Below are 144,179 nucleotides of genomic sequence, written 5' to 3'. Positions count from 1 at the left end.
ACAATTCCATCGTTGCACAGCCTAACCCCTGAGGATCATTGCAATTAGTATAATGGATCAATCACTCTAGCATTGGAGCCTCAATGAGATCTCCTGGCTGCGAAGGTCAATAAGGCCCGAAAACGGCACGGAAATCACAACGTCCGATTAACTCGAGCCCATTGTTTCCAATGCAGGAAGCTCACAAACTCCATGCTGCCTGCTCATTTGCATGATTGTATTGTGTAGCCAGCACTAGGTCTGCTGTTGAGTGGTTGCACACCTGAGCAGGAACAGAAAATCGTGAGAAGGCTAGCACGAGTTCAAGCTAGCCTGAACTACTTAAAGTCAGCCTGCACCATGCTGGAAGTCATTGTAGTACAGCGTTTGACCTGGCAAAAATACATGAATGACCTAACATAGCCGAAAGGGGGCTCCAAGGTTCTCTGACACAGCACTGGAGGCCTTTGTGCAGGAGGTGAATAGGAAGACAGAGCATCCTCTAACCTCGATCCACACAGAACCAGAAGGTCCGCCAGACAGACACTGCAAAGGCATGAGTACAGATAGCTGTCATGGCCAATGCCAGCAGTGCAGCCTCGAGGACCTAGCTGCAGTGCCCCAAGAAGTTCAATGACCTCACAGGAGTCGTCAAGGTCAGTGAATGCATCTTCAAATGCCATATCTCACCAACTCCACCACGAGCCCCACACACTGCTCAGTGCACCACACCACCATCACTCACCTACCAACAATCTCTATCAGTCACAATTCATGCCTAACATTCATAGTTTTACCTCATCCTCACACTTAGCATTTCTGTAAGCCTCATACCCACATCTCACAGCCTGCACACAACTGCCAGTTATTCAACCATGATACCCATATCGCCCAAACACATTGCACCGCACTCACTGGCAGTCTTCCCTTTCTCTTGCAGGAAAAAGCAATGCACAACCGGAGGCAGCAGTACCTAACAGGTGGGGGATAGGCATGGCTGTATGTCCTTACCCCCATGGAGGAGTTGGTGTTCGCCATCATTGGAGCAGCCATGACTGAGGCCATGGCCAGTGGTGGGGCTGAAACCATCAAAGATGATGGTATACTTATACCTAATTCTCCTTCTCACATCCCATTTCCCTTTCATCCCACAGTCTTCTGATTTACAAGCTGCAAATGGTGTAAGTATGCACCTCTTGCTTTCTCCCCCTCCCCTCACCCCAACCCTAGACTTGTGCCTTTCTCCTTTCAGATACCCAATAACTGCAACCTGGCCAGGAATTGGTGCAGGAACAAGATGTGGAATGGGAAGACGAGACTGATGATGAAGGAACACTGTCACTCGATCTCATTTACAGCCACCAGCGCAGATACTGACACTGCCCATACTCCGGAGGCTTGCTTAGAGGCGAGATCCGCATGTGGTGAGACAACAAGCAACCAGGGCACGGGGAAAGGGTAGCATAGGCGCCAGCTTGCCGGAGGGTGAGGGCTCACACGAGATTTACTGCAGAGGACTCAGATGAAGACTTCGATGGGGCAGTGTACAGAAAAAGGCTGATGTGCATGCACACAGAAAGCCTGAAGTCACTGTCAAGGAACATGGAGGAGTCTGGCACCAACCTTTGACATGGCTTTGTGCAAAGCTTGGAGCCTGTCCTTTTTGGGGTGGAATTGGTCGCCAACTCCACTACCACACTTGTGGAGCCAGCCATGATGCAGTGTCTGATGACTGATGTCTCAGTTTCCACTGCAACAAAAGCAGGTCACCCAATGTTTGAGTGCTACAGTGGAAGCTCAGACTGAAGTCATGCAAGTGCAGCTTGCTGCTATGCAAACTTGGGCTGCTGCCATCATGGCTTACAGTGCCTCACAGCAGTTCAGCAGTCTGTTCTTCAACACATTGCTACAACTGCTGAGGCGCCGCCCCAGAGGAGTGACAGTGGGTCTGTGGTGGATGCAACTGCTGTCCTCTCTCAGGATTACAGCATTGATCCTCCCACCACTGCCACTCCGACAGTACCCTTGCTGTTGCCTGTCTGGCAACCCAGACTGCTGCCGCCCATGCCAAGATGGAGCAGTGCAAAGCTAGGCCTTCTAGGACCAGAGCAGCTCGAGGTCATCCTGCAAGGCCATCTGCCGTCTTCCCCACTGGAAGTCAGCAGCTTTCCAGCAGCCATGCTGCAGCCACTGGGGTAGCTCTGTGTAGGAGTAGTGGGACAGGCAAAGGCACAGAGAAGACAGGCACCAAGGGACTGCACAAGGAGGATTAGTTAACTTTGTGTGGAATATTGGATGGTTTTGAATGTTTGTTTTGTGGTAGTTTTTATTTTTGCATTGTAGCCAACAGGATGCTGTGATGGTCAGTAACAGGGGGAAGATAAGGTGTGGGACTATTGGTGAAAGGGGAATTGGGTTGGATTCACTGGTACCATATAGTAGGATGAGCAGATCAAGGCAGCCCAGCTGGAAAGGGGCTGTGTCAGTTGCCTCCTCCCTTCCTCCTCCTACTCCTTTTCCTCATCCTCTTCTTCCTCTTCCTCCTCCTCAGCTGCTCGTCCTATCCCTGCTAACAAGGGCTGTGTCCTCATGATGGTGAGGTCATACAGAACACAGCAACCATGATGAATTGTGACACATGATATGGTGAGTACTACAGGGTTCCTCCAGAGCAGTCCAGGCAGCGGAAGTGTTGCGTAAGAACCCCAATGGTCTACTCAATGACATTTCCTGACGCAATATGGCTCTCGTTGTACACATATTGCTCATGGGTGCATGGGTTGCTACTGTAGTCATGAGCCAGTTGATCAGTGGATAGTCCTTGTCACCCAGTAGCCATCTTCCGGTTTTTCATGGTAGCTCAAATGCAAATGGTACAGTGGACTGCTGCAGAATGAAGACATCATGACTTGTGCCAGGATACTGGAATTTGACCTGCATAATGTACTGAGTATGGCTGTACCCCAGCTGGACATTGAGGGAGTGAAACCCTTTGTGGTTGCGATACATCTCTGTATTTACATGTGGTGCCTGCAAAGCGACGTGTGCGCAGTCAATGGCCCCCTGCACCATGAGGAAGCCTGCAATCCTGGTGAAGGCATGTGCTCGCTCCACCTGCTTCTCACTGGAAAGAGGAAATGCAACGTATTCACTTCTCTTTGCATACAGAGCGTCAGTGACCTCCCTTATACAAGTGGATGGCAAACTGTAAAATGTTGGAGATGGCGCCTGCTGCAGAGAAGTTCAAGACCATGGTCAGCTTTACAGTCCTCGCCCTGCTTTGAACTGTAAGTCTACCTGCAACAGGTGGCCAATTTCAGGGACCACCGCCTTAGTGAAATGGAGATGTCACACACTGCTTTTCTTGATATATATTAAAGACCTAGACTTGGGTGTACAGGGCACAATTTCCAAATTTGCATTTGACACAAAACTTGGAAGTATTGTGAACTGTGAGAAGAACAGTGATTGACATAGTGAGGACATAGGTTGGTGGAATGGATGGACACATGGCAGATGAAATTTAATGCAGAGAAATGTGACGTGATACATTTTGGTAGGAGGAAAGACAATATAAAATAAAGGGTACAATTCTAAAAGGAGTGCAGGAACAGAGAGACTGCGGCATATGTGTACAAATCATTGAAGGTCTCAGGGCAGACTGAGAAAGGGTTAAAAAAGCATGCAGAATCCTGGGCTTGAGAAATAGAGACAAAGAGTATAAAAAGGAGGATGTTGTGATGAACCTTTATGAAACACTGGTTTAGCTTCAACTGGATTATTGAGTCCAATTCTGGGCATTACACTTGAGGAAGAATGTGAAGTCTTTAGAGAGGGTGCAGAAAAGATTTACAAGGAAGGTTCCAGGGATGAGGGACTTCAGTTACATGGATGGATTGGAGAAGCTGGAGTGTTTCTCCTTAAAGAGGAGAAGATTGAGAGGAGATTTGATAGAGGTGTTCAAAATCGTGAGAGGTATAGACAGAGTAGATTGAGAGAAACAGTTCCCATCGGCAGAGGCGGGGGGGGGGGGGGGGGGTCAAGAACCAGATGACATCAATTTAAGGTGATGGGTAAAAGAACCAATGGTAAGATGAGGAAAACTTTTTTAAGTAGCAAGTGGTTATGACCTGGAATCCACTGCTCGAGAGTGTGATGTAGCGCAAAGAAAAATGGTTGTGGTTGTTGGAGGTCAATCATCTCAGCCCCAGGACATCACTGCAGGAGTTCCTCAGGTCCAATCATTTTCAGCTGATTCATCAATGATTTTCCCTCCATCATAAGGTCAGAAGTGGGGATGTTCGCTGATGATTACACAATGTTCAGCACCATTCACAACTCCTCAGATACTGAAGCAATCTGTTCCCAATTGCAACAAGACGTGGACAACATTCAGGCTTGGGTTGATAAGTGGCGAGTAACATTCGCAGAACACAAGTGCCAGGCAATTATGATCTTCAATAACAGAAAATCTAACCATCTTCCCTTGACATTCAAGAGCATTACAATTGCTGAACTCCCCACTATCAACAGCCTGAGGTTTACCATTGACCAGAAACTGAACTGGAACAGCCACATAAATATCATGGCTACAAGAGCAGGTCAGACGCTAGGAATTCTGCAGTGTGTAACTTACCTCCTGACTGCCCAGTGCCTGTCCACCATCTACAAGGCACAAGTCAGGAGTGTGATGGAATACTATCCACTTGCTTGGATGAGTGCTGTTCCAACAACATTCAGGAAGCTCAACACCATCTAAGACAAAGCAGCCCATTTGATCAGCACCCCATCCACCACCTTAAACATTCACTTCCACCAACACCGATGCACAGTGGCAGCAGTGTGTACCATTTACAAGATGCACTGAAGCAACTCACCATGCCTCCTTTGACAGTGCCTTCCAAAACCCACGACCTCTTCCACCTAGAAGAACAAGGGCAGCACACACATGGAAACATCACCACCTGCAGGTTCCCTGCCAAGTTACACACCATCCTGACCTGGAAATATATCGCTGTTCCTTTAATGTCGCTGGATCAAAATCCTGGAACAACACTGTGGGTGTACCAGCACCAGATGGACTGCAGCAGTTCATGAAAGCAGCTCACCACCATCTTCTCAAGGGCAATTAGAGATGGGCAACAAATCCTGGCCTTGCCAGCGATGTCCACATCCCATGAAAGAATTTTTAAAAATTCAGTCGTGGTTTTCAAAAGGGAGTTGGATAAGCACTTGAAGAGTAAAACTTTGCAGGGCTACGGGGAAAGGGTGGACATGATGGGCTGAATGGCCTCCTATGTTGTAACCATTCTATGATTCTACACACCTTGCTAAGGTTGAGATAGGAGCAAGTGGTTTGAGCTGACCTCTTGAAGGGAGAACCAAGGCCTTCCCCATGTGCCACCCCATTCCCTGTAAACTTTAGGTAATAGTACAAACCTCCAAACACGTATACTAACTCAGCAACAGTCAGTAAAAATCAATCAGCAACTAACATGAGAGTGATTGTTGGTCCATTTAAATTGCGCTGCTTGGGGGTTCTTCTTGTTGCTGAACGCATGTTCAGCTGTGTGAGGATAAGAGAGGGTGTTAGCTGGAGTGTTGAGGTTAAAAAGGGTACCACTAGTGTCAAATCAGCATTACATACTGACCAATGTCACAATCTGTAGACTCTGCATACTCCCAGTGCCTGTGCTAACAACTTACCCAAAATGGTATCCAGCGCATCCAGCACCAGAACTGTGCGTGTGCAGCATGGATGCCATTTTGGATCTGGAAGGGCACCAGTAGCACCAAAAATACAGGCACTGTGCAACTGAATTTTGAGGCTCCTGTGTGTGATGCCTTAGAGTGTTAGCACATGTGCACGACCCCACCCTTAGTTCCCAACACTGACTTAATGATCTTGACAATAAGTATGAAGCAGAAACTAGGAGTTTCCTGAACTGGGCAGGGGAATCAGAGCTTGAGTGATCTCAGGTTGCTTTTGTACATCTGTTCATGGCTGATTTGGGCAACAGTGTTCAGGGATTGAGAGAAGGTTAAAGGTCATCTGTCCAGTCAGCTTGGGATGATATTAGCCATGTTTAAATTGCAGCTGAATGCTAAGTTGGACAAAATTGCCTATCTCACCTTTGACTTCTTACCTTATTAGAAGTGCAGTGCTGCAGTATGGAAGAGCAGTGGTGTAACTTCTGATTATTGCCACTAGATGTCAGGATTGTACTTTATTCATAGTGGGGTCAATTTACACATCAGAAACAGCAGAGGAAAGTTTCTCTACCAGGAAAATCATGCATCAAACCTGACATGTAATGACAGCCAGTGGCGTTGCTGCTCTGAGTTTCTCGCTTTTACACTGGGAATGAATGATCTTGGTAGCATATACTGAGAATTCTGAGGTTCAGCATTTGCCGGTTTAGGCCGAGACGGACAGAATTGAGGAGCTTCTGAGACTGAAGAATCTGGAGATTTTCATTCATGATTTCTGCAGCAATTTTATGCTGTTCTTCAGATAGACACCTGGACTTTGCTTACAAAAGCAAAATATTGCAGATGATGGAAATCTGAAAACAGAAAATGCTGGAAATACTCAGCAGGTTACTCTTTAAACTAAACAAGTGGGGTGAGGGATCAAGCCTGGGTAGATGTAGAAAATCAAGGGATAGAGTCAAGGCAGGAGAGCTGAATAGTAATATGGGAAATGAAGGTCAAAGAATGGCAGGAAGGGACAGAGAGAGAAAACCTAAGAACACACCAACAGTCGAGACTAGATGTTACAAAGATAACAAAAAGACAAAACTAAAGGCTCTGTATCTGAATGCACGAAGCATTCATAACAAAGTAGACAAACTGATAAAACACATAGAAGTAAATAAATATGATCTGATAGCCATTATGGAGACGTGGCTGCAGGATGACAAGCATTGGGTCCTGAATATTGAGGGGTATATGATGGTAAAGAAGAATCAGAAGTTAGGCAAATGTGGAGGGGTAGCACTGTTACTCAAGGATGGCATTGGTGCAATAGTTAGAGATGACCTTGGTTCAGGAGATCAGGATTGGGTGGAGATGAGGAATAGTGAGGAAAAGAAGTGACTGGTGGGAGTGGTCTACAGGCCCCCTAACCGTAACCACAATGTAGGACGAAGTATACAAGAAGGAATATTGGGTGCTTGTGATAAAGACAATAATCATGGGTGATTTTAATCTACATATATTTTTTAGATTAGAGATACAGCACTGAAACAGGCCCTTCGGCCCACCGAGTCTGTGCCGACCATCAACCACCCATTTATACTAATCCCATATTCCTACCAAACATCCCCACCTGTCCCTATATTTCCCTACCACCTACCTATACTAGTGACAATCTATAATGGCCAATTTACCTATCAACCTGCAAGTCTTTTGGCTTGTGGGAGGAAACTGGAGCACCCGGAGAAAACCCACGCAGACACAGGGAGAACTTGCAAACTCCACACAGGCAGTACCCGGAATCGAACCCGGGTCCCTGGAGCTGTGAGGCTGCGGTGCTAACCACTACGCCACTGTGCCGCCCAAATAAACTGGAAAAATCAAATTGGCAATAGTAGCCTGGATGAGGAGTTCATAGAATGCTTTCGAGATAGTTTCTTAGAGCAGTACATTCTGGAACCAACCAGAGAGCAGGTTATATTAGATTTGGTATTGTGTAATGTGACTGGATTAATTAATGACCTCAGAGTAAAGACACCTCTAGGTAGCAGTGACCACAAAATGATTGAATTTTACATCTAGTTTGAATGAGGGAAGAGTGGGTCTAAGACTAGTATTTTAACCTTAAATAAGGGCAACTGTGTGGGCATGAAAGCTGAACTAGCTAAAGTGAGCTGGGTTACTAGGCTAGGAAATAGATCAATAGAGAAGCAGTAGCAGACATTTAAGGGGATATTTCAGAATAAGTATATTCCTACTATAAAGAAAAATTCTAAGAGGAGGACCCACCGTCCATGGTTAACTAAAGGAGTTAAGGAAAGCATCAAACTTAAGGAAAAAGCATATGATTGCGCAAAGATGAATGGCAGGTCAGATGATTGGTCAGAATATCAAGAACGGCAGAGAATAACTAAAAGGTTAATCAGGAGAAAGAAATTACAGTATTAGAGGAAGCTAGCTAGAAATGTAAAAATGGATAGCAAGAGTTTCTACAGGTATTTAAAAAGGACAAGGTAAATAAAGTGAGTGATGGTCCTCTAGAGAGTGAGAATGGGGAGTTAATAGTAGAAAATAAGGAAATAGCAGATGAAATGAACAAATATTTTGCTTCTGTCTTCGCCATAGAGGATACAAAAACATTAAAGTGGTACTAAGCAAACTGATGGAGCTACGGACTGACAAGTCCCCAGGTCCTGATGGATTTCATCCTAAGGTCTTAAAAGAGGTGGCTAATCAGGCAGCAGATGCGTGGGTGTTAATTTTTCAAAATTCGCTAGATGCTGAAAAGTTCCATCAGACTGGAAAGTAGCAAATATAACCCTTCTATTCAAGAAGGGGAGAGGCAGTAAACAGGTACCTATAGGCCAGTTAGCTTGCTGTCTGTCATGGGGAAGGTGTTAGAATTGATCATTAAGGATGCACTTAGAAAAACCCAAGGTAATAGGGAATAAATAGTCAGCACGGATTTGTGAAAGGGAAATTATGTTTAACCCAATTTGTTGGAGCTCTTTGAAGGCGTAACATGTGCTGTGGATAAAGGGGAGCCCGTTGATGTACTATACTTGGATTTCCAGAAGGCATTTGACAAGATGCCACATAAAAGGTCATTGCGCAAAGTAGGAGCTCATGGTGCAGGGGGTAACATATTAGCATGAATAGAAGATTGGCTGGCTGGCAGAAAACAGAGAGTATGCATAAATGAGACATTTTCTGATTGGCAGGATGTGACGAGTGGAGTCCCGCAGGGGTCCCTGCTGGGGCCTCAACTTTTTATAATTTATATCAATGACTTAGATGAGAGGAGCGATGGCATGGTAGCTAAATTTGCAGATGACACAAAGATAGATAGGAAAGTAAGTTGTGAAGAGGACATAGGAGGTTGCAGATTGATACAGATAGGTTGTGTGAATGGGCACAAATGGAATGTTATCCTTTATTACGAGAGGAATTGAAAATATAAGTAAGGATGCTATGCTTCATTATACAGGGCATTGGCGAGACCACATCTTGAATAATGTGTGTAGTTTTGGTCTCCTTATTTAAGGAAGGATGTAAATGCGTTGGAGGCAGTTCAAAGGAGATTTACTAGATTGATACCTGGAATGAGTGGGTTGTCTTATGAGGAAAAGTTAGACAGACTGGGTTTGTTTTCACTGGAGTTTAGAGGAGTGAGGGGAGACTTGATTGAAGTATATAAGAGCCTGAATGGTCTAGACAAGGTGGATGTTGAAAGGATGTTTCTTCTTGTGCGTGAGTCCAGAACTAGGGGGCACTGTTTTAAAATTAGGGGCTGTCCTTTTAAGACAGAGATGAGGAGAAATATTTTCCCTGAGTTTTGTGTGACTTTGGAACTTTCTGCCTCAGAAGGTGGTGGAGGTGAGGTCACTGAATATTTTTAAGGCAGAGGTAGATAGATTCTTGTTAGGCAAGGGAATCAAAGGTTATTAGGAGTAGATGGGAGTGAGGAATTTGAAACACAAAGATCAGCCATGATCTATTGAATGACGGAGCAGTCTCGAGGGACCGAATGGCCTACTTCTGCTCCTAATTTGTATGTTCGTATGTTCGTAACTCCAACGTGGGAATGAAAAAGTGTAGTCAGATATGCCATTTTACACCTGACCCACTTGTTCCTAAAGACTCCTTACCCAATGATTAAACACAATAAAAGAGAGATACTGCACAGCCATGAGAGTCTATCTTTGTGGACTTTGTGAAAAAGCCCAAAATGTTACACAGCTGTCAGATATTGATTATTTTCAGATATGACCAGTTAATGTCTCCAGTGGTGGTTAATTGTTTACCTGCCGGGGGGCCTTGGGAAAGAAAATTGTAATAAAGGGTATTTCATCATCTGAATTGGTCAGATCAATTGGGTCAGTAAATTGCTTGTAAACGTAAGGCTCCGGGCTTTCTGTAGTTAAGCACACACATTACATCTTCATTTTACATATTATTCAAACTTTAACACCAATGGAAACTGTTAGATATACACCATCAAAGAAAAGCAATGACATATAATTGTAGAAACACATAACTGATTGGTGAGGGGAAGTGATTTCAGCCTTACCTAACTGCCAATATTAAAATTTGGAGATATTATCCCAATTCATTTTTATACACAGTGCCAGTAGTTCAGTCTTTGATCCATTCATCGGAACAGAAACACAAGGTTGAACTATAAGGCTACAGAATTCGAATGCATAGCGCCCTTTTCCTAGGTGCTATGGGTGTCATTTTGCCCCCAAAGTGGCATGCGCGGTGCCCATGACCACTTCTACTGCTGGCTGCGCCAGACGCTGTTTGGTGAAGGCATTAGCACACACATAGTGAGTGTCCACTGGAAGTATGCAGGGTAGGCAGATTGTGACATCAATCAATGTGATTTGATGCCAGCGGTGCCATTTTGGAACTCGATGCTCCAGCTAATGGGATCATTTAACCCTGCACAGCAGAATATGCATTCAGAGCAGGAAGGTCCCCCCACCAGCTCTATTTAAAGAGATCCTCAATCACTTTCAGGTTAGTTGCTGATTAATTTCTATTGGCTCTTGCTGTGATTGTAGAAGTGCTTGGTCATTTCCAGAGTTGTTTAAAATTGCTGAATTCTACAGGGAGTGACATTACTTGTGCTGAAGGACTTTATCTTGACTTCAAGTATTCTGCACAAACCACTTGCTCCCAGACATGGCTACAGTAGTTTGCATCCACTTGGCCTACTGCATGACAGTGAGAATGAGCAGAGGTGACACAGAGCAGGCCAAGCTGCTGGAAGAGGAAGGAGGAGGAGGAGGGGGAGAAGGGCTTTCAGCAGGAGGCCATATCCATCCAGAGTGTTCAAGGAGCAATTCTCCTACCTGAACCTCAGTGAGGAACAATGTGTCAGGCATCTTCGCTTCACTAAGGAGGCTCTCACTGAAATCTGCCACCTGCTGCAGCCTTAGAGCAGGGTGAGGATGGCATTGCCTGTGGCTGTAAAGTTGACCATGGTTATGAGCTGACTTCTTCCAGGCTGAAGCAGACAATATTTGCAACATCTCCCAGGTCGCCATCCACTGTTCCATAAGGAAGGTCACGGAGGCTGTGTATTCCAGGAGAATATATTTCATTCTCTCTCACCAGAGAGAAGCAGGTGGAACGAGCACATGGTTTTGTGAGGATTGCAGGCTTCCACATGATGCACAATGCCATTGACTCCATGCACATTGCTTTGCAGATACCACAGATCAACACGAAAGTGATTCCACCCTCTCAATGTGCAGCTGGTGTGCGCCTGTGCAACGTATCATGCAGGTCAATGTTCAGTATCTTGGCAGCAATCCACTGTTCCATCTGCATTTGAGCTACCAGACTAAACAGATCATGGCTACTGGGAGACAAGACCCATCCGCTTACCACCTGGCTCATGACTCCAGGCAGCGTGCATATAACAAAAATCATGTTGCCACACAAGATGTCATCAAGCAGAATATTGGAGTACTTAAACAACACTCCTGCTGCCTGGACTGCTCTGGAGGAACCCTGCAGTACCTGGCAGATCAGGTGACAAGATTTGTCATGGTTTGCTGCATCCTGTACAACTCACCATCATGAGGGCACAGGCCTTGCCACAGCTATATGTCAACCAGCTGAGGAGGAAGGGAGGAGGCAACCAACACATCCACTTTCTGGCTGGGTTGTTCATGATTGGCTCATCCGACTGCAGTGCCAGTGAATCAAACACCAATTCCCCAGTCCGCAACAGTCCCATATCATAGAATCATAGAATGGTTATAGCACATAAGGAGGCCATTCAGCTTGTCGTGTCTGTGCCAGCTATCTGCAGGAGCAACTCACCTAGTCCCACTCCCCTGCCTTTTCCCCATAGCCGACCAAATTTTTCTCTTCCAATAATTATCCAATTCTCTTTTGAAGGCCTCGATTAAATCAGTCTCCACCATACTCTCAGGCAGTGTGTTCCAGATCCTAACCACTCGCTGGGTGAAAATGTTTTTCCTCATGTCACCATTGCTTTTTTAACCAATCACCTTAAATCGGTGTCCTCTGGTTCTGGATCCTTCCGCCAATGGGAACAGTTTCTCCCTATCTACTCTGTCCACACCCCTCATGATTTTGAACATCTCTATCAAATCTCATCGTAATCTTGTCTTCTTCAAGGAGAACAGCCCCAGCTTCTCCAACCTATCTACGTAACTGAAGTTCCTAATTCTCGGAACCATTCTCATGAATCTTTTCTGCACCCTCTCTAATGTCTTAACATCTTTCTTATAGTGTGGTGCCCAGATCAGGAGACAATATTCCAATTGAGGCCTAACCAGTGGTTATACAGGTTTATCATAACTTCCTTGTTCTTACACTCTATGCCCCTATTTATAAAGTCCAGGATCCCGTATGCTTTATTAACTGTTCTCTCAACCTGCCCTGCAATCTTCAATGATTTGTGCATGAATACACCCAGGTCTCTCTGCTCATGCACCCACTTTAGAATTGTATCCTTTAATTTATATTACCTCTCTGTGTTCTTTTTACCAAAATGAATCAATTCACACTTTTCTGCATTAAATTTCATCTGCCACTTGTCCACCCATTCCACCAGCCTGTCTATGTCCTCTTGAAGTCTATCACTATCCCCCTCACAGTTCACAATACTTCCAACTGTTGTGTCATCTGCAAATTTTGAAATTATGCCCTATACACCCAAGTCTAGGTCATTAATATATACCAAGAAAAGCAGGGGTCCTAACACTGACCCCTGGGGAACCCAGGGGTCCTTCCTCCAGGCCAAAAAATAACCGTTCACCACTGCTGTTTCCTGCCACTCAGCCCATTACGTAGCCATGCTGCTACTGTCCCTTTTATTCCATGGGCTCTAAATTTGCTGACAAGCCTGTTATGTGGCACTTTATCAAATGCCTTTTGGAAGTCCACGTACACCACATCAACCGCATTACCCTCAACAATTTCTCGGTTATCTACCTTTCCCCTCATGGGAATGTACCTTGACTGTACCCAAACTATCTCCTCTTTAAAGGCAGCCCATTGTTCCATTACAGTTTTACCTGCCAACCTTTGATTCTAATTTACTTGGGCCAGATCTGTTCTCAATCTATTGAAGTTGGCCCTGCCCCAATTAATTAACTTTACTCTGGATTGTTCCTTGTCCTTTTCCGTGGCCAACCTAAACCTATGACGCTGTGATTACTGTTCCCTAAATGTTCCGCTATTGACACTTGATTCAGTTGACCCACCTCATTCCCCAGAACATGATCCAGCAATGCCTCCTTCCTCGTTGGACTGGTAACATACTGATCCAGAAAATTCTCTTGAACACTTTCTAGAAACTCTTGCCCCTCTCTACCCTTTACACTATCACTATCCCAGTCTTAGGATAATTAAAATCCCCCATCATAACCACTCTATAGTTTTTGCACCTCTCTGTAATTTTCTTGCAAATTTGTTCCTCTATATCTTTCCCACTAGTTGGTGGCCTATAGAACATACCAATAGTGTAATGGTACCTCTATTGTTTCTTAAGCAAATAGATTCTGTCCTTGACCCCTCTAGGACATCCTCTCACTCTAGCACTGTAATATTTTCCTTAATCAATACAGTTCCCCTCCTCTTTTCCTTCCTTCCCTATCATTCCTGAACACCTTATATCCAGGAATATTTAGTACCCAGTCCTGCCCTTTCCTGAGCCAGGTTATCACCATGACATCATACTTCCATGTAGCTATCTGCACCTGCAGCTCACCAACCTTATTTACCACACTTCGCATGTTCATATACATGCACAGTAAACCTAAGTTAGACATTATTTAATTGCCTCTTATTCTGACCCCACCTAATACCTTACTTTTTCCTATTGTAGTGCTGTCTCTCCCAATTCCCTGTGCACCTTGGTTTTCCCATCTAATGTTACCTCCTGGTTCCTACACCTGCCAAGTTAGTTTAAACCCTTCTCAATAGCATTAGCAAATCGCCATGCAAGGGCATTGGTCCCAGTTCTGTTCAGGTGCAAACTGTCTGGCCTGTACAGGTCCCATCTCCCCCAGAGCTGATTCCAATGTCCCAGGAATCTGGAGCCCTCCCTCCTGCGCTATCTCTCCAGCCACGCTCTATCTTCTGCCACGCTTCATCTACTCTATTCTCCTATTTCTATATTGACTTGCGCATAGTATTGGAGTAATCCGGAGAATACCACCCTTGATGCCCTGCTTACTAGTTTCTTTCCTAGCTCTGCCTGCAGGACCTCATTCCTCTTTCTGCCTATGTCATTTGTGCCGATGTGGACCACGTCCTCTGGCTGTTCCCTGTCCCTCCTCATAATATCATGCAGCGCTCAGTGCCATCCTTCATCTTGACACCAGGGAGACAAGATACCATCCTGGAGTCACGTCTGTGGCTGCAGAAATGCCTCTCTGTTTTCCTCACTAACAAATCCCCTACCATTATTGGTCTTCCACTCTTCATCCTCCCACCCTGTGCAGCTGAGCCATCTGTGGTGCTGTGGACCTGGCTCTGCCCACACTTCCCAAAGGTACCATTGTTATATTGTGCACACTAATGGATATTAAATGAGTTACTTTGATGTGTAAGATCCAATAGCAGCTTTGTGTTGCGACCGAGGTGGGAGTAATGCACTGTCAATTCAGTCCCATCACTCCACAGGTCACAGCATATTATTAAAGTTTACCACCTACTGGAAATTAGCTAAATTAAACACTTTATTAACCCCCAGAATAAAACACACTAATCCAGGTATCTTTAAACAACAACAAATTAACTATTTATTAATAAACTAAATCTGAAATAATACTGAGATAAATCTATGTCTGACAAAACTTTATAACTTTTTATTCCTCCTAATCCTCATGCACACACACAGACATTCAAAAACCAACGGTTAATCGGTTCAAAAAATTATGTTTTAAATTAGAGCTGTTCCTTAGGAATAATAAAACAACTGGGTTTTAAGTCTTGGCAGGTTATGGCTGGTTCAGTTTGGTGTCCCAGAGTCGAATAGTCATATGCTATTCAAAGTCTCCAGACGAGTTTGATGAACAGTCTGTAATGGATAGGCATTCACGGTACTTTGGCTGCAGCAGGCGTCACACAGATCTTTCAACAAGGAGTATAACAACAGATCTATTTAGATTTTTGAATTAGCAGTCTATCACTAGAAACTTTACTGAGTTTCCAGAACTTCCAGAAATAGGAAAGGCAACAAAAAGTCACTCCTGAGGCAGAGACTTCTTAGCGACTTCTTAGTAAAAAGGAATTTGCTACCTCCAATAATGTAAATTTTCCTTTCCAGGGATCTTTTCCTCTTTAGATGAAACACAGCCTATAGGCCAATTAAAAAGGAATTTGCTACCTCCAATAATGTAAATTTTCCTTTCCAGGGATCTTTTCCTCTTTAGATGAAACACAGCCTATAGGCCAATTTAGATTTTCTGCTGAGACAGACAAATTCTTCCTTCCTTCAGGAGAGCATGCTTCACCGGTCTGCTAGTTCAAACTGGTTCTAGCCAGTCTTTACACACAGTCAGACTGATACAATATGGCATGTGACCTCTCTCTCTTGCTGCTGCTTAGGAAACAGGCTTGTAGCTCACACACTGTTCCCAGAGAATATAAAAACTGCTCTCAGTCTTAACGGCAGACAGTCCCCCTTTAGTTTTTAAACAGAGAAAAAAAGAACTTTCATGACATTTGTTTCATTGGGTTCACGTGGTTAATATCCAGAAAATCATGCTTGAAGGTGTTGTGTGACTTTTGCAGTGAGTTGGTAATGGACTAACCAGTGGTTTAGTGGTATTATTCCTGCAACTGATCCCTATAAGTGAAGATTGGAGTACTGTGTGCTGTGGAGTTCTGAAGTACTGGGTTGACGTCCAGCGTTGGTACTTGTGTCCAATGGTTGTGGGTGGAACACTTTCGAAAAGGGCAGGTGGAGCTATCTAGTCTTGGTTAAAGTCCACCTGAGAGAAGGTTACTCCAAAGATAAAAACTGTGAGGAAGGCAACTGGAAATCACCTCGCCACCATTCCCTAGTAAGTAGCTCAAGACTGTCATGAGTGAGGACCTACCCTAGGTAACACAAGAAACAGATGAACATATTAGTTTCTGGTGCTTGAGTTTAGAACTTTGTGGCAACAGAACACTTGAGACTCTTTGAAGATTTTAAATCCTACCTTTTTCCTAAGGAAGATTTGTTTCTAAAGACTGCAGAACCTTCACTTTCACCCTCCTATAATTTTATTTAAGGCTTCTGTGGGCTACATTGCCCTTGATAATTAATTTCAGTCTGTCTCTTCAAAGGGAATGGTGCTGTATCCATTTTCTGCACAAACCCATGTACAGCCTCTGGAAAAAAAAAAGTCAAGCTGGTTTATAAAGGAAGATGTGGTTTTAAAAACCAGGAAAAAAATCAATGTGATTGATCTAGTGCTTCTAACAAGGCAAAATAGAATTCTGTTAGATTTTAAACCAAGCAGTGCCGAGCTAACATAAGAGATGATCTTTCTGACCTCTCCAATGTACCTTTTTTTATTAATTGATGCCATTGCTTGAGAAAGCAATTATTTAGAAAAGAATCTTCCCTTTGATGATTGATATCGTTCAAAGTGAGTTGGTTGACCTGGATTGAAAAGATAAGAGAACAGTCCACATAGCTAGAGAGTTCCTGCTCATGATTCACAAATGTTCTTGGTTGCTCATTTCATATGGACTCCTTGCATGGTGAGCTCCAGGATTTCAAAACCCTCTATAGTTGCCAGTCCCAATTCATGTCCTTTATTCTTCTGCTTGAACTCATTTTATATTTTTAGCCAGTTACTGTAGAATTAGTTAACCTTTAATGGGGCATGTTGACCTGTGTATAAACACTCATTGTGTGTTACACTCTCTGTGTGTTACACTCCCTGTGTGTTTCACTCACTCTGTGTTGCACTCCCTGTGTTAGACTCTGTGTGTTACATCCTCTATACATTGCACTCCCTGTGTGTTGCACTTACTGTCTGTCACTCTCACTGTGCCTCACTCCCTGTGTGTCATATTCCCTATGTTTTGCACTCCCTGTGTGTTAGGCCATCTGCAATGTTCTCACTTTCTTCCTTTAAAGCCTGGGCTGTAAACCATCTGGTCCTGGATATTTGTCACTCCTTAGTGCCATTATTTTCTTCATTACTGTTATTTGCTTATGTTAATTGTAGTGAGAAGGGATCAGATGGGGAAGAATTTGTTAAGTGTGTCCAGGATAGTTTTCTGAAGCAGTATGTGGATGGCCCTACTAGAGAAGGGGCTACACTCAACCTCCACTTAGGAAATGAGGCTGGGCAGATGTGTCAGTGGGGGAGCACTTTGGGACCAGTGACCATAACTCTGTTAGCTTCAAGATAGTTATGGAAAAGGATAGGACTGGTCCTCAGGTTGAAGTCCTAAATTGGGGGAAGGCTACTTTCGATGGCATCAGACAGGAATTCTCAAAATTTGAATGGGAGAGGCTGTTTACAGGTAAAGGGACGTCTGGCAAGTGGGAGGCTTTTAAAAGTGAGATAGGAAGAGTTCAGGGCCGGCATGTTCCTGCTGGATGGAAGGGTAAGGCTGGCAAGTTTAGGGAACCTTGGGTGACGAGGGATATTGAGGGTCTGGTCAGGACAAAGAAGGAGGCATATGTCAGGGACAGGCAGCTGGGATCAAGCGAGTCCCTCGAGGAGTATAGGGGATGTAGGACTACACTTAAGAAGGAAATTAGGAGGGCGAAAAGGGGCCATAAGATTTCGCTGGCATTGACAGTGCTATCAAGCAGCGCTTAAAAGGCAGCATCCTGCTCACTGATGCTCAGTTTGGGTTCCGCCAGGGCCACTCGACTCCTGTCCTCATTACAGCCTTGGTCCAAACATGGACAAAAGAGCTGAACTCAAAAGGTGAGGTCAGAGTGACTGTCCTAGTCATCAAGGCAGCATTTGACCGGGTCTGGCATCAAGGAGCCCTAGCAAAATTGGAGTCAATGGGAATGAGGGGGAAATCTCTCCACTGGTTGGAGTCATATCTAAAACAAAGGAATATGGTTGTGGTTGTTGGAGGTCAATCATCTCAGCCCCAGGACATTTCTGCAGGGGTTCCTTAGGGTAGTGTCCTAGCCCCAACCACCTTCAGCTGCTTCATCAATGATCTTCCCTCCATCATAAGGTCAGAAGTGGGGATGTTCGCTGATGATTGTACAATGTTCAGCAACCATTCACAACTCCCCAGATACTGAAGCAGTCTGTGTAGAAATGCAGCAAGATTTGGACAACATTCAGGCTTAGGCTGACAAGTGGCAAATAACAAGTGCCAGGCCAGACGATCTCCAAAAAGAGAGAATCTAAACATCTCCCCTTGATATTCAATGGCATTCTTCTTCTTTGGCCTCCTTGTCTCGAGGGACAATGGGTAAGCGCCTAGAGGTGGTCAGTGGTTTGTGGAGCAGCGCCTGGAGTGGCTATAAAAGCCAATTCTAGAGTGACAGACTCTTCCACAGGTGCTGCAGATAACATTGGTTGTCGGGGCTGTTACACAGTTGGCTCTCTCCTTGCGCTTCTGTCCTTTTTCCTGCCAACTGCTAAGTCTCTTTGACTCGCCACACTTTAGCCTCGCCTTTATGGCTGCCCGCCAGCTCTGGCGATCACTGGCAACTGACTCCCACGACTTGTAATCAATGTCACAGGACTTCATGTAGCGTTTGCAGACATCTTTAAAGTGGAGACATGGACGGCCGGTGGGTCTGATACCAGTGACGAGCTCGCTGTACAATGTGTCCTTGGGGATCCTGCCATCTTCCATGCGGCTCACATGGCCAAGCCATCTCAAGCGCCGCTGGCTCAGTAGGGTTTATATGCTGGGGATGTTGGCAGCCTTGAGGACTTCTGTGTTGGAGATATGGTCCTGCCACCTGATGCCAAGGATTCTCCGGAGGCAGCGAAGATGGAATGAGTTGAGATGTTGCTCTTGGCTGGCATACATTGTCCAGGCCTCGCTGCCGTAGAGCAAGGTACCGAGGACACAGGCTTGATACATTCAGACTTTTGTGTTCCGTGTCAGTGCGCCATTTTCCCACACTCTCTTGGCCAGTCTGGACATAGCAGTGGAAGCCTGTCCCATGCGCTTGTTGATTTCTGCATCGAGAGACAGGTTACTGGTGATAGTTGAGCCTAGGTAGGTGAACTCTTGAACCACTTCCAGAGTGTAGTCGCCAATATTGATGGATGGAGCATTTCTGACATCCTGTCCCATGATGTTCGTTTTCTTGAGGCTGATGGTTAGGCCAAAGTCATTGCAGGCAGCCGCAATCCTGTGGATGAGTCTCTGCAGACACTCTTCAGTGTGAGATGTTAATGCAGCATCGTCAGCAAAGAGGAGTTCCCCGATGAGGACTTTCCGTACTTTGGTCTTCGCTCTTAGACGGGCAAGGTTGAACAACCTGCCACCTGATCTTGTGTGGAGGAAAATTCCTTCTTCTGAAGACTTGAACGCATGTGAGAGCAGCAGTGAGAAGAAGATCCCAAACAGTGTAGGTGCGAGAACACAGCCCTGTTTCATGCCACTCAGGATAGGAAAGGGGTCTGATGAGGCGCCGCTATGCTGAATTGTGCCTTTCATATTGTCATGGAATGAGGTGATGATACTTAGTAACTTTGGTGGGCATCCGATCTTTTCTAGTAGTCTGAAGAGATCACGTCTGCTGACGAGGTCAAAGGCTTTGGTGAGATCTATGAAAGCAACGTAGAGGGGCATCTGTTGTTCACAGCATTTCTCCTGTAGCTGGCGAAGGGAAAACAGCATGTCAATGGTGGATCTCTCTGCTCGAAAGCCACACTGTGCCTCAGGGTAGACACGCTCAGCCAGCTTCTGGAGCCTGTTTGAAGCGACTCGAGCAAAGACTTTCCCCACTATGCTGAGAAGGGAGATTCCACAGTAGTTGTTGCAGTCTCCGCGGTCACCTTTGTTCTTATAGAGGGTGATGATATTGGCATTTCGCATGTCCTGTGGTACTGCTCCCTCGTCCCAGTACAGGCATAGCAGTTCATAGAGTGCTGAAAGTATAGCAGGCTTGGCACTCTTGATTATTTCAGGGGTAATGCCGTCTTCCCAGGGGCTTTTCTGCTGGCTAGAGAATCAATGGCATCACTGAGTTCCGATTTTGTTGGCTGTACGTCCAGCTCATCTATGACTGGCAGAGACTGGGCTGCATTGAGGGCGATCTCAGTGACAACATTTTCCAGGGAGTACAGTTCTCGGTAGTGCTCCACCCAGTGGTCCATTTGCTTGCGTTGGTCAGTGATTGTGTCCCCTGATTTAGATTTGAGGGGGCGATCTTCTTGATGGTTGGCCCAAAAGCTCTTAATGCCATCATACATTCCTCTGATGTTTCTGGTGTCAGAGGCCAGCTGAATATGACTGCATAGGTGTTGCCAGAGTCATTTGCGCAGCGCCTGGCTGTTCTTTGTGCAGCACTTCTGGCTACTTTAAGTGCTACGGATGTTAACTCGCTGGAGGTTTTCTTGTAGTTCAGCAGTGTGATGCGCTTAGCGGCTATGACAGGTTCCAGCTCTTCAAAGTGAGATCGAAACCAGTCTGCATTCTGTTTCACACGTTTGGTCATAGGTGGTCATTGCTGAGTCATAGATGGCGTCTCTGATGTGGGCCCACTTGGTCTCTGCATCCCCTGTAGGAATGTTTTGAAGGGTTTTTTCAAATGAATTCAAGTCAATGGGATTACCATCACTGAATCCTCCACAATCAACATCCTGGGGGCTATCATTGACCAGAAACTGAACTGGACCAGCCACATAAATACTGTGGCTTAACAGCAGGACAGAGGCTGGAAATTCTGCGGCGAGTAACTCGCCTCCTGACTCCCCAATGCCTGTCCACCATCTACAAGGCACAAGTCAGGACTGTGATGGAATACTCTCCACTTGCCTGGATGAGCGTGGCTCCAACAACACTCAGGAAGCTCGACACCAACCAGGGCAAAGCTGCTCACTTGATCAGCACCCCATTTACCACCTTAAACATTCAGAAAAAAGTCTTCCAGAAAGCAACAAGCCTATCATTATAATAGAAAATATTGTACCAGGAACCTACTGAAGTTGACAGAAAGACAAAATGCATGGATATGAGACCAAAGCAGAGAAGGAGTAATCATCCAGAGAGATGACAATCAACAGCAATCTTATTTCGTACAAACTTCAGAAGTCCTATAAGAAGAAACAGGAGAAATCTTATTTCTATTCATCAAAGACTTCAATCAGTCATACATTTGGACGAACCAGATGTTGAACCTGAAATTCAGGAAGCACCGGATACTACAAACCTCAATGAAGGCCGTCCAAGTCAAAACACAGGAGTTCAGAGAAAGACTACTGATCTTCCGAGTCTGACAACAACACGATCAGGGAGAGTTGTGAAGCCTCCTGACAGATTGAATCTGTGATGTCAGAGACTTGGGGGGAGATGGGGAAGTATGTAAAAAATAAAAAAGTGAATATATAAATATAAGTGAATGTATAAATATATATATGTATAAAGACATGGGGGGAGATGTAGTATAAGGGTCTGAAAGGGTTAATGTTGTGTTACAACCAAGGTGGGAGGAGTGCACTGTCTTTTCTAGTTCCACTTCTCCACAGGTCACAATATATATTTAAATCTTTCCCCAGTTACCAATACAATCAGTCATATATTCTACCCTTTATCCCAGAATAAAATACACCAACCAGGTTTCTTTAATAAACAACAAAATTATCAGATTATTATAAAACAAGACTTATTCATTAATGAAGCACACAGATTGAAATATGAAAGTTCCCTTTTTTAAATCCCCCCACGCACACACACACTGGTTAAAGACAAATAAATAAATTTTCTCTGCAGAGCTCTTTTACAAAATAAAAGACAAAAAAGAATACTTTGGCCAAATACTTGTTAATTCTTGAAGAAAACAGATAAGACAGGTTGTGTCCAAAAATGGTATACAGCCTGGCATCCAAGAACACGTAGACTGGTCACTGGGATCTTTTCTGGAGCAGTTCTTTTCTGGTGGCATCGAGAATTATTCTGGCAGGTTTTTTTCTAGCCTCTCAGGAGAAATGCAGCATCAGGGGGTTTTAGTTCCCACACACTGGATCTTTGCAGGGTTTCACAGGGACAGTAGGAAAGAGATGAGCTGGGTGATTCTCGCTTGGCAGGTTGATCTTCAACTGCTTTCAACAACACAGTCCACACCCTAAAAGAACTAAAACAACATTTGAGAAGTGAAACCCACTCCTCATAAGGCATGTCACTTCTCTGTAAACATCTCCCCCACGTCACCAAGGTTTCTGTTGTTTATTGAGCTTAAGACATGTGATATCCAGTAAAGTTTGTTTTTCAAACAAGACCTCCCAGTGACCCTTGTAAAATACATCTATGGAGTGTTACAAGATTTCTTTTGTTTCTTTTGTAAAATATGTTTTAAAGAACTTCTCGTTGAATTCTGGACATTGATTCATCTGGAGATTGCTGAACTTTGTGTTTTTTTTGAAAAAACGAAGGTCAACAGAAGGTTTGGAACTGAGTGAAATGTAAACAGACTGGAAGGCACCTGTGTCCAAATAACACAGCAGGGGTTGTGCTTGTGACTTTGAACAAGTGTTTGCAAAGGAGTGACAGGCCAAGATTTATAGATGTCACAGGACTTGCATCTGAACAGTTTTGGTTTCATTTTGAACTGTTACAAAAAGGCAGTTGCTGCGTGCCTGCCAGGAGAAGACAGCTGAGATGTTTCTTTGATGAATCCCTGCATCTTTGAAGAATTCCTGTATCAAGTGTGTTTACTATTTCCTCCTGTATTTGAAGAAACCTTTACTGCTACATTGCTGTTATAAGACCTAAGAAAATTCTTGTTGCTGATTCCTGCTGTAAAGCCTGACTGGAGATTTCTGTGCTGCATCTTGGAAAGCTTACCCAAATGGATCATCAATGTCGCCTGGAAAGAACTGTTCTAGGAAGATCCCATTGACAGCCACCTATTTGCCTTTGGGAAACCTCACTGAAACAAAAGACTTCCTTCCATACCTTCTTTTCAACATGTGTTTTTTTTAATTCCCTCTATTTCTTTGCAATCAAAATTTCCTTTTTCTTTTCCCGGTTAACCGGTTGTGTGTGTATGTGTGTGCATGAGGGCTAGGATAAATAAAGGGCTTTAATATATCAATTCACATGCATGTTTTACTTCATTATTGGTTAAAATTTGGTTTATAATAAACTGATAATTTTGCTGTTTATTGAAGAAACCTGGTGGGTGTGCTTTATTCTGGGGTAAAATAGAGTATCTGATTGACTGTTTCGGTAAGTGGGAAAAATTTAAATATATGTTGCGACCTGTGGAGAAGCGGGACTGAATTAACGGTGCACTCCTCCCGCCTCAGTCATAACAGGAGTCTTTAAAAGGTTATTGCACAAAATAAGAGCTCAGGGCATTGGGGGTAATGTGTTGACATGGATTGAGGATTGGCTAACACATACAAGGCAGAGAGTCGGGATTAATGGGTCTTTTTCAGGTTGGAAAGCCGTAACTAGTGGGGTGCCACACGGATGGGTCCTAGGGCTTCAGCTATTTACCATCTATATTAATGACTTGGAGGAAGGAAGAGTGTAGTGTATCCAAATTTGCTGATGATACAAAAATAGGTGGGAAGGCATGTTGTGATGAGCACACAAAGAATCTGCAAAGGGATATAGATAGGTTAAGTGAGTGGGCAAAAACTTGGCAGATGGAATTCAATGTGGGAAAGTGTGAGGTCATCCACTTTGGTAGGAACAATAAAAAGGCAGATTATTATTTAGATGGAGAAACACTACAAAATACTGGAGTACAGAGGGATCTGGGTGTTCTTATGCATGAAACACAAAAAGTTAGCATGCAGGTGCAGCAAGTAATTAGGAAGGCAATTGGAATTTTGGCCTTTATTGCTAGGGGGTTAGATTTTTAAAATAGGGTAGTCTTGTTACAACTGTACAGGGTGTTGGTGAGGCCACACCTGGAGTACTGTGTACAGTTTTGGTCCCTGTATTTAAGGAAGGATATACTAGCATTGGAGGCAGTTCAGAAAAGGTTCACTAGGCTGATTCCTGGGATGAAGGGGTTGTCTTATCAAGAACGATTAAACAGATTAGGCCTTTATTCATTGGAGTTCAGAGGAATGAGAGGTGATCTTATTGAAACATATAAGATTCTAAGGGGGCTTGACAGGGTAGGTGTTGAGAATATGTTTCCACTGGTGGGGGAATCTCGAACTAGGGGACATAGTTACAGAATAAGGGGTCACACATTTAAAACTAAGATGTGAAGGAATTTCTTCTCTCAGAGGGTGGTGAATCTCTGGCATTCTCTACCTCAGAGAGTTGTGGAGGCTAGATCACTAAATGTATTTCAGGAGGAGATAGATAGATTTTTGAAATCTTGGGGAATCAAGGGTTATGCGGATCAGGCCCAAAAGAGGAGTCGAGGCCTGGGACAGATCAGCCATGATCTTATTAAATGGCGGGGCAGGCTTGAGGGGCTGAATGGCCTACTCCTGCTTCTATTTCTTATGTTCTTATCAGAGCATTAGATTTTATTTTTCATTGAAAAATGGATTGAATTGTGAAAGATGATGGCAAAAAGTGGTGAAACTCCAGAAATTCCATGTAACAAAACAACATTTAACCTATTCAATCATCATAAAACACTGGCCTATATGCTGGACTCTTCTGAGTGTTTATTTATTGTTTAGTTGGCATGTTTTGTCAGCTTATTGCTGGCCATGTCTCAATGGCAGCACTCTTTCCCCCTGAATCTGAAGGGCATGGGTTCAAGTCTCACTCCAGAGTTTTGAGAACAGTAATCAAGGCTGAGATTTCAGTATAGTACTGACTGTGTTCTGTACTGTTAGAGCTTCCTTCTTTTGATTGAGACACTAAGCAGTGGCCCTGTCTGCCCTTTCAGGTGGCTGCAGAAGATCTTGTAGCACTATTTCAAAGAGCAGGTGAGTTCTTCCTGGGTGTTCTTAGAACAGAGGAGGCTGAGGGGTGGCTTAATAGAGGTGTACAAAATTATGAGGGCCCTAGATAGAGTAGACAGGAAGGACCTGTTTCCCCTTGTGGAAAGGTCAATTACCACGGGGCACAGATTTAAGGTGATTGGTAGAAGGATTAGAGGGGAGATGAGGAAAAACATTTTCACCCAGAGGGTGGTGGGTGTCTGGAATTCACTGCCAGGAATGGTGGTGGAGGCAGAAACCCTCAATTCTTTTGAAAGGTACCTGGACATGCACCTGAAGTGCTGTAACCGGCAAGGCTATGGGCCAGGTGCTGGAAGGTCGGATTAGATTGGGCGGCTAGTTTTTTTCGACCAGCATGTACACAATGGGCTGAATGACCTCAGCCCAGATTATCCCATTGCTGTTTTTGGGACCTTCCGGTTTATAAATTGGCTGCCACGTTTCCTACACAACAGTGACTGCACTTCAAAAGTACATTGCCTGTAAAACACTTTGGGATGCTCCTAGGTCATGAAAGGTGCTATATAAATGCAAATTATTTCTTTTAGATTGATTGTATGCTACAACTCTTATCAGAGGTTATGATTGGATACAGCATTTCATCATATTGCCACTTTGGACTAGTGCTACAGATGTACTAGTTGTAACTCCTATTGATTGGTAGGTGTTGTTTGTAGCTGTCTGTTGTGATGCACTGTTGTCCAGTTACAGGATGTGTGGTGATAGGCTGGGGCACTTCCTATGGCATAAAGGGGTTCCTGGTTTCCATGTACTGATTACTGAATCCTTGGGAGTCAGTTACCTACTGACTGAGGTTTAGATGGTTTATGATATTGGGCATCTAGGAGTGAGTTTAAAGTCTTTATTATATAAAAATCTTTTCAGTTGTGGGTGGTTAGCGTGGTGGAAAAGTATGATACTGGCTGGAAGGATTTTCAAAAGATATTTTGGAAGGATTTTGTTGGTTTAGCATCTCCTTTCTTTTATTGGCTCACTGTTAGCACTCTCACCTCTGAGCTGGAAGGTTATATGTTCAAGTCCCATTCCAGAGACTTGAACAGATAATCTAGGTTGACACATAATTGCACAACTGTAGGAATGCTACAGTGTCAAAGGTGCTGTCTTTCATGTGAGATGTTAAACCGAGGCCACCTCTGCCCTCTCAGGTGGATGTAAATGATCCCATGAAACTTCTTGAAGGGCAGTTAAGTCCTCCTGGTGTCCTGGCCAACATTTAGGAACAGGAGCAAGCCATTCAGCCCCTTGAGCATGTTCCACTATTCAATGAAATCACAGCTGATCTGTATCTTAACTCCATCCAGCTGCCTTGGCTCAATATCCTTTCTGACCCTTGTCTACCAAAAATCAGTCGCAGGTTTAAAACTATTAATTGAGCTAGCATCTACTGCTTTTTGCAAGAGAGATTTCCACACTTTGACAACTCTTCAGATAACAAAGTGTTTCCTAATTTCTCTCTTGAAAGGCCTAGCTCTGATTTTAAGGCTATGTACTCTCATCCGAGACTCCCCAACTAGCAGAAAAAGTTCCTCATTATCCTATCAATCCCTTTCGAAATCCGAAACATCAATCAAATCACCCCTTAACCTTTTATATTCCATGGAATACAAGCCTAATTTATGTGATCTCTCATCATAATCTAACACTTGGACCCCAGTAACATTTTAGTGAATCTGATCTGCACTCCTTCCAAGGCCAATATATCCTTTCAAAGATGTGGGGCATAGAACTGTACAGTGCTCCAGATGTGGTATAACCAGGACTTTGTATAGCTGTAGCAAAACTTCCTCCCCTTTATAAGCAAAACCTCCAATTATAAAGGCTAACATTGCATTAGCCTTTTTGATTATTTTTTTTGTATCTGACCCCTACATTTTAATGATCTCTGTACATGGATTCCTCAATCTCTTTAGACCTTCACTTTTCCCAGCCCTTCACCATATAGAAATACCCAGATGTATCCCTTTTTGGTACAAAATGGATGATACATGTGTAAATTTGCTGCTGTCTTTCCTACATTCTAACATTGACTACCCTACAAAAGTACTTCATTGGCTGTGAAAGGCCTTTCTTTGTTAGCAGTTTCTGCTGCCTATTTATGCTTGCTTGTTTCTGTTTTCAGTAGTTCCTGATTAGAGATTTAGCTCACTTCCTCAACTATACTGGCTCAATTGTGATTTGCTGTTATTTTACAAATATGAAAGCCAAGCCAATTGAGAGCAAATCTAACAATATGCATATAAAATGGTGCTGCACTCCGGCAGATAGCATTTTTATCAAATTAAAATATTGTAACACCAGTCACATCACATGTGAAAAGCACATTCAGAATGCGGCAATGCATAATCACCATGTGTCAGTTTGTCACTCGACGTGCAGTGTGTAATCACTGTGTGACAGTGCGTCACTCGCCATGTGACAGTGTCATTGTTGTTTGTCACTCACCATGTGAGTGTGTAATTACTGTGCCAGTGCGTCACTCACTGGGCAGTGGTATGTAACTCACTGTGGGCCAGATTTTGTACTAGTGATGGGGGTCCCAGTGGTGGGCTGGAAGGTGGGAGGAATTTGCCTCAGTCCCGTCGCCATCTCACACCAGACAGCTGATTAACTTCCCGCTGTTGTGGATGTTGTCCCATTAAATGTCAAGCTCCTGCCTCCAGAGCTGCCAGCCAATTGGTACTCTGGTAGCTCTGTAGTCCTGGCAGCACCACTGGGAGAGGTGGCCAGTGCCAGTACTGCAAGAGGCTCGTGAATACCGAGGACTTCAGAGAACCCAGGACAGGAGTGTGGGGTTGGAGTCATGGGGCCATTCAGGCTGGCCCCAGCAATGAGGTGGGGCGTTGGGGAGGGTGGGCGTTTCTTCCCGGGGTGGGGGGCTGAGGCTACCATTGCCGCTGGGGTGGCCCTCTTGGGGCCCTGGATTGCCTCCAAAAGATGGACGCCCCCCTTGGAGGCTTCCAGGCTTTACCTGGTGGTGTCTTCACGCAGCAGTGGGTCTCTTCACCTGCAATAAAATTGAAGTGGAAAATGTATAGCCTTGTAGTTGTATGTGGCTCAGCAGTAAATGTCCAATCAATAGTCACTCCTTACTCAATACATACAATGCCTGGCAGCAATCAATGGCATGGGGGGTGGGGGGAACTTGCCTTTATATAGCACCTTGCATGACATTAGATTGCTGTTAAGTGCTTTGGAACAATGAAGCAGTTTTGAAGTGCAATTACTGTCATAATGTAGGCAGCATAGTGGCCAATTTGTGCACAGCAGGATCTCACAACTAGCAATCAATGACCAGGTAATCTGTTTTACTGCTATTGATTGAGGGATAAATATTGGCCAGGACACCAGGGAGAACTCCCCTGCTCTTCTTTGATATAGTGCCATGGGATCTTTTACTTGACAGGGCAGATAGGATCTTGGTTTAACAACTCAGCTGAAATATGGCACCTCCAACAGTGCAGCACTCCCTCAGTACCGCATAGTGGCGAAAGTGCTACCAATGAACCATGCCGGACACTCTGGATAGTTCAGCTGGGTAATAGCAACAAATCGTATAAGTGTAGGGCATTCCTGTTTGTAAAGTAGAGCAAAGCTCACTTCAAAACATTGTGATGAACACAGATTTGGACAACCAGAGTAAAGGCGATTGCAGCACCCAGAAAACGAACTTGGGTGTTGAACTTCGTCTCGTCAAGGCTTTTTCAGCAGCAGCTTCCAAACCTGCAACCTCCACCAATGAAAAGGGCAGCAGGCACATGGGAACACCATCTCCAAGTAACTCACCATTCTGACTTGGAACAATATCGCTGTTCCTTCATTGTCACTGGGCCAAAACCCTGAATCTCCTTACCTAACAGCACTGTGGGTGTACCTACACCACATGGACTGTAGCAGCTCAAGGCAGCCCACAACCACCTTCCAATAGCAAGTAGGGATGGGCAGCAAATGCTGGCCGTGGCAATGTCACTTCAGCCAAGACCACGGATTAAAGATGGGAAAGCAGATTATGCTGCAACGTCAATTATTTTGGGGGTAAGGAGATCATCCCGAGTTACCCTGACTGGGGCCCAGTCAATATTGTGCTCTGCAAATTCTCTGCCACTGGTTCCACACCTCGGAATGTCAATAAACCACCACAAAACTGTCCAGTTTGTTTATTTCCTCAACTTTATTTTTTCTTTTTATTTTAAAAAGTGTTTTTTTTTTAAACTGGTTTCAAATGTGATCGCTGCAAAGTCAACCACAAGCGTCTGAAAACAAAACAAAAATAAAAATAATTGTGATTAATGTCATCACTTTGAACAACTCTGCAAATGCGTTAATGCATAAAATAGCCCAGCGGGGAGGAGGTGCAATGGGGTGGTGATGTGAGGGAGGGCTGTGGGTGGGGAGGAGAGGGAGGGTATCTAAAAATCAATTCTAACACCACTAACAGGAAGAGGCAGGCTCATGGGCACCATATACACGGATGCAAAGATGCAGTGATAGGAATGATTTAGTTCTCATAATAAAAAAGTCGGTGTTGTCACCAGGATTTCGAGTGCACTGGCAGGTTAAAACAGTCAAACCAATACACACTTGAGTTGTCCTCTCAACTCCTCCAACAATCCTGCGACCACCTTGGTCTGCTCGCTCCAGATACAACCCGAGTTTGGAAGCACAGTCTGTCTAGGTATCTGATACGCATGGTTACTCAAACCCTAGTGACAACAGAGAAATTGCCTTTTCCAAAAATAAACACCATCAGTCACATGTACACAATAAGCTTGATCTTTCGCAAGATCAAGCGAGTCCACAATTACTACAATAAGAAAAATTTTACTTTTACTGCCTTGAAAAGTGCTGTATATATTTTACACATAGTTTAAACACAGCAGCTCGAAGCAGTCTTTGTAGAAAAGCTTGGTTTTAAATATAAAGTCAGTGACCTTCTAAACCCAAGCATTGCCCAACTGAAGTTTTTTCCCCCCAAATATGTTTTCAAACATTATATAATTAAAAAGAAAAGTTGAAACGATAAGGAGTACAAATCCAGAGGGTGGAAATCTGCGAGGCAGACTGTTACTGTTTAGCCAACTCCTGCTAAACACAGTCCCAAGTCACACAGAGTTCTCAATCCGGATTACAATGGCAATTCGAAGGTTCAAATCCTCCAAATGATAAATTGAAGCCCCAGTATCGGTCACTATCACAGTAAACTTCTGGACTGCCGAGTAACGGATGGATGTATTTTGAAAACAAATATGGACTCATTACCTTGGAGTGAATTACAGGCTGGAATCAGATAGGTAATTACCAATACTGTGCTGTGAAGACAGTTACAGGCTGTAATAGGATTCGGATGGTTTAGAAAGATACCTGCGAGTAAGTTATGGACTGGAATCTAAATTGAGGGATTCAGATCAAAAAAGGTGAAGAGCGCACGTGGGTTTTAAAATAAAAATTAGACACCCGAGCTTGAAACGAAAACAGAAAACGCAGGAGACCTTCAGCAGGTGAGACAGCATCTACAGAGGGAGAGCAGAAACCAGCCGGTGTTTCAGGATGAAACCTTCCTTCAGAATCCTCCCCAAGGTCTGAGGGTTTGTACCCGAAACATAAACCAAGCAGTTGGCGCCTCCAGCGTTTTCTTTTCGTTTGGTTTACAACAGGCTGCAGGAGAACAGGTTACCAACTCTATGGAAACCTTCCAATGTCAGGGTTACACCTATACTGCAGTTCTGATAGCTGTCCGCACTCACTCCAGCCCTATTTAAAGGTGGGAGACACTTGTGAGCCAAGTTTAATGAACACCTCAACTCTATGTGGAGACACACTGGAGGCGGGTGTGCTATATCAGTGTTGCTTTCAAGACCTGTTTTCTGATCAACTCAGTTTTCCCATCACAAACATTTTACAAAACCCTTGCAGCTGATTTTGCCCAAATTTATTTGAGCTGAATTCAAAAGGAGGATGGGCGGGGCAGTTGCGGGTATTAAAAATTCTTTTTTTGCACTGTTCAAAAGAAAAACCTAACATGTTTATTTTGGGCCCATTTTTTCTTCTCGGTATAGACAACGTGCACTGTCAAAATTAAACAGCAAACTGTTGGCTCAGGACCAGTAAAAATGTCTTATGCAAGTAACACATCCTATTGCATTTACTACCCCAACACTCACTGTATTGTACAGTTCATTGTTGGAAGCTTATGGATGGCAAGGTGACTGCTACTTAAACGCATACGGGGATAGGGAGTGGAAATTTCATTGAGGATGGTTCAGCACTGCACTTTCATTCATTGTAGTTCACTGACTCCAAGGGTGCGCATTTTTGGGGAGGGGGAAAGGGTTAGATTAGGTTTAGTGCAATTAATTTTGAATTTTACACTCATAAAACAAACCATCCCGTCTTTCAGACACTGATGGACGCAATAAGGCAGTGCACTATTTGAGTTTCAATGAGGGCAGACCACGTTCAGCCAAAGACTCTACATGGGGCGGACTTCCACAACTGGTCACATCAGCTGGATCCCTCTGCCAGGACCACTTCCCATTTAGCACCCAATCTCACTAACGCCATCCTTAATTAAAGAAAACACTTCTCATTTAATAAAACAGCATCATTCCAAGCTCCGAAGATCACGGTTACAAAGTGCAAGAGTTGCAGCTTTTGTCTTTTTTACAGTGCTTAGCTATTTATTATAAAACCGATATTGGAAATAAACCTGTCAAAGTACCGGTGCCTTTCATGGTTCTTCTTTAATCCATTCTTGACTTTAGACTGAACAGAACTCTATTAGACTGTAATATAATTTAATGGTGGTGCATGTTAGGTTTCACGGATTCCATTCATTTGGTTAGTACTATTGTTTAAACTACATGCAATGCCCAGAATATAAATTCTTCTCTCCCTGGGTAGGATATGCGAATATGTTCAAGTTGAACACAGCACCAGAGCGAGAGAAAGGGAGTTTGGGGAGGAGGGCAGAAAAATAAATTGAACAAAGCCGCACTTTTAACATGAGGCACAGCACTTGTGGAACCCGGGAGTGTAAATATAAAGCTGAAATCTTAAGATAAGTTCACACCGTTTTCTCTCCGCTTCTGAATTGCACATGGACGATTCCTCTCCCAGCCTCCAGAATTCTTAATAGACTCAATATAAACGTGACAAACACACTGCCTCAAACGCACAGTAATTTTTGGAAAGAAACTTCAGTAACGGAACACCTCACTGTGCCTATAATCACACAATTAGGACAGTGAAAGGGACACCAGGATGATTGAGGAAGTACTAAGAAAGAAAATTTGAAAAAGATTAGCAACAGTGAGGTTATGGGTGACTCAGTCTTCATCTGGTACTAGCAAGATTCCCCACTGCACTAGACAGGAGGGCCAGACACCTGACAGCAAATTCAAGACATTTAACATGAGTAAACATTTGGGAAATGCTGGCAGCCCAAAGATTAAGGGAACAAAATAGTGTGTAACCATGGTAACTGGAGAGCTAAATTGTGCAGTATTGCTACAGGATGAAAGAACAAATGGGAAAGGTGATTTTGGCCAAAATTCTCTATTTTTGATTCATTTTGCAGCTGAATTAACTTAGGGGATGGCTAGGCCATTTACAAATCAACTGATTCTCTCCATCTTGAGGGCAATTTTAACTTAGTCTGTCCATTGGGAAGCTGAAGTCAGGAGTAATATTGGGCAGGCTGTTAATTTGATATGTCACCCGATCTCATGGGTTCCTGCCCAGTGAGTTAGGTAGGTTAATATTAGCTGCTTTGAGAGTTTGTGCTGTTACACTTAGCTTAGTCAACCTAACAAAAATCAATCCTCTCTTACTTGCTACAACATTTATCTCGTCCAAAGGCATATTGCAACATCCCTCCTCCCAAAAGAATGGGCGAGCAGCCACATATCACCAACTTTTCTGTAGTAGTTCATATTTGGCTTCCACAAGGTATGTGAAGCAGTATTAGCTGATTCTCACTGGTGAAATGCACTCAGTCTTGACAGGCAACAACTTGAGCTGGGCAGATCCAAAAAACCTAGCAAGGGCAGCAAGAGATTGATGTGCAGTTGCAAAGGTTTCAGGACCGAGTTACCACCCATTAAACATCTGTTGCAAAAGAGCCTATATAAAGAATATTCAATAGTGCCCCATATGCCGAAGGCAGAATCAAAGACACGCCTGAAAAGATGCTGGGTGGATCTTGCTATCCCCATTCCAACAGTGCTGTAAACAAGATACCAAGGTTTCTGCCAGTTGTGGCTACTCAAACTGATTGACGAGTTCCATTAATCCAGGCTTTTGCTTCCAAGAAATTAAATAGCAACTGTGCCATTCTCCCTATCCTGTGGTAAGCCTGTAGGGACTCGATTCCTACTTACTCACCCAAGAGGGGTTTTTTTTAAATATAAGAAATTACCACACGCAACACTGAAATAGGCCCAGGTCTGCCACTAGCATAGAAACCAAAAAGACAAGATTTATACCACATTCACTATTTTTAGCTTCAACTTTATTTGGCCATTAATGTAACAATTGAAAAGTGGATGCCATTTTGAGGTGTGGATCTGCTATTGAAAGCAGGACACTGGAAGCTTCAGTGATTGGAACTGCCAGTGATTATGGGCTCATGGCCTGAACAGAAGATCAGGGAAAGCTATACCAGGGGCACAATGGTGTGATTAAGAACTTCAAATCAATTCAGTAAATCATTTCCTACCAGTAGAACTTTATCAGAAAGTGAGGAAAGAACATTTGAAATAGTCTCCAACCCTCAGTCAACAAATGGCTAAATGCAATGGAGATCCATTGAGGCTTTTTGACTGTTTAGAACCTTCAATTCATTACTTATCCTCAACTCATTGTACCACATCCAACTGAGCAACTTCCAAACTCCACGCAGAGAAAACAAGTCAGAATGTCAGCCACCATGATCTGAATGCGACTAATCATGAGGTGATCAAAATGGCAACTGATTTCTCCTATTAAAAATGGTCAACCTGTCCTTTTTTTTTTCTCACCTTCCCTTTCCCAATAAGTTGGCCATATTTTATTCCCCTTCACCCCAATTTCCCATTTGGGGAATTTTGTACTCAAAGATGGCAATAATAGGGAATAGAGTATTTTTCCTTCTCATGGACCAACTCCTCACTGCCCAGACTATACATCAACCATAGGTTTGGGAAAAAGTGCACCTTGTTTTACTAGTGACTCATTCACACATCCAAACTCTTCTCCAAGTCACAATATGCAAAGTAATGACTTCTGTTCTGGACTCCTGTCCAGACTCGCCAAGCATACAGACAATTTTCTAAACTTGATTGGAACCCAATCCACACCATCGTATTCTCTTGAAATAATTCAAAAATGAGGCTAGTGTTGACATTAAGCGGGAATGGTCTCAATAAAAAGTTTCCACAAAGTTTTGCAGACATGCTAAAAGGTACCAAAACTGTCACAAATCATATTTTATTCCCCCACACTGGGTATAAAGAGGACTGTGTCTTTGGTTATCTTCTCCATGACTATTTTCTAGCCTGATAATTTTTCTAAGATGTACTGCGTGCTGGATTCACAGTATTGGTCCATCACATCACCAAGAGTTACAAGGAAGAACAGGTGAGCTTCCTTGTAACTCCCATTATCATAAAGCATGATTTTTTTTGAATGTCACATAACCCTCTAGTTTGCTCTATATTCAAATATCATTGCAATTTCTTTTCCCAATGGATCCAGGACCTGCAGGACTCTACCTGCAAGTATCTGTGTAGCTCAGCACTGCTATATCCAAGAACGTCTTTGCTCGTTCATACATCTGTGGCAGACGCTGGAGGCCGTCACTATTACAAGTGTCCGCTTGTTACTCATATTACAAAATAGTGCAATGTTTCAAAAGTGTTCATAAATAACTCTAAACCCTTGTTTTTTTTTTATATACAGAAATGTTTAGAGACACACTAAGATGGCACTCCAAAAATTGCCATTTCTCTCATCTGGGAACAAAAAAAAAAAGAAACTACGTCATTTTTGTATAGGCCATTTCTATTACAAAAATACTCCTGCCTCCACATGCAGATTTCTCATTAGACATATTGCAGGTTCTTGAAACATAAAATTTTGTGCAAATGTTTCTTTAAAGTTAAGTGAGATAATTAAAGACAGCATTTTACGCACATTGCTTAAACTAAGGTCTCTTAAAGTAACAGAGTATTGGAACTTCCTTATCTAGTGTAGCTCAATAGAACTACCTGAAGCCTTATGCTCGAGTGTTCAATTCAGATGCGACATAACTAAGTATTAACTTTATACAAGAGAGGCGGAGGAGGGGGGAGCAAGCACAGCTGCCCATGCTCTCCCACCCACGCCCCCTGGTTTGAATTGAAGTGCACAGAGTGGGTCTCAGAAGGGATGTCCGGTCTTCTTGTCTTTGCTATTCCGGACAACTGTACTCTCGAGGCCATTGTTCTGAGGGTGCTGCAGTCTGTTGCCTCCCATCATGGAGAGGACGCCATGATTCTGCTGGTGCTGGAAAAAGGTCGACCCTGGGTAGTGACCTATGACCTCATTATAAGTGGGTGGGGGTCCTTCCATTCGGCCATTGCTGCTGTAACTGGTAGCGCTGATGCCAGAGTTACTGCTGGGTGGGCAAGGCCCTCCGTTGTAAATCGACGTGTCAATCAGGTCGCTGTCGAAAATAGTCCTGTTTGGGGGAGCCCGGACCGACTCGCGGTTCAGTTCCATCTGCTGCTCGGGGTCACGGAGCTGGAGGGTGCACGGCCCCTGGTACGGAGGGGGCTCTTCGCCATCTGACAGGGAGATGGTGGGAGGAAGGTCAATCTCGTGCTGCAGGTAGGGGTAGGTAGGCTGGAAGCGACTGAATCGATCCCGCTGTAGGAATGACGGGACCGTCAATCTGTCTGTTGACCTGGGTGTGTAGATCTGCTGCTGAAACAGAAAAAAAAAGTCAGCCAGTCACCTCCACAACAGCTATTTCTGGTTTAGCATTGGCAAGGCAAAGAGCCAAGCCAAAAAATGGCACCCGATGTTAAAAGCATAACCAAAAATACACGTGGGAAAGTTGAACCCATTAAGTTGCTGAATTCAAAAGTAGAGTAATTTAGATTTCAGTTAACTGGGGCAGAGGTTGAAATTAATTAACTTGTATTTATATAGCGCCTTTCACAATCATGGGATGTCCTAAAGCACTTTATAGTCAATTAAGTACTTTTGAAGTGTAATCTGTGTAATGTAGGAAACACAGCAGCTAATTTACACACTGCAAGATCCCACAAACAGCAACGTGATACTGACCAGATAGTCTGCTTTAGTGACACTTGTTGAGATATGAATATCGGCCAGGACAGTGGCGAGATTTCCCCTGCTCTTTTTTGAATAATGCCATCAGATATTTAACATCCGTCTGAGAGGGGAGACGGAACTTCAGTTTAATGTTTCTTTCGAAGGACGGCACCTCTGACAGTGCAGCACTCCTTCAGTTGGAGTCTCAGCCTGGATTTTGTACTGAATGTTCTGGAGAGAGACATGAATCCACAACCTGCTGAATCACAGGTGAGCGTGCTGCACACTGAGGCAGGGGAAACAAATACTGAATGGGAAGCTCTCGCCTTGTACCCAAAATTCAATACTTGCTGAACCATACTGGGTTCTAAAGTTGTTGCAGGAGACATTGATCAATTTAATACAATTTAACTAGATTTCACTCCCCCTCCCCACAAACTACTCACCCGTACTAGAGACCACCTGGCCCCACTTCCAAGCATTCCCAGATTTACTCCATATCCTATATCCCCTGCTCCATATGTTAAGCATAATCATAATGCTTCAGTACAGATTAAAGTGTAGGATGCTGGGCAACATTTCAATTCATGACTCACAAATAGTTCACAGTCAGTTTTGCATTTGCCCCGTGTATGAAAACATAATGAGTGACAGTATATTATATATGTTGAGAATATTTTAAAATATCCCATCTATATTTAAGCAACACCATTCACAACCTCAGGACATGAAGATCAGGGGAGTTCTCCCCAGTGTCCTAGCCAATATTTATCACTCAACCAACATCATTAAAAACAGATTATCTGCTCATGTATGGTATCTGATCGTCTGGAATGCACAATTAGGTGAAGCGAGGATTAGACCTTCCAGGCTTACCTTTGACATTCCACTTGCTGACGCTGTGCTGTCTGAAGGCCACAGGCCTCTTTCCTACACAATAAAGCAAGGTGATCAACTAAAATGTTTTGATCTACAGTAACTTTGTTTTGTGGCTGGAATAAATAGGACATGCAAAATAAAACCATAATGCCAATCAGTATCATCGCCAGTATAAATCGGTCCCATAATATCTCACCAGCCAAAAGTCTTCAACCTGTACTTAGTATGTGATGCTTTTAACTCATCACCTCTAGCAGTTACCATGACATGTTACAGAGCCACCTCTATCAGCACTGCTCCCTGCTGTAATACAGCTCAAAGTGCCCTCTTGAGGCACAGCCTGAATTTGGAAGGAATACAGTCAATGTATTGCTAGGTCCTTTTCACAGTTCAAGTGGGACACAGCATGAAATGTTCACATCTCCATCATTCCAATTTCTGTATCAGGTCAGCCTTGGCTCAGTGGCAGCACTCTCACCTCAGTCAGAAGATCGTGGGTACTGCATTGTGTTTCAGTTAAGATGTTAAAACGAGGACCATCTACACTCTCAAGTGGACGTAAAAGATCACAGCACAGTTTGAAGAGCAGCAGAATTCCTCCCAGTGTCCTGACCAATAATTATCTCTCAATCAACATGGCCAGCATCACATTGCTGTTTGAGGGAGCTTGCTGTGCACAAACTGGCTGCAACGTTCCCTACAACGGTGATTACACTTCAAAGCTTCTTTACGGACTGGAAAGCACATTGAGATATTTTGTTTTTGTGTTTATAAAGATGAGGGATGTTGGCAGTTGGGATTAGAACAGTTACCATTTTAGGCACTGGTACTGTTAGATACAGAAAGGCCAGATGCAGAGCAAAGTGTGGTGATTCCCATTTGTCATACCAGTTACTCTGGGGCCTATTTTACCTAGAAATTACAGCATGGAAATATGCTGTTCTGCCCAGCCCAACCAATCTGTGTTAGTGTCATGCTAGGCCCCCACCTGCCAAGAATGAGGCACATTAACTTTGTCATGAACATTGATTTTAAACTGCTACTGGAGTGAAGAAAGGACTTGTTAAACAGATCAGCTGTAGTTGGAAAAGACATTTGCATATTAACAGACGTTGATTGGAAGGACAAACGACCATTCCCTGACACATTCAACCCACAATGGACCTTGATCACCAGGTATTGTGTGCAAGAGGAACATTCCAGAGACTGCTAAGGTGACACAATCCAAGACGTGGTCAGACCAGTTGGTCACATGACTAACCTGCTTGGCAATCTGGGGTTTTCTGAATTGTACAAACAGTTTGAACTCAAAGACTGTTTACTCCTGGACTGAGAAGATCTCTCCTGTCTGCTCCCATCTCTTTCTGACAAGCCTCCAAATCCACTGAAGACACACGAACCCCAAGAGGGAAAAGTCTCTTACAGCGATCATGGTTTAAGAAGAATACTGGGCCCCAACGAAAAGATCTGCCTACAATCAAGGACTCTACAGTGAGCTCGAAGAACCGTAACAAAAGCTGTTCAGATATTGCCTCAAACTTTTCCACTTTATTTCCTCTGCTCTTTTCGGTCTCTATTTGCGTGCGTGTATTGCGTACGCATGCTAGCGTGGGTGCATCGTGTATCTGTAGGCGTCAACCAAATTAGAGTTTAAGTTCATGTCTAATAAATTTCAATCTTTCTTCTTTAAACCTAAGAAAACCTGTGTGTGCTGGTTTCTTTGCCTTATAATTGGAAAGCAGTGAACAAAGATTCACCAAAGGGAGAGCTAAAAACAGTGTGTATAAAATTAAACCCTGTTACAGTAAGACTAGGTGAAGGCTGAGAGGGACCCTGAGACCTCTTTCTCAGTGGGTCATAACAGTTAGTGTTTCTCCTCTGCACAAGTGCTGGTCCTAAGCCCAGGTGTCTGCTCTGTTCCCCTAACCCTTTATTCTCCATTTTTAAACAAAAGCAAATACTGCAGATGCTGGAAATCTGAAATCAAACTGGAAATACTCAGGACAGGCAGCATTTGTGGAGAGAGAAATGAAGTTAATATTTCAGATCTGTGACCTTTCATCAGAACCATTTTTAATTGTTGATATCGTCTCTGCTTCAATCATCGACTACAGTGACGCATTCCAAGGCTTCAAAATGCTCTTTGCAAAGACATTTTCTAATGCTGTTATGTCATAAATCTTATATTCAATCTATTCTTTATATCCACATCCCCTCATTCCAGACACCACATTTCACACTGAATGAGCAACTATGTGCTGTGGGCCCAAGTCCAGTAGGAAGCTATCAGAGACTGGTCAAATACATTTCACATTTGAAAGGACAGAGGAGAGTGCATAGGCAAGCAAAGGAGAAAGAGAGAGAAAAAGAGAAGCGACAGAGAGTGAGAGAGAGAGAAAAGATAGGAAAAGAGAAAGAAGAATGTAAATGTGGGAGAGAGACAGAAAGAAAGAGGCAGAGGCGCACACTATTCAGTGACATGACTCAACTGTTCCATTCATGACATCATCTTATGTACAAAAGACATGCTCTTGAAATACTGAATATATTTGAACATCTTGTTTCCTATAGCTGCCGATTTAAAAAAAAAATTCATTCTTGGGATGTGAGGGTTGCAGACAGGATCAACAGTTTTTGCCCATCCCCAATTGCCCTTGAGAAGGTGGCGGTGAGCTGCCTTCTTGAACCACCATAGTCCATATGGTCCAGGTGCATCCACAGTGCTGTTAGGAAGGGAATTCCAGGATTTTAACCCAACAACAGTGAAGGAATGGTGATATAGTTCCAAGTCAGGAGGGTGTGTGATTTAGGAGGGCAACTTGCAGGTGGCAGTGTTCCCATGCATCTCCTGCCCTTGTCTTTCTAGGTGGTAGCAGTTAAGGGTTTCGAAGGTACTCTCGAAGGAAGCTTAGCAAGTTGCTGAATTGCATCTTTTAGATGGTGCATATTTAACATGGGGTGCGGATCAAATGGGCTGCTTGGTCTTGGATGGTATTGAGGCAAGTGGAGAGTTTTCCATCACACTCCTGACTTGTGCCTTGTGGATGATGGACAAACTTTGGGGAGTCAGGTGGTGAGTTACTCACCACAGAATTCCCACAATCTGACCTGCTCTTGTAGCCACATCATTTATATGGCCGGTCCAGTTAAGTTTCCTGTCAATAGTAACCCCCAGGATGTTGACAGTTGGGGATTCACCGATGGTAATGCGATTGAACGTCAAGGGGAGATGGTTCTCACTTGTCAGAGATGGTCATTGACTGGCACGAATGTTACTTGCCACTTATCAGCCCAAGCCCGGATATTGTCCAGGTCTTGCTGCATTTCTACACTGACATTCAGTTTCTGAGGAGTCGCGAATGGTGAACATTGTGCAATCAGTGAACATCCCCACTTCTGACCTTATGATGGAGGGAAGGTCATTGATGAAGCAGCTGAAGATGGTTGGGCCTAGGACACTACCCTGAGGAACTCCTGCAGTGATGTCCTGGAGCTGAGATGATAGACCTCCAACAACCACAACCATCTTCCTTCCTGCCAACTAGTGGAGCAATCGCCCTCTGATTCCCATTGACTCCAGTTTTGCTAGGGCTCTTTGAAGCCATACTCAGTCAAATATTGCCTTGATGTCAAGGGCAGTCACTCTCACCTCGAGTTCAGCTCTTTTGTCCACGTTTGAATCAAGGCAGTCCGAGGTCTGTAGCCGAGTGGTCCTGCCAGAACCCAACTGAGCAGATTGTTGCTGAGTAAATGCCACTTGATAGCACTGTCAAAGACACCTTTATCAATTTGTGGATGATGGATTTGTCCTGCTTTTTGTGGACAGGACATACCTGAGCAATTTTCCACTTTGTTGGGTAGATGCCAGTGTTGCAGCTGCACTGGAACAGCTTGGCTAGGGGCACGGTTAGTTCTGGAGCACATGTCTTCAGCACTACAGTTGGGAATGTTGCCAGGACCCATAGCTTTTCCAGTATCTTGTGCCGTCAGTCATTCCTTGCTATCACGTGGAGTGAATCGGATTGGCTGAAGACTGGCATCTATGATGACGGGGACCTCAGGAGGAGGCAGAGAGGGATCATCCACTTCTGGATGAAGATGGATGCAAATACTTCAGCCTTGTATTTTGCACTGATGTGCTGGGCTCCCCCATTACTGAGGATGTGAATACAGTTGTTTAATTGTCCACCATCATTCATGAGTGGACATGACAGGAGTGCACAGCTTTGATCTAATCCATTGGTTGTGGGATCACTTAGCTCTGTCTACAGCATGCTACTTCTGCTGTTTAGTATACATGTAGCCCTGTGTTGTAGCTTCAGCAGGTAGGCCCCTCATTTTTTTTTTAAAAAAAAAGGTGTTTAAAGCCTGGTGCTGCTCTTGGCATGCTCTGCTACACTCCTCATTGAGCCAGCGTTGAAATATCTGTAACCTCATTGCCTGGCATACGTCTACCACTACCATCAAGCCACACAACACTGTGTCCTCAGTGTGAAGACAGGACTTAGTCTCCAGAAGGACTGTGTAGTGTTCATTCCTACCAATACTGTCATGGACAGATGCATCTGTTACAGGTAGATTTGAGGGGAAGAGGTCAAGTAGATTTTTCCCTCTTGTTGGTTCCCTCACCACCTGTCGCAGGCCCAGTCTGGCAGACATGTCCTTCAGGATTCAGCTACCGAGCCACCCTTGGTGATGGACATTGAACATTGAAGTCCCCCACCCAGAGTACGTCCTGTGCTCTTGCTATCCTCAGTGCTTCTTCGAAGTGGTGTTCGACATGGAGGAGTACTGATTCATCAGCTGAGGGAAGGTACTAGGTGGTAATCAGCAGGAGTGTTTGTCTTGATGCTATGAGACTTCATGGGGTCCGAAGTCAATGTTGAGGACTCCCAGGGCCATTCCTTCCCGACGATGCTGCCACCTCCTATGATGATGGCGGTGTCTGTGACATTGGAAGGTATGATTCCATGAGTATGACTGTCAGCCTGTTGGTTGACTAGTCTGTGGGACCGCTCTCCCAACTTTGGCACGAGCCCCCAGACGTTAGTGAGGAGGATTTTGCAAGGGGTGCAAAGGCAGGGTGTGCCTTTGTCATTTCAGGTGCCTAGGCCAACGCCAGGAGATCCGCCCAGTCTTATTCTTATTTAACTTTTCTGTAGAAGTTTAATACAACTGAGCGGTTTGCTAGGCAATTTCAGAGGGAAATTAAGAGTCAACCACATTGCTGTGGGTCTAGAGCCACACGTAGGCCTGACCAGGTAAGGACAGCAGACTTCCTTCCCTGAAGGACATTAGTAAACTAGGCGGGTTTTTACAACAATACGGTAGCTTTTGTTATTATTCTCAAGGGCAATTAGGGACAGGCAATAAATGCTGGCCTGGCCAGCGTCGCCCACATCCCATGAATGAATTAAAAAAAAAATACTAGCTTTCTAATCCCGATTTATTTAAATTCCCACATAAGAATGTGGGAAGGAGAGTGAACCTGTGAACCACAATGTGCACCTTTCAGGCCTTTTATCAAAAAAACGCAAAGCAACCGTGCCTGAGAACAGGGCTGAGTGTGAACTCTCAACCTTGGGTTCCTACATCAGTTGTCAGGTCTTTCAGGTGCCCCATTCCTGATCCTTGCCCATTTGGGCCGGAAACAGTAACTCACCCTCACCCTTCATAATCCCAGCCTTTCAATAACCTAGTCATCCAGTTCCTCGCCAACAGGTCATGTCATTTCTCTCCTTCTCCCTGTTTGATCAGCACACCCAATAGAGCTTCAGATACTTCAGCAAATGAAAAAAAGGTAAGTTGCTGCAACATTGATAATAACAGCTGGTAAGGCAAAATAAAAGCAAGTTAACATTTCTTCCCATCCTCCCCCACTAGACAATAAATCTGCTTGTGAGCATATGGAGAATTGAAGAGCTACTTGACTGAACAAGTATTTTGATTAAACATAAAAGTTGCTCCAGTTGACAGTCTGCCAGTGAAAGCTCATGAGGGAGATTAGAGTCACGTTCCACTGGAGAAGAATCTGAATATACTAACTCCTACCCCTGTAAAGAAAGTCCTGAGTATTCTTTTAGACTACTCATTATCTTCATAGTCCCTCTTTGAACACAATTATTTCTGACAAGTAGATTAGCTGCTGTCCTCAGACCAGCTCACCAATAAATGGCTGATTATTTCCTGATATTAACTGTGTCTCCAGTAGGTGGCACCATTGCTCTAGGGATAAAGGTGAAGAGGATTTCGGGTTCCCTCAGCACAGTGTTTCTGCAGAGATAGATTAGGAGAAATGCAGTCTGGAGGTGACTAAGCCAGAAGTAGAAAAGTGCGATGTCACTGCGAATAGTCCCTTCATTGCCAGTGCTTATCTGGAGCCCTGCTCCTTTTCAGTGTGTGTTATGAAAGACTACCAGGAGTGATAAGGTTATCCAGTCACTGAACGGGGTCATGTCAACTACAGCACGGCTACCCGACCCGAACGGACCAGATGATGTGTTGGGCTCGGGTCGGGTCGGGTCACTCTTCCAAGTCCAGTATTTGGGGTCGGGCTGGTTGGACACAGTGACTGCCAGGACGTCAAGCAGGAAACACTCCGCACTAGTCTGCAGTGAGCGATTCCATCCAAGGTAGAGCACAACCTCGTCAATAAAGTTGATTATATTCCGGTGGTCGGGTCGGGTTGGGTGCAGGAAAAAAAATGAAATGACTTAGACAGGGTCGGGTTTCATTTGCAGACCCGAGCAGGCTTTTAACGTCAACTCCCCATTTAAGGCCTCGTCTCCCAACCCATATCCCCCACCCCCACAAATGACAGGATAATTGGGATAGTTGTCAGAGTCAATTAAACCAGTTTCACTAACCTAAAAGCCAGTGAGTGTGGACAGAATCATTTCATTTCATAACAAAGGTGATCCTATATCACCCATCAGCTATTCTGGACAGCTGCATTGTGCCCATAACAGGTCAGGCAGGTATCCGAAATGACAACATTACCTGTACCACAGGTGCGCTGCTAAGTGCAAGTGTATGTGTGGGCATTTTTAACATTCAATTCTTCGTTGTAAAATGGCAATCTTGCCAAGATGGCTTAACACACAGAATGAACATCACATGTCTAGGTTTGATCTTGGTTCTAATGCAAGTACTTATCATGCTTTACTGACAAGTCTGGCAATATTGAGTTATTTTACTCAGAATTCTAAATTAGGCTTTGTTGCCAGGGAGCAACTTGGGAATGGTTTCGTCCAAGCCTGAAATGCAGCTCAGCATCATCCGGTAGGCATTTAAATAAAAGGAAGAAAAGGACTTGCATCTATATAGCACCTTCCATAACTTCAGGATGTCTCAAAGTACTTTTGAAGTGTAGTCACTGTTGTAATGTAGGAAACGCAGCAGGCAACTTCCACACACTGAGATCCCACAAATAGCGATGCACCAGGGGGATCGCCCCTGCTCTGCCTCAAATGGTAACACGGGTTTTGTTCATGTCCACTTGAACCAGCAGATGGGGACTCAGTTTAATGCCTCACCTGCAAGACAGCACCTCTGGCAGTGCAGCACTCCCTCAGTACTGCACTCGAATACAGCAGAATATAGATAGATTGGACAGTTGGGCAGAGAAATGGCAGATGGAGTTCAATCAGGGCAAATGCGAGGTGATGCATTTTGGAAGATCCAATTCAAGAGTGAACTATACAGTAAATGGAAAAGTCCTGGGGAAAATTGATGTACAGAGAGATTTGGGTGTTCAGGTCCATTATTCCCTGAAGGTGGCAACGCAGGTCAATAGTGGTCAAGAAGGCATACGGCATGCTTTCCTTCATCGGACGGGGTATTGAGTACAAGAGTTGGCAGGTCATGTTACAGTTGTATAGGACTTTGGTTCGCCCACATTTGGAATACTGCGTGCAGTTCTGGTCGCCACATTACCATAAGGATGTAGATGCTTTGGAGAGGGTGCAGAGGAGGTTCACCAGGATGTTGCCTGGTATGGAGGGCGCTAGCTATGAAGAGAGGTTGAGTAGATTAGGATTATTTTCATTAGAAAGACGGAGGTTGAGGGGGGACCTGATTGAGGTGTACAAAATCATGAGAGGTATAGACAGGGTGGATAGCAAGAAGCTTTTTCCCCCAGAGTGGGGGATTCAATTACTAGGGGTCACGAGTTCAAAGTGAAAGGGGAAAAGTTTAGGGGGGATATGCGTGGAAAGTTCTTTACGCAGAGGGTGGTGGGTGCCTGGAATGCGTTGCCAGCGGAGGTGGTAGACGCGGGCACGATAGCGTCTTTTAAGATGTATCGAGACAGATACATGAATGGGCAGGAAGCAAAGAGATACAGACCCTTAGAAAATAGGCGACAGGTTTAGATAGAGGATCTGGATCGGCGCAGGCTTGGAGGGCCGAAGGGCCTGCTCCTGTGCTGTAATTTTCTTTGTTCGTTGAATGCCAGCTTGCATCAGGTACCGATGACCTTCTGAGGAGAAAGTGCTACCAACTGAGCAAACTGACACTTCAAATCTCCCAACAAGTACACGCAGTCAGAGTTAAATACAGGCACCCCCTCGCTGGCTGTCTTTCACAGACAAGCCCTAAAGCGAACACGAATCAACTCTCACTCAAGACAGACTATTGAGCGAGGTGCACAGTTGACACCATCTTTTGTTGCAGTAAGGGTGAGATGAAGCCAGTTGGTAGGAGGCTCACATGCAGCATGAACACTGACATAGACCTGTTGGTCCAAAAGGCCTGTTTCCGTGCTGTAAAATTTTAAGTGAGAGAATGACCACATGATATGGCTGCTGTGGCCAAGGTGGGCTCATATGGACCATGTTGCTGACAATGGAACGAAGGATCCAGCCCGTCTCCTTCTCCTGATTACACAGAAGTCCTGCCCTTTGCTGCTTGGTGACACGTGGGAATTGCAATGGTACAGTTTCACTGCTGTGTTATTGGTGATGGCACCGCACGTAAAACATTCAGCGAATATGCGGGAATCAAACTGTACCTGCTGTGTGTGTAGAGGGGGCGGTGGCGAGGCGGAGAGGTACCTGCAGGGAACCCCAATAGCTTCATTCTCAGAATGGCTGATTCAATCCCAGACTCTGGAGCTGAGGGGTCTGTGCATGCACTTCCCAACACACTCCTCTTCCAAAAGGGAGTGTGAATCAGACATGTGGAAAGCACATTTCAGCCCAGCTCTATGCATTATTGAAGTGTTGAGACTCGCCAATCACATGCAAATTCCTGTGACACTTTGTAATACAAAGAACAGAGAGTATGAAACATAGTTCAGACATTTCCAATTTACAGAGAAATTTCTTTCTCAATAGCAAATATTGTCAGAATGACGTCAGGATTTGCACTAAAAAAATATATATAAATAAAAAGATAGTCTGGCCTCAAACTGACAAGGACCAACTAACCAGAATTAGCTTCAAACCAAGCTAGGAAGCCCCAGCAATTATAGTTTGTGGCTGTAAAGGAACAGTCTTGGTCCAGAATTCCTTGGCCATTTTGTTACAGAAAAGGACTTGAACACAAGCTGCGTTAAGATTTTTTTTTAATAAAAGCGAAATCTGGTCAGAAGTGGGTCATTGTTCCAATGCAGTTCACGTGGAGACAGTGGTCGTGCAAGACAGACAAATGGTAATTAGAGAGTTGTTTCTCTTTGGGGGCCAAACAAGAGAAAACTATTTAACCACAGAGATTTATCAGCTGGAAATCTTTTCCAATTTCTGTGGAGGGCTGTGAGAGGCACACAGAAACCAAAAGTTAGTTAGAAGTCGCAAAGAGAGAATAATCTTTGCCCCATTATGAGGCCATGTAGCAGAGTGACTGTATCCTTTTTATTTATTTATTTAGAGACACAGCACTGAAACAGGCCCTTCGGCCCACCAAGTCTGTGCCGACCATAAACCACCCATTTATACTTATCCTACATTAATCCCATATTCCTACCACATCCCCACAATTCCCCTACCGTCTACCTATACTAGGGGCAATTTATAATGGCCAATTTACCTATCCACCTGCAAGTATTTGGCTGTGGGAGGAAACCGGAGCACCCGGAGGAAACCCACATGGTCACAGGGAGAACTTTTATGTTAAGGAAGGACACCCCCACCCCCCTCCTCTCCCCAACACACCATGAAGGTGGTTAGCATATCTGTGCTCCTGATTTTAGCAACAGTACCTGAACTGGTGTTTTACTGAAGCATCAGGTTTCCTCTCAGACTACATGTTCGGTACTTTTTACCATGAATCAAATCTCATCTGGTCTGTTACTAACTCAGTCCGTATGTTCAGGGATTGAAAGAGAACATGCACGAGACAGAGATCCAGGCTGACCACGAGGCAAGTTCACAGCTACACTCATGAATCCCAATGGATATAGGGCAATGGGAATCGACTTCCACAAGGAGACAAGACAGCGTAAGGGGACTGACACAAATTGCCAAGTCAGTGACCAGCAGCCAACTTGGATTAGTTTATGGGAATGTACCAGTTTGCACACTGCTGCTCTTTAGAGTGGAGTGATGAATTGTGGATTTCAGAGTGCAACGCTCCTGATTTTATAAAACCATCTGTACCACTACCTCTTCGAAGCAGTGTCGGAAAGTAATCTGGTTACATTTGTTCTTTTTCTAAACAAAAAAGACGGAGGTGGCAAGCATGTCTTTCTAGAGAGACAGTCGAGCGTGCGGGTCCCCCATTGAGCATTCTCCTCCTACTGGTTATTTTTCAAAGTGACAGCCAGGTGCAGCTACACCTGTCCTATTGGCCGAGGGATTAATCCACCTGCTTTCACTCCATGATACAATGGCTCGCTTGTCACTCATACACCAGAATGTTCTGCCTGAGGACTCAGACCCCAAGCAGCATTCATCTATCTACCTGGTGCAACTCAGCACTGATTAATGGAACTATCACATTGATCAATTCCTACTGTGTAAGCAGCACAGGACTCGCTGTTCAATGATGAGGTCGTTTGTATCCTTTAGGTTACTGATATGGGGCTGTTTCAACACAGGAGCTCCACTATTTAGGTCACTTCCATATTCCACAACAAGCATAGGAGGCTAAATTTATGCGTTACCCATCTGCTATTGTTTCACACACCCTCCTATTACAGATTGTTGCACTGCATTGACAGATACTCACATCTTGTGCAAAGTAAATCTAGGAGGGGTGGGGGGGGGGGTGCAGAAATGGAGCTGTGGAGGGTAGAGTGCATTGTACGCAACCCAGTGTCTCACGAGCCAACACCACGTACAGAGAAGACCAGTGAGTATGTGCAGTGCTTTATTGACGTGTGGGATGCTTTAGAGAGCTGGTCCTCTGGAACCTGGAGTCCCTTTTGCTGATGTCCATTATTTGGCTCCTTTCCAGGCCCTCTCAACTGAGGTCCAGCCTGTGCAAGGGGGAGGAGTGAGTGAGCGAGCGAGTGAGGGAGTTTAGCGAGTTTGAGAGAGTGAGCGAGTTGAACAAATATTAGCCTAGACAGTGTTGAAGGGATATTTAATCAAAGAGCATCACAATCCTGATCGTATCCTCAACAGATCTCTCGCTCCTCTGCACAAAATGCACATACTTTCCAGCACACAATTGATCACAAGAGATCAGGAGCAATGCACCTGGTTGATTTTAACTCATGTCACCTCAAGGATATAGAGACCAAGTCTGATGCAGTCTGGGTGCAAACCCATTCTGATGGGGGTGGCGGGGCAAGGAGAATAACTGAGGGAGCGCTGCCCCATCAGAGATTATGCTTTTGGGATTAGACATTAAATGGAGGCTCCGACTGCCCTCTCAGGTGGATGTAAAAGGATCCCATGGCACAATTTTGAAGAGTTGGGGAGATTCTCGTTCGGTGTCCTGGTCAACAGTCATTGCACCACCAGCATCACTAACTACAGCCTGGTTATTTGTGGGATCTTCCTGTGCAAATACTGGATACTAGCATTTCCTACATTATTAAAGATGATTAGCAATAAAGCACTTGGAGACATCCTGAGGTTCTGAATCGCACTTTATAAATGCAGGTCTTTCTTTCATTTCCTGGTGCCAACCCACAAACTATCCCATTTAATCGAATTCAATTCCACAACCAGACATGGTGGGTTTTGACCTCAGGACCGGTGGGTTGCTAGTCCAGACAATAACCAGTAACTACTGTATCCAGGCGATCATTTTCAAAAACCTTCAAAGTGTAGGATGCTTGTGGATGGGAATCTTACCGACTGCAGAGTGTCTCCTTGCCTCCGCATGTGGCTCTGTCTGTTTACTAAGGTTCGTGTAGAGAGCTTGTAATGGTTGAGCAGGCAGGTGATCACCACGACCATCACGATCATCACCACCACTATCACAATTATCTGGACAAACTCCAACTCAGCTGGAACAGAACAGAAAGCAACAATGAGAAACTGCAAAGATCGACAGAGGAGACACCAAACACACTGATGGAACCTACCAGTTTGGTTCAGGGAGACCAAACCATCTGATTGGGTTGAATTTAAAGTACATTGGAAGATTAAGTGGCCCGCAGTTACAAGTTCTTGAGCTGGTGAACCCACGCTGCCAGGCAGACCCCGAGCTCGAGCTGGAGCTCTCATTGTAACTCCAGCATCACCTAGAAGTGGTCTTTCCAATAAAGAGACAGAGAGAGAACAATGTGGGACATCAAGGAGCAGGTAGTCTCAGACTGCTTCGGTTTGCCTAAACTGTGGAGCTAGGGGACTGGGGTGCAGCTGCAAGGTGGAGCCAAGCCTGCTTTAAAAATGCAGGTGGGGCAGGGGTAGGAATGGCGTTGGGGGCCGTCCCATTGGAATTGCTGAGAACTTTCTAAACTTAAGACACAATTGATTCGAGAAGCAGTGGTTGCCTAAACAGCGTCCAGAAAACCTCACAGGTGCTTCACAGAAACATTACCAGGGAAAATCTGACACCGAGCCATGTAGAGACATTAGAATGGGTGACCAAAACCTTGGTCAAAGAGGTAGGTTTTAAGTAGAGACTTAAAAGATTGAGAGGGGGGCACAGGGAAGGGACTCCAGAGCTTGGAGCCGAGGTAGCTGAAAGAATGGATGCCATTGATGAAGCAATGGAAATTGGGCTGTGCATGGCCAGAATTAGAGGAATGCAGGGATCTCAGAGGGGTGTCGCAGAACTCACTCCTGGTCGTACAACCACCCCATTATAAAGAGTGGAGGCTACACATCAGTGGTGCTGCATTACTAAATTGTGCATTACTTGCAACCAAATGCAGGTCCCAGACTTGCTTTCAACCAGTTACAGTCTATCCGTGTACAGTGAATGGAGGCAAGAGTTTCAAATGGGGTGGGGGAGAAAGAAGTCTTTTTCTTTCAAGAAAAGAGGCACTGACCCCAAATACTCGATCAGATTTTATTTTGCAGCATATCGCACTGTGCCATTTGACAGGAGTCCTCACTTCTCAACAGCATCATTTATAACTGTACACTTACTATCGTGGAAATCTGAACACTTTCTCCTAAAAGGCTGTCGAGACTGGGAGATTTTCAAAACTGAAGTAATTTAAGTGAGGATATTAAGCGGTATGGAGTTAAGGTGGATACATGGGGCTGGATTTTTAAGAGCCTGCTGTTGCTCCCGACAGTGAGCTCAAAAAATGGTGGCCGGTATCTGAAGAATCGCTGCGATCTCCCGCGCAGCAGCTCATTTAAATAGCTGGGGGAGCCCACCCTGCCCAATCACGAGGAGGGGGCAGGCTGTCTGACACCAGCAATGTGTCAGCTGCCTGTGCACAGGTGCTGCCACCATTTTTAAAGGACAGCCAGTCCTGCTGGCATATTTAAACTTTTAGAGATACGCCCCCAAAATTTAATAAAATTCTAACGTCCCTTTCCCACCCCCCAACAATTACATTAACTATTTGCCGTTCACCCAAAATACACGTACCTTTCCCCACCCCCCCCCCCCCCACACTGAAAATCTTAATTCCTCCCCCCTCTCCAGCAGTGTCATGCTGACTTTCCCCAGACAGGGAATTGAAGGCACGAGAGTGCCAGCCGTCGCACTGAGGATTGCAGCAGGCCCAGAAGATTAAAAGGTAAGTTTATTTAAATGTATTTATCCCGTTCATTTAAATATTGTAATTCAGTTCCCGTTGTCCAGCGGCAGAGGTGGGGCCACCAGGGAGCGGGCCCTCTCAGCGTCGGCCTCCACCAGAACAAGCTTCCGGCCCCACCCACCCCCTCACCATGGAGCCCGACGTCATGGGCTTGGTAAAATCCAGCCCATGGAGTGCAGATACAGATCAGCCATGATCTAACTGAATGGTGGAACATACTCCAGCACGCTGACCAGCATCCTCCTGTTCCAATGTTTCTACTTCTACTTCTTTCGACCCCCACCCCAATCCCCAGACATTTCTGACTGCAGGAGGACCCCATCCCTATAGAAGACACCACTGATTCCAATGCAGACTAAAGTTGTGCTGGTGGCATTTCTCAAAGGCACAAGGCAGTATAAAAAAAAAAATCACACAACAGCTTTGTCACAGGAGGGTACACTGGAATTGCCTGTATTCCTTATGTACATACAGACTAGGAAACATTTAATGGGAATTATCAACACATCATTTGGAAATTACTCTCGGAGTTCTCCAGATCAGAGGGATGACTTGCAGGAAAGACTAGTGAAGCTGGGGTTGTTCTCCTTAGAGCAGAGAAGGTTGAGGGGAGATTTAATATCGAGAAGTTCAAAATTAAAAATGGTTTTGATAAAGTAAGGAGAAACTCTCTCCAGCAGTAGATGGGAGTGAGGGGGCAGTAATGGTTAGTAACCAGAGAACACGGATTTAAGATAATTGATAGCAGAGGGGAGATGAGATTTTTTTTCAAGTTATGGTGATCAACAATGCACTCTCAAAGTATGGCAGAAACAGATTCAAATAGTACATTTCAGAGAGAAATGGTTATGTACTTGAACAGGTCTATAGGGGAAAGACCAGGGGATTGGGACTCATTGGATAGCTCTTTCAAAGTGGTAAGGTGGGTCGAATGGCCTCCTTCTGTGCTGTACGATTCTACAATTGTGTCAACCTTTTCAGTAGGGCTTTTGGGAGTTGGTTGCTTTAGAACAGCGTTCCCACTCCAGGAAACCCCGAAGAACACGTTGCACTCAGAATCGCATTGCATCTTCAGACAGACAAAGTACAAACCCGGGACTGAAACCTGCACCCAGGGACAGAGGGGGAGCGGACAGTGGTCTGGAATCAAACACACCAACAGTTACCTGCAGCACAATCACACTCCCTCCCCAGGCCAACTCAGGATTGTGCAACTCAACATACAACACCCTATGACGTGTGTTCTGGTCATAGCTCAGCATCCCTCACACCCCCTTCAGTTAAGTAGAGGAACACTGATTCACTCACGGCATTTAGAATGGTTACAGCACAGAAAGAGGCCAATGGCCCATAGTGTCTGTGCTGATTCTCTGCAACAGCAACTTAGCTAGTGTCATTCCCCCAGCCTTTCTCCTAGCCCTGCAAATTTTTCTCTTCAGGTCTTTATCCAATTCCCTATTGAAAGCCATGATTGAATCTGCCTCCACCACACTCTCAGGTAGTGCATTCCAGATCCCAACTACTCACTGCACAAAAAAGCTATTCCTCATGTCGCCTTTGGTTCTTTTGCCAATGGGAACAATTCCTCTTTATCTACTCTGTCCAGACCCCTCATGATTTTGAACACCTTTTTCCCCCACCATTGAGGTTAAATGGACAGGTCTGTAGTTGCTGGGTTTATCCTTACACCCTTTGAACAAGAGTGCAAAATTTGCAATTTTCCAGTCCTCTGGCACCACCCCTGTATCTAGGGTGGATTGGAAGATTATGGCCAATGCATTCGCAATTCCCACTTCTAGGATTTTCTTCTCCCAGCACTGGGAGCAACGGTGGGCAAAAAAAAAATGGCGGCTCAGGATAATGACGTGGAAGGGGTGGGCTCTCCGACCCCAACAATGCCATCAGCTGCCTGTGCGCAGGTGCTGGCGCCCTTTTTAAAGGCCGGGTCATTTACATTTTTAAAGGGCTACCTCCCCCAATGTACCGCTGATAAATCTAACACCCCTTCCTCCCCCACCCCCCAGGAACAATTAAATTCAACATTTGCCCTCTTCTCCCCCCCCCCCCCACCAAAACACTTACTTTCAACACTTGACCTTCCCCCCACCAAACCAAAGCCTGAACCCTCCCCTACACTAGAAATTTGCAGTACAGCCCTTTCCCCTCCCATCCCACCACCACTGGACTAAAAATCATAAGCTCCCCCCTTCTCCACCACGGTGGCAGCTGCTTTCTCTGCTCAGAAAAGTGAAGGTGAGTGAGTACAGGCTGCTGCTCGGAAGATCGCAGCCTGAAGGCAAGATTGCTGTTGATTTTATTAAAATGTATTCATTTCATTAACTTAAATACATTAATCAGGGTCCCGTTGCTTTTGCGGGGGGGGGGGGGGGGGGGCATCACAGAGCCTCGACGCCGCTGGGAAGATTGGGCCTGGCAGTCCCGGTGTTGGGCTCTGTGGCAGGCCGCTGCTTCCAGCCACCCCCCCCCCCACCATGGGGCCAGACGCTGGGAGCTCAGTAAAATCCTGACCCTAATTTTTAAATCATCCCACCATTGATGGTCATGCCTTCAGCTGCCTAGGTCCCAACCTCCTTAAACCTCTCCACCTCTCTTTCCTCCTTCAAGATATTCTTTAAAACCTTCATTTTTGACCAAGCTTTTGGTTACCTGTCCCAATATTTCCTTATGTAGTTTGGTGTCTTGCGACATTTACTCTGTTAAAGATGCTATATAAATGTAAGTTACTGGGCTAGGGAGGAATAAAATAGAAATCAAGTCAGCTAGGGTTCCCTGTACAGGTTATTATCTAGTGACTCCGCCACAATAAACAAACTAACATGACGACAGTTATATAGTACTTGCGATACAGTTAAATATGCCTTGGTTTGAGAGTGGTGAAATTACTGGTCAATGGAACACTTTCAGCATCTTGAATTCAACATCAGATACAGCAGTTAAATTCCCCGTGCTGCCTCAGACCCAGGAGGGTTGTACCAGCACAGCATCTCCATGCCCTAATATAGCACAGACCAGTCAAACAACATACCAACTCCATGGGGCACAGCTTCATGCGACACTTATCTCAAGCAAGTCTACAAGACAGAACTACAATTTTTAGTGGCATGACGGAAGGGCAGGTAACTAGCAAGTCCTTCACTAACTCACTTGGCTTGGGATGCCTAGTTTGTTGTAATGCAGTTGGGGAGGACTTTAAAACTAAATCACTTGGAGGTTAGAGTGCAAAACGCAATGGGTGACAAGCGTTAGAGGTTGTAATTTCTTGTCGTTGAAAAAGGCTGAGGGGTGGGTGACCTGATAGGAGGTCTTTAAAATTATGTAAGGGTCTGTTAGGGTAGCCATAGGAGAGAAGTTTCCCCTGTGGGCAGGCCAAAATTAATAAGATAAGGTCACTGGTAAATCCAATAAGGAATTCAGGAGAACATTCTTTACCTCAGGGGGCGGGCTCTCACTCACGTCAAACGGAAGCCTGGATTTCTGATCAGCAGTGTTAGGCCATTTAAAATAAATAGGTGACTGGCACTGATTGGAAAATGCAAGATGGAATCTTGCAGTGCGTAGCTAAACCCAGAATGAGAGAAAGTAGTTTGACATATTGAGCCTTATCCTTCCACACATTGTGCACAATCGCCCCTACTATGGGCTCCACTCCACCCAATTTACTTTGTACCACAAGACAACTATTTAATCTAATTTAACACCATGTATACTCTCCCTCATCATGGGCTCTACCCCATCCATTACATTTCCTGAGGGAAAGCCTGCATAAAATACTCTGAGCCCCATACACAACCTAACAATGGTCTGATCTCAGTTGGTATTTACTGAATTCTACCTTCGAATGATTCAGCAGTGACAAGGAGAGAAGGCCGGGGGGTGGGGGATGGGTAGGAAGGATGGGGTTTCAAGGATTTAGGGAGAGACAGCTGCAGATAAATTTGCAGATCACAATTGTTTAAAATCAAGAACGTTTTGAAGAATCTAGGATGGGGAAACCACCAATACAGGATGGGGGTAAACAAGTACTGGCAAAGATCAGCCACAGAGAATAACGACCTCCCATCAGCAGCCCCTAGCCAGTAATTTGAAAGTTACATTATAACCTTACTGTCCAGACTGGCTAAAAACTGCAAGAGCAAATCGACATCGTTGGGAAGCAGGTCAATGAGATCGCAGTACTTTTCAGTAGAAGAGGGCATTTTATGGAGAGAGAGAGAGAGAATAGGGAGAAAGGTGACAAAGTCTGCAATGGGTCTTGAACCCACAACCATCAGCTCAGAGGTGACAAATTTTTTAAAAAAATCCAGCTACAAAGTGCGTCAGTACCAAGATGGCAAGTTTCGCCCTGTTCCTGTTTCTCTTTGTCTGTGCACTCTGTCTCTGTCCCTAACAAGGAGGAAAAGGCAGCGCAGGCCAAGCAATGTGGAATATCCCCTTCACACAGCGCTTTGAGCTCTGGCTGAAAGTTAAAGGCAGGTTTAAAACCCCTTTGCCAGTAGAGAAGCGGAGACCGGATGACACTCGCTCACACACACACACAGACAGAGCAGAGTCCCTTCTACATTCAGCGTGCGACAGGTTTTTACATATAGTCAGAAGATCCCCTGTAGGGAAAGAACCCCCCCCTCCCCAAACCCACCCAAGTGCCTGCGTTAACTGCTGTCGCCTCAGGCATGCCCCATCAGTGCCCAGACAGCTCCAAGTAGTTTGGTAGACAGACGGGGTGGAGTCGAGGGCTGAGTTTCACAGTCAAGACCGCATTAAGCATTCACATCATGAAGCTGCAGCCAAGCTGCAGCTCTCGCTGGGCTGCAAACGTGACGGATTTCAAGACCCAAGTTTTGCACGGGCTGTCTGGGAAGCGGTGGGGGAGGGTCATGGCTCGCAATTTGCTGCCTTGCAGACCCTTATATAAAAAAAAAGGGCAGGAGTTCCCATGAGGGGTGGGCTCAGCGGTGTAAAGGGAGACTGAACAGCTGTCTCAGACACAATGAGGAGAGAATCCAAGACAAGACCATTCTTAAAGGGGGTCTAACTCGCCACCTCGTGCCCCGATCCATCTAAAAGAGGACACAGCTCCACTTCACACTTTTAAAGCCCCACAGCCTACAGCTTCCAGCAAACAAAAGGCAGCTGCAAACCTCAGCTGCAATGTAAGCTCATAAAAGCAAACAGTCTATCCCTCTCCAAATGAAGTGGGTGAGCACTGGGAGTTGTCTGTAGGACCAGCATCACTTTCAAACCCTCCCTCCCTCATAGAATAGCCATCTCACCTTCAACATGCCCATTGCACATTTTAGTAGATTTAAAAACTGTAGTTCATTCTAAATGTCCATAGTCAATATTCATTGCTCAACCAAAACCACTTAAAATGGATTATCTAGACATTATTGCTGTTTGTGGGATTTTTCTGTGCGCAAATTGGCTCCCGTTGTTCTTGCGTTACAGAAATAACCACCTCAAATGTACATTATTGGCTGTAAAGCGCATTGGAACATGATGAGGTTGTAAAATGTGTTTTATAAAAGCAAGTCTTTCTACTGGAGAACAAAACTAAATTTGGGAAGTCAGACAGGGAGGAGAGCTTGAAGGACCCTTGGAACTACAGGAACTGAACTTCCTCAAGCAAAGGAGGGTGAGGATTCCCCCTCCCTACCTCCATTTCATGGGGTTTACGGTTTGTCTAGCAAGGCAGCCAGAACCTCCACTTACACAGCAAATGGCATTAAATGTGGTATAGCCCCAGGTGAAGACTCCCCACACCAATAGTTGCCACCAGCCTGGCTATGTCAGGATCCGACATTCACCTATCGGGGGTGGGTGCGCGGAGTAAGCCAGGTGTAGAGGTGGGGCCCCCCAATGGAACCCAGGACCCTGAAAAACCCTCGACTAAGACAGCCAAGGACAAAACACCACGGGATAGGGCAAATCCCCAGACCCCAATGGTGAATGGGTACCAGATTTTCTGATCACATTGTCAAGAAAAACTATATGCCAAATGAGAAATATTCATTGGTTGGAAACTTATATTAGGCTTTTAATGGGAAAATCCTACAGTTAACTTTTTAAAAAAAACTGGCAGCCAAGATGGCCACTGTAATTTGCATCAGAAACACCGTTGCACATTCTAAGGCCCAACTGGAGCCAAATGTCTAACTAGAAGCCTAACCAAGATAATGCTTTGGCTAAATTAGATTATCCACATCACCCTCGTTAGCGGGACATTTAAAGCCTTTTTGCATTCATGAATAGAGATGTCCCTCCGGGGGCTAAACACTGACAATACCACCCGAGAGAGGTTTTAGACTATGGACCTCAATAAAAACAAAGGGATTGAGAGAATCATGTGACCATCGCCCCAGGCTGTGAAAAACTGGCAGTTTTGTTACACACAAAGAGACAAGCCAGTAACTGAGTGTGCAGTAGCAGAGAAGGCTGTGTGCCTCCCTTTCTTTCTTTCTCTCTCTCCAGAAAACATCAAGTTTGAAAACCATCTGCAACTGTGGACCCTCCAAGTCTATAGATGGCTACAACCAGAGACCAGGGGAAGAGAGCCAACTACAATTCTGCCTCCAAGAAAACACGGAGCAAAGTGGGCCAGCCACAAAGTGCACTTTGACCAGCCAACGACTTCAAGAATACAAATCCAGCCGGAAGACCACCTCATCCAACCTCAGACTGTGTATTTAACTTCTATTTATTCTGGACTTTAATCCAACCAAAAAATCCTACCTTCCACTTTGTAATCTATTTCAGTGGGTGAGATTCTCATGTGAGTGTGTGTGTGAGAATGTGCAGCTTTTAAAAAAAATATTTTTAGACTGGGTTTAGCTCGTTGAGTATAATAAACTTATCTCTTTCTTGTTTAAACTCAAAAAAACCTGTCCGATTGGTACTTTTACAATCACATTAAAGGTAAAACACTCAGAGTTGGTAAGCACAACCACTGTTTTAAAAGGAATAAACCCTGTTGCAGAAGAGGAAGGGCAAGAGGTGTGACTGTGACCCCCCTCTTCACCTTGGCTGTAACAGAGATTTGGGGGCTATAGTCTGTGATCGTAACCCAACGACATGAGAAATTGGAAGTGGAAACCAACTTGATCTCTATCAAAATTTTTAAATACTACAATACAGGTTTTCTTGTGGTTTTTGCTACTAGAGTACCAACGTGTCCACACTCAAGGCCAGTACCTTCCTAAACCAGAGTGAAGTAACTTGGGACAGGTTAAAGGCCCTACCTATTGAATAGTTGAGAAATGTAGCTGGGCAATTAGGGATTACTCTATGTTCAAAAGTAATCCTAAAACTTGTGGCCAACCATTTTTCACTTGAACCTGAAGATTCAGAAACAGGGTTAGAGTCTGAAACAAACAGGGTAATGTTAGTAAAAATACAATTAGAACAGTGGAGATTTGAATTAGAATTCCAGAGAAAAAGCAGAGAAAGCATCAAGGAAGAGAAAAAGGAAAAGGGAAAAAGAAAGGGAAGGAAGAGAGAAAAAAAAAAAAGAGCTTTCCAAAGGGAGTTACAGAAGCTAGAACTAACTAGGGGGAGACCCAATACCCCCAGTGAAAGCAGGGCTAGCAAGGGAGCTACCCCTAGCTCAGGGCCATGTGCTCAGCTCTTGAAGTTCTTCCAGCTGATTCCAAAGTTCAATGAGGCAGACGTGGAAGAATTTTGTGTCACTTTTGAAAAGCTTGCAAGACAGCTGAAACGGCTGGCAGAGAGCTGGACTCTTGTTACAAAGCAAGCCAACAGGAAAAGTCCATTCGGTTTATTCACCAGATGAGAGTCCATTAGATTATGAGATGATTAAAAATGCTATCTTGGGAGCATATGAGCTAGTACCGGAAGTGTACCACCAGAAATTCTGAACCATCCAGAAGCAGCCTGACCAAAACTTACCCCTGGTTTGGAAGGGTTAAGCAGCTTGTTTTTGACCAGTGGATAAGGGCACTTCAGGTACAGCCCATATACAAAAGCCTCAGAGGCCGATTCCTTCTCGAGGAGTTCAAAAACTCACTTTCCCCTTTCTACTAAAATCCACGTAGAGGAACAAGTTCAAAGAAGCAGGAAAGCCGCAATCCTGGCTGGTGAATTTACCTTTGCACGCGAATCCTGACCCCAAGGGAAACCCTTCCCTAGTCACCACCACAAACCCGAGAAGGATAAAAGGTGGGAGGGTGATAGGAGCCTGAACAGCTATGGGCGAGAAGGGAAAGCTGGACACACAAGGGGCCCTCCTCAAGCCAAAAGGTACAGTGCTGAAAGCAAGAGCGACACCCGAAGACCTGTGTGTTTCCACTGTAACAAGGCAGGTCACCTTCGAGCTGACTGCTGGAAATTACGGGGAAAACCTGTAGGATTAATCAAGACACACCAGACCAGTGCAGGACAAGGGGCCCTGATGGAAAGCACAGCAGAGCAGGCTGTGACTTTAACTGCAGCAGTAAGACTCAGTAAACATACCGCTATGAGTGCGGGAAAACTTAACAAAATCCCTGAAAGTTACCAGGATTTTGTATCCCAAGGAAAACAAATGACCCCATAGCCCTCGAGTAGAGCAAGTAAGCCCAAAGTCATACTCAGGGATACCGGGGCCATCAAATCCCTTCTGCTGGGAAGAGGCCTGACCTTTCCTCCAGAGAGTGCAATGAACACTAGAGTGTTAGTGAATGGTATCGGAGGGCAGTATATGCCCATGCCTTTATATCAGGTGTACCTGGAGTGCGACCTGGTTTCGGGACCGGTAACCGCAAGGATTGTCCCTAGTCTACCGGTGGATGGGGTCCATCTGCACCTGGGTAATGATCTGGCAGGGGCAAAGGTGGTAGCTTGCCCAGTGGTTTTAGAGAGACCGAAGGAAGTCAGGGAGACAGCAGTTACAGGAAAAGTCCCTGGCATTTTAGACAGATGACGCTACAGTATGGTTATCTGAAACTTTCTTTGAGAAGTTAGAGGACCCAAAGGATGAATTAAACAGGTCTTCCTTGGCTGAGACTCAGCAAGCCGACCCAGTATTAAAAAAGTTAGCACAGACTACCCAAACTGCAGTTGAAGCAGAGGGAGTCCCAGTGCACTACTATTTAAAGAATGAGGTGCTGATGAGGAAATAGAGACCTCCACACAGACCTGCGGAAGAAGAGTGGACAGTGGTTCACCAGACAGTGGTGTAGCTGAGGTACTATAGGAAAATCCCAAAAAAAGCCCACGACCTTCCAATGGCTGGACATGTCAGCGTACGAAAAACCCAAGCCTGCATAATACACCATTTTGACTGGCCAAAATGCCACAAAGATGTGGCAGAGTTCTATAAAACTTGTCACATGTGCCAGGCTGTGGGAAACCCCAATCTACAATAAAACCTGCACCCCAAATTCCCATACTGTCTTTTGGGGAACCATTCAGCAGAGTGCTGGTGGATTGTGTGGGATCCCTGCTGAAAACAAAAAGGGGCTACCAGTATCTTCTCACCATTACGGCTACCTGATTCCCAGAGGCCATTCCCCTAAGAATGATCTTTGCCAGGGTTGTGGTAGAGGAGCTAACCCAATTCTTTACCTTATATGGGCTGCCTGCTGAGATCCAGTCAGATCAGGGCATGAATTTCATGTCTGGGATCTTTCAAAAAGTCATGTGTAATCTGGGCATAACCTAGTTAAAGCCCTCAGCTTACCACCCACAGTCACAAGGGGCTTCGCAGCTGTACCACCAGACCCTATAGACAATGATCAGGGCATACTGCAATGAATACCCCCGTGACTGGGACAAAAGACTGAGATTTCTCCTGTTTGCTACCAGAGACTCATCCAATGAGTTCACTGGCTTTCGTCCCTTCGAATTAGTTGTTGGACACGAGGTGAGAGGTCCTCTTAAACTAATTAAGAAGTTTTTGGGTCACAGGGTCTTCCATGCTCAAATACATTTCCATGTTTTGGGAGCAGCTCACAAGAGACTGTGCGGTGACTCAGGAACACAAAGACCTTCCAGACAGTGATGAAAAGGCAGGTGGATAAACATGCCAAGGCCAGAACATTCCAGCCTGGAGAGCACGTATTGGCTCTACTCCTAATTGAGGGTGAACCCCTGAAAGTCTGGTTCAGTGGCCCATACAGAGTTACAAAAAGGATTAGCCAGGTAAATTATTTGATTGACACCCTTGATCTAAGGAAAAACAAAGGCCGTGCCATATTAACACGTTAAAACAGTATCACAGCCAGGAAGGGAACAGACAAGCACAGGTCAGTCAGGAAGGAAGGAAGGGGACAAACAGGACAATGAGGACGAGCTAGAGGAAGGCCTGGGGGATTCCCAAATTGAACCCCTCTTGCCCGGTTAGCCAACACCGAAGCGTCGAATACCGAGACACCACGCTCTTGTATTTAAAGGTGGAACAAAGAGAAGCCCTAGCGAGGCTGCTCACCGCATTTAAAGTCTGCAAAGACATACCAGGGTGCACAACCTTAACCTGTATGATGTAGATGTAGGAGAGATCCCTCCCATAAAACAGAAACCCTATCGCATGGGCCCAGGTCCGGATGCTAGAAAACAATCTGATTGAGCCCAGCCAGAGCAGCTGGAATTCCCCAGTTGTGCCCCCCCCTCACCTTGGCCGTAACGTTCTCCTGAGGGCAGAGAAGGTTAAGGGGAGATTTAAGGGGTGTCTTGATAGTTTCTCCTTATTTACTCTTTCCACTGGGAGGGTTGATAACCAGAAGACCCAAATTTAAGATAATTAGCAAATGAACAGGGGAGGGGAGGAATGGGAATGTTTTTTTAATGCAGCGAGTTATGATTATCTAGAATGCACTGTCTGAAAGGATGGTGGAAGCAGACTCAAGATATATACTTAAAAGGAAAGAAATTGCAGGGCTATGGGGAAAACAGTAGGTGGAGCAGGCTAATACCAAAACAAAATATTGCAGATGCTAGAAAACTGAAATACAAACAGAACATGCTGGAGATACTCAGCCTGCCAGGTGGCACTGGTGGAGAGAGAAACAGAGTTAACGTTTCAGGTTAATGACCTTTCATCAAAATAGTTGGCCTCATCCCGTGCTGTATATTCTTGCTTGTTCATGCTTGCTGCACACAAATGAGGAGCCCTCCCAGGAACTCCAGTGGGTTCAGTGCTGGAGGGCACAATCGCAGCCACTATGGAGTGTTGGCATCCCAAGGGATTTCAGCCACTATATATCCACCCCCCTCTTGCAACAGGCAAAGTGTAGGCCACATGTAAAGTATTCTGGATGGATCACTATAAATACTACAGCCCCACCTTATAACCCACGTCACACTTCCCCACTGAAATATACAAAGCTTCCTATATCCTTCACACTTACACTACATTGGATTCAGCCAAAAGACCCGTGATTAGACTGGCCGCTCAGTTACCCGTTAACACAAAGTGCCAATGCTGGGTTCTGTGGTGCTGCTGGGAAACCTCCGGTTCACTGGAGCCGGATTAAGCAAATTCCAGTAATTAGAATCCTCCAGAATGCACAGGATAATATCACACTGCTAAAATAAATCATTCGACACACTTCACTGGAAAGTGGATCTGCTAGATATAAAATTAACTGGAGTAAGAGGGGGGGGGGGGGGGGGGCGGAAAAAGAGAGGAGGAAGAAAGAAGAGGGGAAAAAAGAACGGAGTGGGGGAGAGTAGGGTGAAGAAAGCGAGCTCAGATCTTAAACTTTTTACAAAAAAGTTTCCGGTTTGAATAACCTGTCATTTTGAAAAAAAAATAAATAAACTTCAAGTGGGGCAAGAAATGGTCACCTCACCCTTCACACCCATTAGCACTGACTGAAAGTACTCTGCAGCTGTGTGTGGGTGGGTCAACCAATTTATTCCAGAGGCAGAGCAGAGGATCTGTGGACCACACGGACAGGGATAAAAGGAAAGTTAAAATGAACAATGAAGGTGTTGAGCAGCTTTGAGCAGGCTGCACTGCCCAGCTTCTCGTGGAAGGTCCTTGTGGAAGCAAAAAAATGGAGCGATATTGGCCGATTAGAAGCGAGCAGCTGCTAATCACTGTTACTATTCAATTAGCAGGAGACCTTGCTCAATTTTTCAACAGTAATTTGTCCTCAGGGACTCTTGATAGATGTCTGATAGTTTATGAGGCAGAGTTCTTCTGAATGCCAAGCAAGGTCGTGGAAATTGAATTTAGCTTAATATTACCCCTTCCAATGTCTAATAAACAAACCACAAAAAGAGCAATATGTAAAAGTGTTAACCCACTTCATTCCATAACACAACAGCTGAGAGTTAGTATCACGCTGATCACAATAGACCTCCAACATTCATAATGTTTAGAAGGAGAGAGGGAGGGTGAGCATGAGAGCAAGCCATACACAATCTACAAATGCATTAAAACCCAGATCTGTATGCTGTTCACATTCATCATATTAATTCCCACAAATCGAATAATTTATCTTCTCCCACCTCAAGCAAAGATGCAGGAGTACCAGGGCCCAATTTTCCTATCTGTGTCCATCCTTCACAGCAGGATATTCAACCATGAAGGGCACCCACACTTTCCAGCAGCAGTGCTAGACAGACATCATGGCAGGAACCCAGGCTGTTTTATCCCTTAGCAGCACAAACACTGGTCAGTTGTAGACCCTCCCCTTCCCTTCCTCTATCACTGCTGCTCTGTCTGAGATCAGCCACCTTCGGAAATACCTTCCTTAAAGCATGTGCCTTACCATGCCACACCTATCATTTGTATCCAATACCTTGCACTGCACTGCTGATTACCTTTGTATTTATAATGACAGCAGTAGCCTTTTGGTCAGTGGTTGCATTCCCACCCGAGTCAGAAGGTGCTGGTTTGAATCCTCTCCAGACAGTCCTGTTGAGCAGTGAGCAGAGGCCGGAGAATTGACTTTGAATTCTGGGTTGATATCCAGTGGAAGGCTAATATCATCCTCATCCCACTGGGTTGTGGGAGCCCATAAAACCCTCCCACTGTATATGACTAATGGACTTAAGATAGTAATGACCATGGAAGTGGCATTCACATGGCAGCCTGTTAGACTGCTAATCAGCCTGTGAATCCATCCAAGGGACGTGAGAAATGGAACAACAACAACTTCAGATGACCATCTCCAAGTTATGGTTCCTTTCTCCTCCTGCTCATGCCCCCCTTCCGGAGAGTTTTGTGCATTTTGGAAGGGGAGGGTGGAGAGTGAGGATAAACAACCCTCACGAGATAGAAAGTAGAAATTCCATGAATACAAAATTAGACTGTGATGCAAGCTGATCTCAGCCAGGTAGGTGGTGATGGGGACTGTATAATCAACTCAAACTTCCCAGGCTATAGTGGAGGGAAAAAAACCCATCAGGGCCCACACTCCTGAATGCTGTCACTGCCCCCTGCTGGCAGCTGCAGCGGAATGGTGCAAGACATGGGGAGGGAGTCAGTGACTATGCATGTGGTATCAGAACCCAGTGCAAAGCAACATCTTCAATTGGGGATGGAACAAAGAGTAAATAGTCTATCTCACAAATAAATGGACTACGGTCACATAATGCCTCCAATATTATCCCTTTTCTGCTAACACTCTAATCTTTATTTGAAACTGAAATGTATAGTCATTGACTCAGTGTGACAAGCTGGAGTTAGGTGCGTCACTAACAGTGCTGGATAAAGATAATTTCTCCCTTTTCCCCCCATCTCACTACCTAAAATACACAAAATATTCCTATTGGTTTTTTTCTAACCAAAAACACTTGGCTATCTTTTTCTTTCAGATGCTGAGTGACCTGCGAGATTATCCAACGTTTTTTTTTGTTTCACATTTCCAGCATTTATATGATCATCACCCTTTCTGAGCTGGGTTTTTATACCTGGGTTACAGAACATCTGCAGTGAGAAGTGGGAATTGAAACAGGAATATTGGACTGTTGGATTGAAACAGCCAGATCAGACAGGGCAGTGCAAGGTGTAAAACGCGCCCGTTTTCAGAGCGGGGAGAAGACAGCATCAACTCACAAGAGGTCTGGCCCCTGGATTCCTTGTCTCTATGAGATCAATAACATTTCACAACTGGGAGGGAGTCTGCGAACCAAGGACAAACCCAGCAGATGCGGCTCAATAAATTCTTAGCAAGGTACTCTCAATAAACCTGCTCTTTTCATCCTCTCAACCTCCTCCCAATGTTAAAAAGCTGTTACCTTCCCTGTGTACCAACCATTTATCTTGCTCTATTTGTAGCAATGGATTCAACAGCTTTCGCTGCACTCTCTCTCCCAGATCACTGAAACAATTTTAAAATGGCACTATTTTACCTGTGTCTTTGTGCCAATGATAAACATGTGGGGAAGAGACAGAGACGAATAGAAGAAAAGAAAGAGAGAAAAAAAAGAGACACACGCACAGATAGACAGAAAAGGGAGAGAGAGGGGGCAAAAAAGAAAAAAAAAAAATCAGTTTTCTTCACCCCCCCCCCCAGCCCAAACCCCTCCCAGAACAAGCAGAAGCTTTTAATGGCTGATGGAAGTGGTCGTTAAAACACTTCTCAAACGGCAGCGATCTCAGTCCTTTCCCAAAGAATCCCATCACTCTGCACGTGCACAGCTGTCTGAGCCAGTACGCAGATATCAGGTATTAAACCTTAAACTGTCTGAATTTTATGAAAATCTAATCTGGGCTAATGACGGCTTTCTAGTGGCGAGACAGCGGAGAGAGCTCATTTACATTCCGATGGTCGGCTCCCTGCTGACTCACTTTTGGCTGGGTCTACAGCTTCATTTATCGTCTCTCAGTGAGCAGCTTCTTCCTCAGGTCAGCTCACTGCAAGAGAGTCAGGGCACCAGGAGATTCTTCAAAAAAAAAAAAAAAGCAGCGTTGGGGAACATTACGTCCTATTATAGCTGCTGAAAACAGAATTTCACGTTCCCATAATGTACAGCACAATTTAGCAATTCATGTCTACATACGTGGTATTCAAAAAAAAAGCACTTTTATAATAAATACATTTTCTCCATCAGGGTGAGGGATAGCAGTGATGTGAAATAGATTTCCACCCCTTGCCAGAGGGTAGGGGACGCAATGTACCACAACCCCTCCCAGCCACGGGTAGATTGATGCACAGAGTCTCAACTAAATAGGAGATTCACCATAGCGTAGAAAACAGCAAAGAACCATTGAAACAGTCGTGTTTAAGCACAATATCTTGTGTTGTCATTTGTCTTATTATTGATGCCACCTGTAAATATTCTAGGTGCCAATTCTTCCATTTTACTGCAGTTTGTGTTTTAATTGGTTGGGGTGGTGGGTATGAAGGCCTCCCAAATGTGTTCAGGGCCCAAAGAATTGTTAGTCTGGCACTGGGCACAACAGACTTTGCCCCAGTTAGAACTCTCTCACTTTTGACCCAATGACATGATTCAGATCAAAATGCTTTCCAACTGCCCCCTTCTGTTCTGCAACAGTATTGCCCCTGCAACCTCTCCCAGTCAACTCCGTAAAGCCACCAACCTATTGCCCAATTATAAAACAAAACCATCGAACAGAGGTTACGGAAATGGAACTAAGTGGATGCTCTTTCAGAGAGCCAGCACATTCGCAATAGGCAATATTGGCGATATAGGCACATTCGCAATACCCTCCATCTGTGCTACACAATTCTATTGTGACAATAGCATCATTCACCAGGAACTGGTGCAACTTTGGGGTTTGTGGGGGGGGGGGGGGGGGGGGAATAAATCCATAAAACCCATCCACACAGCCAGCTCTCCACATACTATTTCCCATAATCTGAAGGCACAATAGATTTGGAACATATCCCCTTTAGAAGACAGACCTGCTTCGTTGCTTGATGTCTGACATCTCAGAGGACCCACCCTAGTGTCTGCGTTCTGTCCTCCACACTGTATAGCCCAAGAAGAAACAGGCATGGGCAGCTCGCAGTCAAACCCTCTTCCTGAACCTGCACCCAATTCAAAACTAAACAGGACTGGATGGATGTTTGCTCAGTGACACAAATCTGAGGACAGTCAGAATGAAAGACTTGCATTTACATAGAAAATTCACAGCACAGAAGGAGGCTATTCGGCCCATTGTGCCTGTGCCAGCCAAAAAAGAGCTATCCAGCCTAATACCACTTTCCAGCTCTTGATCTGTAGCCCTGTAGGTTATGACACTTCAAGGGTGTAGCCAAGTTTTTATTAAATGCAGTGAGGGCTTCTGCCTCTACCAACCTTTCAGGCAGCGAGTTCCCGACTCCCACCGCCCTCTGGGTGGAAAAAACTTTTCCACAACTCCCCTTCATCGTGCCTTTCATGAGCGCAGAACGTCCTAAAGCACTTCACCGCAAATTAAATACTCTAAATTGTAGTCACTGCTGTAATGTATGAAATCCAGCATCCAATTTGTGCCTAAGCCAGAGCCCACAAACAGGAATCAAATAATGACCAGATAAACTGTTTTAGTGGTGGATTAGCCTTGAAGGATAAATAGTGGCCAGGACACCCAGGAGAACGCCACTGCTCTTCGAAAAGTACCATGGGATCTTTTACGTCCACCCTAGAGGGTTGATGTGCCTCAGTTTAACATCTCATCCTAAAGCTGGAACCTCAGACAGTGCAGCACTCCTTCAGTACTGCACTGGAGTGTCAGCCTAGATGCTGTGCTCAAGTCTCTGAAGTGGGACTTAAACCCACAACCTTCTAACTCAGCTGTTCATGGTCATGGCTATTTGAAATCAAGAGATGCTTAGAGGCTGTTTGTGGGGGGGGGGGGGGGGGAAAAAAGAGGATTTTAAACCTTGAAAGTCCATTAACTACAATTCACTATATAGTCTGTGTTCCATTTCTGACTCTATAAATACCTTCGCCAAGGGGGCGGGGGTGAGGGTGGGTAAGGACATGGGAATAGATCGAATTGTGGAATCCGATCCCCAAAACATGTTAAAAAAAAAACCTCCCCAAAATCCCTTGTAATTAAAAAAAAAGGAACTGAATGATTTGATCAACGGCCCGAAGAATCACCTGTTTGCTGAGGTCCAGCGGTTTCAGCCTCAAAAGTAAGATCGAGTTGCGCTTATTAAAATCTCTGACATCACAGACAGAATTTGACCTAACACCACCGGCTGGCTCTAGAGAACAGCACGGAGCTGATGGCAACAAATTAAAAATTCTTGTAGCAGAATAAGCAACATTTACTCTATGGAAACAGGCCCTCATTAAAAGGAGGTAACCAAATGCATCTCCAGAATCTTGATGACCCGACAGGCTTAGCCATCAAGTTCCTTAAGACTGCAATGCAAAAATATGTGCACTGATTTCTGTATTAAACAGCGCTTGGAGACACCAGGTCATGAGGAGAGGGCATAGCCCCAGGTTAAGCAGCTGCTGGAGGTCTTGCCTGGTGATGCATCACCAGATTGTCTGGTTCCCAATTCGCTCAGATTCTAGTCAGCCACTTATACAGGCTGACTGTCCATCAGTGAGCTTGAGTCAGTGCCCAGAAGTTTACAAAATAAAATTGCAACATTATTAAACCCTATTTAAAAGTGGTGAAAAATAAAATTTAACACCAGATACTCCATGCACTGACTAGCACAAGACCCACACCAGAAGAAACCTGGGGGGAAAATGCACATCCCATGCATCTATGAACATAAGAAATAGGAGGAGTAGGCCATTCAGCCCTGTGAGCCCACTCCGCCATTCAATGAGATCATGTCTGATCATCTACTTCCTGCACTATCCCCCTATCCCTCGACGTTTTTAATGTGAAGAAATCTATCAATCCCAGACTTGAACATACTCAACGACTGAGCCTCCACAGCCCCCTAGGCAGAAAATGCCAAAGATTAATCAATCTCTGACTGAAGAAGTTGCTCCTCATCTCAGTCCTAAATGGCCTACCTCTTATTCTGAGACGGTGTCCCCAGTTCCAGACTCTTTAGTCAGGGGAAACATCCTTTCTGCATCTACCCTGTTGAGCCCTGTATGTTTGAATGAGATCACGTCTCATTCTTCCAAACCATAGAGAACAAAGGCCCAGTCTATTTAATCTTTCCTCACAGGACAGTTCCTCCATCCCAGGAATTAATTTGGTGAACCTTCATGGCACTCCCTCTATGGCAAGTATAACTTTCCTTTGGTAAGGAGACCAAAACTGCACACAATACTCCAGGTGCAGTCTCACTCAGAATCTATATAATGGCAGTAAGACATCTTTACTCCTATACTTAAATCCTCTTGTAATAAAGGCCAACATACCATTTGCCTTCTTAATTTCTCGCTGTACCTGCATGTTAGCTTTCAGTAACTTATGAACAAGGACACCCAAGTCTCTGAAGTTCAACACTTCCCAGCCTTTCACCATTTAAGAAATACTCTCTGTTTTTCCTACCAAAGTGGATAACCTCACATTTCTCCACATCGTTTTCCCATCTGCTAAATTTTTGTCCACTTGCTTAGCCTCTCCAAATCCCCTTGAAGCGTCTTTGCATCCTCCTCAACTCACACTACCACCTAGTTTTGTATCACCTACAAACTTGGAAACATTTCATTTAATTCCCACATCCAAATCATTGATCTAGATTGTGAAGAGCTGGCCCAAGCACTGACCCTTGCAGTACCCCATTAGTCACAGCCTGCCAACCTGAAAATGACCCATTTATTCCTACTCTGTTTTCTGTCCATTAACCAGTTCTCAATCCTTGCCAGTATATTCCCCCCAATCCCACATACTATAATACTAACGTCTTGTGGGAATTTATCAAAAGCTTTTTGAAAATCTAAATATACCACATCCACCAGTTCCCTTATCTATTCTGATAGATAGATCCTCAAAAAAAACCCAAAAGGTTTGTTGAATATGATTTCCCTTTTATAAATCCATGTTGACTATGCCCAATCCTACCATTATTTTCTAAGTGTCCTGTCATCACATCCTTTATTATAGATTCTAGCATTTTCCCCTACGACTGATACAAGACCAACAGGTCTGTAGTTCCCCATTTTTCTCTCTCTCTCCTTTCTTAAAAAGTGGGGTTACATTTGCCACCTTCCAATCTGGAGGAACCATTCCAGAGTCTATAGAATTTTGTAAGATGACCACCGATGCATCAACTATCTCTACAGCCACCTCTTTCAACACTCTGGGATGCAGATCATCAGGTCCAGGGGATTTATCTACTTTAAGTTCCATTAATTTCTCTAGTACATTTTTTTTGCCAATATCTTGCAGTTCCTGGTTTACACTACCCTTGATTGTCCATTATTTCTGTGTTTTTAGTATTTTCATCCATGAAGACAGACAAAGTATCTGTTTAGTTTCTCTGCCATTTCCTTGTTCCCCACTATAAATTCTCCTGACTCTGCTTGTAATGGGCCTACATTTGTTTTTGCTATTTTTTTTTCCCTTTTTACATACTTAGAAGCTTTTATAGTCCATTTTTATGTTTCTTGCTAGTTTACTCTCATTTTGTTTTCCCATTCTTAATCTTTTTCTTGGTCCTCCTTTGCAGAATTCTGAAATGTTCCTAATCCTCAGGCTTTCCATTTTTTTGGCAACTTTATATGCCACTTCCTTTAATCTAATAGAAATCTAGGATTGTTTCATTAGTCACGGTTGGAACACTTTCCTTGCTTTATTTTTGTGCATTAAAGAAATGTATTTTTGTTGTAAACTATGTATTCGTTCTTTAAATGTTAGCCATTGCCTGTCTACCATCATACCTTTTAACGTAGTTTCCCAATCCACCATAGCCAATTCGCCCCTCATACCTTCATAGTTTTCTTTGCTTAGATTTAAGATCTGTGTTGCATCACATTTAAAAAAAACATTTTACTAGGAAGGAAATATACTGTAGCATAGCAGGGAGATCTCTGACCATAATGAGTACAAGCTGACTAGGATCGGACTTAGTTCATCATTTGGAGAGAGAGATTGAGGCGGGTGGAGGGGGTGGGAGGAAGACAGAGAGAGAAGGGAGCGGGGGGGGGGGAAAGAGAGAGATGAGAAGAGGAGATGGTTAAGTATGTTGGAAAAGAGACCAAAAAAAAAAAAAAAGGACTAAAAGAACATGGGCAGATAATGCAGAGAGCCAAGCTGTCCTGAGAGGATGCAAGAGTCAACTGCTGTGCAAGGTGAACTCATTAATGATTTGTGCAGCCAGTGTGCAGGAGATTAGAGTTGGATTGCAGTGAAAAAATGTATTTCTTTTGAGCCCTTTGTGTGGGCATCACTGGAGAGCAGTCAGGAGTGGGAATCCTGCATGGTGTTTGCCTTTTCTTCCCTGTGGCACTAAAGGGGAAGTGTAGAACCCAGCCTTCCACCCTGGTTGACAGTTCAGTGTCATACTGAAGGAATTCTGCACTGTCGGAAGTGCCTTCTCTCAGACGACACCCCACCTGCCTCCTCAAGCAGATGTAACAAATCCCACAACACTTCTTCATTCCAATTTTCCAATACTAGAAGAGGCCATTCATCCCTTATGGCCTGTACCAGCTCTTTGGGAGGAACCTACCATTTAGTCTCATTCCCTTCTCCCTTTCCCACATCCATTTGAAACTGTCGTTATAAGCATTGAAAAGAGAGAGTCAGCAGATTCCATAGTGCATTTGAAGAGCAGGGGACTTCTCCCCTGCTGTCCGCTCAACATGTTTTCCCTCAACCAACATTGCGATAAACAGATTTGGTCATCATCACATCACTGTTACTGGGAGTTGCTATCTGCAAATTGGCTGCTGTGTTTTGTACATTACATTACAACAGTGACTACATTTCAAAAGCACTTCATTGGCTGTAAAATGCTTTGGGATGTTTCGAGGTGGTGAAAGGTGGTAAATAAGGGCTGCACCCTCCTCATCACTTCCTCTTTTGGATGAGGTGTTAAACTGTGTCTGCCTGTTGATGCTATTCAGGTAGATGTTAAGAGAAGCCAAGGCATTTGGAAGAGCAAGGAATTCTCCCAGTCCGGCTAATCAGAGAATACCATGCATAGCATCTCTTAACATCCACCTGAATTGCATGAAACTAGCAAAAACAAAACACAGGATCTGGCCATTCACTTTGATGCCGTTTGTGGGGCATCACTGCACACAAAATGCCTTGCTGCATTTTCATAAAGAGCAACAGACTGTATTTCAAACCAATTCCTTGTAAGTGAAGTGCTTTGGGAAGTGTGATGAGGTGCTATATAAATGAAAGTTTTCTTACTATAGTTTCTGATTTAAGCATGCATCCCGGATCCAGCAGCAATGCTGCACGGCTAATGTTAAATATTCCACTGACAGCATTCCCAAGGGCAGACAACTCTGTTATTTGTGCTGAGTGCCATTTGGAGACCCAGCTATTGTTCACCAATTGTGCGGGGTTGTCACCTTTAACAAAGGTGCAAGAAGGGTGAGGGGGCAGCAGTGTGGGATTGTGCTTTACATTTTGACATGTGCTTAATACAAGAAAAAGTTAAAGACAAAAAGAAAATCTTGCCTGTGGTTAGAAATTCATGATTTAAAGTTTTGAATTAATTTATCACATGACGAACAGCTAAAAATGGACTCCAACATTTTAAAAATGATTTTAACACTTCTGGACAGCGTGCTCAGAAACAGCCGTTATAGCTATAAGGAACTGTAAAGAGCAAGCCGCAAGCTGACGATAATCAGTTTGAAATGGTGAACAGGTGTGTGTCTGTGTGCGCGCGCGTGTGTAACTCTCCTGTGCCAGTCAGACGACCAGCACCCTTCACTGGGAAAGGATCTCGACTTTGCTCCTTCATGGCTAGGACTTGGTCCAAAAATCACTGGACCTTTTACAGGAAGGTGCCTGCTGCTCAGCGCCACAATTATCTGAAGGTACAATAAGCATTCTTCTAGAACTACATAGCTACATTCTGCCATGGTCAGGTATTTTTCCCCCCAATGGATGGGGAGTGACTATGATTCCCGGCTCCCTTTGCTGCCTTACAAATGATCAATGATTCCATCTTCCTCCAGTACCATCCCTCCAACAAAGACACAGTGATCAGGAGTGCTGAAACCAAAGGCAGCTCCTTCCCTCACTGCCCCAGTTAACTCAATACAGAATCTCCCTGGTCTTCACATCTCAGTAAAACACTGGACAGTACCTTTACCCAGTTGGCAAAACACAAGCTCTTCCGATGACCATTCTGAGATGGTGTTTACAAGCTTAAGGGGGAGCCATTTTACTTCTCACTAATTTCCATTCATGTTCTCTGGACCTTCTTTCCTGCCTGAAGCTGAAGTAATAAAGCCCTAGGTTTACTTCATCTAAACCATTTAATAGTTTCATTCACCCTCATGAGGCTCTCCCCGAATCACCTTCCCTCTTAGATTACAGAGTTTGCTCTCCAGTCTTTCCTCACACTCATCCTCTTTACCCTGGGGATCAATCCTGTTACTCTGTCCCCACTCCTGCTCCAGTGTCTGTAGGAGTTTATCGGTGGAATGGTGACCAGGACTGAGAGCACTCCTGGAGCTGACCAGTGTGGTGTAATGTACTGCTCTGGTTACATATCCCAGCATTCCATCAGCTCTTTTACCTGCTTTGCCATGTTGAAACTGAAGTGTCCATCACACCCAGATTCCCTCCCATGCCTCCGTGTCAATTCAGTTCCACTCACTGTGTGCTGACAAATCCACCTATTTTGTGCAGTACTTCATATTTAAGAATTATTGATACTCAGACACATATTCTACCTTTGTAGTACACCTAGCCTTGGTCCTATATAAAATACAGGTGTTGTTTCTGAGGGTTGATTCCATTTGTAATGAATCGGATTCTAGCTGCCATCAGGTATTACAATGGCGACCGAGAGTCCACTCCCTTTGCCCCTTCATTGGCAGCCGTGCCTTCAGCTGTCTATGCCCGAAGCTCTGGAAATTCCTCCTAAAACCTCCAGGTCTACATCTCCCTCTCCTCCATTTAAGACCCTCCTTAAAAACTACCTCTTCAACCAAACTTTTAGTGACCCCTCCTAACATTTCCTGGTTTGGCTTGGTGTCAATTTTTGTTCTCGTTTACTCTCCTGTAAAGGTGCCTGTGCCTGAATCACATGGTATTAAAGCAAAACATGTTTTACTTCCCTGCCCCTGACAGAATACAGGAGAGGGGGGCATTCAGGGGTGATGAAAATTTGCCCAGAGTGAACTGGATGGCAGTTTTCTGTAATATTGTTATTGGTGAAAACTTTTAAGTGGATTTTACTTTTGTATCAAATGAGCAGACACAACAAAACTCTGAATTAAAACCCAAGGAGCAACCCACTTTGCACAATCCAGTGTACGGATTCCACAGCTAGCTCACTGGTGGGCAATATTCCAGTCTTGGGAAAAGCAGGTCCTTTGAGCTTAGATGCTCCTTATTTGAACTGCATCTCCCTGTCCACACCTCCCTTACTGGATGGATGAAAGCAAAATAAAATGTAGGTCAACAGAAGCACTACCACCACACAAACACAATTAGTACGATTTGGTTGGGAATACTTTGATATTTAAAAAAAAAATCCATTAAATTTCAAACATACAGCCACCCACACAGGGAGAAAGGTCACGGTTGTTCTCAGAATGCCATGTGGAATGACTGTTTATTCATGAAGCCCATTATATATGGTACATCTACATAGATTACACTTACATGGAGCTCCTCCAATGGGTAAATAGCACCATTAGATGTGGTGCTGAGATATGCAGACCAGAAGGTCCTGGGTTCAAACCCCAGCCTGTGCAAATGAAAAGCCTGACTGCTGACGTGATAGAGGTCTTTCAAATGACGACAGGGTTCAACAGGGTAGACGCAGAGACTATGCTTCCACTTCTGGCGGAGACCAAAATTAGGGGTAACCAATATAAAGTAATGAATAAATCCAATGAGGAATTTCAGGAGGAACTGCTTTATGCAGAAAGTGGAATGCACTATCACCTGGAGTAGTTGAGGCAAATAACAGATGAAGTTAGGGGGAAAACTAGATAAGCACATGAGGGAGAAAGGAATAGAAGGATATGTTGATGAGTTGAGAGTGGGGTAGCAGGAGTCTTATATGGAGCATAAACACTGGCATGGACCAGTTTCTGTGCTGTGAAATTCTATGCATCAGCTCTCAAGTTTGGGTGAATAACTGTACACAAAGCCCTGGACTATGGAAGAAGCTCTTTGTCGCCAATGGAGTAGCCTCTTGACAGATGTTATACACCGGCAGCAGACGGGATCAGCCTCAGCTGCAAAATCCCACTACAGCTGACCCTTAAAGTCTAGTCACACATACGACGGATGACTGTTTGGGGCGAGGCCAGGGAGCTGCCGTTGAATTGTGCCAACAGAAGTTTGCCCACACTTGCAGGAAAGGTGAGCGCGACATCACAAAATGAAATAAAAATGGAGAACAATAATCATTTGATGGAGCCAATAAAATTTACATTTGGGTTCAGAATTAAAAACCACTCGGGTCCCAAACATGGAGTGGGGGTGGGAATAAGAGTGGGCAGGAAAACTAGTCTCAATATAGCCTCTATTGGCCTTCATCAACCCTTCTGCAAGTTCCTCTGATCCCATACTACAATACTTCAGTCAGCAATCTCTCTTCCCTCCCTTTACAGGGATACTAGATAAACTGGATTTATACTGGAGCTGAAATTCACAGCTCCAAGAGGCAATAGGTGCAGAACTAGGGAGATGAGGAAAGTAAGACAGTATTAAGGGATATGGAGAAAAGACAAGGAGTTAGGATCAAAATCAACTGTCATAGCTAACAAAATGATGGTGCAGATTTATTGGGCCAAATAGCCTACTCCTGTTCCTATGTACAGCTCATCCTGCAATCTGAGAGGTGACAAAGCAATGAAGTGCCAGTAGCGTCTTCTGAGGCCTGGCCTTCTGTGAATGATTAGAAATTGATCAGCTATTCCCACCAAAGCCTTTATAGGATGCTCCAAAAGTCTCCATCTCCATTAGTAACAGCAACCACAGCGATATCAAACATCATTTAGCATTCCAATTTGCATTTATAATAAATAAAGTCTCACAAAATTGGATTTTATTTTATTTTTTTAAAAAAAGGCAGGTCAGTCTTTATTTAATGCTTAATTGAGCACTAATTTACAGAAAAGTTAGTCCAATGCTGGAAGTATCCTTTTCTTGCTAAATTATGGTTATATAGATTACTGCAGCAGAGACAGTAGCTCAGCAAGGCCATCTTTATCAATAGCCTATCTTGAAGAAAGCGAGTTACCACAGTACATAGAAAAGCTAGGAGAACTAAATTCATTTTCCTCATCTGTGAATCTGCACACCTTCAACACTGCACTGCCCTGGAGTGTCAGCCTTAAATTTTGTGCTAAACGTCTGGAGTGGGACTTGAACCCACAACCTTCTAACTCAGAGGTGAGTACGCTACCAATTGAGCCACAGCTAACACCAACACAATCACCCTATCTACTTACTGGAGTGCAATATCTTTTACAGAATAGAGTGAATCCTCCATCACAACAACCCAGCTCCCACCACTAACAAAAGGACTTTCATCGATCCAAAAGATTTATCAAAATAATTTTACAAGACCCAAGAAAATGTAGCAGTGGCAGGAGAAAGGCACCTTACACATCACTGGGGTGGGAGCAGAGCTGCGCATTGACCATTCTTGGCTCTTTTTAGAGTCTGCGATGGATAGTGTAACTTCAGACAAAAAAAAAGGCTTGTTCTTTTGATTCAGTGAGCTGAGTGAATTAACTAGGGGAAGCAGAGTCCCCATCTCTCTGTGTGACAGCCGGCTACTGTTTATGTAGATGTGATGTAACAAATCACTTTTGACCTACATTTACCACATGTAAGTCTGTTTGTCTATTGTGCAGGCAAAATAAAAAGGCCCCTTCAAAACCTTGAATACTGAAATCCCTTGTGCACTTCATTTCATCAATGTCCTTTCAGGGGGTTGGGGACGGGATGGGGAGATAGAGGTGATCGGGATTTTTTTCCGCAGTAGGTGGAATCCTCACTCGGACTGATTTGCTCGAGTCAGCACTCCTGTGTAACGCTGACAGTGCAATTCTGCATCTGCGTCAGGTGTGCTTACCCTGTAAAGCACAATCTACAAAACAGAAGTGGGGCAATGAAATGGCAAACCACACTGGTGCTCAGTAGCAACTGGAAGCAGCGTCCCCTCAGGTTTTCAGCTCGTCCACCTTTTGACATATGGCACCGAGGCACCTTTATTCACGTGTGTGGGCAAGTATAGATCAGAGTCGATAGACAGGGAAATGAACTCTTCAATTAAAACAAGGAACACGGACACAGAATAATCATTGTTGTTCGGTGTAGAGACCTTGAAGGAATGGTTAAAAATGATCGGCAACTGGGAGCAAGGTAATTTTGACACAGATTCCTATTTGTCAGGGGAAAACCCAATTAATGAGCTTCTTAAACTGAAGGGCACATTAGAAACATGAAGCAAGGAGGAGACAGAGGAAAAAAGCACAGTCACAACAATTTTATCTTTGTATTGTCTCCAATGCAGCACTTGTATTTTGGTGCATTTCACATTCTTATGTAATGTTGCTGTAGTTTCTCAACAGCCCTGTTCACCAGTTGAAGCCCTGCCAGTTTAGAGTAGCTCTGTGACCTTTAGAGATAGCCCCTTAAGGTTTTAACAGTCATTTAAAAAGAAAAGGCCCTTGTGAAATCAGCAGCGTTCTGCATCTGTGAGACACACACTTGCGAGACTGTGAATGAAGACCAAACAAAAGCAAAAAGGCAGCTCCATTAAAAGAAAAATTAAATGGGAGCTTACATATTTCAAAAAAAAAGTGTATTATTCGGATAGTGACCAATCAGTCCCTTGAAATCTGACACGGCTTGGTTTGAAGTTTCAAAGTCAAATGCAAACTCCTTTTCCTTTCACTCTTCTAGACTGTGATTGGGGGGGGGGGGGGGGGGGGGGGGGGCGGGTAGAGGTCAACTGGAGGACAGTGCTAATAGTAGAAGTGCCACCCCTCCCCCGATGTCTTTCAAAGACTTCCCTGCTTACTATGGCAACTGCGTTAATTAATGCATTTAATTCAGAGACAAAGCAAAAACCCTTTAGGTACACTTCAACAACCGTTAAAATTTTCCACTGAGGGCCCTCGAGACGTCTCTCTCTCTCCTCTAAAGCAGACAAAGTGAGAGATTCAGACATGCAGAGGGATGGACACAAGAGGACACACACACATATACACACCCCTCTCATCTGACTGCAGTGCTTCTAAATTTAACTATTGGCACAAAGACTGGCAAATACTTCCCCACCCAGTTTATCTGCAAATTCCACTCAGTCGGAAAGACAACACTGTCTGCAGGCTGCCCTGAAATTCGGATCTCACGCTTCATAAAACAGTCAACAGCCAGGTTATAGTTCCCCAGCCATGACTGACCCTTGTAGCCTAATATTTCCTTCTTGTCTTTATATTGAGGTTGAAAGCACCACAAACCAGCTATATTTAAACAAAAAAAGAAAGCTGCAATTAAAAATATTCGAAACAAACAGCAGGTGTGTTGGAGAGAGAAGACAGGTTAATGTTTCAGGTGGAACCCATCATCAGTTCTGATTGACATCCCACAAAATTAATATCACTGCAAAGGGGGAGGGGGAAAATAAACCCTCCAGAAAGGGCTGTGGAAATTTCAGCAATTGGTTAGGAAGACCCCAAGCGATTCAGAAATTGATTTCTATAGGGACAGTTACATCATTGGCCAAGGCCCACGGTTACACAGTGAGCCAGTCACTGTCCTGTGCCCAAGGGCACGGGCTCACCCGTGATATTTATTGGGGCAGATTTTCCTGCTATTGCGAGCAGGCAGGGTCTCAGTTTAATGTCTCATCCGAAAGACAGCACCTCTGACAATGTAGCACTCCCTCAAGATTCAAGTAGTCCCAACGCTGTGCTCTAAGTGGGAAAAGCGCCTGTTCATTGTTATGCAGTCTCCTCAACTTAGGTATGAGCTACCATCGATCATGTTACACCCAAAGATATGTTAGAGATGCTGTTCAATATGGACTCAAATAAGTTAACGGAAACTAGATCAGGTTAGAGAGAGCAGTTACACATTTTACATCACTCCACATTAAAATTATACCCTACCTATCTTTTTTTTTAAAAAAAGGACCATTTCTCGATAGTGAACTCCATGGCTGCACATTCAGTTGTAAATGTACCATGTGTGGGTCTTGGAATCTAGAGGGATTATTTTTGTTTGATGGGGCATTAAAATACAGTGATTTGGAAGGACTGCTTCATCTGCTGGGTCAGTTTGTTCTTCTATTCTTGGTATTAATGCCACAGTGATTATATAGTCAGCAGCACAGTCAATAAAAGCAAAAGCACTTTCCTCTTGCTGCAGAGTCCAGCCATACAGACCACAAAGTCCCAGCTTTGACAGCTGGTTAGGGCAATAAAATTTGCCTCAGCACCTGTTGCAGGTAGAGGGAGAAGGGGTGGGTTGAAGGGCTGGCAGTAATCAGCCAAAGTGCCCAATTCAAATTGCCATATGGTTACCCCACCCCTACTGACAAAGCACGCCACGTGCAAGCTTAGTGAGGAGGCTTAACTGCGATGCTTCCATGGTCACTCTCCGTCTAGGCTTACACAACTTGCTGGCAGCCCATGAGCATTATCACAGTGACAATGACTTAAGGTGTTGAAACCCCAAAGTTAAGCAATTTTCTGTTCCCTGCACCTCAATTACATTAACAGAATTGGTTACAGATTGACTGGTTTCCGCCAAATATCACACACCTACTGCTACTGAAGACAGACTCTCACTCACCAAGACAAGTGGGGAAATCTGATACGGTGGGAAAAGGAGGGTAAAAATTGTCTTCAGTAACTTTAAATATCAATAAACCCAAATTCTCCATAGCTGCATCCAGAACCGCCCTTTCCACCTTCCTCTTGCTTGCCAGGTTGTATTTGAACTATATTGTGAAATGTCATTAAACAAATAGTCTGAACCTAAATAGGTACAATGCTTGAGCTGTTACCTAGGGAGACACGGGCTTTGTGCGACACTCATGCGTGGAAGGCTGTACCTTGCCTAATGTGCTTTGCAGTGTGTAAACCTGTATCAAGCAAAAAAAAACCTGCTTAGGAGTTCAGTGCCTTTAATTCCCTCATCTAGAGTGTCTAATTATTCACATCCACTGGGATAGCAGGAATACCTTCCCAGAACGGAGGTTAGCAACGGTTTCAAACTTAGACTTGTCACATGATCCTCATGCAAGATTATGAAGAATCCTGCTTTTCATATGCAAATTATGTAAACTTTCCACAGCTTCAACTGTGGAACCACCAGCAGCCCACCAGCTGATAACCCACTGCAGCCAGGTAGATGATGGCACCCAACGCAGAAAGAAAAAATTGTTGCATTTTTAATCACCACCTCAGAACATCCTAAAGCACCTTCGGACAAATAATCGAGAGATTTAGGATCGGATCATTTGTTTTAGTGATGTTGGTTGACAGATAAACATTGGCCAGGACACCGGACAGAACTCTCCAGCATTTCTTCCAACAGCATTATGGGATCTTTTATGTCCAGCTGAAAGGGCAGATGGGGGCCTCGATTTAATGGCTCATCCAAAAGAAGCAACTCTGACAGTGCAGCACTCCCTCACTGCTACTCAACAGTACCAGCCAGGATTCTGTGCTCACATCTCTGGGTTGGGGCTTGAAGCCATGACTTTGAGTCAGGGGCAACAGTGCCAGTGAGCCAAGAGGGCATTCCTTTTAAAACTGAAGTCATCAATGATCTCTGTCTTCCTGTGATGATACAAAGCAGACTTCTGCAGAGAATCCACGGCCTTCGCGCAGCTCCACTCCCATACTGTGTGGTTTTGTACCTGGATCCTGTGGCATCCTGGAAACATAGGAGATTACAGGATTTGAAAAAGCCATTACCACCCACCTGTTAGGTTCCAGCGTCTAGGAAATACCATAACCGTGATGTCTCTCATATACCTGTCACTTGTTGTGAAGCACTTTGGGATGTCCTGAGGATGTGAAAGGCACTATACAAATGCAAACTCATTCCCTTTTTAAAAAAAATGTACAGTTTGCACTCCATTTGCCATGAATCTCCTTTTAAAAGACAAATCCTCCACAAGCAGCCAGACGTAGACATGCTGAGTGTGCCCAATCTTCAGCACACCCAAGTTTAGCCTGCATGCCAAGGCAAATTGCATATTTTACTCACTGGTTTGTTCTAGCTCCTGGCCCAGGAATGGATCAGCTGTGATATTATCAAACCGTGCACTGCCCCACCTCACACACATGGTTAAGTAGCTTGGCTACACCCTGTCTAGTCGAAGAATGTCATGGATGTTTGGGTGAGGTTTTTTTTTTAAAAAAGAGCTGTCAGCACTAAGGAACTACACCTCAACCTCCAGGTCTAGAAGTAGTAAAATTGGGTGGGATGAGGTGGGGAAGAGAAGGTAGTGAATGGAGACAGTTCGAGATTTCAGCCCATAATCTAGGCTGACACTTCAAGTGCAGTACTGAGCAAGTGCTGCACTGTTGGAGGTGCCATCTTTCAGGTGAGCCGTTAAACTGAAGCCCCATCTGCCCTCAGGTGGATGTAAAAGACCCCACGTCACCATTCGAAGAGAAAATAGTTGTCACAATTGAGCACTAAAATTTATCCCTCAAACACAACCTAAAACAGATCACATGGTCATTATTTCATTGCTGTTCGTGGAATCTTGCAGTGCACAAATCTGGCCGCTACATTTTTCTTGAACAATCGTGACTGTGCTTCAAACAAACTTAATCGTCTGTAAAGCACTTTGGGATGTCCGGAGGTCAAGAAAGAGGTTTTATAAATGCCACTTCTTTCTTTCTATGCTCTTAGCAATCTCCCTGTATGAGATGGGTCACACACATGCTGTCTGGAGTCTGGTTAATGCAGAGAGGAATGGACAATCTATCCTGTGCATCTCCTGATAATATTGAGTGTTTCAGTGAAGGGCAACAGTGAGTGCATGAAGTTTCCATTCTGCTCTCGATTGAACCCTAAAGAACACCCACCAGGACAATTATAGATTTTGTCTTTCTAGACTTGGGCTGCATCAGGAGACAACAGTGAAATTACAGGATACATACATGTTATTCTAGTCAATCTGCAAACTGCCAGACATAACACAGCATCTACACTCTGCTTCTTCAGCCACAATGTGAAACTATGCACAGTAGATCTTTGTGCTTCAACAGCACCCACTTAATCCAATGAGCACTGCAGAAGACATCTCTTTCCCCATCATAAAACCCAATGTAAAAATAACGATGAAAAACATAGTAACCAAGTTCAAATCAAGGCCCGTCACTACTCCGGGACAATCTTGAGTACTTTTTCCTCATCTCCTGAAGGTACAGACTCCATCCTGGGTAAGGTTCCATTGATTCTGGTGATTTCCCCCACGTGGTCATTCACACACAGAGCAATACGGTGTCGGGAGGATAGTCAACTGGGGAGTGCCTCAGCCAAGACCAATTCCAGTCAGCAACGGCTCAGGTGGTACCACTCGCGCTTCAAAGTCTGAAGTTGTGGGTTCCAGTCCCACTGCAGAGACTTGAACACATGCAAGGCGAAATAGTGAAAAAAATGATTGGTGAAAAGGGCATGAACACAAGAATGAAACATTTTCTCTCAATATTACAACATGGAATGCTTTACTACAAGTGTCTACTGAGGTATAGACTAATGCAATTCAAGCTCAAGTACTGAGGGAGTGCTGCACTGCCAGATATGCTGTCTTTCAGATGAGATGTTAAAACCAGGCCTTTTCTACCCTCTCAGGTGGATGTAAAACATCCCATGGCACTATTACAAAGAACAGCAGGGGGGTTCACCCCAGTGTCCTGCTCAATATTTATCCCTCAAACAACATCACAAAAACAGATTATCTGGTCATTATCACATTGCTATTCGTGAGAGATTATTGCGTGGAAATTGTTTGCTGTGTTTCCTATATTACATTAGTGACTTCACATCAAATGCACTTCATTGGCTGTAAAGTGCTTTGGGGTTATGTCTGGAGGTTGTGGAAGGAGCTATATAAATGCATGTATTTCTCGCACATCCATTTCCCAGCGAGATTGTGATCAGAAGCAGCCAAGGATGAGCTTGCCTTCCTGAAAATCCTGCCACCTATTATGTATGCATCCCGGTGTGCGACACTGCAGAGAGATCATCACAGAGCCCTTAATCTCAAGACAAACAAGTGACTGTGCCACAAATGAACCCTGGCAGACAGAGGTAGGCCCACTGGCTGGCTGACTGCCTGCAGAGCACTTTGGCAGCAGGACGAGCAGTGTAAAAATAGGGCTCGCCTTCGCACAGTGAACTGTCAGCAATGTCCCTTGTTCTCTAAACTCTCCACTTTGAAAGAGCTCTTTGAAAAACCTCACAGTATCAGACTGCCGCCTGCTGCATTGAGCAATGAGGTCAAGTGGGGTCAATGCAAGGGCAAGAAAAGGTAGAGCAGTGGGCAACTGGCTTGGGCAGATGTACCCAACATAGTGGCAGCATTCACCCCATTTGACAAAGCTGCATCATTAACACAGGTCTCATTTCATCAGGTGCACTTCTACGCGAGACAACAGGGGCTGAGGAGCGGGGAGAGAATGAGCATGTTCATTATTTATCTGGCATCAGTCATCCACTCTGTGTCCCAGATTTGTCCCTGAAGTCTGCCAACTCTATACACATTATTCACCCTCTGCCTACATGTTTTTTCCTTCTTCCCTGCTACACCTCACTTCAAACATTCCCCGTTCTTTACCCTCCTACAGGAAACTGACATCTGGATTAAAGCCTGGCTACTTGACCCGAACCCAACCGCGTGTCAGGTTTGTGTCAGGTCGGGTCTGTATTCTGCGGCCAGCAATCGGGCTCGGGTAGAACTGTACCGTATTATTCTCGTTTTAATCCATGATTTTTTTCTGTTTCATTAATATGTTTGTTATTTTTGGGTCGGGCACTTAAAAATATTTAAAAGGACTCGGGCCCGGGTCGGGTTTTAATTTTATACCCGAGCCAGGCTTTAATCTGGATTGCCATTCTCCCCTTTGATGCTCAACTTCCCAGATGGCCCAAAGTATTGGGACATACTGACACGTATGCTGAGTGCTTGCAGTTTATCTCAGAATATACTCAATTTTGGCTAGCTGGGCAATGGATTGCTGAGAAAGTTTACAACCAAGTGAATAGAAGTGACTACGGTAAACTGCAACATGGCCAACTTAAAACCAAGACTTTGTGCACCCTCTCCTTGGTACAAGGTCGAAAAGCAACCTGTGAGCAAGTGGATGAAAATCTAACTGAATGGAAACAGTAAAAATGCTAAGAGTGAAATAATAATGCCACTGTAGTCAGACCAGGTGACAGCCTTTCCTCAGTCAGTCATTCAGTCCTGTCCCACTATAAGGTGACCTTTCACTGTCCTTCCCTACAAACATCACGATCCAAATCTAAACTCAACATCTGCCCATTTCCCATGCTCAGTCTGTAACTAATTGCTGCAATAGGTTAAATTTTTATCTGCACACACACACACATTGAAAACACTTCCCTCTCCTGTAAAATTCTGTTTACCTTTCCATATGTCAAACATGGCAGGAGATGGACACACACAAGCAGAGAGAGAGAGAATATCAATGTGTGGAATCGACTGGATTTCCTTTTCAACAAACTAATCAACAAATCGCACAGAAAGGCAGAGCCTGCATCATGTCTAGACAGTCATAACAAAGGGCAGTTGAAGTACTCAGGCAAGCAGAGGCTGCAGTTTTCTCATTCCATGCAGGGGCTGCATTTATGCTGCTTCAGCTGCAAAAGCTTCAAAGGTGCTTTTTACATAAAAAGAATCACTGTACTCATCTCTTGAAGTCTGACTCAGAGTGACCTGTCAGCACTGTGATTTGGCCACCACTCTTTCATTTTTCTTGGGATGGGTGCGGGTGGGGAAGAAAAATGTAAACTTTGTATGTAAATTGACTCAGAGCACAACAACACCCACCTGAAACATGGATCAGCCAAGGTTAGTGTATCTTACACTGGTCAGGGAAGTGGGAACTGGATGCCCTGCACCTGTGGTCTCGAGCATTTCCAGAGGTCTTTACCAAACCAGCCAGGAAATAAAAACTTTCACATCATGCCTTTAACAAAGCAAAACAGCTTACAGCAGGAGCTTTTAACAAAAAATGACACCAAGCCACATAAGGAGACAATAAGACAGGTGACCAAAGGCTTGGTCAACAAGGTAGGTGTGAAGGAGATCTTAAAGGTGGAGAGAGAGATACAGCCCACCCCCCACAAAAACTCAGTGTTGGGACAGATCTTTGCAAACAGAGTCAGGGCACAGATGTGTGCCCAGATCCTAGTCTTAATACAGCACTATCTGGATTTGAGATCCAGTGAGATGCAGCTGATACAAAATACTAACATTTGGAGAATTAACTTGTGGCATCAACACAAAATATGTTTAATTGTGTGTGGGCGATGGTCAAAGCCAACAAAAATATTCATCAATTAAGGTTTCTTGGAAACCACCTACACACATTACATGTAAAGCTAGCTCTTAATGCCATGAAATCAGTTAAGTTCAATCCCAGAAATAAGGGAGGTTCAACAGTACTAATAGCCTAAATCCAGGGTGAAGATCTCACCAAGGTTGACGAGAGCTTCAGGAAGTCATGTCAAGAGTCTCTTAAGGTTGCGATTTACAAGCCTGAAGACTGTAGGAGGAATAGAAGACAGTTGTGAAATTCACCAGTATGCCGATGCTTAAAAGATACAAGGGTGAGTGCCCAGTTGAAGGGCACCCTTACCAACAAGGTCAGCCTGACACAAAGCTGAGGGAATCCTTACTCCAGAAGAACATGCTATAGACAGACAAGACCAAGAAATGTAGCTACAGAAGTCCCACCGAGTCCCCAGCAGCATCGGGCAATGGCACACCAAGAGCTTTAGCAGCCTAGGGCTTCACGTCAGTTCAAGGTGGGTAGTCTGCCGCTGTAATTTCTGCTCTCTAATCCAATGTTTCTTTTTCCCCTCTTCTACACATTAATCTGTCATAATCATTACTTTCCTGTCATTGTGGGGCCAGTCCTTGAAAGAATGTTAACTCTTGGTATCTTAATTCATTTGAGAGCAAAAAAGCCTTCAGTTGAAAAATAACAATGATTACCTCCCTGTAGAAGGTAGTGTGGAAAAGGACACAGGACACTTTCCTCCCAATGAATCTTTATATGGCAAGTGTAAAGTACACACATTTAAAATAATTGGCAAAAGAACTGGAGGGTGAAGGCAGAAAGAAAAGAGAAGGTAACATTTGAAAAAAAAATTGTTAAATGCAATGAGTTGTTCTGATCTGGAATACACTACCTGAAAGAGTGGTGAAAACAGATTTAATAGTAACTTTCGAAGCAGAATTAGATATATTTTTGAAAAGGAAACATTTCCAGGGCTCTGGGGAAAGAGCGGGAGAGCTGGCACAGACATGGGCTAAATGGCCTCCTTCTGTACAATACGTTCTCAATTTCAGAAGCACCTTCTGAAAGAAAAGCAGACCTTACATTTCCTAGTGACCAGTCAAGAATCAGCAGATGGCCTGGTCACAGAACATTGAACACAGCAAGGTTTTCCATCCCTCCCCTTCCCTGTTGTAATCCTGGCCGTGTTAGGGCCAAATGCTGTCCCAGCTGAGATCAGCTAACGCTGCACAAGACTGGGAATTAAGCCTGGGACCTTGCAGTCTGTGTAGCTCAGTACCAAAATGGTGCCACATCTATCCAACAGACCAGGGCTGCGTGGAACAGGTTTTAAAACTTGGAAGTCTCTCTCTTTTCAATCATAAATCTCATTCCTGACATCTCCCTAGTATTCTACACAGCTCTAGTCTGCTTTGGTCTTCGAGAGGCAATCCATGTACAGATGAACTGAATTGCTAAGAGCAAACAGTACAAGTCATTTAGAGAATTAACAAACAAATTTAAAATAAAAAAAGAGGGAACAATGCAATACAGACTGCAATTATAAGCTTCAAAAAGTTACATTTACACTACAATAGATAACCAAGCTGCTTCCTGCAGAAATCAGCACATGGGAGGAAAGAGTTGGGGCGGGCGTTGGAGGGAGGAGAGGGAAAAGGAACGGAGACCAAAGTTAAACTTGCATTTCAGCAGAATAAGCCACATCTAACGGACAATGGAATAATTTAATTAAAATGATAGGAAAGGGTTTTTTCAAGGTGTGTTACAAAAGAAACCAGAAGACTAGCTGAGTGCGTATTCATAGCTCAGGACTTTGAGCAACATGGGCTACAGTGCAGTCAGCCTGTAACCACACCCTCACCTTCCCCACTCAATGAATTCCCTTGTGTATGTCAAAATATACATCTGTAATATCTTGAACAGCGCCCTGACACTGCACCAAATCTCCAGGACAGGTTGTGCAGGGTGCAGTGTTGGGGGATGGGTGGGGAGGCCTTCTGGAGAGACAGCAGCTCCAGGAAGTTAACCTCCACCTTTTGAGTGGGAGCCAAAACCGTATGAGAGCCAGACTGCCAGGCTGTTCACAGCTGGACGTTAGGCACCAGCTCACAATCTGTAAAATTATTAATGGCTTCCCCATGACAAGATCCCTTATCCGATCTGTTATCGCTCAGAGAAAAAAAAACTGCAGATGCCGACACATCACTGGCAATATATAAAATTCATGCTGCAAATTCCCACAACGAAAACAAGATGTTGAACACAATTCAAACTGCTTTCGTAAAATGCATCACTGTGGTGCTCGGTAGAAGCTGACCATTTCTTGCTGGGTCAGAATCCTTGGCTGTTCCCACAGGATATTTGCACAGCAGTGTGACGGAACATGTAGATCTAGGTCACCCAATCAGAAATTACGAAATAGGAGGAAGCCCTCTCTCCTGTGTAAGCTCTTCAATCACTGCCATCTACTCTCATTCAATATCCCTGCCCTTTTCCAGGTTGTTATGATATTCTTTCCTTTCACAATACTTATTCAATTTCCTTTGACAGAAAAGGAAGAAACTACATTTATATAGTACCGTTCAAGACCTCAGGACGTCCCAAAGTGCTTTACAGCCAATTAAGTAATTTTGAAGCATAGTCACTGTTGTAAAGTAGGAAACGCTGCAGTCAATTTGCACACCACAGGCTCCCACAAACACCAATGAGATAAATGACCAGATAATCTGTTTTAGCGATGTTGATTGGGGGGTAAAGAGTGGCCAGGACCTCATGGAAAACTCCCCAGCTGTTCTTTGAAATAGCACCATGGGATCCCTTGCGTCTATCTGAGAGGGAAGATGGAGCCTAGGTTTAATGTTGCATTGTAAAGATAGGACAACTGACAAGTGCAATGTTTTCCCAATTCTGCCCTGGAGTGCTAGCCTAGATGGTGTTACAATCTCTATCTCAGATACTTTGAGGTAAAGCATTCCATTCTGTACTATTGAGAGAAAATATTTCATTTTCATTCTTCTGATGATTGAGCTTATGTCCTCATCACCAATCATGGAAACAATTCAGTATTTAGCCGCTCAAAACCTTTCAGAATTTTGAAAATGCTCGAGAATAACATCTCTTTAACCTACTCTGTTTCAGTGGGGAAAAAAAGACCCTTTTTTTTTGAGTCATGAGTAATGTTCTCTGAGGAAGATTATAAGGATGCTAAAGTAAAACAGAAGACAGACACCACAGCATGCTGGAAGGCAGGGTGCTGAATATTGCTGCTGCTCTACTGAGGCAGTCAGCTGACTCTTAATAGAAAGCAAGCACAACCAAGACGGGAGGCAGTCATCACTTAGCCACTTACACACTTCTCTAGGAGCTGGATCAAGGATGGCTCAGGAGTAACCTAGGAGTTAGGTGGTCTGCTTATCCTTTCAAATGCAGAGAGAGTGGTCCACCAAGTACAGAAATGGCAGAAAAACCCAGGAGGGAGAGGAGCTATTAACTCCAGGGCCTCATTAAAGAACAAGGATGTGTGCTAAATCTGGGACACAGTTAAAGCTTCTGCCAAGAGGCTGAAGTTTGGAATCTAGGACACATCACGCAGAATCACAGTAATTTAAAAAAAAAACTTTCATAGACCAGCTTTGGGATTTGACATTCAGCCAAATTGTATGACTAGGAGGAAATTTCCCAGCTTCACTGCATTACCTTAGTCTACAAGGAGAACACCCCAGTGCCACTGAGGACTGGCATGGCATACTGCCAGCACCAAGATTTTACTGCATCAGCTGTGACTCAGTGGCAACACTCGTGCTGTTTCAGGATATTGTGGGTTCAAATCCACTTGAGCCTGGAGCACAGGGAGTGCTGCATTGTTTAACGTCTCATCTAAAAGCTGCACCTTAAACAGCAGTCCTCTCTGGTGGACTTAAAAGATCCCATGGCACTATTTCAAAGAGGAGCTGGGGTGTTTTTCCATGAGGTCCTGGCCAACATACAGCCCTTCAACCAACCGCTAAAAACAAATGAACTGGTCATTTATTGCACTTTTTGTGGGATCTTGCCGTGCACAAATTGGCTGCTGTGTTTCTTAATTCACAACAAAAACTACACTTCATAACTTCATTGGCTGTAAAGTGCTTTGAGATGTCCTGAGGTCACGAAAGATGCTATATAAGACAGCAGGGTTCAGGGCTGATGTGGTTAACTATGTCAGGGACAACATGTATTCAATAAATCAACCAGGAGACAAAGAAAATGGTGGAAACCAGCCAGGCAATAAAAAGGGAAACAACTCCATACAAGCATCTCACTGTAAATGTTTCATCATTTTTCCTGGATAACTCACAGAGCTAGCCCGAGGGAGATGATTCAAGTAATCAGCGACTCTGGCTGAATCACAAGTTACATAACAAAAAAAAAGTCTCTCTCACCAACTTGCCGCCCTCAACCCTCTCTTCCCCTGAAACACCACCACCATCCATCCCCCAGACAACCACCCACCACCTCTCCAAACTCTCAAATTTTCCAAAATGTGCTCTTGGCTGTAATTACAATCCAATACTCACCACAAAAAGGAGCTGGGTGTTTTTATGCATTATACAGAGCATATTTATGAAATATTGACTTCTTGTTGTGCCTACAGATAATCTTCTTTATAATTGCTTCATAGTTACTAATCTCAGTCATTGCTTCTTTACCCAATTACAGTAATAGAGAACAAATCAGAATAAATTAAGCTGTGGTGTAAATCCCACAACACCATACTTTAACCCTTTGAGGATGAGAGAAGCATTCTGCACCATCAGTTTTCAAACCAGAATTGCAGGGCCCTGGAGATTTGCATAGAGCATCAGAGTCCTGTCTGCCTAGGATTAGATTTGTTCCCTTTCATTCAAAGAGGAGCTGGGGTGTTCTTCATAATGTCCTGGCCAATATATATCCCTTCAATCAACATCACAAAGCAAATGAACCTGCTATTTAATGCATTGCTATTATGGAGAGTGTTCCAGGATTGTGGCCCAATGATGATGAAAGAACTGTGATAGATGTCCTTGACAGAAAGGGAGACACTTGGAGATCTCAGGAACCTATGCACCTGCTGTCCCTGACCTTACAACTGATGATGGTTGCAGGTTTGAGAGGTGATGCAAAAGAAATCTTACATTCTTAATCATAATATGTTGTGTCAAAAAAAAACTCATCCACCCCCCGACCCCTCCCTGTTCTTTTGCCAATTATCTTAAATTGGTGTCCTCTGGTTATTGACTCACCTGTCAGCGGAAACAGTTTCAAACCCCTCATGATTTTGCATGTATTGAATCTTCCCTTAACCTTCCCTGCTCCAAGGAGAGGAAACAGAGTTTCTACAGTCTCTCCACGTAATTGCAGTCCATATACCCGAAGTCCAGAAATGGATTCTCCCTGGTATTGTGCCGATTCACTGTATGTCCCTCTGGTCCCAGGCATAGCCCATCCATTTCTCTATCAGAATTGATGAAGGGTCATCAAACTGAAACATTAACTGTTTCTCTCCACAGATGCTGCCAGACCTCCTAAGTATTTCCAGCATTTTCTGCTTTTGTTTTATATTTCCAGCATCCACAATATCTTGCTTTTGTCATACATTTCTCTGACAGACATACACCTCCCACATCTACAGTAGTCATTGGTCATGTTCCCTACAGCGAGGGGCAGGGGAGATGGCTGCATGGTCCTGCAGACAACAGTGACAGTTGTGCTAACCTGCAGATTGCAGAGGGGATTTTCTCCCAGCGGTTTGGGCCACAGGCACCGACTGAGGCAGCAGAGATTGTGAAGGCTGCCACACTCGGACCTTCCATATCGCTGCTCAGAAATGCTGAACAAGGGGCTAGGCCAAGAATTCACAGCAATGTATCACAATGTCCACAGTCCCATCAGCATCTGACCCCAGGGAAATGTGCAATGTGGATCAGGTGTGGAGGTGTGGAAAGCTTGGACATATTATCTTGAGCTGGCTGTTGCGCAATCCGCTGTGGGGTCAGGAGTCCAACATTCGCATTTACAAAGTCAGCTCTGAGCATGCTGTTGCTCTTCACTTCAGTCTTGACCCGTTTGAAATGGCTTTTGCAAAAGGTCTACCATCCAGACGTCCATCCCTTTGGACATATATTCTGAGCAGTTACCAGTCATCAGGAGGAAATGAGCGCAATTATTGAGCATTGCACAAGAGTAACATTCTCTAAACAGACAGGAGACACGATGAACACTGCTGCTACAGACCTAGCATATGTGATGCCCTATCTCTGGGAAACATAAGTTACTAACATTGGCCATTATTTTCAAACAACCCAGCCCCCAACGTCAAGCCAGGTGTTAAAACCCTAATTTTAAGCAGCCTTGGACAGACAGTACACTCATTACCCAGAGAGGGAAGCTCCACCCAACCATAATGTCAATACAAGTAGGATACCGTGACAAACAATGTGTATGTATAGCCAGAGCCTATTAAAAATACATTCTTGAGATTTATTGTCCATCCTTAGTTGGTGCGAGAAGGTTGCAGTGAGCCACCTTCTTTGACCACTGCAGTCCCTGTGGTGAAGGTGCTACCACAGGTAGGGAGTTCCAGGATTTTAAGCCTTGCAGTGATTTGATTCAACCAAGTGGCTTGCTAGGCAGGCCATCTCAGATAGCTATGACAGCAATTAAGAGTCAACTGGTGTGTGATTCAAGTCATATATAGGCCAGATAAGGATGTCAGGTTTCCTTCCGTAAAGTACATCATTGAACCAGTTGGGTTTTTAAATGACAATCTGCTAGTAGCATGGTCACTTTTACTGATGCCATGTTTTTACCTTCCGATTTTAAAAAAAATTCAAATTCTCAGACTTCCATGATCTCTGGATTACTAGTGCAGTGACATGGCCACTACACTCCCGCACCTCGTAACATGAGCACAAATTGAAAACTTTGGGAGTTTACTAGGACCGCATGAGGTGGTTAACACAGTGCAACACTCTGGGGCAGTCAACAGAACTGGAAATCTCCAACTCTCAGCAGAATCTCACACAGCCTCATTACTCACCCAACCAACCCCAATCGCTCTCCATTACACTGGGACAAACCATCGGAAACATTTCAAAACCAACATTTTTTTTTTTTAAAAACTCTTTGAAAATTTTACATCAGATAGGCCCTGCACAATAGAATTGAAAAGGAAATTACGGGATGGAATTTGAGCAGTGCCTACATAAAAAGATGGTTGTTCTGCTAAGTACAGCAAGAGCAACTTCATCTTGCACAAGAACAAAACTAGAATTGAATAGCAATATTTCAATATAGCCAGAACGGAAGCCTCAACATACTGTTAATTTAATGTTGCAATATGTTTTCCTCTGGTCCAATACAGCCTGCACCTTTCATTCATCTGCCATCTCAAGGGATTTTTCAAGTTGGCCATTAACCATCTTTCTGGAATAAGGTGGAGAATAAACTTCACAGCTAGCCATAGAAAAGAGACTTAAACCCAAAACATAATGACAAACTTCACCCACACGTGCAGTCGGAGATATTTGTAACTGGGGTTCAAAGCTCAACCCATAGACGTAAGCACAAAAATCTAGGGGGACGCTCCCAGTGCAGTACTGAGGGATTGCGGCACTGTTGGAAATGCCGCTGTTAAACGGAGGCCATGTCTGCCCTCTCACGTGGGCACAAAAGCTTCCATGGCACTAATCTGAAAAAGAGCAGGGGTGTCCTAGCCAATATTTATTCCTCAATCAACATCACTAAAACAGATTATCTGGCCATTATCACATTGCTATTTGGAATCTTACTGTATGTGAATTGGCTGCCACATTTCCTACATTACAACAGTGACTACACTTCAAAAGTACTTTCTTGGCTGTAAAATACTTCTGAATGCCCTGAAAGGTGCTATATAAATGCATGTCTGTCTTTGTTTTTCTTTAACCAACATTCCTGAAACCCTGCAGTTACCTCACTGACCCAGACTTCTGACATACATATCAACGTTCCACCTTATTTCAGACAGCTAATGGAGGCAGGAGCCTGCGTGTGCACCAGGCTGTCTAGTGTGCCTCAACAGCCAGACATCCCCAACAATGACGCAATGGGTGAAACCAGCCACTGGTATTTCCTTATCTGAATGCTCATTGCTCCCAATTAGTCTGGATAATCAGCATCCTGCTGGATCACAGTTTCTCAGCTGAGTCAGACCAGGCTTGGGGTTGTTTTCTTCAATCATGCTCTAGGGTCCAGAAAAATTTTCAGACAGAAAAATCACAATTTTTTTGTCGAAGCTCCCTGTTGTCTCCCCCCCCCCACCCACCCACAACGAAGAGAGAGAAAAAATTTGACAACTTTAGATTTAGTTTGCAAAAAATAAGCAACTCATTAAAATTTGATGATAAACCAGTGCGAACAAGGTTTAGAAAGATGAACTTGGAACAAGATGTAATTAAAGGGCCCCTCTACCCCTCACCAAGATTTATGTTTTGCAACAAACTCATCTTAAACTCAGGGTTTTCTCCAGGAACAATGATTACGGTTGCGACCTCGGAGAGATACTATTTATGTCAGTGACCGAACAACAACAACAACAACATGATTAGAGATTAGATAACACACTCAACAATCTGTAGAGGCTTGAGGCACACACTAGAAATGCAGAATATACCATATATATGTTCAGATAGCGCAGTACCCCTTATATAGGCTCAAAGCACTGGTCAAGATCATGAGCGGGAGCAAATACCCACTTCACACAGCATAAAATAGGACCAGGAACAACAGGATAAAAGAGTGATGCAAGTTAAGCCAGACTCAACCTTGCAAAAGAAAGCCGCATCAAGCAGTATTAATTTCTGCACCCATATAGTCAGTCTGCAGGAACAAACACAGAAGTCAGCCCTGCAATGGGGTTTCACTGTTGAACAAATTGCAACGACTTCCAAAAAAAAGTACTTCATCGGCTTTAAAGTGTTTTGCGATGTCTGGAGATCGTGAAAGACGTTGTATGAAAACAAGTCTTTCATTAATAGCCTTGAGGAATCAGGCGAAATAGAGATGGCCTATTCCATCCATATGTGGTCACTTGCATCCTTGTCGTACTACTATTACTACATGCATTTATAGAGCACCTTTAAACCAGTAAAACATTCCAAAGGTCTTCACAAGAGTGTTATCAGACAAAATTTGACACCGAGCTGCACAAGGACAGAAAAACAAAGGCTTGGTCAAAGAAGTACTTCCATCATGACAAGAATTCATTATTGCAAATGGAGCCTTAGACTTGGTCTCCAGAGCTGCGGCCAAGGCAAAAAGCAAAAATCTCCAACAGGCCTGTGCCTGGACCAGTGCCAAACTATGAGGCACAGTGGGTAGAGTGGCATTCATCAGTTGCTATGCTCTTGGCATCTTAGCAGGAGAAAAATGTCTTTTTAAAAAAAAATTCTTTCATGGGATGTGCGTGCCACTGGCAAGATCAGCATTTGTTGCCCATCCCTAATTTCCCTTCAACTGAGTGGCTTGCTAGGCCATTTCAGGAGAGCAGTAAAGACTCAACCACATTGCTGTGGGTCTGGAGTCACATGAAGGCCAGATCTGGAAAAGACAGCAGATCTCCTTCCCTAAAAAGACATTAGTGAACCAGGTGGGTTTTTAAAACAATTAATGATAATCAGTGCCACGAAACTGAGACTCACTTTCAATTCCAGATTATTTATTGAATTTATTAATTCAATTTAAATTACACCAGCTGCCATGGTGAGATTTGAACCCATGTCCCCAGGGCATTAGCCTGGGCCTCTGGATTACTGGATTAACAGCAAATCCAGCCCTGTCGACACTGCAAAGTCCTCCTTACTAACATCTGGGGGCTTGTGCCAAAGTTGGGAGAGCTGTCCCACAGACTAGTCAAGCAACATACAGTCATACAGTAAGTTACAGTCATACTCACCAAATCATAGCTTATAGACAATGCCCCAGACACTACCATCACCATCCCTAGGTATGTCCTGTCCCACCGGCAGGACAGACCCAGCAGAGGTGGTGGCACAGTGGGATACAGTCGGGAGGGAGTTGCCCTGGGAGTCCTCAACATCGACTGCAGACCGCATGAAGTCTCATGGCATCAGGTCAAACATGGGCAAGGAAACCTCCTGCTGATTATCACCTACTGCCCTCCCTCAGCTGATGAGTCAGTACTCCTCCATGTTGAACAGCACTTGGAGGAAGCACCGAGGGTGGCAAGGGTGCAGAACGTACTCTGGGTGTGGGGACTTCAATGTCCATCACCAAGAGTGGCTCAGCAGCACCAATAACCAAGCTGGCCGAGTCCTAAAGGACATAGCTGCTATACTGGTTCTGCGGCAGGTGGTGAGGGAACCAAAAGAGAAAAATATACTTGACCTTGTCCTCACCAATCTGCCTGCCGCAGATGCATCTGTCCATGACAGTATAGGTAGGAGTGACCACCGCACAGTCCTTATGGAGACAAAGTTCCATCTTCACATTGAGGATACCCTCCATCACGTTGCGTGGCACCACCATGCTAAATAGGATAGGCTTCGAACAAATCCAGCATGGCAAAACTGGGCATCCATGAGGCGCTGTGGGCCATCAGCAGTAACAGAATTGTACTCAACCACAATCTGTAACCTCATGGCCTGGCATATCCCCCACTCTACCATTACCATCAAGCCGGGGGACCAACCCCGGTTCAAAGAAGAGTGCAGGGCATGCCAGGAGCACCACCTGGCATACCTCAAAATTACATGTCAACCTGATGAATCTACAACTCAGGACTACTTGCATGCCAAACAGCATTAGCAGCATGCGAAAGACAGAGCTAAGCAATCCCATAAACAACTAATCAGATGTAAGCTCTGCAGTCCTGTCACATCCAGTCGTGAATGGTGGTGGACAATTAAGCAACTAACTAGAGGAGGTGGCTCCACAAATATCCCCATTCTCAACAATGGGGGAGCCCAGCACCAGTGCAAAAGATAAGGCTGAAGTATTTGCAACAATCTTCAGTCAGAAGTGCTGAGTTGATGACCCATCTCAGCCTCCTCCTGAAATCCCCAGCATCACAGATGCCAGACTTCAGCCAATTCGATTCACTCCATGTGAAACAACTTAAGGCACTGGATACTACAAAGGCTATGGGCCCTGACAACATTCCAGCAATAGTACTGGAGACCTGTGCTCCAGAACTTGCCCTGCCCCGAGCCAAGCTGTTCCAGTACAGCGACAACACTAACACCTACTCGGCAATGTGGAATTTTGTTTTTCCAAAAATATACTTTATTCATAAAAATCTGTTAAAAAAAAAACCCCATTACAAACCAGTTCCAATTTGACATTCCAGAAAGTGCAAAAGAAATCAGTTCCCTTCGATACAGAAAGTGAGTTGCTTCACAACTCTTTCCATTTCATTTTATATTCCAATGTACATTTGCATTACACAGCAAAACCATATTTTAGTGCATATACCGGAGGGATTTTACACTGGTTCCAGCTGCTCGGTATACTTTGGCGGGAGGACCTTACACTGTGGCCATTTTCCCAATGACGCTTTGCAGCGTCTGCCCCAAGCTTTAGCGCGTCCCTCAGCACGTAGTCCTGGACCTTGAAATGTGCCAGTCTGCAACACTCAGTTGTGGACAACTCTTTGCACTAGAAGACTAGCAAGTTTCGGGCAGACCAAAGTACGTCCTTCACTGAGTTGATAGTCCTCCAGCAGCAGTTGATGTTTATCTCGGTGTCCGTCCCTGGCAACAGACAGTAGAGCACAGTCGTGCGTTACGGAGCTGCTCGGGATGAACCTTGGCAAAAACCAATGCATCTGTTTCCACACCTGCTTTGCAAAGGCACATTCCAGAAGGAGGTGGGCAACTGTCTATTCCCCACCACAGCCCCTAGGTATGTCTTGCACACAAAAAGCAGCACAAGTCCAACCTGGCCAATTATTGCCCTATCAGTCTACTCTCAATCAGTAAAGTGATGGAAGGTGTCCTTGACAGTGCTATCAAGCGGCACTTGCTTAGCAATAACCTGCTCACTGACGCTCAGTTTGGGTTCCACCTGGGCCAATAAGCTCCAGACCTCATTACAGCCTTGGTTCAAACATGAACAAAAAATCTGAATGACCTTCCTTCAATCATAAAGTCAGAAGTGGGGATGTTTGCACAATGTTCAGCACCATTTGCAACTTCTCAGATACTGAAGCAGTCCGTGTAGAAGTGCAGCAAGACCTGGACAATATTCAGGTTTGGGCTGATAAGTGGCAAGTAACATTCACGCCACACAAGTGCCAGGCAATGACCATCTCCAACAAGAGAGAATCTAACCATCTCACCTTGACATTCAATGGCATTACCATTGCTGAATCCCCCACTATCAACATCCTGGGGTTCACCATTCAGAGGTGAGGAATCTTGCGGTGAATAACTGACCTCCTGACTCCCCAAAGCCTGTCCACCATCTACAAGGCAGAGGTGTGATGGAATACTCTCCACTTGCCTGGATGGGTGCAGCTCCAAAAACACTCAAGAAGCTCGACACCATCCAGGACAAAGCAGCCCACTTTATTGGCACCCCATCTACAAACAAACATTCACTCCCTCCACCACCGACGCACAGTGGTAGCAGTATGTACCATCTACAAGATGCACTGCAGCAAGGCACTAAGGCTCCTTCCACAGCATCTTCCAAACCCACGACCTCTACCACCTAGAAGGACGAGGGCAGATGCGTGGGAACACCAGCACCTGCAAGCTCCCCTCCAAGCCACACACCATCCTGACTTGGAACTAGATCATCGTTCCTTCACTGTCACTGGGTCAAAATCCTGGAACTCCCTTCCTAACAGCACTGTGGGTGTACCTACCTCACATGCACTGCAGGGTTTCAAGAAGGCAGCTCACCACCGCCTTCACAAGGGCAATTAGGGATGGGCAATAAATGCTGGTCTAGCCCGCGACACCCACGTTGCAGGAACAAGTATTTTTTTTTAAATCCAGTGATATAAGTACCACGCCACCATCTCCCCTGAATCCCCTTCTCGACAATCTTGATTGTTGGTCATGGAGTAGGTTTTCCCACAACCCCTCCCTCCCCCCCCCACACCCCAATTTATTTGGGCAAATGGTGCTTTCTGTACCCAAGAACTTGCAATAGCACCTGGTTGGGCACTGAATTAAACACAACAACCCAATTAAAAGGAAGTACTAACACAGAGTCCATTAGTGAGCACTGGCAGGAAGCAAGGACAATGCTCAGTAGTCTCCAAACCTGAAAGGTCAGATGCTACATGCAACTTGGACTAGTCAACAAGTCACAAGAGAACTGCTACGGCCAAGACCGGGAACACTGTGTGTGGGGCAGGGCGGGGTGACAGACAAAGGAACCAACTCAATGCAGAGGTTACAGACAACAGCAGACAAGGGCTGGTTACTGGTGCTTTCCAGTTCATATCAGTGTATTTGCCTGGCAGAGTGATGGCGCTGGGAACAGTAAGCTACTGTATTGCTAACAAAAGTGCCCTTGACCACAGTTAAGCAAGTAACCACAAATCAGATTTGCTCATCAGGAACTTGCACTGCCACACCGGTTTGCAGAACGTGTCTCAATAATCTACATTTTGACCTGCCTTTTGTCAACACTGCTGAGCTACATGAAGTGCGATCTAGTAATCTGCAGTATCTTGGCCCAGCGCCCATGTGTAGGATGCCTGTACATTGAAACTGTATATAAACTCAATGAAGTATTTAAGAATCAATCAAGGGCAAAGTTGTTCTCTCCCCACCCCACCCACCCCCAATTCCCCGCTTGCTCTCCTCTCCTGGCCATGGTTTTCAGGTTAGGGAATGGTCACCTCAGATACTGGTGACCCTCCAGCACTTCACCCTGGAAGTGAGCTTCATGTCAAATGTAGAGATGCTATGCTCCAATGTTAAAACTAACAAATTAACCAACATGACTGCAATAAATATATACAAATACAAGGATGTAGAAGTTCCCATGACACTACTTGAACAGGAGCTGGGGAGTTCTTTGGTGTTCTGGCCAATACTCATTACTCAAACAAACATTCACTAGCAATAGATTTGGTCAAATCTTTCATTGCTGTTCATGAAATCTTGCTGTGCACAAATTGGTTGCTGTGTTTCCTACAACACAACAGTGACAATACTTCAGAAGTACTTTATTGACTGAGGATATGAAAGGTGCTATACAAATGGGAATTTGGGCCTCACACAAGTTAAAGTCTTTGCAGTAATGACCAGCTGCTATCCAGTCCCTGTGTAATGTTTACATGCAACAGAAACAGGCAGTAGTTACATCAACATTCCAGATCAGACATTAGGAAGGATGCCAAAAAGAGCAAGAACATCACATCGTCATTTCAGAGGACTGACAATCTGGAAACCATCAAAGCAGTTTCAGGACAGGAGGAGGCCAATTCCATACACTGTACTCACTCCACATCAGAGCAACTGACTCATCCTATTTTCCTGCTCTTTCCCCATACCCTTTAATATTTTTTCCTAAAGATATTAATCCAATTCGCTCTTAAATGCTTTGATGGAGTTAGCTTCAATAGCCATTTGTGGTAATGGATTCCACATTTATAGAACTACAGAATGTCACAGTAAAGAGGCCATTTGGCCCATCATGTTTTTATTATTCTCCTACTTGTTTCCCATACCCTGTAATATTTCTCTTCAAGTGACTATCCAGTTCCATTTTAAAACTTTGCAAATAGTTTTGCAAATCTTGTAGACTCCCCTTTATGCCTTTTGTCACCAATTCACTAGTGGAAATAATCTTTTTACTACTAATGCATTAAATCCTAGAAATACTAAATTGCTTCAAAAAGACAGCTGACAATCGTGGTAAATTCACAGGTTCTCTCCCGACTCCCCATATACATGCAGATATTTTTGTGTTGCTGTTAGTCTTTGTACAAAGGAATAACTTCTTGAGTGTCAGAAGCTACCTCACAGAGAAGTGATTCTATGCACCATATTCAGATCTGGCTGGAGCAGGATTTTACCCATTCAGCTGAGCAGCACTGGCACCTTCTAGATCACAGTGAGCATTGAGCAGAAGGGGTCAGCGTCTCTCAGTGGGTAGCACTCTTGCTCGAGTCAGAAGGCTATGGGTTCAAGCCGCATGAGAGAGACTTAAGCATGTAATCCAGACTGACACTGGGAAGTGCGGGAGTGTTGGAGATACTGTCTGTGGGATGAGATGCTCCGCTGAGACTCTGCCAGCTGCTCAGGTGATGCACAAGATTCCATGGCATTATTTCAAAGTAGAGAGTAGAATTCAATTTGGTGTCCTGGCCAACAGTTAGCCCTTAACCAATAGCACTAAGAGATCCTGGTTATCGCCACATTGCTGTTTGTGGGAGCTTGCTGTGCACGAATTGGCTGCAACATTTCCTACATTATAACAGTGACTACACTTCAAAAGTACATTATGGGCTGAAAAGCACTTTGGGATGTCCAGAGGTCATGAAAGGAACTATATTTAAAGAGTATGAGTAAACTTCACCTCCATCTCCCCTCACAATTCAGCAATTACAAATTCTGCTTTGACCAATGTCTTCATTCCATCAATGTGAGCAAACCTTAAGTCAGCGTCAAAGTTTTCTCCACTTAGGTCAAGTGGGGTGCATCCCTGTGGGGAAACAGAAATGCTACTTATGCAGATTTCTCAGTAGCTAGTTCAGAAACTCATGAGCGTGTTAATGGGTTTCTGCCACACTCCCAGCTGACCAAAACAAAAAGACCCCTACCAATAAACTCAGGTGGATTCGGATAGTGATTTGTGCTGCTAGGTTACAACGAAGATGTGCTAAAACAATTGATGAACAAAGACTTATGCCATTATAAAATTGGACAGTGCAAGAAAACACATGGCAAAGAGTAAATTTTCTCTTTAAATAAATAAAAAAGTGACTACTGTGGAAAGTGACCATTAAAAAAACCAAGTCACAGAAACTGGTCTTGCTTCACAATGCACTGCAGGAATGCTGCTGCTGTTTTTGTGGTCTCCTCCTTTCATAAGCACTGCCTGATCACACTGCACAATACACCTGTATTCCCACAAAAGCGGCCTTTGTTGTGAGGCAAGGTTGTGACTAGGTATATCTTAGAATTCCTAGACAGATAGTCAGGAGACAAGGCGTTGACGCAGACAGCCAGCATCCAGACTGAAGCCTCGATTGCACCACATGAAAAATAGGGAGACTGGATGGCACGCTCTTCCCTCAGTGAGCTCACAGGGCTCTCTGATTGCACACTGTCGGCTTGATGTTCAATGAAGGCTTTATGGTTACCTTGAACTCTGCAAAGCAAAAGCAATCAAGAGGAAAAGGGGAAAGGAGGGTAAGGGAAAAAAACTGACATCTGACTCGCACATTTTATACACATTTATGTCCAAGAATTGCCATTTCGATCCTGGCACTGTGGAGACTGTCCCATATACACTGCCAGGTGAGTTTGACCACCACAGGACACACACACACACAGTTGATTAAAGACTGTCCTCTATTTTCTGGTATAGACCCATCAGGTAAGGCTGTACAGTTCAATAATATGAAAGACACTCAAGCTGTCCATGGCCATAGAAAACAAACTCTTGGAGTTGCTCCCCGTTTACCCATTAGCCCCATGCTCACTGACCTACATTAGCTTCCAGTTCAACAGATTTTAGAAGTTTCATCCTTGCTTTCAATGGCTTTTCCCCACCCTATCTTGCCCAACAACCCTCACATCTCTGCTATTACAGTTCTGACATCGCGTGTATCCTCAATTTCCATCGTTCCTCCTTTGGTGGCTGTGCCTTCACCTGTCTAGGCCCCAAGCTCTTGAATTCCCCCTCTAATCCTGTCTGCCTCTCTCTCCTACTTGACAATGTTCTTTAAAATCTCTTTGACCAAACTTTTGGTCACCTGCCCCAATGTTTATGTGGCTTGGAGTCAAATTTTCTTTGATAACTCTCACCTGAAGCACCTTGGGGCATTTTCCGACATTAAAAGTGCTCTATAAACACATACCTGCTGCTCACAGGCTGCCCTCACTCGATTACCGTGCAGCTGCTAAATTAACAAAATGAGCTTTTCCTTCCTGATTTTGGGGGCGGGACAGCAGCCTTGGCAAGAGGATTGGCAGTGAATTTATGCACAAAAGAAGCCCATATTCCCCAAGGAACTGAACCAGTCAACTTTCCAGGTACTTCATATATAATCCTCACAAATCACTACCACAGCTCTCATTCTAAATCCACCTGACTGCCAACAATACTTTAGGTATCAGTGAACCTCCCGTGGCATTGTGTGTGGGCAGTCTGGATGACGACATTGAGCTTCTAACCAGATTGCTACTCAAGTACGTCCCATGACAATTTATGTCCATTGCAGCCAATTCTAAAATCGGTGAGGTGAGAAAAATTTCAGGTTTAGAATCCAAGATGAAATGCTTGGTTTTCTTTCTCTTTTCTTAAAAAAAAAAGTAAGGGATCGTGACAGATACAAAACAGAGTGCATCATCTGCAGTGTAATGGATATGTGCTAGACTTTCATGAAGTGGTGGAAAAAACAGCACTCTACAAAGAAGATTTCCTAATACTATTAGTAATGAAGCCACCTTTCAGATAGTACCAATACTGAACAGGCCAGGCAGGACTCTTGAGAAACACAAGATCCACAGACAGATATGATCTGGCATCCTGTTACCTTGCCAATCCTAAACTCAATTCAGCAGTTTAGTGAAAACCCTAAAATCTGGTGTAAATACTGCGCATCAGCTTCCGATTGGCAAATCATTACTTAGCTGAGAGTGATGGAGAGGGAGAGGGTGTAGAATTTCTTTGAATTCTTTTTTCCTCTCCTAAAGGTATTGAGACAAGGAGGAGTGCAGCTCCATGGGCTCTATAATGTTTTACCCAAATAATAACCCCCCCCGCGAAAAATCATGGGCTTAACATGTGGATGGCATCAGAATCAGACTCAATCCTGCTCTCCCTTGATGTTCACACAGGCATTTTCCATTAGGGGTACACTACATTATCAGAAGTGGGGTATTTCTCTTCCCTCACCCTGGGACCCAATGGATAACTATGGTATCTATATAAATAAAAGCAAAATACCTTGGATGCTGGAAATCTGAAATAAAAACAAGAAATGCTGGAAATACTCAGCAGGTCTGGCAGTATCTGTGGAGAGAGAAGCAGAGTGAACGTTTCGGGTCAGTGACCCTTCTTCAGTACGGCTGAGTATTTCCAGCATTTCTTGTTTTTATTTATGGTATCTATATATTGTCCTCAACTCTGCATTGTGCCCTCTGGTCTGTATAGCTCAGTACTACACAGACGGTGCAATTTGGTAAGGATTTACAGAGTTTAGAACTTCGTTCTGGGCTGTGGGTTGGAGATCTCGCAGCATATTCTGCAGACTGCTGCACAGTCCAGTTTTGAAAGTCACCATAGATGTGATACAAAGTTCAGAAGCAAGTGTTGCAATTGTTGGGGCTGGGGGTGGGGGGGGGTGGTGGTGGTGGAGAAAAGAGTTGGGGGGTGATGGTTTAGAGCTGCTGCAGCTCTTCAGCACCATCTATTCTTCACAAGTGAGTTTCAACAGTTGCAAAAGACACCATGGCCCAACCCCGCTCGGGGACATCCACGCCAGGCATCTTTCTGGCCCGAGTCACTGGATTCCAATCAGAAGTTGGAACTCTTGCTGATGCAGAACTCCCCCTGCCCACTTCCATTCCTATCTCAGGCCAATTACAGAGCCTGAATCGCTGCCCCAGACTCCAAGATCAGACCTGAAATTTTTCTGGTTGAGTCTTTCTGGAGTTGTGAGGAGCTTTGGTCATCTAAGTAGAAAGAAACTGTTCCCAATGGGCAGTGGGTCAGTAACCAGAAGAGACAGATTTAAGATAATAGGCAAAAGAACCAGAAGGGGAGAAGAGGCGAATTTGTTTTTTTAAATAAACACAGTGAGTTGTTACAATCTGGAATGCCTGAAGGAGTGGTGGAAGCAGATTCAATAGTAAATTGGATATATACTTGTAAAGGAAAAATTTGCAAGGCTATGAGGAAACAGCAGAGGAGTGGAACGAATTGGGTTTCTCTTTCAAAAGACCGAGCACAGACACAATGGGCCGAATGGCTTCCTCTGTGCTGCAAGATTCCATGATTCTAAGAGTACCAGACGTGGCAGCACATTTATCTGCTTAGCTCTCAGCTGGAGATTGTATAGGTTTCAGCTATCTTCAAAGCTTGCTGGTTGCTTCCAATAATCCATAATTCTGCAAAAATTATTTCTTGGAAATCATACACAGCTTTTTTGTTGAAAAATCCCAATTTTCATTGAAGAAAAATGCAGGGACAAATAAAGTTGTCAAAAAAATAAAGATAATTATCACTTCAAGTGAAAGAGTTATTGTACTGCAGGATGTCAATCTGTCCCTGTTCCCACTGGCACTGCAGAAGTCTTGTCATGCTGGTTTGATAAAGGTTGTTGACTGTATAATAATTAGACCATTAACTCACTAGAACATTTTGTACAGGGAAAAGGTCAGACTTCAGCCAATTTGGCCCATGATGCAACCTTTTTTTCAGCTTGCTTGACCCAGTTTCTCCAAAACAGCCACTGTCAAGAGCACGCAGCGAGAACACTAAATCGAGAGGATTCACAAACTGCACCCTTGCCTCATTATTTTAAATAAAAGTCTGGTGACCAGGTCCCAGAAAACAGGTCATTTTCACTTCCATACAAATAAACACAAGAGTAGGAGAAAGCCATTCAGCCCCTCAAGCCTGTTCAGCCAGTTAGATCATGACTGATCTGCATCTTAACTTCATTTGCCTGCCTTGGTTCTGTAACCCTCAATACCCTTGCCCAAAAAAAAAAAATCTGAGTTTTGACATTTTCAATTGATCTCTATCTTTTTGGGGGACAGAGTTCCAGATTGCCGCTACTTCAAGCAAAGAAGTGCTTCCTGACACCAATCCCTGAGCAACCAGCTCTAATTAAGGTTATGCCCCCTTGTTCTGGACTCCAGAGGAAATAGTTTCTCTCTATTTACCCTATCAAATTCTTTAATCATCTTAATCTCCTCAATTAGATTACCCCTTAACCTTTTATACTCAAGGGAATACAGCCTAGTGTATGCAACATAATTATCACCATTTCTCTCGCATTTACCAGGATATCTTGCAAGCTAGAAGTGCATGTATGCACAAGAGGAAGCTACTTTCAAAGTACTCAAGAAAAAAGGCCCTTCAGCCCATTAAAGACCCTCTTGATATCCCAAATCTTCCATCACAGTACCCAGCACAATTCTGCATAGACCCACTTTTTGCCTGTCTGAGCCAACCTGGCAAACTAGTCCAAACATTTATCACCAAGTAAATAAGATTTTCCTGATATCTTTGGTGCAGACGCGAGGGGTCAAACGGCCTCCTTCTGTGCTGTAACATTTCAGTGATTCTCATCATTTGCCTTTCACATCCTCTGGCTCAACTTTCTGGCATTATCTTGAAACAATATTCTGAGTGCATCCTATCCACAATTTATATACTCATTACACCATCCTCATCAACCCCCCACTGCCTGTTAGCCACCTGGTGTCTGGACTGTAAAGTTTGATTGTTTCTCATAGCTCATGCCCTTTACACTTGCCCGGTTGCTCTCCTGCGATCCGTCCCCAACAGAACTGTGTTTTTGGAGTGACTACAATCGGACACAGTGTGACCTTCCCAGTGCAATGCAAATCCAGAGAATAACTTCTGTAAATTGGAACCTTACTGTTCTGGTTATATATCCCAGCAGCTCATTAGCTTTTAGTGCCGCACTATCCGTGATAATAAAGGGATAAGGTTGCTTAGTCACTCGTTTGAAGCTCTGTCAATGCTTGGTGTGCACAGCACAACATCCCAGCTTCAATCGGCAGCCAACTGTTAGCCAAGCTTGGCCAAGGTGCTAGCTAGTGACTCAGTCACAAAAACCGAACTAACATGACATTTACCTAATATTTGCCACACAACTAAAATATTCCATGGCGTTTGCTTTATGGAGGCGCAAGGTGAAATTGCCACTTTTCGCCTGGAATAGAATTGGAGTGGGATACTACATGGCCTCAGTGCCCCTGAACTACCTCTGCAGCCACCTCTGGCCCAACAACCCTCTGAGAACTCAGCGTCCTCTAATTCTGGCCTCTTGTTCATCTCCACTTCCTCTATCCCACTATTGGCAGCAGAGCCTCCAGTCTTCTTGGGCCCTAAGTTCTGGAATTCTCTTGCTAAAGGGAGAGAGGTGGGCATTTAGAAAGCTACTTCAAACCTCCCCCCCCAATCTTTGGTCATCTGTCCTAATGTCTCCTCCTTTAGCTGGATATCAATTTTTATTTGATTACACTACTGTGAAGTGCCTAGGACATTTTACCATGTTAAAGACACAATGTAAATGCATGTTGTTGCTGGTGTTCTAGGGAGGGATAAAAATAAAAAGCAAATCAGCTAGGGTTCCCTCTATAGATCATTACCTAGTAACTCAGTCACAGTAAATAAACCAACATGACAGTTATATAGTCCTTGCCATACAATTAAATATTCCATGACTTTTGTTTTATGGGGAGGTGAGGGGTGAAACTGCTAGGCAATGGAACACTTTTAGCATCATGAACTCAACATCAGATACAGCAGTTAAATTCCCTCTGCCCCAACCCCAGCCAGCTGGAACAGAACAGCATTTCCAAATTTGGCCATCCTCATGGGTGCGCTTAAACAGCCAATCTGTGCAAATTTGAAAGAATCTGCACTCATGAGCAACCAGGTTGAGATTGCCCCAAATCCAATCACCAGAGGAGAAGGCAACACTTCTCTGGAGTTACAATTCAAATCCAGATGCCAGGTGTAGGAGGACAGTGTGCAACACCCATTCCTCTCAACTTCTAAAGGCACTGGCGGAAGGAAGGAAGTAGCAGCCAAAACACCCACTTTCCAATAACAGGTCTGAAGTTTTACACGCAGCTTAATCATAAACTCATGTGAGCAGATTCATTCTGCCAAAAGTAGTTTAAGAAGAATGGAAACCAGAATTATATTTCATGACTTTGAACGTATGCCAGAAGGCCATAACTTCCTCAGGAACGCAGCTAGAATTGCTTGCTAGTTTCACAAAAGGTGAATTTAGGCAAAATAGTCTTTAGCTGCAATTTAGATCACAAAGATCCTGATCGGCGTCTCTGAACTTTGATGCATACATACCACCAGGAACACCCGGTGCACCTTCCAGTCTGGAGCTGCTGGCTCTTTAAAACACATGAAACACCGAGGAAGTGCCTGCTTTAAGAGCTGTTCCATAAATGGTTCCTGGGTTCTCCACATGAACTGAAGGGAACCAAAACAGCTGCATGAACATTTTAGGATTGTTCATCCATTAAAAAGCACCAAAGATTGACAAGGATCGGCAGGAGTTGCCAAAAGCAAAGCCGCTTGATTGGTGTTAGTACAATTTAGACAACCAAACAGTCTCCCATCTATGTATGTGCAAAAACGACTGAACCAAACCTGACCAGTTTCAGAGCCATTTCAATATGGGTTGCAAGCTAATTCAACAACAGATGGTGTCCTAATAAATACAAGAACTTGCATTTATATAGCACGTTTAATGATATAAAACATCAAATACTGGAGATCTCAATTGTGTAAACTCCATTCCCATTGAGCAAGTAAGTGAGCTCGACACTTTCTGGAAAACCCCTAGAATTAAGCACGCAACTTTGGCAGACTTCCTTCCCCACATACCATTTTTCTACCTCGACTCTTGAAGGTGGTGATTTTTTGCTGAGGTGCTAGGCTGGAGCCACTGCAGCCCTCTGATACTTTGTACAAATGCCCAAGCTTAGGGTCCACAGATTAGTCAACCATGAAGGGCGTTGCAACTGAAGGCAATCTTAGTAACAGGGTTGCATTTTTTGGAAGGGTTAGGAGCAGGAGTTCTGGATGAACTTTTCTTTCTCACTCCCCCTCCCCCTAGTTCAGGGATATGGAAGCCAAGTGTAACATCTCTACTGCTGGCCTGGGATCAAAGCAGTAATGTTCTGCTCTGCATGGCTCCATACCACATGGCACTAGGGCCATCAGTTTTCGACTAGTCCTTTTATTGCATAATTTCTACAATAGAAAGAACGAACCTGCATTTATATAGTGTCTTTCATGTTCCAAAGCACTTCACAGCTGATGGAAATTGCTTTGAAGTGTTGTCTCTGTTGGAATGTAGGAAACAGAGCAGCAAATTTCTGCACAGCAAAATCCCAGGAAGTGCTGTCTTTCAGGTTAGAAGTTAGGCTGGAGACCCAATCTGCTGTCTCAGGTGGACTTGAAAACAAAATCCCATGGCATTATTTTAAACAGCAGGGGACTTTGGCACAGTATCCTGGGCAATATTTATCCCTCAACCAACATTACTAAAACAGTTAAATTGGTGTTTGTGGGACCTTGTTGTATGCAAATTATCTACTGCATTTCCCCACATTACAACAGAAGTATTTCATTGGCTGTAAAGTGTTTTGGGATGTCCTGAGGTAGGGAAAGACACTATATAAATGCATGTGTTTCTTTTGCTGTCGAGGATCAAGGAGGGAGATGTTGTTGTTGGGGGGGGGGAAAAAAAAAAGAGAAAAGGAGTGGGGTCAGGTGAGGAAAAAGGATAAAGGGAGAGGAAAGATTGATTAAAAAGAGAGCAATTTTAATGCTTCTTATGCTGAAGATTTTGCTGCATTTTTCTAACATGTGAACAGGGGGCATTATCGGAATAAATCTTCAGCCCGTTTGATTTTTCAACATTACAATTTGTACAGTTTCAAACCTCCAGATGAGAGTGTACAAGACAGCTGGCTAAGTTCACCCAGACAGACTATTAAGTTTGCCTAAAGCCCAGACAATGTGCACTGCACACACCACACAGACTGAGTGAGAGCGAGGGAGAACGCGAGAAAAAAAAAAACGAATTACAACTGCCGTACAAAAAGCATCAGCTGATGCATGAAGGATTGGACTAAGGGAGAAACCAGCTGTCACCTCACATTGTGCTGCCACTTCCAGACAGTGTAATTGCGACACAACAGCTCATCCAATACAGATGGGATAACTCTGACAACAGCTCCAAATTTCATTGCCAACGAGGTGTGTTACTCTTACTGCCACAGTACTGGGATTGACTGGCGTCACTGCATTTATGCAGCATACGGATATGGTCATGCTAGGCCCCCACCTGCCAAGAATGAGGCACATCAATTTTGTCATGAACATTGATTTTTAACTGTTGCTGGAGCAAGGAAATGACTTGTTAAACAGTTCAGCCATGGCTGGAAAAAAAAAATTTACATACTAACAGACATCAAAAGGTGAGGAAGCGTATTCCAGGGTCTGCTAAGGAGGATACAATCCACAAGGGCCAGAACTGGTTAGACCAGCTGGTCACATGACTAACTGGCTGTTCCAGGGTTTTCCTTTGAACTAGCTACAGAGAGTTTGAATTCAGAAAGACTTTGCTCCTAGACTAAGATCTCTCGTCTGCTCCCATCTCTTTCTCACAAGCCTCTGAATCCACTGAAGACACATGAACCCCAAGAGAGAAAAGTCTCCTACAGTCAACAAGGTTTAAGAATACTGGGCTCCAATGAAAAGCAAGATCTAGAGTTTAAGTTCAAGTTTAATAAGTTTCAACTTTTCTTCTTTAAACCCAAGGAAACCTGTTTGTGTTGGTTTCTTTGCCTCATAATTGGAAAGTGGTGAACAAGGATTCACCAAAGGGAAGCTAAAAATATGGTGCGTTTAAAATTAAACCCTGTTACGGTAAGACCAGGTGAAGGCTGAAAGAGAACCCTAGACCTCTTTCTCACCTGGTCGCAACAGATATCAATACTTTTTGGAGGGCAGGGAAGACAGACGAGAAAATTCACACTTGCACTAATACAACTACAACAAGTACTATTTATATACTTTTAATGTTGTAACACATCCCAAGGGGGTTTACAGGAGCATCTGACATTGAGCCACGTAAGGAGATATTAGGACAGCTGAATAAAAGCTTGGTCAAAGAGGTAACTTTTGAGGAACATTCTAAAGGAGGAGGAGAAAGGTAGAGGGACAGAGATTTAGGGAGGAATTTCCCGAGTTTAGGGCCTTGGCATTTGAAGAACCTCCAATGTTGAAGCGATCGAAATTGGGGATGCGAAAGAGGCCAGAATTGGAGGAGTGCAGAGATCTGAGGGTTCTAGGGTTGGAGATTACAGAGATAGGGAGGGGCAATAGAGCATCTGAACACCTCTAACTGCTTTCACTGCTACAGGTTGTGGAAGCAAGTATGGTTTTGGGGGAGGAGACACTGGTGGGCAATTTGGAGGGAAAAAGAAAAAGAGGGTAACTAAACCTATGCCGAACAAATATGGTTGGAGGTTCCCCCTCTGTGATTTCACCCAGACCACTAGTCACAGCCCCATTCCCATCAGCTCAACATGCACTCTAGGCACAGCTTCCAGAAAACCTCTAGCATTGTGCCGGTGAGTTTTTCTCTTCAATAGTTCGTGTGGGCACAGTACAAAAAAAAATTGAGACCTCTCCCCATCACTCTGCTGAAATCCTGGCAGAAGGCAACATTTTCAATAAAAAGTCACTGACTAAACACAGGAGCAGCTATGGTGATACTGTTTTAGTCACATGCAACAATTTAGTTACACACAATCCAGGTAAATTCACTTCAGGTGTATATTTAAGAAACCATTCAGTAACCAAGGAAATAAAGCATTCAATGATCAAAACACATACACACTCTCCTTTTCATGTCATCATTTTACCAAGGCACACATGGACTTAAGTTCATGTGCATACACCACGTAAATATGGGTTTTGAGATCACATGTCCAACAACTGTGCCTACTTCTCTTAATTTACTAAATCAGAAATCCAATTTGCCAACATCTGGATTCCCAATTTGCCAGTGTCTAGTGGTGCATACATAGGATGGTGCTGGCGTAAAGGAGGCTGAAACATTGGCCATCGAACATGTGAAGTTTGCAGCTGCCTCGAACAATTAAACTAGTTTATCAAAAAGCAATACAAACCTGTTCAGTTGCAGAGAGCACCAGGCGTGATATACAGTCAGACACAGCTAATCAATGCAATCCCTCATTCAACCCCCACACTAGAGTCGTTCAGGCAACCAAGAGCTGTGTGGTTGAGACAGGTCAAGTCCTTTAAAAGGCCCAAACAGCACAGATTCCCTCCAGACTCATCAGCATTTAAAAAGTGAAGGCTTTAGCTCTCAATTAGCGTAGGCAAGTGAATTAAAAGGTGCAGGTATCACCAGCCAAACCACCAATATACAATGATTTACAGCGAGGCAGAGTGAGAGTATGATATGAGAGGCAAACCAAGAGCAGGTAAGAGAAGATTGTGTGGAAAAACACTAGCACAAGAAAGGGGGAGAGAACATGCTGCAGGGAGAAAAACAAATTCAAAGAACTACAGATTAAAGAGACAAAAATGAGGTCAGAAGCAGGCAGACGACAAGATAAACAAACAGTCTCGTGGAGAATGCAGATCCCATTGACCCGCACAATACATCTGTACAGGAATGGACAGGCACAGGAACGGCCCCTGTCAGACTACAAATATACCATTTATTAGAATTGAACAGTGTGTTCCTACAGAAGTTTACATAACAAAAACCATCACAGCTTAATAGATACAGGACCATTGCTACTACTGGAGAATGCGGGGGAAAAAAAAAACTCAGCAGGAAAAGTTCTACAAAACAAATTTGAAAAATTAAAAATGCATAACCACCACAGCTTCCAAAATACCATTACAGTCACAGGGATTAACTTTCTGCAAGATTGAAATAATTAGGTGTTTTTAAAAATAAACATGGCTTGTACTTTGCAGGTCTCCCTTTCAGAAACAGTTATTGATCATTCAGCACAAAGCAGGTCACCGGAAACAGGTCTGTTGATACTGTGCTGTCGCCGTTAGGGGGTGCAAAAAGACAGCTAACCTGCCACAGTTGGCCCCCTCCCCCTCTCGATCTCAGTGTGGAGAGACAGCCTCTACTTGGCATGACTCCCCAACAAGAGCAGCTCTCACTGTCAGGGGAGCAGCATCACTGAAACTAGCTTTAGATTTTTCCACTTTGGTTAGGAAAGCCTCCTGTAGTAAGAAACACAGGTGTGTCTCATCAAAATGTTCTCCCCAGCTCTACTGAAAGGGTCAACTCTTACCTTGCTCAAATGGCCACCCACTCATATGCAAGACCAGACAGTAAAAGTCATAAGGCTATTCAACCATGGAGGACAGCCCTCCTGGACTAATCCTATCCTAATCTGGTATCCACCGACACACAACTATAGCAAATCTCAGTGGATAGCAACCAAGACCCAGAAAACCTGGCTGAAACATGCCTCCTTGCCACAAGGCAACTGTAACACCCCTAAAATCCTGTCCTGGTTTAGATTAGCTAGGCGAGATATAGAACCTTCTAGACTGAATGTCTCACCATTAAACTGGTCAATGCTTACACTCTTTGTAATAGTTTGACTTTGAAAAGGAGATACTAAGAGCTGTGATTAACAATAACCAGCTTTTCCAGTCCTGTGTATTTGATATCTTGTTCCTAAAGTTTGGATGACATCGAGAGGGGACTTCCCAAACAACCAAGTTGAATTAACAACTGTTGAAAATGGTACTGAACAACCATCTCTACTGAAACCTGCTCTCACCCCTGCAACTGTACTAGGCCAGGTCCCCCAGCAAAACTGTCAGACATTGCTTAAAAGTCCTTTTATATACATTCCACATTGGGAAGTGTTTTCATCAGCCTGACTCTCCTATTGAATAGTGAGGGAAGAATCACACTTTATGTAGGAAGTGTAACATGCAACAGGCTGTTTGGGCCAACCTGTTCATGTTGGGTGTTTCTCCTCTGCATGAGCAATATCCTAATTCCACGTGACCGCTCTGTTGCTAAACTCTTTTTCTCAACCGCCTATATAGCGTCGTCTTAAACGTTGACATAGTGGCTGTGTCAATCACCAACTCCTGCAGTGCATTCCACAGCCTCACAATCCACTGTGTAAAAAAAAAAAGTTTCTTCTGCTCGCTGTCCTAAACCGGTCAATAAGCTTAGTGCCATGCTATACAATAACTTGCATCTATGTTTAATGTAGTAAAAATCCCAATCCACTTCACATGAGCATAATCAAACAAAATTTGATCGAGTCAATTGCCTTGGTAAGTACAGCTCGAGTAATTGGAATTTTGGATTATCTGGCACCTCTCAGGTTCGGCACATGCCAGATAACAAAGCTTTTACAGTACTTTTTCCCCCCAAACACAACCCAAATTTGGAAGGGCAGAATCCAGAGCTGTACTGCTGCCGGCATCTTGCAGTTCAAGTGGATATAGTTTGGATACCTCACAAGCCCCTAGCTTTCCTGAAGCTACAGTAATACAGGCCATGGATCTGATATTTATTGGCAACTGCACAGATTCAAGATCCCACTATATGGTTATGTGGGGCATGCATCGTACAACAGATTACATTCTCCCAAGCTCAGACTGACAGGATAGTCGACTGCTCTCTGCACTGGCTGGGAGGGTCCCGTTGAAGTGCCTTTGAGTATTCTCAATGCAGTTCCTGTGGGAGCAAGCCCAGTGTGCAACTGCCAATAATTTAGCACTAAAATCAGTACTTATCAGCAGTTTGGCTGGTCTAGGATGTGAGAATAAAAGAAACTAGTGTGATCAGGACATCATGCAGGTGGATTTTCTCTGCATCCAAACCGCAAGTCCTCCTCGTCTTGGCAGATACAATGCACCTTAGCAGAATTTATAGTTAAATGGCATCTTTCACATCTATAGGACATCACAGTGATTCACTGCCAATAAGATACTTTGAAGTATAGTCACATAGGCAAATATGGCAGCCAGTTTGTATAAAGCTAGGTCCCAGTAAAATAATATAATAAACTAAATCATCAATTACCTATTTTGAGGGTGCTGGCCAGGAAAGCAGACCAACTCATGCACACTCATTTTTAAGTCAGAAGATTGCAGCTTCAAGCTCCATTAGGGCTACATATCCTAGGTTGAAATTTCAATGCAACACAACACTGAGGGACGGTCACAGCTGCCAGCTTTCTGATATCACGTTAACCTCAGGCCCCATCCGCTTGGTTATTAAAGATCCCCAGCACTAGTCAAAAGAAAAGCAGTGAACTCACCTGGTGTCCAGGCCAGCAATCGTCCCTAAACCACCATGAAGAAAAACCTTAAAGGCCTTTCCTCTCATTGCTCTTTGTGGAATCTTGCTGAGCACAAAGTGGCTACCGCATTCATCCAAGTAATATTAGTGACTGTACTTTAAAGTAATTCATTATATGTGATGGTCTTTGGGATATTTCAGAGATGATATAAGGCGCAAGATAAATACAAGTTTTTTTCTTCCCCTGTTTCAAAACCAGTGTCAGGGTGACATGAACAGAGGCCAGGACTGACTGCTGGTGTTATGTTTGATCTGCAACCCTTGGCTTAAAAGTAGCCTGATGTCATCATGCTGCCTGCGCGTATCTTGGCACAACTGGAGTCGAAGGTAAAGAGACAGGTAGTGATCACAGCATCTGGACAGTGCATGTGATTGCCAACTCTCCCAAAATTGGTGGAAAGCAGAATGACGTCTTCTGGTCTCCCTTGCCAGGTGACTGGAATTGTCATACTATTTCCACAGTTCTCACTGCTCCTTCCACCTACCCCCAGCAACGACCACCCGCAACCCCCCCGCCCCCGCCTGTCTCTTCCTACCCCAACTCTCCCCTTCCTCACCCTCTAGTCTCTTCCACCCTCCCAATTCCCATTTCCTTTGTCCCTCCCCCACTCCATCTCCTTTCTGTCTCCTCTTCCCATCTGACCCCTCCCACCCATTCCAGTCTTCTCCAATGTCTCCCCCTCCCATCTCGTCACAATTAGAGGAGTTTTGATAGAGTAAATAAGGGAAAACTGTTTCCACTGGCAGGAGGTTCAATAACCAGTCACTCCACTGAAGCAGATACTGCAACCTGACCCTTAACCAGACAGCAGGTAATTCGAGCGAACACCACAACACATATACCTTAACCATTACCCAACTAAGTGAGTCGAAATGAAGATCACCAGTAAAACTAAAAGAATGCCAGACCATTTTGAAATACATCCTGGGAATAAAGTTAACAAAGATTTTTTTTAAAATAAAAAAAGTGGGGATTCAGTTGATTCCCATATCCCCAGGCTAATGAGGAGGTGGGAGGGTGGCAGGGGTTGGAAGAGAGAGAGAATTAGAAACATAAACATGTTTAAAAAGCAATGTCCCTGCTCTTGCTTGACGTGCATGTGTGGATTCCAAGTGCAGACAGGGTTAATCATCAGTTCAATTGGCCCTGCAGTCAGTCAGTACACTGACACAACTCATCACCAAATGTGCAGAATGGCCAACTCAGTGAGGTACTGTACAGTGGGGCAAGAAGTCACTGATTCAGGGGCTGAAGGGGAAAAAGAAACTGGAGGGACAGGAATCAGCACAACTTTCATTTCCAAACGGAGTCTCGACCCAACGGGTTGCATCGCTGCATTCAGACTCTAATCTACTGCCCTTTGCTGAATTTGGATTCTGATTGGCTTTGCTGCCAGGTTGCTGCAAACTGGCAAGGAGGGCACTGCCCAGTGAATCCGGTCATCTGAGGCTACAGGATGCTGGCCCTCTACCCCACAGACTAGACATACTAACAGTCACCCCCCTCACTCATTACAACCACTAGAACTTGGGACAATACACCATGAACTGCCAGATATGTATGCTCATCTCCAGTGCAGTACTGAGGGGGTGCTGCATTGTTGAAGGTGCCATCTTTTGGATGAGGCATTAAACTGAGGCCCCATCTGCCTACTCAGGTGGATGTAAAAGATTTCATGGCACTATTCGGGAGAATTGCAGCCCTGGTGACCTGGCCAATATTCATCCGTCAATCAACATTTAAAAAAATTCTGATCATTATCACATTGCTGTTTGTGGGAGCTTGCGGTGTGCAAATTGCCTGCTGTGTTTTCTCCATTACAACAGTGACTACACTTCAAAAGGTAGTTCATTCATGTAAAGTGCTTTGAGACATCTGGTGGTCATGAAAAGTGCTATATAAATGCAAATCTTTCTTTCCTTATGATTCACTATACAAGCCAATTCCCAGCTGTAATGGCAGTGGAATAAAAGGAGTGCTGTTCTACCTGAACAGCTCTCACCTGTCTCAGTGATGTCCTGCACTGTGAATTGGGGAGGTGCAAGGGGAAAGAGAATTAGAACAGGGCACAGCAGTAGGGAGCAGGGTGATTAATACACTGTACCATTAGCTTTGACCATAATGAGCCCAAGGTGTGCATATTTTAAGATTTTAAATCAAATTTTGGAAGGTGTTGCAACATTTAATCAGCGGTGATTTAAATCATTTATTTTTCATAGTTGCTTGCCTACACTGTCAGACAGTCAGTCTTTGCAAAAGCAACTTATTATTGTCTTGCAGATAAGTGATTAAAGTAGTGGAGCAAAATAAAAATCCAAATAAATCACAGATTAATTGTAATAAAAAAATGTACCATCAGAAGAGGCTCTCACCCCACCTCAGACAAGATATCCCAATCCTGGGAAGATTGCTCCATCCCTAAAGCAATAGCTGATTATAAGAGGGATTTGTTATCCCAGGAACACATACACACCAGGAAGCACTTTCAATCATTCATAAGTTAAGCAGACAAAAAAAGGCTATCCACCAGAATCTGAAAAGCCTCTCAGGATTCACCTGTCACAGTTAGTCACAATGCTGATTAGAATATCAGCAACTGAAGGTGTATTTGACCACAGAAAGCCAGCAGTGCAGAAGGAAATGTGACAGCTTTGCACCAAAGGTAAATTACAAACTGATTCTAACGGGTTGATTGTTGAGAGAGAGAGACTGACTTGTCCCCTTCCCACCCAACCCCCCCTCAAATTTAACAGAGCAAACAAAATCTGCTGCACCAACACAGCAGGTAAGTGTAGTGATGCACCCCGATATTACTAGCACTGCCTAGAATCAACAACCAGGGCTGTCTGCAGAGCACGCATCGAGTTCAGTCACTATCACCTGCACTTTGCATTTTATACACTAGATAAACATAGCATGTAAAGTGTATGGCACTATTGTTCATAAATAATGGACAATGAAATTTTTTTTTAAAGGAATAGATCCACCGATACAGGATACTGTGCACTAATAGACGTTTGATAATCGACAATAAGAATTTTTTTAAATCCATGTTACACCATGCAAAATAAAGTATTTGAATGGCACGTTTTAAGAGGGAAAAATAATACACGATAGCTTAATCCACAACTCTCACAGGAACATCCGAAGTCTGACAGTCGAATTCCGATTTGAAAACTCTTGGCAGATGGCAAAAATGATGCGCATGAATCAGGATCTGTACATTGTGACAGTGAATGTTAAGAGAACCAAGTAATGCTGACCCCACATTGAAGCTTTGAGCAAATTACCTATATTTACATACACTAGACTCAGCTGTAAACTGCACCCCAAAACCTGGCAACCTACGAGTAACCAGTCAACCAGCAGGTAAACGAGACTCAGTCCCTTACATCATACAAAATACAAACTGCATTTAAAAAACACAGCAAACAGCAGCTTATCCACACAAACTGGCAGGGTTGTGTGTTAGCAGCAATTAGGTGAATAACTGGGATCTGATAATCAGCACCCACCACTGCAGGATTATGTACATCATTTTCCCAGGAAGCAGTACTCTATAACATGTGTCGAGGTGGAGAGAGCACAGGCAGCTTCAGTCAACTACTGCTCCATTCCAAAATGAGCAGAGCAGGAAAAAAATGTAAAGTTACAGACAGAATCCTTAAATTAACCTTTCTTACCCACAAGTACTTAGTAAATATTACACTGATGCTGAAAAAATACATTTGAAGCACTCAAAAAGGATTGATGCATCAGAGCATCTCCACTTGAGGGATCTTAATTTTCCAATAATCCTAAAACTGTTATAATTTTAGTTAAGGACAACGCTACTCATTCGAAAACAATAAAACCCTGTACCGTGTTTGGTCATCATAGTGCAACTGAATTTCATCCAAAAAGTTTGCATCATTCTTATTAAAATCCAATAGGAATTGTATTTTACAGAATGCATGGACCCTGTAAGTCATCTTTCAGTAGTCAGATCTTAAAGAGAATGACTCACCCCTTTCACCAAACATGAAATTATACTGAGACGGTGTTGTGAAAGAAAGTGCTCAGTTATTTTTTTTAATTAAATCCCTTTACTTGTCTTTACTGAGTTATGAGAAATGCCACAGAATGTGAGTGGTCAGTGTGTTTTAAATACATTGCATGACAGGGTTATCTGGTGATACACTAGGTCTAACTAGATGAACGCCTCTAGTCCAAGTGCAGGACGACTAGAAAGACCAAACATTAACAGATCAAAGAGGGGAAAAGGAAAGAAACAAAACGGACGAGGTGGGTGGAAGAAAAAAAAGAGAATCTTAGGCGAGACTCGCACACGGAATGGAGCGACACTCTTGACTGTGAGTCAGTACAAACTAGACGATGACTGACTGAACGGTTTTGTACAACTGGTCTTAAAAAAAAGAGAAACCGAAAGTGTCCCAAAGCTGCCTCGAAAAGACACAAGGCGTTCTCACGGGGTGGGGGGATGGGGAAGGAAAGCAGACACCCTTTTTTAAAGTCAGGGTCTTGGCTGCTTTTCTGGTCTCGAACTTGGCCAAGAAGCGGTGGTGGTGGTTGGGATCAGAATCAGATTCCACCACCTCCACCCAACTCCCACCAAAAAAAAAACACCCGTTCCCATCGAAAAGTGAGGCAGACACACAAAATAAAGTCAAAAAAAGTAGAGGCAGAAAACACAATTTAAATAAAAAGGCACAGTACAACTCTGACAGGAGTGAAAACTCCAGGCAGTCTGAAGGCTCGGGAGACGCCGTCTTAATTAACAACACTGCCAGACAGACACCCACCCCCAACACCCATTCCTTATTGGGAGAAGAGTCCCTTTTTATTTAATACAAATGCCAACAATCACTAGCTTTATTCTGAATCACCAGTAACGTTACGGTATTAAAATGAAATAGTATATAATAAAATGTTTAGAGTACTCACTGATCTCCATACTCTGGAACAAAGAGCGTTTGCAGTTGCATGTGCAGGAGACATTGGGCTGATTTGTTGCGGCTGTGCTGTTCAGACCCATCAAGTTGTACATTTAATATTTGAGAAGAGGGGAAAATAAATAAGAGAATTAAATAAAGGCAGCCAGGCACCCCGGGGTGGGAAAGGAGCCTTCGCTGACTGAGTGCTGCTGGCTGGCCCCTGGAAGAGGGGAGGCAAGTGGGAATCTCTCAGTTGTGAGAAACCATACTCAAGGAGTGAGGGGAGTGTTAGTCCGGGCCGGTCCCCGTTGCTCTGTCTGTCTCGCTCCCCCTGCTCTGCCGACTCCGGAAACACCAAGTGCTACTTAGTGTCTGCTTCTCACTCGGATACACTGAGACATACAAGTAGCGCAGCGCTCGCGCCGCAACCAAACCTCAGCTGCTGCCACTCAACCGGCCCCTCCTCCGTCCGCCTGATTGACCGGGCAACAGACCAATCGCCTCCTTCTCTTCAAACATGACTCGACCAATTGGCGACTGGAAAAGTAGATATGGAGGTGGGATGTAGGAAGTTCGAGTTCGCCTTTATGACGTCACCAGCTAGACAGGGCGCGACGGGCGAACTTCTCCGTTGTCTGGCACCCTTGGTGATTGGCGTGGACATCAACCAATGGAAAGTTAGCATCTCGCTCAGGCTCTTGCTACGATTGGACGCGCCGTGGAGATTTAACCAATCGTGAAAAAGATAATGGGCGGGGTGAAAGAGTTTTGAGACTATGACATAAGAGGCTGAGAGTGGGAGGAGCCGAGGTTTGACACGCAAGAGATTATTGACGTAGATATTACCCAATAGAAACACAGATTGTGGAGTCTCCGGGATTTTAATTGGGTGGTAGGGATGGGAAGGGCGGACGCAGTTGGGGCGCACACGTGGGTCAGCACCGCTGTGTTTGTTTTAAGTGAGCACAGGAAATGGGAGAAGCAGAAGTTTGAAAGTTTATCCAAAGTTTCTTAAATCTGCTTCACGCTTAAAAAATGCAGGCGACAAATATTACACAGCATTTTATACTTCTTTGCCGCATCAGTCAGAAAAGCAACTTAGTGATAAAGCCAGCTTCAAATAAATTAATACAAAAGCAAAAAACTGCGGATACTGGAAATCTGAAATAAAAACAGAAAATGGTGGAAATAGCAGGTCTGGCAGCATTTGAGGAGGGAGAAACAGGGTTAATGTTTTAGTTCTGATGAAAGGTCATTGACCTGTAACGTTAACTATTTCCACAGATTTGCTGAGTATTTCCAGCAAATTACGTTTTTTCAATTTCAAATAAATCAATCCTACTCCATCAATATTGAAAGTAGAGCAATTTTCTAACAGTTTGAGGTATTCAAAGTAAGTGAACTCTTGGTAAAGCCTGAGTGTTTGCTGATGCAAAAATAAATAAATACGCGTTCAACACTGCCATCTTTGTGACTTGGTGAAATGAGCCATTTAGAGACTTTAAAAAAATGATACAGCACTTTCCTAACTTTCAAAAGTTGTCAAGACAGAGTGAGGTTTGCAGAAAAAAAGATGAAACTGGGTCAATACGTTTTGAGATTTCATTTCAGATTTGCAGCACTGGAGGGGGAACCAACACCAAGGGAAACAGGATGCAGTAACCTTGATTATATTTTCCCCTTGCCCTTCGTGTACATTCCTCGCAACGAATCCAAACAAAAAAAAGGCTGCCGTGGGGGGGAGGGGAACGTCTGTGTATTCAGACAGACTTTACAAGGCAATCTGCTCTTGTAAAGCGTAACCTTACTTTGACCCGAAAGTGATACAAACCGACTCGCTCTCCCCACCTCGTCTGAAATCATCCACCACCTTCAGATTGATACATTAAATGCGATTTGTAAAATGGAATTTCGGGATATTATCATAGGCAGTATGAAGATTAATGCAAAAGTGGCAAAAAGAGCATGAAAGCTTCGGTGCAAATAACAAAGCTTGATGCGAAGTTTCCAGTCTTCAGCCCCCTGCTGACACCCGAGAGTCTTATTATCCGCAAGCTGCATGCAAATCCCATTATATAAACGCGATGTTTTTTTGGCGTTAGATCCTCTTACAGCTCCAGGGGAAAGTGTGTGAGTGATCTGGATATTGCTGATAGACCAATTTAAAATCTTTCCCCCTCTATTTGTAGGTGAGATTTCCCCCAGGAGCTGAGGCTGGGGAGGAGAGTGGGGGGGGGGGGGAGGGGGAACGGGTTATTGGAGTGGAGCGTTTAGTCTGTTCTTTGTGCTTGGCTGGTCACGGTTTGCCCAGTGGATGGGCAGTCTGCCAACCAGCTGAAGGAAGCCTGTGGCTTTTCTCAGCAATTGTTGTCTGCATTTGCACTTGGACTTAATGCCTGGTGTGTGTCTGCAACTGGGAGTGGATTAGAAAACAAAACAAAAAAAAAGCAGACAGACATGAACCGTCCCTTTTCCAGTACAAACAGAACGACTTCCCCCCAAATGAATGGCAGCGGCCGGTTCAGTCAATTCCTAGGCGGTGATCTCAGTCTGACACATTTCAGCAACGTTAGATCTTTCCGATGCAGGTGTCGGTGTATTTTACCATCATTCCTTCTCGATTGCCAAGCACCCCTTACAAGCCCCGACGCGATGGCTTCTTGCAAGACTGAAAGAACACACGAGATGGTCATTTTTACTAAAGTGCCCACGAGGAAGAGCTGAATTCAGTGTCACCCTCAAATAATGTTCTCCATTCAGTTGCTTCCTCTTTTTCACCTTCCTTTCGACAGGCTCATTTGGTCTTGAATTAGAAGATTGCACAGAAGGAGGCCGTTTGGCCCGTCCGGCCTGTGCTGGCTCATTGACGTCCCACGCTCCCGCTTTCCATTTGTAACCTCGTTAAGTTCCTCATCCTCAAGTACCTCTCACTCCTTTTTAAAATAATTTATGGAATCAGCTTCCACCATCTTTTCGGGTAGTGTGTTCCAGATCCCAACAACTCTCAGTGAAAAAAAATTCTCATTTCCTTGCAGATCTTTGGCCAATTATTTTATATCTATGACCCCTAGTTATTGACCCATTCACCTGAGGGAATAATCTTTCTCTATCAACTCTGTCAAAACCTCTCATCATCTTGAAAACCTCTATTCGATCACCTCACAACTTCCTCTGTTCCAAGGAGAACAGTCCTAATTTTTCCAAGCTCTCTGCATAACTGAAGTCTCTCAACCTTAGTTATCATCCTGGTCAACCTCCTCCATGTCCTTTCTAAGGCCTTTACATCTTTCCTGAAGTGTGTTGCCCAGAATTGTCCACAATATACGAGCTGAGGCCTAATCAGTGATTTATAAAGTTCTAGCATGATCCCTTTGCTTTCATATTCTATTTATAAAGCCAAGTAAATTAAACCCATATGCTTTTTAACCACCTTATCAACTTGCCCTGCCACCTTTAAGGATTTGTGTATATGGACACCAAGGTCTCTCTGATCATCTATGCTTTTCGAAATCATGCCATTTATAATAGTGGCTTTCCATATTAGTCGTCCCAAAGTGCATTACTTAACACTTCCCCGCAGGGGCGGCACAGTGGCGCAGGGGCGGCACAGTGGCGCAGTGGTTAGCACTGCAGCCTCACAGCTGCAGGGACCCGGGTTCGATTCTGGGTACTGCCTGTGTGGAGTTTGCAAGTTCTCCCTGTGTCTGCGTGGGTTTTCTCCGGGTGCTCCGGTTTCCTCCCACAAGCCAAAAAGACTTGCAGGTTGGTAGGTAAATTGGCCATTATAAATTGTCACTAGTATAGGTAGGTGGTAGGGAAATATAGGGACAGGTGGGGATGTTTGGTGGGAATATGGGATTAGTGTAGGATTAGTATAAATGGGTGGTTGATGGTCGGCACAGACTCGGTGGGCCGAAGGGCCTGTTTCAGTGCTGTATCTCTAATCTAATCTAATTAAGCTCCATTGACCATGCTTCAGTCCATTTCATGGAATCTTAGAGTGGTTACAGCACAGAGGAGGCCAGTCAGCCAGCCGAGTCTATGCTGGTTCTCTGCAAGAGCAATTTAACTAGCCCCACTTCTCCACCCTTTCCCTGCAGTCCTGCCAATATTTTCTCTTCAGTTGCTTATCCAATTCACTTTTGAAAGCCACGATTGAATCTGCCACTACCACACTCTCAGGCAGTGCATTCCTGATCCTAACCACTAAAAAAGGTTTTCTTCATGTCACCTTTGATTCTTTTGCCAATCACCTTAAATCTGTGTCCTCTGGTTCTCAACCCTTCCACCAATGGGAACAATTTATCTACTGTGCCTAGATCCCTCGTGATTTTGAACACCTCTATTAAATCTCTTCTCAACCCTTTCCTCGAGGGAGAACAACTCCAGCTTCTCCAATCTATTCACCTAACTGAAGCCCCTCATACTTGGATCCATTTTCGTAAATCTTTACTGCACCCTCTCCAAAGACATCACATCCTTCTTAATGTGTGATGCCCAGAACTGGACACAGTACTCCAGTTGAGATGGAACCAGCATTTTATAAAGGTTCATCATAACTTCTGTGCCTTTATGTCATTATCCTGTTCATGCCAACCTGAAGCCTATAACGATCCTCATTACTATCTACTGCTTTGCCAAGTTTTGTATCATCTGCAAACTTTATAATGCTGCTCCCTACATTCGAGTCTAGGCCATCTATAAAATTGCAAAAAGTAATGAACTTAAAATAGAGTCTTGGGGAACACCACTGCAAACCACTCCCAGTCTGAGAAACATTCTGTCACAGAGCTAGTTTTGTATCCATACTGACACGTTCCCCTTAATTCCACTGACTTCCATCTTCTTAATAAACCTCCAAGATTTGAGCATTTAAACTGAATTGACCTTTCATTGCAATGTTGAGGGAGTGATATATTGTTGCAAGTCTTTAATTTAGATAAGATATGAAACTGAAATTCTTGTGTGCCTGTACTAGTGGATGTTAAAGATCCCAGACTACTGTTCAGAAAAGAGAATGTGGTGCCCTGGTGTCTTGGTCAGCATTCCTCCCTCAGTCAGCACTCTGGTTATTCATGTGTGGTATCTCACCCTTTGCAAAACACAGCTGCATAACAGTCACTGCACTTAAAAGTGAGGCTTCTGCAAGACTTGAAAAGGAAATGTAAAATTTAATTAGGAGCATATACCAAGTTAACAGGCAACCCTTGGATACTTTGCCCAAGTGACCATCTTCATGTATATGTCTGGGCAGTGAGTGCCATCATATATGAGAATAATTCTGTCCTCAAGGAGCACACACTAACTCTCTTGTGCAAGGCATTCCATAACCACCAGGAACCCTGCCTAATTATTCCAAATTCCAACCTAGTGGTGCTATGTCCAAATATAGCAACCCCAATTGAGATCAGATCATTTAACATGGGCCCATGATCAAATCTGGGAACTTCTTGAGCTGAACTTCCAACTGGCATCAAGTCCCATTCATCTATTTACCCCTACATTGACTTTTGTTCTAGCAACGCCTTGATTATCAAATTTTCATCCTTATTTTCAAAATGTTCCCTCTCTCTCTCTCTTCCTTTAAAAATAACAGCAATAACTTATATTTATATAGCACCTTTGACAGTGTAAAACCTCTTAAGGCGCTTGGAAATTATCGCAAGCTCCTCCACCATCTCCACCCACCACTTCCTCCAGCAACCCGGGATGCAATCCATCTGGATCGGGTGACCAATCTATTCTAAGCAAAGGCACCCCTGCCTATCAATTTTCACCCCATCCATTACCTCCACCATCTCCACTTCTACCGACATTTTGTCAGCAACCTCTTTGTTACTAAACACTGATACAAAGTACTCAACAAGTATTTAACCGTACAAAAGCAAAATACCGTGGATGCTGGAAATCTGAAATAAAAACAGAAAATGTTGGAAATACTCAGCAAATCAGGCAGCATCTGTGGAGAGAGAAACAGAGTTAATGCTTCAGGTCTGTGAGACTAGGTGAAAGCCCAACTACCTTCCTTACTGGCTCCACAGAAGCATGAGCATCTGACCTGGTTCATTCTCTGCATAAGTTCTGTGATGGTGCACCCACAGAGGGAGTGACCTCTCTTAGGATTTGTCATCGGCCTCCTGGGGGACACTTGAAGGACCTGTGGGAGATTAAAGACATGAATTAAAACATTCTTACCTTGACAGTTCGAACTGAGCACTGTGCACGTTATCATATTTTACTCCCTTCTGACATCAAGTCAACATGAGTGAGTGCTGTATGTCATGTGGCCGTCTGATATTTAATTATGTTACCAGGTAGCTGGGAGGCCCCCCCATCTCTGATGGTCAAGCATGCCAAGACTGCACTGATGTGCAGCTCCTGCTCCTCCTCTGCAACTGTCACTATAGAGATGGCTGAAGGGCCAACTCTGGTTCTCTGCCTTTCCTTGGTGTTGGAGGTAACTATGAGGGTAAGGCATGACATTGCATAGGGATGAGTGGTGGATGGTCCAACAGGGATATGAGGGAAGTGCATTGACAGCAATAGATGGGTGAATCTGCAGGTAAGTTGGTATGAGGAGTCATGTGCTGGAGTAGGCTTGAGAAGCCAGAGTGAGGGGTTTGACGTGACACACACATCAGGATGTAGTTGAATGTGTCACTTTACTCACCTTTCATTCCTTGATTAGATCATTAAATTGCTTCTGGAATTTGTAAGATTTAGGTTCGGGAGTCACAGATACCCAAAGAAGGGGATCGAGGTCATAATGTGATTTTAAAATAATTTATTAAGAAGCAAACGTCTAAATATAATGTATATTAAGAAGTAGCTATTTGAATATGATGACCATAAGCTAAATAGACAGAAAAGACATACAACCTGTAACGGATCAAAAGGATTACCAATTCCAATTCGTACTGTAGTGCAGAACAGCGTTGGCAGTCTCCCCAGTGGTCTCTTCAGTCCTCAGCGTCCTCAGTCTTCTTGAGCTAACCAAAGTGTTAGGCAGTAGCCAGCATAGATTCCACATCGGGAAGCTCCCCTTCTCTCCTTCTGTCCAAAGAGAACTGACTATTTCTCTCCGAAGCACCTGTTTATATACTTTATTTCTAGGGGCTGGTCTGCCAATCACTTGTTCAAACCCTTCTAACCAATGAATACAGGACAGGTACCCGAAGTGCCAGGGGTGGTCACCTCCCCTTTGTCCATCACTCTGCCTTGCCCCCCCCCCCCCCCCCCACCACCTCCTCAAAGTCACCTTTCACCTTATCTTGTGCTTGGTATTGTTTGTAAACTTCTGCCAGACACTTGTCTGAAGAGGGTATGAGGCTCCATCTTATCAGCTTTAGGAATGTCTTGTTTCAGAGCCTGTGCTACAGTCGTGTCCTTGGCAGAGATAACAGGCCTATGGTGTCCTACTTGCCTGCTATAGAATCTTTCTTAATAAGAGAGAGAAATAACTATTTCTATAAAAATTCTAGTTTATTATGAGAAGTATCATTTATTAAAGGCCCCATTTCTTACACATTGAATGCACATGTGTGGCACCACACTCCTGCTGTTGACCCCAAGGGCAACCTCCAGCCACACTTTCCTTATTTCAGCAGCAGGCTTCTTCCTCCCATCAGTAGGGAAGAGTACCTCCCTGCGGGCCATCGCAGCCCCAGAAACACATCCAGGGAGGAGTCACTAAAAGGAGACGCAGCCTTTCAATGTGTGCTCTCCATTCTGTCACTTCTTTCTGCTCTGCTACCAACTCAAGTTTCATGTTTGCAATGTCCCTTTAAATACTGCATTTGAAATTGACTCACGTAGGTCGTCATCAAGTCCGCTCAAGTTATTTGGTCAGGAATCCTGGAAATAACATGTTAATGCAGTTGCTGGGTTAAAAAGCCACTGTCAAATACGCTCCACTTATTTCCTGGTTTCCCACATGCTACCAGTGCCCCCCAACACTACCCCCAGTGCATTGGAAACTTAAAATTCAGCCCCATTTGCCAGTCTTGGATCAGTGATAGCATGTCTGAGTCAGAAGATTGTCGGTAATATAGTCTGACAATTCAATGCAGTAGTGAGGGTAGTGCTGCACTGTCAGAGGTGCTGTCTTTCGGATGAGATGTGAAAGGCCAAGTCTGCTCTCTCAGGTGAATGTAAAAAATGTGGACATACCTGCCATGTCTCTGCACATTACAACAGTGATTAGACTTCAAAAATACTTTATAGGCTGTAAATCACTTTGGGACATCCTGATGTTGTGAAATGTGCTATAGAATCACAAGTTTTTTCTTTTCTTTGTAAGTTTAAGTCTGCAAAAGCACATTTTGTTATACATGCCCTCATTAGGACCATGGGACGCATGGAGGAGTACTGGGCTTTCTCTAGTGTTGCCACAATCTCTTTTGTTTTAGATATAGATAGATACAGCACTGAAACAGGCCCTTCAGCCCACTGAGTCTGTGCCAACCAACAACCCCCCATTTATACTATTCTTATATTAATCCCATATTCCCTATCACATCCCCACCATTCTCCTACCACCTACCTACACTAGGGGCAATTTACAATGGCCAATTTACCTAACAACCTGCAAGTCTTTGGCTGTGGGAGGAAACCTGAACACCTGGCGGAAACCCACACAGTCACAGGGAGAACTTGCAAGCTCCGCACAGACAGTACCCAGAATCGAACCCAGGTCACTGAAGCTATGAGGCTGCGGTGCTAACCACTGCGCCACCCTTTGAGGTGCCTCCTCCTCTTCTATTAATGTGGCATCGGGAAACCCATCGTACTGTGTTGAATTCTTTATTGTGAATGGGTGTCCAAAGATTGCAGACAACCAGAGAGCCCCTCACTCTGACAGGTTGAATAACATATCAGCAGCTCCCTAAGGATAAACACTTTAAAAGGACAAGTTGGACAAACTTGGCTTCCCTTGACTTTAGAAGGTTGAGGGGTGATTAAAATGATCAAAGGATTCAATAGGGTAAATATAAAGAAACTATTTCCCCTGGCAGTGCAGAAAAGATTTACTTGGATAATACCAGAACTGAGAGGTTGTACCTATCAGGAAAGATTGAAGAGGCTGGGGCTCTTTTCTGTAGAAAACAGAAGGCTGAGTGGTGTCATGATAGAGGTCTTTAAAATTTAAAAAGGGCTTGATAGGGTAGACAGACAGAAAATGTTTCCACTTGTGGGGGAGACCAAAACTAGAGGCCAGAAATATAAGATAGTCACTAATAAATCCAATGAGGATTTCAGGAGAAACTTATTTACACAGAGAGTGACAAGAATGTGGACCTCACTACCACATGGAGTGGCTGAGGTAAATATCATAGATTCTTTGAAGAGGAAGCTGGATAAACACATGAGGGAGAAAGGAATAGAGGGTATGCTGATAAGGTCAGATGGAATAAGGTAGGAGGAAGCTCTTGTGGAGCATAAAGACTGGCATAGACCTGTTGGGTTGAATGACCTCTTTCTGTGTTGTAAGTACTATGTAATATTAAGTGAACAGCTTAGGTGCTTGCTGTGTTAAATTATAATTATTAATTATAATAATTATTACTGGTTTGTTGTGATTGGCTGATCTTTGGTCTTTCATGTTGCATTTAACTAAATTGCAAAATTTAGCTCCATGTCCATCACTTATTGTCCCACCTCTTCTTCAAAACAGGCTTTGAGATGTGAAGTATATGATCCCATTTCCTCTCTCTCCTTGGGAGTCTGGCTACCATTTCTACACCTTTCCAACAGAAATTCATTTTTTTGAAAATTCAGGTTTCTGATAGTTACAGACTCTTTGCTCAGTATGATAGAGCCACCGTCAAATGGCTCGGAATGCATACTGTCCATCCGACTGCTCACCGCCTCTGGTCCTGTACACCTGCTCAGCATCTATGCTCCAACACTCTGCTCCCCACCTGAAGTTAAAGACCAGTTCTATGAGGAACTCCATAATATCATTAGTAGCATTTCCAATACTGAACAGTTGTTCCTGCTGGGGGACTTTAATGCCAGGGTTGGGGCTGACCATGACTCATGGCCCTCCTGCCTTGGGCGCTATGGCATTGGAAGGATGAATGAGAATGGACAGAGACTGCTTGAGTTGTGTACCTCTCATAACATCTGCATCACCAACTCGTTCTTTCATACTAAACCCTGTCACCAGGTTTCATGGAGGCACCCAAGATCACGTCGTTGGCCCAGCTGGACCTCATCGTCACAAGACGAGCCTCTATAAACAGCGTCCAACTCACACCAATTCCACAGTCTGTGACACTGACCACTCACTGGTGTGCAGCAAAGTTAGACTCAAACCAAAGAAGCTGCAGGCAGAAGGGCCGCCCACGCATCAACACGAACAGAATTTCTTATCCACGGCTGTTACATAAGTTTCTAAATTCACTTGAAAAAGCCCTTCAAAACACTCCTACAGGGTATGCAGTGACCAAGTGGGCCCACATCAGAGACGCCATCTATGACTCAGCAATGACCACCTATGGCAAACGTGTGAAGCGGAATGCAGACTGGTTTCAATCTCACTTTGAAGAGCTGGGACGTGTCATAGCCGCTAAGTGCATTGCACTGCTGAACTACAAGAAAGCCCCCAGCGAGTTAACATCTGTAGCACTTAAAGCAGCCAGATGCGCTGCACAAAGAACAGTCAGGCGCTGTGCAAATGACTACTGGCAACACCTATGCAGTCATATTCAGCTGGCCTCCGACACTGGAAACATCAGAGGAATGTATGATGGCATTAAGAGAGCTTTTGGGCCAACTATCAAGAAGATTGCCCCCCTCAAATCTAAATCAGGCGACATAATCACTGATCAACGCAAGCAAATGGACCGCTGGGTGGAGCACTACCTAGAACTGTACTCCAGGGAAAATGTTGTCACTGATACCGCCCTCAATGTAGCCCAGTCTCTGCCGGTCATGGATGAGCTGGACGAACAGCCAACAAAATCGGAACTCAGTGATGCCATTGATTCTCTAGCCAGCAGAAAAGCCCCTGGGAAGGACGGCATTACCCCTGAAATAATCAAAAGTGCCAAGCCTGCTATACTTTCAGCACTCTACGAACTGCTTTGCCTGTACTGGGACGAGGGAGCAGTACCACAGGACATGTGCGATGCCAATATCATCACCCTCTATAAGAACAAGGGTGACTTGCGGTGACTGCAACAACTACCGTGGAATCTCCCTGCTCGGCATAGTGGGGAAAGTCTGCGCTCGAGTCGTTTCAAACAGGCTCCAGAAGCTGGCCGAGCGTGTCTACCCTGAGGCACAGTGTGGCTTTCGAGCAGAGAGATCGACCATTGACATGCTGTTCTCCCTTCACCTGCTACGAGAGAAATGCCGTGAACAACAGATGCCCCTCTACATTGCTTTCATAGATCTCACCAAAGCCTTTGACCTCGTCAGCAGACGTGGTCTCTTCAGACTACTAGCAAAGATCGGATGCCCACCAAAGCTACTAAGTATCATCACCTCATTCCATGACAATATGAAAGGCACAATTTAGCATAGCGGTCCTCATCAGACCCTTTCCTATCCTAAGTGGCGTGAAACAGGGCTGTGTTCTCGCAGCTACACTGTCTGGGATCTTCTTCTCACTGCTGCTCTCACTTGCGTTCAAGTCTTCAGGAGAAGGAATTTTCCTCCACACAAGATCAGATGGCAGGTCATTCAACCTTGCCCATCTAAGAGCGACCAAAGTACAGAAAGTCCTCATCAGGGAATTCCTCTTTGCTGACGATGCTGCATTAACATTCCACACAGAAGAGTGTCTGCAGAGACTCATCCACAGGATTGCGGCTGCCTGCAATGAATTTGGCCTAACCATCAGCCTCAAGAAAACGAACATCATGGGACAGGATGTCAGAAATGCTCCATCCATCAATATCGGTGACCACGCTCTGGAAGTGGTTCAAGAGTTCACCTACCTAGACTCAACTATCACCAGTAACCTGTCTCTCGATGCAGAAATCAACAAGAGCATGGGAAAGGCGTCTGCTGCTATGTCCAGACTGGCCAAGAGAGTATGGGAAAATGGCGCACTGACACGGAACACAAAAGTCCGAGTGTCCTGTGTCCTTAGTACCTTGCTCTATGGCAGCGAGGCCTGGACAACGTATGTCAGCCAAGAGCGACATCTCAAATTATTCCATCTTCGCTGCCTCCGGAGAATCCTTGGCATCAGGTAGCAGGACTGTATCTCCAATGGAGAAGTCCTCGAGGCAGCCAACACCCCCAGCATATACACCCTACTGAGCCAACGGCACTTGAGATGGCTTGGCCATGTGAACCGCATGGAAGATGGCAGGATCCCCAAAGACACATTGTACAGCGAGCTCGTCACTGGTATCAGACCCACCGGCCGTCCATGTCTCTGCTTTAAAGACTGCAAATGCAACATGAGTCCTATGACATTGACCACAAGTCATGGGAGTCAGTTGCCAGTGATCGCCAGAGTTGGTGGACAGCCATAAAGGCAGGGCTAAAGAGTGGCGAGTCGAAGAGACCTAGCTGTTGGCAGGAAAAAAGACAGAAGTGCAAGGGGAGAGCCAACTGTGTAACAGCCCCGACAACCAATTTTATCTGCAGTGCCTGTGGAAGAGTCTGTCACTCTAGAATTGACCTTTATAGCCACTCCAGGCGCTGCTTCACAAACCACTGACCACTTCCAGGCGCTTACCCATTGTCTCTTGAGACAAGGAGGCCAAAGAAGAAGAAGATAGTTACAATTCATAGACCAATCAAAATGCTGAACTTGACACTGAGAAATTAATACTAACCAGTGGTGCACTCATGACATAATAGTGTTCTGTCTGGAGACAAAACATTGTACATTGTTAATTGCAGCTCGAGTTTAAAATGAATGCCATATGTATTAGCTTAGACTCCACACTATGAATGGTATTGAAATAAATGAGATGAAGTTGAAAGAAAAGTAAGAGTCTTATTATGACCTCTAGTTTCTCTCCTATTGCCTCTCATCCTCGCTGTGCTCATCTTGTCCGTGAGACCATTCTTAGTCCTATTGTTAGTTGTGGTTCAGTTGATAGCATTCTTAACACTGAGTCAGATGATCCTGTATTCAAATCCTGCATAAGCACAAAAATTTAGGCTGTTGCTCTAGTGAAGTACAGAGGGAGTGCTATGCTGGTGGTGCTGCCTTTTGGATGAGGTTAAACCAAGGCCCGATCTGCCCTCTCAATTGGGTGCAAAAGATCCCATGGCAATATTTCAAAGAAGAAATTGATGTCCTGGTCGATAATATTTATTCCTCAATCAACATCACAAAAAGAGATTATCTGTTCATTATCACATTGCTGCTTGTGGGAGCAAATTGCCTGCTGTGTTTCCTATATTACAACAGTGACTACACTTCAAAAATATTTCATTGGCTGTAAAGCCCTTTGGGATGTCCGGTGGTTGTGAAAGGTGCTAAATAAGTGCAAATCTTTTTTTATTCCCACCAAACTGCTGACAACCCAACTTCCCTTCCTGGCACCGATGTTAGTTGATATTATTAATGGTTTACTTTACTCAGGTACTGTCCTTCTCTCCTTCAATTCTGTCATCATCAACACCCTTCTCAAAATACATACTCCTGTCCTTGAAAACTATTGCCCCCTCTCCAGCCTCGCTTTCTTTTCCAAAATCCTTGAATGCATTGTCACCTCCAAATTTGTGTCACTTTCTCCTGCAACTCGATGTTTTGAATCCCTCCATCAGGTTTCCACCCTTGCCATAGCATGCAATGGCCCTTGTAAAATGTACTTGCACTCGCAGGTCTTTCTGTTCCTGCACCAGCTGTAAAATTATAACCTTTAGTTTATATTGCCTTTCCTCAATCTTCCTACCAAAATGCAACACTTTCCTCTTCCCTGCATTAAATGTCATCTGCTATGTGGCTCCCTATTTCACCAGCCTGTTTATGTACTCCTAAAGTCTGTTACTATCCTCCTCATAGTTTACTACATTTATGAGTTTCAGATCATCTATAAACTTTGACATTATTGCCCTCTATACCCAAACCCAGGTAATTCATATTTGTCATGTTGGTTGTGGTTGTTGGAGGTCAATCACCTCAGTCCCGTGACATTGCTGCAGGAGTTCCTCAGGGCAGTGTCCTAGGCCCAACCATCTTCAGCTGCTTCATCAATGACCTTCCCTCCATCATAAGGTTGGAAGTGGGATTTTTGCTGAGGATTGCACAGCATTCAGTACCATTCACAACTCCTCAGATACTGAAGCAGTCCATGCCCGCATGCAGAATGACCTGGAAAACAACAGTCAGGCTTGAACTGATGAGTGGCAAGTAACATTCATGCCACACAAGTGCCAGGCAATGACCATCTCCAACAAGAGGGAATCTAACCATCTCCCTTTGACATTATCTTTGCTGAATCCCCCACTATCAGCAACATGGAGTTCACCATTAACCAAAAAGTTAACTAGATGAGCCACATAAATACCATGACTACAAGAGTAGGTCAGAAGCTGTATATTCTGTGGTGAGTAACTCATCTCCTGGCTCCCCAAAGCCTGTCCACCATCTACAAGGCACAAGTCAGGAGTGTGATGGAATACTCTCCACTTGCCTGGATGAGTGCAGCTCCAACAACACTGAAGAAGCTTGACACCATCCAGGACAAAGCAACGCTTGATTTGCACCCCATCCACCACCTAAAGCATTCACTCCATCCATCACTGGTGCACAGTGGCTGCAGTGTGTACCACCTACTTGATGTACCGCGGCAACTTTCCAAGCCTCCTTCAACAGTACCTTCCAAACCTACAACCTCTACCACCTGGAAGAACAAAGGCATCAGATGCAAGGGAACACCGCCACCTGCAAGTTCCCTACCCAGTCACACCATCCTGAGTTGGAGCTATATCGCCATTCCTTCACTGTTGCTGGGTCAAAATCCTGGATCTCCCTTCCTAACAGCACTGTTGGTGTATCTACACTACGTAGACTGCAGTGACTCATGAAGAAGGTGGGTCACGACCACCTTCTCAAGGACAACTAAGGATGGGAAATAAATGCTGGCCTTGCTAACGATGCTCACATCCTGAGAACAAATAAGAAAAGCACAACATTTAAACATTAGAGACAGAAATTTGCAGATGACACGATGTTAGGGGCCCAGTACTTTGTACATTAGTATTTTGTGCTAATGGGAGCAGGAAGTCACGAAGGGACATAGACAGATTAAATGAGTCAGAAGTGTGAAATCATTCACTTTGGATCCAAGAAAGACAGAACAGTATATTTTCTTAATGGCGACAGAGTGGAAGAAGTGGAATATTAATGGGATTTGGGTATCCAGGTACACAGATCATTAAAAGCAAGTACGCAGATACAACAAGTAATCAAAAAAGCTCATGGAAATTTGACCTATATCTCAAGCAGACTGGAGTACAGAATAGTGGGGAGGAAATTCCAGAGCTTAGGGCCTAGATAGCTGAAGGCTGCCAATGGTGGAGCGATTAAAATCAGGGATGCACAATAGTCCAGAATTAGATGACCACAGGTATCTCAGAGGGTTGTAGGGTTGGAGGAAAGTACAGAGATAGGGAGGGTTGAGGCCATGGAGGGATTTGAAAACAAGGATGAGAATGTTAAAATATCATTGATTAAACAGTATGTCAGTGAGCACAGAGGTGATGGGTGAACGGCATTTGGTGTGAGTTAGGACGTGGGCTGCAGAGATTTGGATGACGTTGGGATAATACAGAGGATAGAATGTGGGAGGCCGGCAGGAGTGCGTAAGAATAGTTAAGTCTGGAGGCAACAAAGGAGGGTTTCAGCAGCAGAAGATCTGAGGCAGAGGCTGAGACAGGTGATATTACGGAGGTGGAAATAGGTGGTCTTAGTGAGGACGTGGATGTGTGGTTGAAAGCTCATTTTGGGGCCAAATATGACACCGAGGTTGTGAAGAGTCTGGCTCAGCCTCAGACATTTCCCAGGGAGAGGAATGAAATCAGTGGCGACGGGCTGGGTTTGTAGCAAGTACCGAAGATAATGGTTTCAGTTTGCCCAATATTTAATTGGAGGAAATTTCTGCTAGTTGTCGGACGGGCAGTCTGACAATTTAGAGCCAGTGGTGGTGATGTAGAGCTGAGTGTCATCAGCTTACATGTGGAAACTGACTTGTTTTTTGATGATATTACCAACGGGCAACATGTAGATGGAAAATAGATCCTTGGGGGACACCAGAGGTAACTGTGCGGAAACGGGAAGAGAAGCCATTGATGGTGATTCTCTTCCTATGATTAGGTAAATAAGACTGGAACCAGGCGAGTGCAGTCCCAGCCACCTGGACAACGGTGGAGAGGCGTTGGAGGAGAATGGTGTGATCAACAGTGTCAGAGGCTGCAGACAGGTCAAGAAGGACGAGGAGGGATAGTTTACCTTTGTCACAGCCACATAGGTCTGCTGGGAGAAGCAGGGGGTGCGCAAAATGTTGGCCGTCCCACATATAATGCTCGCGGTCGCGCCACCGCGATCACGTGGTGGGTGGTCACTTAGCATAAAGCTGGTGGCCGTCTTCCCCATCACATATCCGCAAAGGTGTTCAGAGGGCGAGAGAGAGACAGAGGGAAATGTCCCGACTCCAGAAAAGTATGCAAAATCTGCTCCGGCTGCAGTCGATGGGGGTCGAGGTCAAGGAGGACCTCCAAGAGGTGAAGAGCCAGCAGGCCTCGCTCTTTGCCAAGGAGGCCTCCAAGATCATCTTCCGGTCCAGAGTCCACTCTATCGAGCAGGATGAGACGTGCTCGCGTTACTTGTTCCAAAAGGTACACAGAGAGAGCTCTGTTATCAGCAGCCTGAAGGAAGAGGATGGCTCGGTGACATCTTCGCAGTCCAACATACTAAGGATCAGCAAATCCTTTTATGCTGGGCTGTATGACGCGAAGCCCACAGAAAGCAGAGCCTCCCAGTCCTTCCTGTCATCTATCACAGAGGTCTTAGATGACAGCAGGAGGGAGAGAATGGACAAGCCACTAACTCTGGACGAGCTGACAAAGGCCGTCGAGTCCTTCGAGGCGAGTAAAACGCCCGGAAGCGACGGCTGACCGGTTGAGCGGTATTCGGTCCTGTGGGACTGGGTCGGCCCGGACCTGCTGGAAGTATACGAGAGTATGCTCCTGGCCGGCAGCATGTCAGAATCCATGAGGAAAGGCATCATCACCCTCATTTACAAGCAGAAGGGGGAGAGGGCAGAAATCAGAAATTGGCTCAGAAAACTCACTGCTCAATGTTGACTACAAGATTCTGTCCAAAGTCATAGCCAGTCGAGTCAAGTCTGCTCTGGAATTGGTGATCCACCCTGATCAGACCTGTACTGTACCCGGCAGGAAGATCTCTGATAGTCTTGCGCTACTCAGGGATACGATCGCCTACGTACGGGACAGGAGGGTGGACACCTGCCTCATCAGCTTGGACCAGGAGAAGGCTTTTGACAGGATATCGCACAGCTACATGATGGACGTACTTTCCAAAATGGGTTTCGGGGAGGGAATATGCAATTGGATCAAACTGCTCTACACAAACATCAGTAGCGCAGTCTCAATCAATGGGTGGGAATCGGAAAGTACCCCGATCCAATCTGGAGTCAGGCAGGGCTGTCCTCTCTCCCCGGTCTTGTTTGTTTGCTGTATTGAACCCTTTGCTGAGTCTATTAGGAAGGATGCGAGCATAAGAGGGGTGACAATCCCAGGCAGTGGAGTCACTCAGGTTAAAACCTCCCTGTACATGGATGACGTCACCGTCTTCTGCTCGGATCCACTGTCAGTTTGCAGACTGATGAGCATCTGCGACCAGTTTGAACTGGCCTCGGGAGCCAAAGTTAACCATGGCAAGAGCAAGGCCATGTTCTTTGGGAACTGGGCCGACCGATCCTTTGTCCCCTTCACCGTCAGGTCAGATTACCTGAAGGTGCTGGGGATATGGTTCGGAAGGGCCGGAGCGTGCACCAAAACCTGGCAGGAGCGAGTAGCCAAGGTACAACACAGGTTGAGCATGTGGGAGCAGCGATCTCTCTCCATTGTGGGTAAGAACCTGGTCATCAGGTGCGAGGCGCTCACGTTGTTGCTGTACGTGGCGCAGGTCTGGCCCATACCCCACTCCTGCGCTGTGGCGGTCACCCGAGCCATTTTCAGCTTCATCTGGGGATCTAAAATGGACCGGGTCCGGAGGGACACGATGTTCAAACCTCTGGATAAGGGTGGGAAAGATATACCCAACGTGGCCCTCATCCTGATGACCAGCTTCGTGTGCGGCTGCATCAAGCTGTGTGTAGACCTCCTGTACGCAAACTCCAAGTGTCACTGCGTGCTGAGGTTCTATCTGTCCCCGGTGTTGCGAAGGATGGGCCTGGTCACATTGCCGCGGAACGCTCCATGCAGTTGGGCCGTGCCGTACCACCTATCCTTCGTGGAGCAGTTTCTGCATGAAAACACCTTTCACCACCGATTCATCAGGCAGTGGTCTGCACGGAATGTCCTCAAGGCCCTACGGGAAAAGGAGATGGTGGATCCTGTCGGATGGTTCCCTGAGCAGACTGCCAAAGTCATTTGGCGGAATGCCTCATCACCAGAACATTCAAACAAGCACCAAGATGTAGCTTGGCTGGTGGTGAGAAGAGCCCTCCCTGTCAGATCCTTCATGCACGCCCGAAGTCTCGCCCCCTCCGCACAATGCCCCCGCAGTGGCTATGGTGGGGAAGAGACGTTTGCCCACCTCCTCCTGGAATGTGTCTTTGCAAAGCAGGTGTGGAAAGAGATGCAGTGGTTTTTGTCGAGGTTCATCCCAAGCAGCTCTGTAACACAGCAGTCTGTGATCTACAGGCTGTTCCCAGGAACACACACCGAGACAAACATCAACTGCTGCTGTCAATTCGGTGAAAGACGCCCTTTGGTCTGCCCGAAACCTGCTGGTCTTCCAGCGCAAAGAGTTGTCCACCACCGAATGTTGCAGACTGGTACATTCCAAGGTCCAGGACTACGTGCAGAGCGACGCACTAAAGCTTGGGGCAGTCGCAGCAAAGGCTCAATGGGGAAAGACCACAGTGTAAGGTCCCCCCACCAAGCTGAACTGAGGGGCTGGATCCATGGGAAACCCCTCGAACTGTATTGGGAACATTTTCATTTGCTGTAAAATGTAAAAATGTAATTGGCATGACAAATGTGAAATGGAAGGGTTGTGAGGCAACTCATGATTATAATGAAGCAAACGGACCTCCTTTGCACTGTTTGTATTTTTTGACTTGGTGCTGTTTGAAACTGGTAATGTAATTTTTACAGATTTTTATGAATAAAGTATATTTTTGAAAAAAAAGGCGAGGCCTCTGGCAGTTGGAAGACAGCTTGTGGCTAGGCCCCAGGCTGATGATGAGCCTCTGATGTCGACAGCACAGGGCATGCTGGAGTTGCAGGGAGAGGTAAGGCAACATCTGGTGGAGATGCCAGAGGTCATACGCAGCCATGAGCGGATGATGGAGGAGTCAATCCATACCATGGCTGCTACCATATCCCAAGCATGTGAGCGCATGGCTTCATTCTTCGAGAGGTTGGTGACCCTCATGGAGTGCCACATTCCACAGATGCGCCATGACCTACAAACCCTCGTCTTGGCCATGATTTCAAATCAGCAGTGGCAGAGCGAGAGAAGGACCAGGGGCATGGAGAGTGTTCCCACTCCTAGTTCTTCTCCAGAGAGCAGTTCCAACGAGCCTTGAGAGGAAGGAGGAGCACCTGCACTCCACATCTGGAGTCACCCCTCAGGGTTATTCGAGTGTGGACATGGGCTTCTCAGCCTCTCTGCCAGTGAGTCCAGCTCCAGCATCCGCAATGCCTGAGGACAGTCCTGCATCGGTGCAGGAAGCCTTCAGGCAGCCGGGACCCTCCAGGCTTCAGGCTCCGAGAGGACGACCGCCGAAGCCATCCCAGGCCCAGGGGTGTCCTGATCAGCAGCCTGCCTCCAGTCCAGCAGCTAGCGCAGAGATAACACTGCGAATGAGCAGCCGCAAATGTATTAAAAAGACACCTTGACAAATATGGGTATTCATGGGTGAGACAGATATGCCATGTTTATATTAATTAAATGTGTTTTCCTGCTAATCATCAGTCTTTATCGTCTGAAAACCACATTCCACCATGGAGTGATTGTGTGTCTTTCAATTCCGTTAAAGCCTTACAGTATTGTCAATGTGACCACTTACATCATTAGCATACCAACATGCATGATGTTTAATTGCACGAATGATGTCACATGGTGGCTCAGTTTGTTGCTGCCAGTCATGCTGGAGAGACAGATGTAACGGAGGCAGAGGACTTGAGACTACATGCACGATGGTGACTTTTGTTAGAAAACATATTTATTGAACTTTATGGATTGTGGAAATGCGCAATTATCAGTCTCTACCTTACCTCCCTTGTGTGCTGCTCACCATGTCTGACCTCTATCGCTGCTCTCTGTTTTCCAAGCGTGCTTGTCCCTGTGTGCCCTCTGTGTCCTCATTGTCGGAGGATCTCTCATGCTCCTGTACGTCTTCATCTTGCAAGGCCTCCCCCATTCTGTACTGCGATGTTGTGCAGAACACAGCAGACTACAATGATGCAACCCTGTCTGGTGCATACTGTCGGGCTCCACCAGCTCTATTGAGGCAGTGGAGCCGCATCTTCAGCATACCAAGGGCCTGCTTGATGGTCACTCGGGTGGAGCTGTGGCAGGGGTTGTAACGCTCTTCAGCATCGTTGGTGGGGTTCCTCACTGGCGTCAGTAGCCATGTCATCAAGGGGTAGCCCTTATCCCCAAGAATCCACCCCTGAAGGTAAGTGGGGGGAAGTGAAAAGCAGTGGCACCTGATGAAGTATGTACGAGTCATGGCAGCTTCCCGGAATCAGGCACAGACCTGCAGGAAGCACTTTCTGTGGTTGCAGATTAGTTGGACTTTGATTGAATTAAACCCCTTTCTGTTTATGAACGTGGCTGGTTGGCCTGTTGGAGCCTTGATGGCCACATGTGTGCAGTTGATTGTACCTTGGACCTGTGGGAATCCCACAGTGGCCCCAAACCCAATGGCCCTCTTGGCCTTTTGAAGGAATCCAAAGTTGCAAGGAGGATATAAATGTATATGATCCACCCTGTTTTCCTGGATCCCCTTGCAGTGATGAGGCATCTCTGCCGGAGAAGGGCCCAAGAGGCAGGTGCAGCTCGAGAAAACACCCAAGCAGGAGCAGCAGACTCTCAGGGTCTGTCCTGTAGTAGACATAGTTGCTGACCCTCCTGAACAGAGCATGACTTCCTTGATGCAGTGGTGCACTGCGGATTGAGATACCCCACACATGTCACTGGTGGATCCCCGGAATGATCCACAGGCGTAAAAGTTTATGGCCACAGGAATTTTGAGGGCCACAGGCATAGGTGGACCACCAAAACCCATTTGTTGCAAATCATTCATTCAGCAGTGTGCAGAGGTGTGTGACGGCCTCTTTGGACATCTTCAGTTGTCTCTGGTACTGGTACTCAGACATCTGCAGGTATGTTATCCGAGTCCTATGGACTCGCTGGAGTATCTGGGCTCCTCTTTGCCTTGGTGGCTGCTGCTGCTCCTGTTTGGGTGTTTTCTCGAGCTGCACCTGCCTCTTGGGCCCATCTCCGGCAGAGATGCCACATCACTGCAAGGGGATCCAGGAAAACAGGGTGGATCATGTACATTTATATCCTCCTTGTAACTTCGGATTCCTTCAAAAGGGCAAGTACTGGGCAGAGATCTGTGTTAATTTCAGGTTCAGCAGTATTCCGACATCAGCCCTATGGTATGGCTTGATGCTGCCCTCATAACATTTCAAGAAGTGCGAGCCATCATGACCATCACAATACCATTTGAGTTGCCTGCACTGGACCCCCGAGAAAACAACCTATACAATTTCCCGGTTCTGTTCGCCCCCCACCCCGGCAACAGTATCCAGTTGCAGAGTTCCCCCTCCCCCAACAGTCTCCACTTGCAGAGTTCCCCCTCGCTCCCCCGGCAACAGTATCCACTTGCAGAGTTCCCCCTCGCCCCCCGGCAACAGTATCCAGTTGCAGAGTTCCCCCTCGGCCCCGCCAACAGTATCCACTTGCAGAATTCCCCCTCCCCCAACAGTATCCACTTGCAGAGTTCCCCCTCCCCCAACAGTATCCACTTGCAGAATTCCCCCTCCCCCAACAGTATCCACTTGCAGAGTTCCCCCTCCTCCAACAGTATCCACTTGCAGAGTTCCCCCTCGCCCCCTGGCAACAGTATCCACTTGCAGAGTTCCCCTCCCCCAACAGTATCCACTTGCAGAGTTCCCCCTCCCCCAACAGTATCCACTTGCAGAGTTCCCCCTCGCCCCCTGGCAACAGTATCCACTTGCAGAGTTCCCCCTCCCCCAACAGTATCCAGTTGCAGAGCTCCCCCTCCCCCAACAGTATCCGCTTGCAGAGTTCCCCCCTCCCCCAACAGTATCCAGTTGCAGAGATCCCCCTCCCCCAACAGTATCCACTTGCAGAGTTCCCCCTCCCCCAACAGTATCCAGTTGCAGAGTTGCCCCACGCCCAACAGTATCCACTTGCAGAGGTCCCCCTCGCCCCCCGGCAACAGAATCCAGTTGCAGAGACCGCCGCCCCCCCGGCCCCCTGGCAACAGTATCCACTTGCAGAGATCCCCCTCCCCCAACAGTATCCACTTGCAGAGATCCCCCTCCCCCAACAGTATTCACTTGCAGAGTTCCCCCCCGCACCCCCCCCCCCGGCAACAGTATCCAGTTGCAGAGTTCCCCCTCACCCAACAGTATCCACGCAGTGTTCCCCCCTCCCACAACAGTATCCAGTTGCAGAGATCCCCCTCCCCCAACAGTATCCACTTGCAGAGTTCCCCCTCCCCCAACAGTATCCAGTTGCAGAGTTCCCCCACGCCCAACAGTATCCACTTGCAGAGTTCCCCCTCGCCCCCCGGCAACAGAATCCAGTTGCAGAGTCCGCCCACCCCCCACCCCCCCCCCCCCCGCCCCCTGGCAACAGTATCCACTTGCAGAGTTCCCCCTCCTTCCCCAACAGTATCCACTTGCAGTGTTCCCCCCGTTCCCCAACAGTATCCACTTGCAGAGATCCCCCTCCCCCAACAGTATCCAGTTGCAGAGTTCCCCCCCGCCCCCTGGCAACAGTATCCAGTTGCAGAGTTCCCCCTCCCCCAACAGTATCCACTTGCAGAGTTTCCCCACCCCCAACAGTATCCAGTTGCAGAGTTCCCACCCGTCCCCAGGCAACAGTATCCAGTTGCAGAGCTCCCCCTACCCCAACAGTATCCAGTTGCAGAGCTCCCCCTCCCCCAACAGTATCCACTTGCAGAGTTCCCCCCTCCCCCAACAGTATCCAGTTGCAGAGATCCCCCTCCCCCAACAGTATCCACTTGCAGAGTTCCCCCTCCCCCAACAGTATCCAGTTGCAGAGTTCCCCCACCCCCAACAGTATCCACTTGCAGAGTTCCCCCACCCCCAACAGTATCCACTTGCAGAGTTCCCCCCTCCCCCAACAGTATCCACTTGCAGAGCTCCCCCTCCCCCAACAGTATCCAGTTGCATAGATCTCCCTCCCCCAACAGTATCTACTTGCAGAGTTCCCCCTCCCCCAACAGTATCCACTTGCAGAGATCCCCCCCGCCCCCCGGCAACAGTAACCAGCTGCAGAGTTCCCCCCCCCGCCCCCCCCGGCAACAGTATCCAGTTGCAGAGATCCCCCCCCCCCCCGGCAACAGTAACCAGCTGCAGAGCTCCCCCCCGCCCCCCG

At 44.8% G+C, this 144,179-nt stretch overlaps 1 protein-coding gene across 2 annotated transcripts; it reads right to left on the bottom strand.

Annotated features, from left to right (window-relative positions):
* Positions 1-29,417: 29,417 nt before the first annotated feature.
* Positions 29,418-120,768, bottom strand: LOC137378025 (protein TMEPAI-like). 2 transcript variants are annotated; one of them, XM_068048058.1, is made up of 3 exons: positions 120,360-120,768; positions 49,682-49,836; positions 29,418-36,206 (listed from the first exon to the last, which is right to left on the bottom strand). In XM_068048058.1, exons 1-3 carry the CDS (start codon positions 120,460-120,462, stop codon positions 35,661-35,663), a joined length of 804 nt encoding a protein of 267 aa, XP_067904159.1. In that variant the 5' UTR covers positions 120,463-120,768; the 3' UTR covers positions 29,418-35,660. The 2 variants fall into 2 exon arrangements, with proteins under 2 accessions (XP_067904159.1, XP_067904160.1); XM_068048059.1 differs by having other exon boundaries at positions 29,418-36,203.
* Between the last annotated feature and the right edge of the window lie 23,411 nt (positions 120,769-144,179).

This window comes from Heterodontus francisci, chromosome 16 (genome assembly GCF_036365525.1).
Source record: "Heterodontus francisci isolate sHetFra1 chromosome 16, sHetFra1.hap1, whole genome shotgun sequence".
Taxonomy (NCBI): Eukaryota; Metazoa; Chordata; class Chondrichthyes; order Heterodontiformes; family Heterodontidae; genus Heterodontus; species Heterodontus francisci.
This window is presented reverse-complemented; position numbering and strand designations above follow the sequence as displayed.

What these genes read in the sequence shown, in the direction of transcription:
- LOC137378025 (XM_068048058.1), bottom strand. Translation starts at nt 120,462, where the DNA reads ATGTACAACTTGATGGGTCTGAACAGCACAGCCGCAACAAATCAGCCC. An exon ending in GTTCCAGAGTATGGAGATCA is followed by an intron (nt 49,837 to 120,359) that starts GTGAGTACTCTA and finishes GTTCTGTTCCAG; the next exon opens with CTGAGTTGGAGTTTGTCCAG. An exon ending in AAGGAGACACTCTGCAGTCG is followed by an intron (nt 36,207 to 49,681) that starts GTAAGATTCCCA and finishes TTTCTGTTTCAG; the next exon opens with CAGCAGATCTACACACCCAG.